The 144,179-nt window shown below is 33.6% G+C and overlaps 1 long non-coding RNA gene across 1 annotated transcript; it reads right to left on the bottom strand.

Annotated features, from left to right (window-relative positions):
- Positions 1–46,050: 46,050 nt before the first annotated feature.
- On the bottom strand, positions 46,051–102,037 carry LOC126954528 (uncharacterized). Its single transcript, XR_007725630.1, has 4 exons — positions 101,960–102,037; positions 92,601–92,688; positions 86,592–86,730; positions 46,051–46,278 (listed from the first exon to the last, which is right to left on the bottom strand). It is a non-coding gene; the product is annotated as an uncharacterized LOC126954528 (long non-coding RNA).
- Positions 102,038–144,179: the final 42,142 nt, after the last annotated feature.

Below are 144,179 nucleotides of genomic sequence, written 5' to 3'. Positions count from 1 at the left end.
GGTATGCCTTTATTAGCAGTGTGAAACAGGCTAATACAAATGTGTTTGAAAAATAATAAAAGGAGAGTCTATTTATTCTATTACAGTTTACATTTACTTATCATTCTTTGTGTTTTTCATTCATTTCTAAAGATCTAAATTTCATCTTTTGTCTTTTCAAATTTCATAATGAAATTTTATTTCATTATAGAGTTCTTGCTTTTGAATTTCATTTAACACTGTTTCCATGATGAATAAGTCTTCAAGATTTTATTTATAAGTAAATCATATCATTTTCTTTCTATTTTATAGAATGATTTAAATGGAAAGAGATTTATATGTTAACTTATTTTTCTTTCAGAATTTAGTGATATCTTCCCATTGCCTTCTGTTCAAATATTTTGATATACGTGACCTGAGACATACTTTATGTCATTGTTACTTTATATTTAATGTAATATGATTCTCTGCTTTCAATATTTTCTTTTTTTAAATCAATTTGCTATTATGCACTTACATTGTTTTTGTTGGTTTGTTTTTTGCTATTTCTTTATATTTATTTGGCTTTAGATTTGCTTATCTATTTGTTTATTTCTACTTACCTGCCTTTGAATTTTCTGGGCTTCCTGTATATGAAAGTTAATATTTTTCACCAAATTTAGAAACTTTGTGTTCTTTTTTTAATCTTATTTTCTTTCTTATCTTTATACCTTCAATGACACATGTATTAGATGTTTAATAGTTTCAAATCTTAGTGATGCTCTTTTATTTTTAAATTTTTTACATACATTCTTCATATTGGTTATCTACGGATTATATAGACTCATAGAATCTACCATTATAGAGCTAAATACCCATTCATCTGTTATCTCCTAGCTAATGTTAAGCATATCCATTGTAATTTTTTCAGATACTGTACAATTTCATTCTAGAATTTACATTTGATAAATTTTTATAGTTTTTATTTGCTTAGTGAAGTTACTCAGCTGTTAATTCATTATAATTATATTTTTATTTAATTTTTTTTTTTTTTCCCCCGAGACGGAGTCTTGCTCTGTCGCCCAGGCTGGAGTGCAGTGGCCGGATCTCAGCTCACTGCAAGCTCCGCCTCCCGGGTTTACGCCATTCTCCTGCCTCAGCCTCCCGAGTAGCTGGGACTACAGGCGCCTGCCACCGCGCCCGGCTAGGTTTTTTTGTATTTTTTAGTAGAGACGGCGTTTCACCGTGTTAGCCAGGATGGTCTCGATCTCCTGACCTCGTGATCCGCCCGTCTCGGCCTCCCAAAGTGCTGGGATTACAGGCTTGAGCCACCGCGCCCGGCCTTTAATTTTTAACTGTTAATTCTAAATCATATACTGACTCAAGGTCAGTTTTTATTGACTGTCTTTATGGTAATTATGGCTTAATGCTTCCTCTCATATCTAATATTTTTGCACCTTCAAATAAACTTTCAACCAGTCATTATGAATTATAGATTTAAGAAACTTTTGATTCCATTATTTTCTTCTGGAGAGTGGTGATTTTTTATCTACCTGACAGTCACCTTGACTGTCATCTTCTCTGTGGTGGGTAGCAGCTAAAATCTTTTTTCAGTTGTTTTCAAGGTTTTGGTCTTCTGGCTTTTCCTTTTTCTCTTAGAATCTGGTATTCTCTCCCATCTATGTGGGACATTTCCCACATGAGCAGCTTTGGAAATGCCTAATTTTGTTATTATTAAACAACATCATTGCTTTTTGTTGGATTTCCATTTTGTCTATAGTGTGTAAATCGGCATTTGTCTTTAGGCAAAAAAATCATATAAATGTAAATTTTCCATAGTATACTTTCATTCTTTAGGGATTTATTCATATCTAAAATTTCTTTCCCTTTTAATTGCTTTAGAAAGTCTTCGGGTATCTGGATTTTTTAAAATGTATTTTGTTTAGAGTTTGTGATTGTTACCTGGGTATCTGAAAGCAGAACCCTAAGTTCTGCCTTTTTGTTACAGATGTTAAGTCATTACAGTATTTTTGTCTGTTCTATGATTTAAAAAAGAAGCATCCTCAATGATTTCAGACTAAACTGTGTTATTATGTAAACAAACACATAATTAGAATAGGAGTAAACTATTGTTATTAAAATTAATGAAGCACACCTTCAAAGTGATTACCTAAACCAGTCTAAATTAAATGTCCTGGATACTTATATTAATCATTAGCATAAAATCAAAACTTTAATGAAGAAATACACTTTACATTTTATTTTGTTTGCATAAAACAAATGACTCCTTTGAGTTTGGAAATCTTAGAAAAGTTACTAATGTTGTGATAAACATTGCCAGTTTCTGTAAATGTGTAATGACTAGTAGTTTATTTCATATAAAATTTGAAGTACTCATGGGCTATTAAAAAATTCTTAACGTTTATGCACACATAAGATAAATGACTTACTTTATGTTTAACATTTCCCCAGAAGGAAAAAAGAGTGTTGAAGAATGATAGAAAAAAAATGGCAATGCTCACAGATCTTTGGCTGTCTCAGAGCAATGCACCGAATATCCATGATTTATGTCTATTATTATCCTCAAACGATATTTCCTGCTATAAAAAAAAAGAAAATCTCTCATTTAATAGTGACCTATTTTTACTACTCCTTCAATTTCTCTGTTCCTAAGCAACCAAAAGACCCTAGGAAAAAAGATTTGTAACACTTTTACATATATCATACACAGTAATATTCCCCAAATGTGCTCTATCTATCCAATAAAAAAATAATGTTTTTGTGTTTGTATTTTCTAGGATTTACAGGATTGCCAAAATGCTGTATAACAAAGTTTTCTATCACAACATATTTTGTAGACATTATTATTTGAGGAGAAATTTGTTCATGTAGAAGCCAAATTATTCAATTCTTTAAATCTTTTTAAAGGGAACCTGTACTGTGACAATTTAAACTGCCTTTATCTCTTTCCTAACATCAAGTAGTAGGGACACCCATGGTTTAAAGTCCTTCTGAACTATTTCCTGTACCTCCCTAATTCAGCTTTCTTTTCATTTTACACATGCTACTTACTTATTTTCTACTCATATCTTGTTAATATTGTCCTCGCCCCTTTAAAAAACAAAGAAACAAAAACCTGTAACTTTTCCAGCAGTCATGGTCCTACTACCTAGTGGAAATCAGATCCAGTTCTTGCAGTTAGGATAAATTTTAGATGGGACTTTGTTACTCAATCCCCATCCAGTCGTACACCACACATCTCTTACGCATATCGTCTGCAACAGTGTAATCTGTTATGAGTTCCATATATGTTTTTTTTCTTTTCCTGATAAAATTAAGATGTAATTTTGCATCAGATTTTGAGCATTCAAAGAGCAAAAGCTATCACTGGAAATGTGAAGAGCAGATGCTAATAGTACAGTGCTTATCTCAGTTTTATTTTATTTTGTTTTTTAACATTTATAGGGACACGGACAAAATCAGTTTCCTGGGTTAGTGTCAATATAATGTTCACCTCAAAATTTTCTGTTGAGATCTTTAACACTCAGAACTGTCTAACTAATAAGGTCTTTTGGCAGTAGTAGCAGTTTTTTTGTTTTAGAAATCAAGGCAAAATTGGTGTATATGTGTGATTGAAATGGAGGTGTCAGAAAACTAGACATTTTCATTTGACGCTGAAATTTAACAACACATTTAAGAGGTGATTAAAAATGTATACTCATGATTTATTTTAGGAAATAATCAGCACTATTGGTATCACTGATTTTCTCTCCATTTCTGATTTTGCTCCATTGCAAAACCTATCCTAATCTCTGATCCCCATCCACTCCTATGCTATATTTTTAAAAAGAAGATAAATTTGTTAGAGTAGGTAGCTAGGTAGACGTGAGCTGGGCAGGCAACGGCCGCCAACCAGGAATGTCGGGCGACCATCAGGTGATGGTCAGGCAGTTGTTAAACTGTCTCGCTAAAATAATAATTGGTCACAGCTGGCACAGGGACAGGTTCTCAATAGATAGAAAACACCTGAAGCTGGTGATCAGCAGCCTCCTGGTAAGATCTGAGGAATTGGGCAAGCAGGCTCAAGCATGTGCACTAAGAGGCAAAATGGTCGAGCTTATCTGGTATACAACCTTCCTCTAGGGACACCTGACTGGAAAGGGAGGAACACCTCAAGTGAACTTGCACACAACTTTAGTAAACACACTGTGCATGCAGTCCCTCCCAAGTGCTGGCAGGCACTGTGCATGTGGACAGCCCACCACAAGGAAAAATCAAGGGAGAAGAGTTGCAAACTTCGGAGCCATGCCAATGTGTAAAACCCCAAGTCAAGGGTCAGACGGGACACTTGGATTTCTCAAGTCACCTGCTTGACCCTCTTCCAAGTATATTTTACTTCCTTTCATTTCTGCTCTAAAAATTTTTGATAAGCTTTCACTCAGGCTCTAAAACTTGCCTCAATCTCTCTCTCTGCCTTATACCCCTTGGTCAAATTCTTTCCTCTGAGAAGGCAGGAATCAAGTTGCTGCAGACCCGTATGGATTTGCTGCTTGTAACAAAAACATGCTGTCTCTCTTGTGAGACACATTATCACCAGGGAACTCTCATTCTTTACATCTAGGTATGGTCCAACTTTAACCTCGGATTTTACAATACGTGTAAGTCAGTCTTAAGTTTTTCAAATTTTCTGCAAATTCCTTGAGTCTTAAATCTTACATTTTCTCTGACTCAGGGTTTCTTTAATCTCAAATGTTGTATTTATACCACTCTAAAATAGTTAGGACAAAAGCTAGACTGCTATAATAAAAAAAATCCCACAAATTCATTGGTCATTGAAGAAAACCTGTTTATGTCCCATGTGGCAGATGACATGAATGGACCAAGTCTGTGTTTATCTTTATGTAATCACTCAAGGGTCCAAGTTTCTCTCATCCATGGCTTTGCCATCCTTTAGGGCATTGTTGTTGTCTGGGTGGTCAAAGAAGTGACAGTGTCTAATCTAGATTCCTGATGAATAGATGGAGGAACAGAGGAAAGTAAATTAATGACCTTCTGTCCCAAGGTGTCATTAGCACACAATACTTCTGGTCACATTCACTGGCAAAGTAAGTCTAAGAGCAAAGGAGACTAAGTAACAAAGTATACTGGAAATTTTTGTTCTCAGTAACTAAAATCTCAAGGAACAGGAAAACCAATCGTGTGTGTCTGTGTGTGTGTGTGCGCGCATGTATGCACATAGATGTGTGTAATGCTAGTAGTGTCATAGAGTCTGCCTTTCTGACAGATCATAAAACATATGCATAGAACATATTTACCCCATCCTGAAATGAGCAAAACAAAGTCTCATATAGCTACTATATTTACCTTACTTCAAATATCTCCATAACGTACAAACTTTGCTATCAGTTTACGTGTGGCTTCTCTTGACCTAAAAATGTACCACCAAATTTGAATATATAGTGGCTCCAAACTAGTTACTCTTTCCACTATATGGTATGTAGATAACTTTTATAAAAACAGTTAATCAAAAACGGGGATACTGGAAAGCAATTATGAGTTGATACCATCTATAAAATTCATCTGGATGGAAATTATGAAAGCTTCCTATCATGTAAAATAAATCTTTTCCTTAGCCTATCTAGTCACCCCTGGTTCTGCTGTTGGGTATAATTCCATTACTCCTTTTATTTTGTAAACTATTCCTTTGCTCTCTGTGAAAGTAAATAAGATATAATAATTTTAATCTACTGTCTTCCATGGTATTTTTTAAAGGAGAAGTTGGAAAATATGCCTTTTTCTCATAACCTTTAAGGTGCACTATGTTAGCCAGGCTTATGACTTCTTCAGCACAATTTCCCAAATTTAGCACACTTCTGTTCTGTTTGCTAGTAGTGGGTGCAATACTCAAGCTTACATTTTTGCTGTTGTTGTTTACTGTGTACCCATGTGTTTCTCCCTCATTTTAATGAAAGTTATCCTGAGCCATCTCAAACAACAGTTTGTTACATCCTTAATTTTATATTTGGCGCCAGCGTACTTCCCATTTTTCTTGGCTTAGCAGTCTTAAGATACTTTCAAAGAGAAAGTCTTTGAGGAACAGTCACATATTCTGCTACTTTGGGAACAGAAACATTTAGGTTTCTGAAGCTGTGGGACTCCAGATCTCTGAATTCTGTTTTCTCCTATCACTGTTTACTAACTTTGGCCACTTTGGGCTTGAGCTAAATTTTTTCTTTTGCTACTTTACTGAAGCAGTAAAAAACAAATAATAGCTCCTAACAGTCTAGTTCTTTCTAGACACTTTACCTAGAGCCACAAGCCTGATGTGATAAGGTACCTATCAAGCCAGAATACATAGGAATTATACTGAATGTTTTTGCCACAGCTTAAGAAGTCTCAAGAAGTCTAGAAGTCCCATTCCAGTTTGCAATACGTTTTGCCTTGCTGCCAAATACTCAGCAAGTTCCAAGTATTTATTTACATTTTTAGTTGTATCTCCTGACTTCTAAAATCAATATTACACTGAAGGAATAACTACTAATACAAAAAGTCCTGAAAATAAGTGTCTGAATTAACACAAATTTTATTTTTCTTTCATTCATCACTCCTAATTTAAGGTAACTGGATTTCTTTTATTTTGGGTTTCCAACACCATTTAGGGCAGGGTTTTCCAACCGATGGTCCATAGAACGCTGGGAGTTTCTGGGACATTTCAAGAGATCTCAAGGTCAATATAATTTTCATAATAATAAAACCTTATTTGCATCTTTTTTGAGTTAATATTTGCTCCTAGACATTGTATTCTTAACCTCCATGCATTATAATTAAAAAAAAAAGTTTTAAATGCCAAGTGTTGTTTAGAATTGACTTGATGACTCAGTAAAAATTATTATTATTATTAAATTAGTATTATACCTTGGCCACTGGGTGCACATCTTTTAAAAAAATATTTTGTGTGACAAAAAGCTAATTACATATGGAGAAATTCTGCTGAGTCATGAAAAATGAGGTTGTCTCTAGGTAACGTAGCTAGCTGTGTGATTTTATTTTATTTTTTTTTATAGAACACCATTTTTACTTGAAAAACAATTGATATTACCAGTTTCCCATCGGGCTTGTAAGAAGCTTTGAATTCCTCATTCTGTCCTAATCCAAAAAGCTAAGCAAACTAAAAAAATCTCCTCTTCTTAGATCTTTAGAAAAGGTGAAGTCAAAGGGCAAACTCTTGCCTCCAAAATTAGAGAAAGATACAGGCCAGTACAGAAGATTACAATTTACCACAGAGAAGAAACTTGTTAAGGTAGGGAAATGGGAACTGTAATTGACAAATTGCTGGAGGCAGAATTCAGAAAAAGTCTGAGAGATGAAAACTCCAGGGGAACCCAGTCACAGTGAGGCCTCTACTTTTTTGTGAGTTTTAACTCCTGGATCTTGACAGCTTCTCAGAGTGAATATCAAGGAAAGAAACAAAAAGATCCCTTCATGCATCCAGTAGAGGCAGGGAAAAAGGAACCATTTTGATGTCAACCAGAGCATTCTGTATTTCTTAATAAAGTCTGTCCTCAGGAGAACCTAAATAACCAGAGCCTAACCTGCTGGGAATCAGAGTCTAACTCACCTGAGGGGAGGATAATACCGGACTCCATACCCCTCTGGCCATCCTGTTGCACCTAAGGGGTAGAAGCAAACAACATAAAAAACTGAGGAACATTTGTGAAGTTCACAGTGGTATAGGCTCGCTGATAGACTAAGACCCAATCAATAGGACTATCGAACACATCACCTTTCCCCTCACCTTACCACCACATTACTAAAGGTCTATTTGCAGCAATTCTTTTTACCCAGTAGCTCATGTCTGTCTAACAACAAAGAAGTGCAATGCATACTAAAAGACAAAAAAGACAAAGAAACAGAGCAAGCATCAGAACAAGATATGACATATTAGAATAATCAGACATGGAATTTGAAATAAGTATGATTAATATGGTAAGGGATCTAATAAATAAAGCAGATAGCATGCAAGAACAGATGGGCAGTGTAAGCAGAGAAATGTGAAAGACATGCATGGACAAGATAGAGGAGCATTTCACTGCCATACACACACACAGGCGGGGGATGAAGTCTAAAACACGCTTCAGGATGAACTCCTGCCCCTTAGAAATCAAGGAGTTTTTCTCATTTTGGCATAAGGAATAGCATTTTCTGATGACCACATATGGCTGTATTTTAACTGCGATTAGAAACCCCAGAAGAGTTTTTGTTTTGTTATATACATATATTTTTTTAAGTAAATGCAGTATGTAAACATTCAGGATTGAACTCAACCTTCTGGAGCCAGCTCCTCTAGGGTAAGAGAGGAAATGTTTTTGTTGTTGTTTTGTGGGTTTTGTTTTAGTTTTTAATCAACAGGCAGGTTACATTCACATGCCGTTGGAATGACAATAGGCCCCTACATAGTGATATGACTATAGAATGTAGAACTGGCTCCTGAGAATACAAATAGGTTATCTTGCTTTTCATTGGCCATGACTTGGCATGCCTTTTCCCTACCCTTACTCAAGCAGGTCTGTAGTTAAAAAAATAAAATAAAATAAAATAAAATAAAATAAAAAGGTAGTAGCAAGAATCTCAGAATTACTACTTCTCAAATCTTTTGGATAAAAGGAATCTTTCCTTGGATTATACTGAGGGCCCATACCCCAGAAGTATCATTCTAACTAGATTATATAAAGAAAGTGAGAGCAGGAGAAAAAAATGGCTGCATAAAGATCAGAGACACTCATTCCTATCTGCAGCTCCAACTTAAAATCTCTGTAGATGTGGTCGGTGTGATATGTAATAGGGTAAAACCACAAAGGAACAGTATGAGCAAGTAAGGTCTTCCTTGGGATAGTAGCTTGTCTCCTTGCTTTCACTCCTTGACCATGCCCTTGGCAGTTAAAGCTCATATGGCTTCATAAATGGCCTCCTCATTTCCTGGGTACTGCATATGTTTGAAGGACTTAAAGTTCTTCTCCCAATTCAATTCATAAACAACAAGAACACTAGTCTGCAGACTAAGCTCTATGGTAGCTTCTTCAGAGCAGCCTCCTGATGCTTGACAATTACCTGAAGGCTGCTCCATGGACCGCAATCAGTGTCCAGTTCCCTTCCTTAATCTGAGAAACTATTACTTCTATCCAAAAGGGCAGAACTCTGGCAGTAATGTCCCTCAGACTTTAACAGGGTACTACCTGATCTTCAGTGAGGTCTTCATGTCTGCGATCCTCACTGATGTTGCTGGGCTTATCGGAGGTGGCAGGATATCATACCAGCACCTCCAGCTCTTTATCTGGATCTCATCCCACTTGACAGCAGTTTCTACTTTATTGACATTAGGCCCCCTAAGTGCCATTCACCAAAGTACAAAATCCTTAGTACTGGCAGCCACATTCGATCAATGGCATCTAGCACTGTGCAGAGTATTAGAATTGCTCTGTTCTGCACTGAGGTGAGGCAGATGTCAAAATCATACCCAGAATCTCCCTGTATATGCCTGCCATGCTTCCCTTCCTTGTGTTCCTCAGGCTTCATATCAGAGTTGTACCGCCTATTACAATGGCTCTGCAGATTCTAGGCATTCTCCTGTACATGGTCAGCAGTGGGTTCAGAATACTGTGCAGACTCTGGGAATGAATTTTTAGTTCCAACACCAAAGTCATGATCCGTGGAAGAAAGAGTTCATAAGTTGGACATGATTAAAATTAAATTCTCAGCTCTGTGAAGGGCACTATTAGGAAAATGAAGAGACATATCATAAGTATTTTCACAAGACATCTAACAAAGGACTATTATCCAAAATATACGAAGAACTACTAAGACTCAAAAATAAGAAAACAATCTTAAAAATGGGCCAAACACTTTAACAGACACCTCACCAAAAAAGACATATAGATGGCAAATGGGCATATGAAAAGATGCTCCACATTATATGTCAAAAGAGAAATGTAAATTAAAGAAACAATAAGATGCCACTACATACCTATTAGAATGGCTGAAATCAAGAACACTGACCCAGAAAATCCCAGCGAGGATGCAGAGAAACAGACGCTCTCATTCATTGCTTGTAAAAATGCAAAAAAAAAAAAAAAAAAAAAGAAAGAAAGTACAGCCACTTTAAAAGACAATTTGAGAATTTTTTTTTTTGTAAAAAAAAAAAAACCTAAAACTAAACTAAACTAAACATAGGCCAAGTGCTGTCACCTAGCACTTTAGGAGGTCAAGGCAGGTGGATAGCTTGAGCTCAGGACTTTCTGAGACCAGACTGGGCAACATAGTGAAACCCCATCTCTACTACAAATACAAAAATTAGGTGGGCGTTGTGGCACATGCTTGTATTCTTAGCTACTCAAGAGGCTGAGATTGAAGGATGGCTTTAACCTGGGAGGTGGAGGTTGCTATAAGCCAACATCTGGCCACTGCACTCCAGCCTAGATGACAGAGTAAGAACCTGTCTCAAGAAACAAAACAACAAAACAAACAAACAAACAAAAAACCAAACAAACATAGTCTTACCAAATGTTCCAGTAATTGTGCTCCTTGGTATTTACCTGAAGAAGTTGAAAACATATATCCAAACATAAATCTGTACATGAATGTTTTAGCAGCCTTTTTTTTTTAATTGCCCAACTTAGAAACAACGAAGTCTTTCTGTAGGTGAATGAATAAATAAATGGTGGTACATTCAGACCATGGAGTTTTATACAGTACTAAAAAGAAAGCAGCTATGAAAAGACATAGAGGAACATTAAGAGCCTATTTATGAGTGAAGGAAGCCAATCTGAAAAGGTGACATAGTATATTACTCCAACTACATGACATTCTGGGAAGGACAAATGTATGTAGATATTAAAAAAATCAGTGGTTGCCAGGGATTAAGGGGTAGGAGGAATAAACAAGCGCAACATGGAGGATTTTTTAGGACAGTGATATGACTCTGTATGATATTACAATGTTGGATACCAGTCATGATACACTTATCCAAATCTGTAGAATATATAACACCAAGAATGAAACTTAATGTAAACCATGGAGTATGGGTGATAATGATATGTCAATGCAGGTTCATTAGTTGTAACACTGCACCATTCTGGTGGGGATGCTGGCAATGGGGTATGACATGCATATGTGAAGTTACAGTATAAATGAGAAACTTCTGTACCCTGTGTTCAATTTCAATGTACTCTAAAACTAATCTATTAAATAACAACAACCATCAACATATAAAGATAAGTGCAGCTTGGTTATATGATAAATATTTTTGAAAGTAATATTTTATAAAGAAAAATGACACTTTTTTTGCAAATGATAAAATTGGAGCTTTCAAGCAAAATAATGAGGTTTGAAAAACTCATATCTGCTTCTGCAAATTTGGCAACCTTCCAGACACTTAAAGGCTTTTCTGGTGAGACTGGTGGAGATATTAACAAATGTGAATAGTTGCAATTGTCTAAGAAAATGTGTGAAAATTTGAAGGTCCCTATTACCCACTAAGCCACAATTTCTCAAAGAATAACTTGTAATGTATCTAAATAATATAAATATAAAGCTTAATGTAATGGAGTAGAAAAAGTTAAGTGGCATGATTTGTAATTACATATCACAAATAATTTTTTAAAAACTAGTACTTGTCAAGTTTTGAAAGATTATCAAAAATATTCACAATGATCTGAAAAGACCGTTAAAGTCTTTCTTTTTTTCCAACTATGTATTTGTGTGTGGTCAATTTGTTTTTCATATACTTTCATCAAAATAATATGCTGCTAACAAGTTGAATAAAGAATCAGATATGAAAATTCAACTGCCTTCTATGAAGTCAAACATTAATCAGATTTGAAAAATGTAAAATAGTGCTCCTCTTCTTACCAATTGTGTGTTTTGGAACATAAGTTTTCATCATAAAAATGTACAATTTATTTTAACATGTAATGAGCTCATTGATATTGCAATGAACTAATAAGCTCATATTTTAAAATATTCTCAGTTTTGATTTCTAATATTTAAAATATTAGTAGGTATGATCCACATAAACATAAACTCTTGATCTGCTCAATAATTTTTAAGAATGAAAGAAACCAAAACATTGACAGAACTTGTGTCACTTGTATGGTTGAATCTAATTTACATATCTCCAGGTTATTGTTGTGAAGGGAAAAAGGAGCATGGAATAAGCATGCATTTTATATTAAAGCTGGTGATTTCATCTGTTCACATCCTTTGGTAAGAACAGACCCCTAGGCTGCCTCTGATCTAGGCTATGTATTTTGGTTGAGCATCCAAATTCAGTTATAAAGATGTTATTATGAGGGATTTTTATGGACAACTTATCACTATCACACTCTTTGCCATAGCCTGACACAATAGAAAAATAACAATTTGAGTTCCCTGATTAGATTCTATTCACCATTCACACAAAGTGTTAGTAGATAAAGTGGCTATTTTTTGTTGATTCCATAGGAGAAGTAGAAGATAGTTGTGGAAAACTGCAAACATAACCTAAGATTAGATATTTATCGTCTCCAAACTTCCTTATTGGCTGCCCAGTCAGCAGACTCTATCAACTCTTGACCCCTTGCTTTTCAGTACCTGGTCTCATTGACTTCTTGCTTTCTTTGATAAATGTGAAGATTAATTTTGTGTGTCAATTTGGTTGTGCCATAGTTCCCTGAATCTCCTATTTTATTGAACTATGTATTTCCAAAGCCTCCGTAATCATATGAAGACAATACGTTAAAGTCTCTCTCTCTCTAACTCTCTCTCTCTCTCTCTCTCTCTGTCTCTCTCCACACACACTCACATACCCTGCTGGTGCTGTTTCTCTGGAGAACCCTAACTAGTGCAATCAGTGACCACTTTTTGATCCCCACATCCAGCTTCAATTCAAGTTCTTTCCTCACTCTTCTCTATAACAATTTGATTACCTCTCCTCTTACTCTCAAATGGTAGAGTAAACTCTTCAATATGTTTAATAAACACTGGATTTCCCTTCATAGGATCCACTTGGAGGAAAATCTGGGTTATAGAAAAGAAGTTATGGCAAATTTTTACACCTGCGGGCTTTGCCCTGAGTTTAAAAGTTGCTGAAAGCATAATATTTTGGGGGTCATGATTTGCAAATAATTGGGACAAACCTACAATTATAAAATTCTATGTCGCCTGATGAAAATTTAGACATTTTATTTTAAAGGGACTACAAATCTAAAAATTTGAAGGTTTTCAAAGAACTTTAAAAATCATGCAGAATAGATATATGTGAAACTTTCATCTGTGACTTTGAGATACTTAACCAAAAATATGCTACAGAACATTATTTATTCTTAATTTATTATCATGACCATGTTATGCAAAATATGTTAATGACATTGTATTTTATTTTCATTCATTAATTTGTGTGATCGTTAATATCGAGTTCAATTGGACTGGATTAAAGGATACAAAGCATTGTTCCTTGCTGTGTTTGTGAGGGTGTTGCCAAAGGAGATTAACATTTGAGCCAGTAGACTGGGAGAGGCAGACCTACCCTCAATCTGGGTGGGCACCATCTTTTCTTGTTGTTTTGTTTGTTTTTTGAGACGGAGTCTCGCTCTGTCGCCCAGGCTGGAGTGCCGTGGTGCAGCCTCGGCCCACTGCCACCTGTGCTTCCCGGGTTCAAGCGATTCTCTTGCCTCACCCTCGCGAGTAGCTGGGATTACAGGCGACCGCCACCACGCCCCGCTAAGTTTTGTAATTTTAGTAGAGACGGGGTTTCGCCATGTTGGCCAGGCTGGTCTTAAACCCCTGACCTCGTGATGAGCCCACCTCGGCCTCCCAAAGTGCTGGGATTACAGACGTGAGCCACCGCACCCGGCCGACACCATCTTAATCATTGACCAGTGCAGCTGGATAAAGCAGGATAAAGCAGCAGGAGAAGATGATAGAGCAGACTGGCTGAGTCTTTCAGCTTTCAATTTTCTCCTGTGTTGGATGCTTTCTGCCTTGGAACATCAGACTCCAAGTTCTCCAGCTTTTGGATTCTTGGACTTACATCAGTGGTTTGCCAGGGGCTCTGGGACCTTTGGCCACAGACTGAAGGCTACACTGTCAGCTTCCCTACTTTTGAGGTTTTGGGACTTGAAATGATTTACCACTTTCTTTCTTGCTCCTCAACTTGCAGACGGCCTATCCTGGGACTTTACCTTTGATCTTTAATAAACTCCTTTATATATATATGCATATATCCTGTTAGTTCTGCCCTCTAGAGAACCCTAATACACTTTGGAATTCTCGGTGTGTGTGTGTGTGTGTATAGTGTCTTTATTCTCTACTAATCTTTTCACATATTTTTCTCTCTCCTCTCCCAGAATCCCCTTCGTATACTAATAAATGAATGAAATAAACGATATTTACTGAACTTACTGTTAAAACTTTGCATTTATTTTTAACTAGATATATATTTTTTTCAAAAAGACAAAATAATATATATATATATATATTTTTTTTTTTTTTTTTGCTTTTTTTTAGATGACTATTTTTTGGTGTGGATTTTCTCTCCCCCTTCCTCCTCCTCATCCCACTTCCTATGCATAGTTTGTGTGTGTTTGTGCATCTGAATATGTATGCATTTTTATAGCAATATAGTGGGTGTTATATTACATTACTAATATTTTTCTAATTGATATATTTTTTAAAAATAGTATTGTATCTACTCTGTTAAAAATATAAATATGCTCAAATGAGGATTTATTTTACAAAAGATTCTTTACAAATACTGTCATTAATACATTTGAATATATTCAGCAATCTTTTGAGCACACTTGAAAAGCAAATTTGCACTGGGCTGGTATTTAATACTCCTGATAAAAATAAAATGTAATCACTTCCCAAATGTCTCTAATATAATAAAATTCACTTTTCTCAGACTGCCATTTTATTTTATTTTCATAAAATACAGATTTTAAAATAAAGAATATCACCTTCAATTCAATGGAAATCTTCATCTCAGATTGAATATGAAAAGTGCCATGTAAAGAAACATATGCTCATCAATCAGTACTCCTATAGATTTCAAACACAGTCTTTTCAACAGTTGTCGAGTTAAAAAGTCCAATTGCAGATTGATATAAAAACACCCCAAGACAAGAAATACATGTATCGCTTTTCTTATTGTCATTTCATCTTTTAGTTTCAAGTAAAAATTGTGCTATAAATTCACATATCCATATTTGAGTACCATTGGTGATTATTATTGGATATTTCAAATTCACCCATCTTTTGTCTGATTCATATTTGAAAGATATGGTAGTTAGTTTTGCTATAATAAAGGTTACTTTTAAGTATTAAATTTATCTTTTGATTTTACATGGTATATTTGATGAAATTTTCATGACTTATATTCATATAAATTTCTATTTTTTGTGTGATTACATTATTACATTTATCACTTCTATATCCAAAATACATTCTGAACCATGTGCTCCTTTTTCTCAAGTCTTCATATTTCTATTTTCTAAAGAATGCTCCATTTTCTCTTAGTTTCATCAAGTTATCGTTGTGTGTCTTTCTGATATAGTATGATTTATTTTGAAATTACTTATTTATGTGATATGTAATATTTTGCATGTTTTATCACATTTTCCCAGTTATGTTTAAGAAATTTGTTTTCCATAGTTAAACATATAACTAACTCCTGAAATTCACTTATACAATTTTACTTAACATGTCTCTTTACACATTTTTCTGTGCTTATATTGTATTGTGATTAAATCAGTTGATCTTTGTTTCTTATTAAGACTTTGAAGGATTTCACTTTGGGATTTAATCTTAATATAGTGCAAAGAGAGGATATAAATTGGCTTTTCTTGACTTATCCTCCAAATACATAATTCTTAATTTGAAAACATATAAGTACTGTTGAATATTTTTACTTTGTCTACATATTTTTATTTCAACTTAATTTCTGAAATAATCAGCATCAATCACTTTTTAATCATATTTTCTAAATTTGCATTTTTTATTTTTTTAATTTTTATGGGTACATAGGTATATATATTTATGGGGTACATAAGATATTTTGGTAAAGGCATGAATGCATAATATTCACATTATGAAAAATTGGATATTCATCCCATAAGCATTTTAGTTTTGTATTAAAACAACTCAATTATACTCTTTTAGTTATTTTTAAATGTACTACATTTTTTTCAATGTCAATTGAGCAAAGTTATCTGTATTTATCTACACCTGACTTAAACTGAGCTGATTTGCAGTCAACTGTGATATAAAATTTGGATCTCTGATTTTGAAATAGTATCATTTTTTGGAGCACAACTTTAACAGTTTTATTTTTGGCAAACCCTTTGAGAGATAATCCTGTTTGGCTGCTACTTATTTGACATTGATTGGCTTACCTTGTGGTTGGCAGAATAAATTGAGGCTACTATGAAAAAAATGTATCAACATGATATCAAAATACATTGGTCATATAATAGTATCAGCTATAATATATCTGGATTAAAATATCTAAAGACAAATTTCTTAATTTTTTATTTGACTTGAAAAATAACAAAGTTGTTATTTTAGTAATAATCCTAAAATTATTCTAGCAATATCTAAAATAACACATAAAGAAACCAACTAATAATACCATTTTATTATTTAGTTACCTTAAATATATTACAATATGTTTAATGTAAATTTTATATCAAATTAATGATACAGAAATAATAAGTTTCACTATAGATCATTTAAATCTACAAAGGTCCCTAGGGACTAAATACAAATAAAAACAAAGCAACGATAATAACAAAACACCAGCAACCAAAACTACTTGGAATGACAATCTTTTCGTCTTTAATTTCCTGTAGCAATGTGTAAATAAGCTTTGGTTTTTATGCTAGCAAATACAAAATCAGTAGACCTTCTTTTTCTGGACACAGATGCCTGCTTAATGAATTTGGAACTGGCATTGCCACAGGTCCAAAGAGTCTAGGAATACTTAATTACTTGTTTTTGCAAAGCCCTGGCAGACTAAAACCAATATGTTTTACTTGCATGTGTCACTTAGAGAATCTTGCTCATTCAAGCACGGTCTACATCTCTTCTACCTGTGCATGTCGACATGTTTGACAATAAGATTGTGCTGGACATTTAAAGTGGTAAAGAGCTTGCCAGTTATTAGAAGAAAATGACTAAACCAAGTATAATATTGACTGGCTAACATCAGAGGCTCAACTTTTTACTACTTGGTCTTTCTCATCATACTCAAATATTGTATCTGAGACGTCTATAAAAACTATTTTTAATTTTCGTTTTATAATATCTTTTGGTAAGTCAGTGTTGACCAATAAATTGTGCATGATTTCTATGAATCTGTTTTTCAGATGATTCTGTCTATTTCATAAATTGTCTATTCTGGTTGGGTAATGAAAAATATTATTTAACAAATAAACATCAGAACAGCTTAGCATATACTATTTTCATGTTTAAATATAAAACCGTACATATAACCTGCTAAAACCATCAGTTTAACCTCAGTAACTAAGGTAGACTAAAGAGGTGAAATTGAGGAATAAAACAAGAAACTGATATGTGGCTTCTCAAAGGGAAGTTTTGCTGTTTCCTGACATAATTATTTTCATAGAAAAATAATAGTATTTACAACTCTTTGATAACTAATATAAATCATGGTGTTATGTATACTCATATGCATGTACATATAAGTATGTTACATAATATTCATTATGAATTAATATAAATTAAAATAAGTAATATACATTAAGTGAATGTAATTTTAATTTTAATTGGGTTAAAATATGTTTTAAAATCTTTCAGGACAAGAAGCAGATAAATTTAGTATAAAAATTGAAATGTTATGCCAAATGGGATTATATTGTGAAGGAATAAGATTTTCTTCTCACAAATGGTTTTCATTTATGGCAGAGAAAGTGTGAGTTGATAAACAGGAGTGCCTACAGATAAGGCATAGATATAGTATAATTACGTAGGCTGCCATGAAAGTGACTAATTTTTAAGTTTAAGGACACAATTTTGTGTTCCCCCTAAAACAGAAAAATAATTTATACTTTAAGAAAAGATGCAAACTTTTCAAGACTATGTCAATATTTGGCACATTTTGGCAGGGTGGGTGAGTGATTTTCAAATCTGCAATGAAAAGGAGATGAAAAGCAAAAGAATTGATGACTTTTATTTGAATTCAGTATAGGGCCTATAAGAAAAGAAGGAAGAGGAAGAAAGTCTTGGGAGGAATCATGAAACATCTAAGAAATCACCATACTATTAATGAAAGATTCACAAGAAATGCATGAAGCCAAAAGGAGTTGTACTTTTGAACTTTTATAATATTAGTATTCTAAAGCATTGCATTGAACAAATACCTGGGCTTATGGTATGCTATTATTATTGTCTAACATTTTTCTCTTAAACATCTATTTTTACCTCTAGAACAACCTCTTCTTACTGACAACACCCTTTCCTTTGTGTTTAATGTGTTATGTTTTTGATTACGCTGGATATGGTTGTCTCTGTACTTGTGCACATGTGCACACACACTGCCCATATATGTATTTTCACACACACACACTAAATAATAATCTCTATAGAAAACATTTTATAAAGAACAATTTGACGTAAATGTATTTACTGTTTACTTTTGATCCAGAATTATGTTTTTACTATTTGATTCTGCTTTTATATAATAATATTTCTTCTGTATTACTAAATAATATCCTATCAAAAGCATCCCTGTAAATTATACATTGTAATCTTCAATAATCTTTTGCTAATAAAAATTATATAGCAAGAAACATTCTAATTTGGTTCTCTATATTCCTCTGTGCAGGATTTCCCTGGCATTAGTTACACATATATTTAATAATATGCTTTGTTACACAAAGCTGAATAATTACAGAAAGATGTGGATATTGGAAAAGGGTAATACAATTAAGAAATGAGTAAGAAAAATGTTAATGTAACTAAAGCCAAAATGATGAGAAAATAATAAGATAGTGAAGCAGACTCTCTAGTAATTTATCTAGAATCATTTTACAAAGGGCAACAGGAATAAATGGATGATGTAACCTTTAGATAAAATCATACAGACTAAAGAAACATATAAAGGAAGAGAATGTTTAAGACTATCTATGGACTAGATATAGACATTCACATAAGAATAAGGCTATATATAAAATATGAAGCAAAAATTAAGGAGTATGACAAATCTATGAGGTAAAAGCAACTGAAAATGCATTGCAAAATTTACCAATATTGGAAAAGCAGGTCAAAAGGGACATTTTAAAAAGTAATTGTCAGTAAAACAAAAAGTTCTTAGAATAAACATAATACAAAGAAATAGGAGAGTTAGCTTCTCTTGCAAGAACATTCTGGAAATAAAATAATATTTTTTTTCAATTAGCAATTAGCAATTATGAAAGATTATGTTGCTAGACAGAAGTACAAATTCTTCAAAGTTAGAGAGATAGTCTAAGTTAGATTACTTAGCTAAAAAAACTGTGTAATGTTTTTAAAAATTTAAAATTATGAATGAACTGTGAAAAACAGAAAAAAGTTAAAATTAACATTAAAGAAAATCTCACTGCATAAAAATAAAGCAATTAGAAAACAACAAATATGCAGGAGTATATTTTGAATAATATTACTCTTTGACAGAATTTCTATGCATTTAATGAGAACTCAATTTGCATTTTAATAAATGATTATGTTCATTTTTAATAAAAGTCTCTATGAAATATATCTAATTTTCAAATAATAATTCAATGTGATTATTTTTTGCACTTTTAAATTCAATGTGGTTAGCATATGAAAAGTTAGTCACTTTAGGGCAACCAAAACATGAAGGATGAGATAAACCTGTTATTCTATTTTTCTGCTTTCTCTTTTCCTCCCAGAAAATTGTCAATGTAAAGGTTTACCTTTGCTAGTTATGTGCTATGAGTTATTTAGGTTTCCCAACCTATTTTCTATCATTTAAGTAACAACACTACTTAAAATAGCCATGAAATTGATCTCTGCTGAGTAATGAAAAGCAAAGCAGAGTTTGGGAAACTTCTGTTAGTGCTGTGTATGTGTTAGTAGAGATGGGTGAGAATTGATTCCCTGCCAAATCTAAATATCTAAATTTGACATTACTTTTATAAGTAACACAATTGGAAATTGTCTCAATTTTCATTGATTTGTTTTAAAAAATGCTAAGATCATTAATTACGTTGTCTGAAGGTTATAGATATTAATTAATATTTTTGTTGCCCCTTTTGTCTATTTAAATTAGAACATTTTTAATGGCTTAATTATAAATTGTGACAATTCTTTCATTTATCTCAATGTATGTTTAATATTTTATTGAAATTTTGGGATGCTTTTCTCATGTAAGCAGATATTTTTTGATATCTCAAAATAGATTTTGAATCACTTTTGTTAAAAACAACTAACCACAAAAGAAGTATACAGTTTTTGAAAATTCTGGAGTGTTTCTGCATGAACCAAGTTTACACCTACTTCCCTAGTTGACTTGGAGGCAATTGTGATTAATGCAGGATTTGTCCTTTATCTGAATAATTCTAAAGACCCATTTCACTGCCAGAGTCCTCTGCTGGAATGACTGAGGGCTTCATTGAGACTGCATTTTTCTCCCTCTGCCTAATCCTGATTCTTTTATATATCATCCATGATTGTGGATCCCAAGGGAACATAGGAGAGCAGGACTTAATGGCAGGTGTAGCCAAGTTCCAAGGGTTAAGCTCACAATGAAAATAGCCTGCTCTTTCAAGGTTAGGGATTGAAAAATAATGATATACAGGATGGTAACATCTGGATTGATATACCTGAAAATCTTGACTCTCCAGATTCCTTTGAATGTCATGACCCTAATTCTTTCAATTTGATGGCTAATGCATCCTCTTTTTTTTTTTTTTTTTTTTTTTTTTGAAGACTCTTCTCTGCAGGATAGTATACGCCTTCAGGAAAATTATTGATTTTCTGATTTTCAGGTGAAGTTCAATTATATTTATTTAATCAAGCTTGCAATTTATCTTACTCAACAATGCTTGAGTATTTTATTTTCTATTGAAAGGATAATATTTTGTACTTAAGTATATTATTTTCTATTGAAAGGATATTTTGAATATTTTATCATATTAGATTTGTCATTTCTTACCATTTTAATTTTATATAAATTTAATTCTGTATTTTTCAATGTATACGTGTTTATCATTACAGTAGATTCTTGGTAATTTGTATATTAAATCAATGTGAAGTATTTTTGTTTGTGCTATTAATATAAACTTTTTAAAAATTCCTTTTTACCTGACATGAATATTTACACACCTGTTTTCTTGATAATCTCATTTGCTTTCTGTATCATTTTCCATTCCTTAATTTTCAACTCTTGTTGAATGCTTTTTAGATGTCTCCTAAAGTTATAGCACAAACTACATTTTATTTATTTCACCTATTTTCACCTTTATTTTTAATAAAGGAATTTTAGAGTTATGTGAGTTTTTATTCCATATTCTTGTTTGTTTCCTAAATGTATATGAAAAATTTACCTCAAATTATACCTTGCAGGTTTATTTATTTTCTTAACAGTGGGTACAAGTTGAATTATGTCAACTTAAAAACTCATATATTGATGTCTTATCCCTTGACTCCTAAGAAAGTAACCTTATTTGAAAATAAGGTCATTGTAAATAAAATTAACTAGGATGAGGTTACACTGGAGTGGGTTGGGTCCCTAATCCAATGTGATTGTTGTCCTTATAAAAAGAAAAAAATGTGGACACAGTTGCACATAGGGAGAAAACTATCAAAGATGAGGGCAGATTGGGTGATGGTTCTACTATTCAAGAAATACTAGATTTTGCCAGCAAATCACCAGAAGCTAGGGATGAGGCATGTAACTCATTGTTTCTCACAGACTTCAGAAGGAAAGAGCCATGCAGATACATTGATCTTGGACTTCTGTCCTTCATAACTTTGAAAACAAATTTCTGTCATTTATGCCCAGTTTGTGGATATTCTCTTATGGCAACTCAAGCAAAGTAATGTACCACTCACTATGTTTTGAAATGAGTTTTCCCTACTTTTTGCATCCTTTCCAGTACTGGCTATTTTTTTTATATGTATATAACAACCATTTTAACTGGGGTGAGGCAATATCTCATTGCAGTTTTCATATTCATTTCCTTGACAATCACTAATGTTGAGGATATTTTTATACACCTCTTGCCCATTTGTTCATATATTTTTGAGAATTTTTTATTCAGATCATTTGCCCATGTTTTTAATTAGATTATTCTTTTCTGTTGGGTTGTTTGAGTTTTTTATATATTCTGGTTATTAGTACCTTGTTAGATACATAGTTTGCAAATATTTTCTCCCATTCTGTAGGTTGCTTTTTACTCTCTTTATTGTTTCCTTCACTGTGCAGAAGGCTTTGGCTTAATCTAATCCTATTTGTCTATGTTTGCTTTTGTGGCTTGGGCTTTTGAGGTCTTACCACAAAGAATTTTTGCACAGACCAATGTCTTGAAGTGTTTCCTCAAAGTTGTCTTCTAATAGTTTCATAGTTTAAGGACTTACATTTAAGTCTTTTCGGAAAATAGTTTGGAGTATTCCTTAAAACACTAAAATTAAAGTGTCATATAATCCAGAAATTCTACTGTTGGGAATAAATACAAAAGAAATAAAATAATTTTACCAAAGAGGTATCTGCATTCTTATGTTCATTACAGCACTATTCATAGTAGCCAAAATATGGAATCAACCTAAGTATCCTTCAACAGATAACTGGATACAAAAATGTTGTGTATATATACAATGTAATATTATTCAGCTATTAAAAAAGCAAAATTCTGTTCTTTGCAGCAACACGGATGAGATTGGAGGATATTATGTTAAGTGAAATACGTCAGTTACAGAAAGACAAATATAACATGTACTAACTCATATGAGGGAGCTTAAAAAATTGTTTTCAAGACTGAAGAGAGTAGAATGATAGTTACCAGAGGTTGAGAAGGACATGAGGAAGGGGGAGATGGAGAGAGGTGGATTATTGTGTAAAAAATATATAGTTAGATGGAAAGAATAAATTCTAGTGTTCCATAGCACAGTAGGGTGACAATAGTTAACAACAATTTATAGTTGATTTTAAAGATAGCTAGAAGGTTTAGAATGTGAACACAAAGAAATAATAAATGTTTGAGGCAATGAATATTCTAATTACCCTGTTTTGATTATTAACATTGTATGCATGTATCAAAACATTATAAGAACCCTATAAGTATGAAGAGTTATGTATTAATTGTCTTTTTTATGTTTTCCTTTCTGCTTGTCTTTAGCCCATTCAGTTATTCTGCCACACACTCCTGTGTAAACCACCCCATCTACTCACCTTCTTTTTTCTTATTTTGACAATCAAGATTGCTAAAACTATCCTTATGACAAAATGAGCCCCTTGCCATCATTTTCATCTTATCCAGTTTATCCTCCATATCACTTCGATTTTCAAAACTCATAGATCAATGTTCAGGTTTATTGGTTCAACTTTTACTTCAGTTTTCCACAGCTGATATGATTATATCTATTGGAATCTTTGGAATTCATTCTCGACTGTCTATGCTTCTAACGATTTCTACTATCCTCAAGTAAGTTGATCTCAGATAGAGTTTAAAGTTTTTGCTTTATGTGATGCATGAAGAATCACGTCTTTCAGCATGTGTTGCTCTGAGATTCTATGTACAAAACAATTTTTAAAGCTTTGTCAAAGGCAACTGGGCATATTTGGAGATATTTTAAATCATTTTTTGCAGTTGTATAATTTTTTAAGAGCTATGCTCTTTTGGATTGACTTAGAGAAATGTAAATCTGAGGGTAGTCCAGGTGAGTACTCTCTTCTGATTCTTACAACTGTGCAATTTTACATTTTATGATATATTTGTGAGCAGACTGAGAGTACCAGTGAGATAAAGCTTTCAACTAGATTATTTGGAAATGTCCACCTGATTGTTTTTTCAGGGTTAAGCATTGGTTAATAATGTTAATATGAATATTAGGCCAAGAATTAGGCTTCTCAATTCAGACATACAAATGTGTCTGAATTATTTAGTGACAGAAAATCTTGGTACGCTGTCACTTTAAAAACAAAGCTTACATGGCCAAAGATATGTCTTATTTTTTTCCTATGGATTGTCGTTTTCATATTGAGAGAATGTAAATCAGGAATGTTTACTTCATTGAAATTATAATGTCCAAGGCCAATTTCTTCATAATACTGTTTACTTCAGGCTATTCAAAAAACAAAATCAATCATGTTGAGTAACAAATTTGTTATTTTATTTTACTTTCATGCTGGTTTCTGTATATTAGGACAATAATGTCAGAAAGAGAGATGAAACAAAACAAAAACTTCAATACTTTAACATAAATAACTTTCTATTTTAGATATTTGGAAGTAAATTCACTCTTTTATAATTATTCCTCAGAAGTCTTAAAATATTTAATATATTCTTAAACTATTATTAAATTTGACATATCACCTATATTTTTAATGAGTTTATGTCTTTGTGTATGTATGTGTGTGTGCATATATATTTATATGTATGTATATTATTTACATATTTATAAAATAAAGATACTATTTAAAAATAAAGTTATGTCTAATTTAATACATTTCCTACTTAATTATAATTATTTATCTATACATTATTTTATATATATAATATTTTAGAGATGAGGTCACACTCTCTTTCAGGCTGGTCTTGAAATATTGGGCTCCAGGGAGCCTCCTGCCTCAGCCTTCCCAAGAGCTGGGATTACATGCACGCACTATCATACCCAGTGTACTCTGTTATATTTTAAACACAGTTTTTACACTATGTGGTATTCCTAACTGCATGAAATATACATTCCATTATATTTCCCTTTAGGGCATTATGTTAACCAGGATAAACTGATGAGAAGCACAATGGTAAATAAATTAATAACAACATACAATTTCTTAGAACTCATTTAGATGAAAAGAGATTCTAAATAATACTCTGGGTATGCTGAGTATTATGCATACATCATTCTATTTTGACTCTTTTTACCAGAAGTTTTATGAACTGATATAATAATTTTCTTAAATCCATCAACAGGAAATGAATTTCAATGTAATATAAACACCCACGCCCTTGGCAGAACTACACTGCTATCTATAGTTTTAGTCCCTGGGATGTTATTGTGTAGTTTTTAATCTGTATTTATTCTCTACTTGTTCTTTTGAGAAAGAAGTTATTATATTTTATCTCTAGTTTCTTTTGAATGAAATTATCTAGCATATTTTGTGCATGTTTGTCTGAATTTGCATATTATATGTCATATTTTTCATATCATTGTAAGCTTAACATTCTCAAATTTAAAAGTGTCCTGCAGTTCATTAATAAATAGGAAACTGAAATAGTACAAGGAAACTGAAATTTCTACTTAAAATATATTTTGAGATAGTGATAACATTTGGAGTTAAAATACGCAATAATTCAGAGATAATATTTTACTCATTAGTAAGACTTCTCTATATCAACAATTTAGTGACATGAATTAGCTCTCTAAGTAGAATAAATCAGTTGTGACAATATTTATTAAGCTCAAATCTCTTCTGAACTAAGTTCCTACTTCAGATATGGGTTTTGCATAGAAGAACCACTAAGGACTTTCTTTTCTCTGGTGTGCATTGTTATTGAGTAAAAGCACTTACTAAAATTTTAAGCCTTCTTTGAAGCTGTGCTAGTTGGTTGCTGTGATTAGCACATCCTTTCAAGTTGAGTAATGATATGAGATCAACTCTCTCCCTTAATATTAAAACAACAACAGACTTAATAATAAAGCAGTGCAATAAAGTTCAGTCAATAGTTTGCAACCATGTTTTCCCTGAAAAAGAATACCATTTTTTTGTGAGGAAAAACAAACAAACAAACAAACAAACAAAACACTGCTCTGGGACCACAGTGGAAAGACAGAGGAGTGGAGTGATGACAACCTATTAATCACTTTTATGAACTTATTTATCTTTTTTCTTGATTTATCTGTTTTCAGAGACTGCATTTGTGTATGCTGTGTATCCTGTAAAATGTACAAATCAAAATTTTTATAAACTTGTTCAGGGTTTTTTAAACCTGGACAGACTCAGGTATAAAACTTTGCATATTAACTATTATAGCATCCAGCACATAGTAGCCTTGAAAGCGATGTTGAATGAGATAACTGCAGGCGGTAACTCAAGATAGTTTCTACTTTTTGCCAGTGCCCTAGGTTCTTGTAATCTTCCAGGATATAAATCAAGAGAGATAACGAGACACAGCAATGAGGAAAACGTTTGTTTAACTTGTGCACAAGGGAGCCAGCACAAAAAAAGGGGAAAAAATTGGGGCTCCTTCCTGAAAGTTGTGCAGGAATCAATTTTACAGGGCTTTCCGAGGGGGAGGGATGATGTCAGGGCATGTATAGTGAAACTAGGCCTCATAAAACTTAGAAACTAGGCCTCATATAGAAAAAATTAACACCAGGTGGCTCTGGATAGGGTCCCACCCTGCCTCGATAGGGTCCCACCCTGATAGGGTCCCACCCTGCCAATTCCGGGAAACAACCTCATGGGGTCCCACCCTGCCAATTCCGGGGGTCCCACCCTGCCTCGAAGTTCCCGGAATCAGCAACTCCAAGAAAAAACCTCATAAGGTCCTGCTCTAACCAATTAGGACACGACACCTTGCTCAGGCCATAGCTAGACCCAATTATCATGCGCCTAAAGCTTTGTTTGAATTTCGCGCCTTAAGCTGTGTTTGAACTTGTGTTTGCCTATATAAACAACCTGTAACAAGCACTCAGGGTCCCAGGGCCAACTTAGAGCTTGGGACCCTAGCGCGCTAGTAATAAATAACTCTCTGCTGTGAATCTCGTGTCGGTGATCCTTCGCGGCGACCCCTGCCCAGGAGGGAATCGACAGTTCGGTTCCAACATAGGAAGGCTTTTTCTAGCATTTGCGCAGTGGCTCGGTGTGCTTTTACATACATCGCATGTATCATTAGCATTTTAAATCTCCATCTTGGGGCATAATTTTTAGTGTTAAAATGAGGAAGGTCTAATTATAATTTGAAATATGAGTCTAACTGCACGTAAAAGGGGCCCTGGGGAAGTCCCTAGTCTCCCAAAGCGGAAACTTGTGGTTAGTGGCTTCTTGAGTCTTTTGTTGGTGATCGGCTGGAAGTTAGGTAATCCACAGCTTAAGTAGGGGCTTTTGTTATTTTTCTCCAAACCACATGAAAACAGAAAACTAGATAGATAGCCTGCCTGTCTCAAATCTTTTTTTTCTCTTTTCATTCAGTTCTGCAATTTTACATATGCTCTGTATGCAAATGATTTATAAACTACTGAATTCAAGGCATAACAGATGTTAGTAAGGGAAGGTGTTGAAAACATTGAACTTGTAACTGAGCTTGACAAGAAGGAGAATGGGAAGAGGAACGGATGATTAGAATGCACAAGGTAGATGACTGAACTGTGTTGAGATATTGTCGAAGTCAAAGAACAGTTGTTTTGTATCTCAGTAAGAAACCAAAAAGGATACAATATTAAGTTTGAGAGTGGGAAACCCTATATCCAAATGCAGGACATGAATAAGTGAGTTTGTAGGGAGTTCTACTTGGGAAGTAGATTTTTTTTTTTTTTTTTTTTTTTTTTTTTGGAGTTCAGAAGAAAGGAAATGAAGTGGACTTGATGGTGTGTAGATTGTCTTTGCTGCTATTTAATTCATTCCAGATAATAGTAGGTCATGACATTGAAAAGAAAGATTAGGTCAAATTCCAAACTTTTTACTGAAGTAAAAATCTATTCATTTAAAGAAATGAATAGATAACAAGGGTATGGAAATATAGTCACACAACCGAAATTGTATCTGTCTCAAGGGAGTAGTGTTAGTTTTAAGAAGACAGAGCAGGATTGATCTGATATTTTCATTGAGGAGAAAGAAGACATGACCATATGACTCTGATATATGTGAGATACTGTAAAATAACCATCTTCACCTTAAGAATGCTGTAAGGAAAGAAAATTTTAGGGAAGTAGGCCACATTTCAGTTAAGGTATGCAATTTAAGAGGACATTGATAGAGGATGGAGCATGTAAGTGTTCTATAATTATGCAGCACAATGTTAAGAGAGCTATAAGTCCATGATTTGAGGAGAGAAAGAGAGTATAGAGAAGAAAACAGAAATCACTAAGAATATATAAATAAAAATATTAAAAATTATTTTAAAGAAGAGTAGTCAGTAATATATTACAAAGGAAAGTCAAGCATGGTGGATTTAGAGTGATTTTTCTCAGATTTACGGATATTTATACTTCACAACATTGAAATAAAGTCTTTAAGGGTGATCTTGTGGGATTCAGTGTTTCTTTAAACTTGGTCTACTGTTTCAGGCACGGATGATGACAGGCAGATGCAAGATTGGCACTAAGAGCTGAAGCTCAGACTCACAATGTTGAGTTGGGAGAACAAGTAAATAGGAGCAGTGGTGTCTGAAATATATGAATGAATGGCAAAGTAGGGTGAACTTTCTTGAGAAGGGTATATAGAGCAAAATACTTTAACCTGATAATCTAACATAATAGTAAATTTAGTTTTACAGCAAGGCTCAACACAAATATTCTTTATCAAAGTACACAAGTTATAATTTGTGTATAAATGAACTTAAAACTTTATTTTAAAGATTCTAATTCAGTAGATCAGATGTAGGACTTATGATATTGCAATACCTGCAAGTTACTAGGTGATGTCAATGTTTCTGCTTCTTGAGCCACACTTTGATTAACAAGAGCCTGTATGGCTTATGAATCACAGGTGCAATTTCTGACAAATAGCAATCAGAGATATCAAACAATAATACTTTCATTAATGTTGGGAGTTTCACTGTTATTAAGGAGAAAAGTAATGTTATCATGGGAAGTCAGAGGAATTACACAGCTGGACATATCCAGCAACATATATGGAGGAGTGGGGGAGTATGGGTAGGTGGAGATAAGAGAATAGGTTGTCTAGAAGACAGGGGTAGTTTGAGTGGATCCATGGATCCCACAGGACAGGTCAGTTGAGAGCTTTAAAAATCATATCAACTCTGCTAACATTCTAGCTAAGAGGCAAATAGAAACATGGACAACACCACTAAATATTTTATTTTGTGATTGTTATTGACTAGATTTGCAACATAATTTATAAATACATTATAGATAGTTTTCTTTATTCTTTTTTTCTTCTTTAAAATTACTCTCTTTCACATCCTCAAGCCATTAATCTTGACTTGCTCTGGGATTTCAAACACGCTTATTTTACCGTTCTTAGATAAAAATTTTCTTCTTGTTAAAATCTATACTTTAATTAAACCATATCTAATTTGATATCTTTCTAGAATATTTTTGTTCTTCCTTAAACTTTATATTAAATTTGGAGTCCCTTGTTTACTTTTCTTAAAATGCTTATGTTTGGTATTTAATATACTTTGTATTTCTCTCAAAATAATTTGCAAATTTTTTATAGAGAGCAGGACTTCTCAACTCTGACTGAACATTAAAATTACCTGGAGAGATGTAAAAATGTATGTACTAATTAATTAAACTAAATAAAATGAATAATGACCTATGCCCTATCTTTATCCCAGATTGTGAATTTAATTAACAGACTCAGTGCTGGCAGAGGTTAAAATCCACACCGATGGCTTTAATGGGAACACAGAGATGAGAACCATGCAAATGAAATATTTTCTAAGGCTTCATTCTCTGTCTCCTCTATATATTTTATGTAACCTACAGATTCGTCTCTGGACCTGAATCAGTATCATAGCAATTTTTTCACTAAAGAAATTGCCACTGGTACCGTAGCACTCAGTTTTGGTCTTCATGAATGAGAAACAACAGGCAAAAGCCACTCAGCAACATTTATAGCTTTTGGTTGTCAATAACTTTGATAAAATCTTTCTTTTTTAAAAAAGTATGTAGTAGCTAATCACTTGGTCCAAATAACTTGAATGCTAAATCACAGACAGCTGTGTCCATATCTGTCTCATTGGTTTTTTTTTATGATAAATACACAGAGCAATAAACTACTATAAATAAAATTAATCTAATATGATTATATGCACAACAGGCGCCTGCTGAAAGTTGGGCCATTTTTGAATCTACAGCTCTGTTTATGTGCTTTTTGTGTGTAAACATTCACAGATGGGTACACTTTCTCTATTAACAACACCTGCAGAAGGTTGCTGGAAATATTTGAGAAAAATATTGAATTATTTTAAAATTTATGTCATACCACCTGCTGATTGATGATTTTTGTAAAGTTTTCCTTAGGTAAGTGTGCAGTACAATATTAAGATTTTTTCACTACCAGCAGTGGAACTGGATAAGGTGAACTATAGTTTTTGTCCTTCCTTCATTCCTTTATATGTTAATTTCTTCCTGCCTTTATTTAGTCATTTATTACTGCATGGAAAGAACTCTGTAAAAAGATGAATAAAGGCCAGGCGCAGTGGCTCACACCTGTAATCCCAGCGCTTTGGGAGGCCAAGGAGGGCGGATCACCTGAGGTCGGGAGTTCGAGACCAGTCTGAACAACATGGAGAAACCCCGTTTCTACTAAAAGTACAAAAAATTAGCCAGGCGTGGTGGCACATGCCTATAATCCCAGCTACTAGGGATACTGAGGCAGGAGAATCGCTTGAAACTGGGAGGTAGAGGTTGCGGTGAGCCAAGATCGTGCCATTGCACTCCGGCCTGGGCAACAAGAGTGAAATTCCATCTCAAAAAAAAAAAAAAAGATGAACAAAGTACAAATAATTCTGTTCAAAATATGTTTCATGGCTACCTTCCTGGTGAACAGAATTAGATTATGTAGGAACTTGGATGATTCCTTTTCTCTTTTCTCTTTACTTCAAATTCAATCATCCTTTTCTCTGCGCTCATATTGTTCCTATTTAAATTATGAAATATTTACATTCTGAATTAATTAAAAAAAGAAAGAGAGCTGCAACACATTTATTTTCATATAATACTTTCTCACTTTACCTGTAGTTAGTTTCTCAATCTATATGCCGCTCTACACTGGCCCTATCCTCAAATTTGCTCTTGATTCAGGCAAGATTTTGAAGAAAAGTTGAATTTATCCTGTTAAAGAAAAGGAGTCCCAAGAAGTCCTGAACTTCCAAAGTTGCTATGGCTATTGCCAAGAATTAGGTTGGTACAGAAGTAATTGCAGGTTTTGTCATTGCTTTTAAACGGCAAAAACCGCAATTATTTTCACCTATTACAAAGCTACAAAAGCATTAGCACATTAATGAGATAATACACCATCTCCTCAAATGTATTATAAAATAATTTTATAAGTAAAGCTATACCTGTGTTGTGCTTCGACAAAGCCATATTTGTTTAATAGATGTTTTTCATTTTTCTTCTTTCATGTTCTTTGAAATTGTTTGGCAAAACAAACAAAAAAAGAAATTATGATTCCATTGTCTATATTTTATTGAATACATTTGATGTTCTAATATCTTAATACACTCCTTGGACACATATCAATTAAAGAAAGATTATGATACACCCTTCTCTGGTGAATATATATTTTAGCAGGAAACACCATTAATAAATATTATTGAAAGGTAAGGTGCTGAACTTTCAACCTATTTGATGAATACAAATTGTACTTTGTCCTCCAAAATATAAATGATAAATGAAAGTTTTAATTTATTATTTGTACAGCATAAAGCTTTGGTTATTAAATGTCAATTTATTAGAAAAAGAGCTGTTGCATTTTTAGACTGCACAGTCACACACTACAATATTTGTATGTCTTAATGATAAAGGATGCCAGGAAGGTTATGTGTAAACATATTTCCTTTAAACTAGAAAAACTTCCATCCACTGTAGAAATTGACATTGTTTCACTTGGAAAACAACTCAGGCTTGCATCTTCTGTAGGATAAAAAAATCAGCTTTCATTTTACTGCTTTTTTTCCCATTCATTTTTGTGTAGGTAAAATACACATAACACAAAATTTACTATCTTAACTACCATTAAATAAATGCACTTCTCAGTGGTTCAGTGTCCTGTTCAGTAAATACATGCATAATGTGCAACCATCATCACTATCCATCTCCGTAAACTTTTTATCTTTTAAACTAAAATTCTATATCCATTAAACAATACTTTCCCATTACCCTCTCTACTTAGTCCCCAGAAACCACCATTTACTTCCATAGTTCGGACTTTGCTATATATTCTGTATTCCACATGTATAACTGGAATCATACAGTATTTGTAATTATTTGACTAGTTTATTTCACTTAGCATAATTTCTTCAAGGTTCATCCATGTTGTATCATGTGTCTGAATTTCCTTCTTTTTGAATGGCTGAAAGTTTTATTGTATGTATATGTCATAATTTACTTATCTATTTGTCTGTCGATAGACATTTGGGTTGATTCCACACTTTTACTCTTCTGACTAATGCTGCTATGAACACAAGTATACAAATATACTTTGGAGACTCTGTTTTTAATTCTTTTAGGGATACATCCTGAAGTGCAATTGCTGGATCATATGTTATTCCTATTTTTAATTTTTTGATAAATCAGCATTCAGTTTTCCATAGCAGCTGTACTATTTTACATTCCCAACAAGGTGCACAAGGATTCAAAATTCTCCACATCTTTGGTAATGCTGTTATTTATTTTGATAGTCATATAAATGACTGTAACTAACTATTGAGTATAGTTTGGCTTGAATTTTCCTAATGATTACTGATATTGAGCATCTTTTTATGTGCTCATTGGGCATTTGTATATCTTCTTTGGAAAAATTTTTATGTACGCTGCTCATATTTTAAAGGAGGTTTTCTTTTGTTATTTTTATTGAGTTTAGGAGTTCTCTATGTATCCTGGATATTAGTCTCTTATCAGATTTATGATTGGTAAATGTTTTCTCCCATTATTTTGGTTGCAATTTTATTCTGTTGCTATTGTATTTTAATGCATTTTTTTATTAAATCAAATTTGTCTATTTTTCCTTTGGTTACCTGTGCCTCAGATTATGTCTAAGAAATAAACGCTAAATTTAATGGTGTGAAACTTTTGACCTATGTTTACTTCTGAGACCTTTATAATTTTAAGTCTCACATTTAGGTCTTTGATCTATGTTTAATTAATTTTTTACATAGTGTTAAGTAAGGGTCTACGTCCTTTTTGCATGTGGATATCCAATTTTCCCAGCTCCATTTGTTAAAAAGACTGTCCTGTTCACATTTTGGCACCTTTGTAAAAAATAATTTAATAGTGTATGTGATAGTTTATTTATGGGTTTTCTATTCTATTTCATCAGTCTGTATATAGGTCTTTATGCCAGTACCACACTGATTTGATTATTGCAATATTATACTGACTTTTGATATCAGAAAGTATAAGTCCTCCAGCTTTGCTCTTCTCTTTCAAGATTGCTTTGGCTATTTGTGGTCTACTGAGAGTGCATATTAATTTTAGAATTTTTTTCTGCAAAAAATTATTGGGAATTTGGCAAAGATCATATTTAATCTTTACTTTGTTTTGGGTAGTACTGATGTCTTAGCAGTTTTAAGTATTACAATTCATAAAGGTGTATTTCCACTTATTTGTTTCTTTTTTTATTTCTTAGAGCAATGCTATGTAGTTTTTATTGTATAAAACTTTTACCTTCTTGGTTAATTCCTAGGTATTTTATTTGAGGGCTAATGTAAATGAGATTTTTTGTATATTTTTTTCAGATCTTTCATTGTTAGCATATAGAAAAGAAAGTGTAATTGTGTGACGACTTTCCATTTGAACTTTTGCTAAAATTAATGTATTAGTTCTCATAGTTTCTTTAGGGATTTCCACATAGAAGATCATACCATCTGTGAACAGAAATGATTTGACTTCTTCCTTCGAATTTGGATGCCTTTTTTCTTCTTTAGTTGTTTGCCTAGTTGTTTTTACTAATGTGTCCAGTACTGTACTGAATAAAGGTGACAAAAATGGGTACCTTTGCCTTGTTCCTGATTTTAAAGAAAAAACTTTCAATCATTAACAATTGGATACAATGTTTGCTGCCAGTTTTTATATATAGTTTTTATTATGTTGAGGTAGGTTCCTTCCATTCCTAGTTTGTTAAGTGTATTTATTAGGGTATTAAATTTTGTCAAAAGCTTTCTCTGCATCTATTGCAGTGATTATACACTTTGCTTTCCCCCCCATAATTTGTGAATTTCTGATAGCACACCAGTTAATTTTTGTATATTCAACTGCCTTTTTATTATAATAAATTCCACTTGGTTATTGTATTAATCAGGTTCGTCAGAGAGATAGGACCAATAGGATATATATATATATAACTTGTATAACATATAACACACAAACACACACACGCATATATATGTGTGTGTGTGTATATATGTGTGTGTATATATGTGTATATACATATATATGTGTGTATATATATACATACATATATATATATAAGTTTATTAGGGAGAATTGGCTCACATGATTACAAGACAAAGTCCCACGATAGACTTTCTGCAAGCTCAGGAAAGAGAGAAGCCAGTAGCATGGCTCAATCCAGTCCCAGAGCCTCAAAAAGAGGGAAGGTGACAGTGCAGCTCTTAGTCAGAAGCTAAAGGACCAAGAGCTCCCTGGAGGCTGCTGATGCAAGTTCCGGAGTTCAAATGCTGAAGAACCTCGATTCCAATGCCCAAGGGCAGGAGGAGAGGAAGGCAGTGTGTAGCATGAGAAGAGAGAGAGAGAGCCAGAAGACTCAGCAAACAAGCTTACCCCCACTTCCACCTGCTGTGTTCTAGCCATATTGGCACCCGATTGAATGGTGTCCACCCAAATTGAGGGTAAGTTTTCCTCTCCCAGTGCACTGACTCAAATTTCAATCTGCTCTGGCAATGCTCTCACAAACACACTCAGAAACAATACTTTACTAGCCATCTAGGCATCCCTCAATCCGCCATGTTGACACCTAATATTAACCATAACGGTTATGATATATAGATATTTTAATAGGCTGCAGAGTTAGCTTTGCTAGTATTTTGTTGAAGACTTTTTACATCAAATTCCACAGGGGATGCTGGTATGTCATTTTCATTTTTTTGTAGTGTCTTTGACTTTGGTATCATGATAATGCTGGCCTCACATAGTAGGTAAGAAATGTCCTCTCTTCTTCAGTTTTTTTTTCTTTAATTTCTTAAAACAATTGGTGTTAGTTTATTATTATTATCATTAGTAGTACTAGTAATATTTGGTAGAATTCAAAAATGAATCCAAAGGCACGGCAGGATTTTTCTTTTCTTTGTAAGGAGATTTTTGATCACTGATGCAATCTCATTACTAGTTATAGGTTTATTTAGATTTTTTATTTCTTTGCAATGTATTCTTGGTAGGTTTTGTGTTTCTGGGAATTTGTTTACTTCAGGTAGCTTGTCCAACTTATTGACATATAATTTGCCATAGTACTCTCATAATATTTTTATTTCTTTTGAAACAATAGTAACATCTTCACTATGATAATTTTAAATGATACTTTTAATAGTTTACATCTTCTCTGTATTTTTTTCTTTTTCCATCTAAGTAAAGGTGTATCAATCTTTTTGATTTATTCAGAGAACCAAATTTTGGTTTCAATGATGTTTTTAAATTGTTTTCTCTATTCTCTATTTTTGTTATCTCTGTTCTAAATTTTTATTCTTTTTTTCTAGTTTGGTTTTGTTTATTCTTGTTGTTCTAGCTTCTTAAGTGTTTGATTTGAGATGTTTCTTGTTTTTTAATGTAAATATTTATACCTATAAATTTTCTCCTCAGGGTTGCCTATGCTGCACTGCATAAGTTTTGACTTTTAAAATTATTTTTTATTCATTTCTAAGTTTTTCTGATTTCCTTGTGATTACTCCTCTAATCCATTAATTGTTTGGTTGTTCAAGTGTATTGCTTAATTTCCACAAATTTGTGAATTTTCCAGTTTTACTTCTAATTTTATCCTATTGTGATCAGAAAAGATACTTTGTTTGATATCTATCTTGTAAAATCTACTGAGACTTAATTTATGGTATAACATATGGTGTGTTCTGAAAAATGCCCCATGTGTATTTGAGAAAAATGTGTATGCTGTTATTATTGGATGGCATGTTCTGTGTATATCTGCTATGCCAAGTTTGCTTATTGCTTTGTTTAAATCCTCTATTTTGTTACTTATGGGATTATTCTATACATTATTGTGAATGGAGTATTGAAGTATCCAACTGTTATCACAGAATTGTCCATTTCTCTCTTTAGTTCTGTCAATTTTTGTTTTATATACTTGATAGTCTGTGATTCAACGCATAAATGTTATAATTGTTATATCATCTTGCTTTATTGGATCTTTCATTATATAGTAATTATATAGTAATGAAAGATCTTTTTATATCCTGTAAATTTTTTTTTTTTAGTCTATTTTTTCTGATATTAGTATAGTCATTCCTACCCCTTTTGGTTACTATTTGCAAAAAAACCTTTTTCCATCCTTGCATTTTCAATCTACTTTTGTCTTTGGATGTAAAGTGAGTCTCTTGGAGACAGCGTATTTTTGGTTTATTCATTCATATTTGCTTATTTATTGTGCCAATTTCAGACTTCTTATTAGATAGTTTAATTCATTTATATTTATGTAAGCAATTATGGAAATGGAAGAACTTATCTTTGTCATTTGTTTTCTATTTTTTAATCATATAGGCTTCTTTCTTTCATTTTATGTTTGTTTTCTTTATGCTATCTTTTTCTAAATCACTGTCTTCTTTTGTGTTTAGTTGATTTTTTTCTAGTGAAATGTTTAAACTTTCTTCTCATTTACTTTTGTATATATTTTATTGTTTTTTGTGCTTAAAATGGGAGTTAAATTTAACATACCAAATTTATATACCAGCTCAACTTCAATAATAAACATAGCTTTGCTTTTTTAATAATTCTATATTCACCCCTTTGACTTACTGATTGTCTCATCTTCAAGTTTGTTGAGTTATTCTTCTGCCAGCTCAAATCTGCCTTCCGACCTTTTTGTAGATCTTTCATTGTAGTTTCCATATTTTCAGTTCCAGAATTACTTTTTGGTTTATTTTTAAGTTTTCCATCTGTTTCTTGATATTTCCATTTTGTTCATACCTTGTTTTCCTGATTTTCTTCATAACAGTCTTTAGTTTTTGAGCATTTTTAATAGTGTTGCTTTAAAGTCTTGCTAGAAGTTCTTTTTCAAAATCAGTTTTTATTGATGTATTTATTTCTTTTGGATAGACCAGCCTTTTCTATTTCTTTGTGTGTCTTATAAAGTTTTGTAAAAAACTGAGCATTTAAATCTAACAACTTGGTTATGGTAACTCTGAAAATTAGCTTGTCCATCTTTCCCAGGGATTGCTGTTTTTTGTTTGTTTGCTTTGTCTTTTTCATTATTGTAGGCTGTCTTTATGCTAAAGAGTAGCCTGAGGTATAAACCTCCAGTCTTCTCTTGTCTTCCCTGAGTCTGCACTAGTCCTTGGGCATGTGAGGTCTTATTTTCTTCACATATGTAGTTAATTTTGAATGTTCTCATATTTACTGTCTGGCTCCCAAAAGGGACAGAGGTAAACATTAATGGAGAATAGGGAGAAACACTAGCTCTTTAAATCCTCTGGAAGTTATTTCAGGCAGAGATGCAGAGGCTTGCAACAAAGGGGTAGAGTGCAACAAAAATGGCCATCAGACTTTTTGTCTACACTTCTGAGATTGGAAAGAGCAATATGGAATCTGCACACCTATCTCTAATATTTTGAGAACAGCATGCTTTTAGTATATCCTGGCTTATGTAAGCTACATATGAGCTTCTCATGGAACACAGTTATGGCTGCCTGTCATGGTGCTAAAGATGTGGGATGGTTAGCTGCTCTTGTACTAAAACCTAAACTTGAGCAAAATTAGTTGTAATTTACCATCCACGACTATTCCCAGAAGTTTCAAACCTGTACAAAACTCAGATAGATTGGGCCACTGCAGTCGTCTAGGTGGGGAGTCAGATTCCTGTGCTTCCAACTCTGTTATCTTGCTTGAATCTTCCAATTCTACTCTTGAGCTAAAATTTAAACTAAATAATAAACATTTTTATATAAAATAACACTATTCATTGGTTTGATGATGTCCCATTATCTTTTTTAAATTAAATGCTTAGATTTTTAACTTTTTGTTATATCATCAATCATCATTTTTGAAAAAACATTAAGTAACACATACCATATGAGAATAGCTGTGAGGCCAAGAATAATTTTGACCGAAGTTGTACTATAATTGAATTTAATTTATTCCACCAAGTTGGAAAGGCCATGTAAATCGTTATTTAATTTCAAGGCAGAAAAAATAATTTATTCACAAATTATTTTTCGGTTTCATTAATTATACTCAGTTTCAGTATACTGAGGTAAGTTCCTCCTACTCTTGAATTTACCTTTTGACCCGTAAATCTAATGCCATACAAAAACATTTTGAATCACATTAATGTTTATATAATCATAGAGCTAGTCTCGAACTTATATGGATAAACTCAAAATAATCACTGAAATTTTTTAATCAATTATCATTAACTTAGAACTTATTAAAATCAGCTTTTTCACTATCAAGTGGAAATGTTACCATTCTTCATTATGTTTCTCTACACTCAATCCATTAATGTCATCTTGTTGGATTCTAAAACAAAGGTGAAAATATTATCTCAAAATTACCATTGCTAAATATCCATAAAAAAATAGAAAAGAAAGATATGGATGTTCTTAACTCATCATACATTTGAATTAGCTTCTCTAATTTAAGAATTTGAGAAATTATCTAAGAAAATTTTATTAAGAAAATGAAAATTATAGACCAAAATAATGTTTCTATGACATGATAGTAAAAAAAGAAATGGATTCTACATAAATAGTATAACAGGATCATATTGGAGGTTATGGAGTGTATATGGAGACTGAAGGGGGATATGAATGGTGATTTTTTGCTTGAATCAATCTATAAAATAAGAGTTTTCAAAAAAATCCATTTGGTTGTAAAATATTCTGAAAAAATTAAGGAAAGTTTTAGATTAATATTTATCATTAGATGTCAGACTTGGTATAAGCTTGAAGCCATCTTTATTGTATTTTTATTTGCTAAAAAACTCAAGTCATAATGCTTTGCAAATAAAATTCTAAAAAATTTAAGGCCAAGAGCATTATCACAAGCACAGTTTTCATATTATAATATAGTACAAAGTACCTGAACTTGGGGATTAAAAATAACTTGGTAGTTATAAGTATAAAATTAAAATACATGGATTTTATTTCTAAGTTGTTCATCTTCTAGAACTAAAAATATGTATCCTAAGGCATTACATATAATAAGTAAAATATCAAAATTAACATTTTCATGGTGACATTTAAAATAAATACTAAAATATATGATTGCAAAATTGGCTAAATTATTTCAAATATCAAAGGAAATGTTAACACTATTTTTATGGAAAGATGTGTTTATATTTAAACTTTTCAAAATTTCCTGCTGCACATATATAAACTATTTTGAAAAAAATAAGCAAATCAATTAAAAATTTCTTACATTTTTAAGATTTATTTTTTTCAGGAATACAACATACATAAGAGGCAATACAGCAGAAGGAAAAGAAAAATTGAAAATTTACAACTAATAATTTGCTTGGTGATAACTGAAATTTCACCAATTTTCTTTCTAATCCTTTTTTCACTTTTTTTAAAATACTTTAAAAACAAACTTTACCTTATTTTAAAAGCCTAATGTTTTAATTTTGATGGAATTTTTGTAAAACTATTATGTGTTGAGCAGTTCAGCTATATATATTTACAATACTTGATATGTTTTAAAATATACATTGTTTTCGTTGTCTTTCCATTACTTGGTTACTGTCAGTAAGAATGTGTGTGTGCATGTGTGTGTATGTGTGTGGACCTTGAGTAATTAAAAACACATTTTCCTAACACCAGAATATTTTATTCCATAAACATTTTTTTTGTTTCATTATTTTTTTCAAGAAAAGTATTTCATCAGCAATAAAGATAGTATTTATTTTATTAAGACTGTTTATAAAAAGGCTTACTATATGGACAGTTTCTAATTCACTGAGTTTGCAAAAGCCTGTTTATATTAATTTCAGTGCCAGATTGATAATTCATGCTACGTGTGTACAGGAATTAGATTTGACAATCTTTTTTTAAAAAAAATAGCACCTGGTACCAAGGTTGTGGTAGAACTCTAGTTAGGATATAACTTTCTGATCAGAGGCTACAGACATTAACCAAAGAGAACTTTTGACCTTTTCAGTGCAAAATATGGTCTCGTTTATTTTTTAAAAAGTACTAAACATTTTTATAAGGTTATTACCAGTTACTTGTTAAGTGTATATATGAATAGGGTTCTATAAGAGCAGGTTTCTTTTTTTTTCTATAATATCTTATGGTTTTTCTTCTTTGAATAATTTTTTGGTTGATGAGAAAACATGAGCTCACGTCTCAGTTTAAGGTCTTGAAAATCTGGCCCTTGATAGAGGAGAAACTTTCATTCTGCTGGTCTTGAACTTTCTTCATTGAGAATCACTTTGCCTTTTTCTGTTCTGTACTGTTAGCAACCTCTATCATGTGAAAGGAATTTCACAATTGCTCCAATCTGGTTTATTAAGGTTTCTCTTTGTGTTTGGTACCAAAGCTTGTCTATCAAAGAAGTGTGTGTGTGTGTGTGTGTGTGTGTGTGTGTGTGTGTGTGTGTGTGTTTTAATTTTTTTTATTTCCATGGGTTATTGGGGAACAGGTGGAGCTTGGTTACCTGAGTAAGTTCTTTAGTGGTGATTTGTGAGATTTTGGTGCACCCATCACCCAAGCAGTATACATATCAAACAATTTGTAGTCTTTTGTCCCTCAATCCCTTCCCACCTTTTCTCACTGAGTCCCCAAAATCCGTTGTGTTATTCTTATGCATTTGCATCCTCACAGCTCAGCTCCCACTTATGAGTGAGAATGTACAATGTTTGGTTTTCCATTCCTGAATTACTTCTCTTCACTGCAAATGTCATTAATGGATTCCTTTTTATGGCTGAGTAGTATTCCATCATATGCGTGTGTATATATATCACAGTTTCTTTGTCAACTCATTGGCTGATAGGCATTTGGCTTGGTTTGACATTTTTGCAATTGTGAATTGTGCTGCTATAAACATGCAAGTGCAAGTATCTTTTTCGTATAATGAGTTATTTTCCTCTAGGTAGATACCAAGTAGTTGGGTTGCTGCATCAAATGTTAGTTTTACTTTTAGTTCTCTAAGGAATCTCCACACTGTTTTCCACAGTGGTTGTACTAGTTTACATTCCCATCAGCAGTGTAAAAATGTTCACCGCATCAGTGTCAACATCTATTATTTTTTGATTTTTTGATTATGGCCATTTTTGCAGGAGTAAGGTGGTATCTCATTGTGGTTTTGATTTGCATTTCCCTGATCATGAGTGATGCTGACAATTTACATAGTTTGTCCTGCATTCCCAGGTTTTGAAAACGATCCTGTCTGCTTATCAAACACTGTCTTAATAATACCTCCCTCTCGAAAGAGTAATTTCGAGAGTAGAAAAAAGTAAAAAGGGGAAATTTTAAAAGTAGCCTTGCAAAGGAAACATCAGATTGGACAATTAAAATCCAATATTCCAATCAGCAACATCAAAGAACATGAAATAAATATTTAATAATTTTATCAATTATTCAAAATTAAATATTAAAATCCAAAAAGCAAACTTTCCTAACATAAAGGAATGCATATTGATCAAGGCCTATTTATTACCACATTTATATCAAAGTATCTTTCAGTTGAATTTTTTATCAGTTTTTATTATTTATTTTATTATTTTGGTCAGTTTTTATTTATTTTTATTATTTTGATCACTTTTCGTTTATTAAAAAGGGATGACAAAACATCTTCTCTTTTTCAGTTGACACACACACAGAGTTACATAAAAATGTATCAGTAGATAAACCATAAGCATAATTGATACCTTTTTATAGTTGGCAAATAGAAAATTTACTCATCAGTCTAATCTATATTTTTCATCTTTTTCTGCAGTATAAATAAAGTTTAAATGTAATTCTATATGTCAGGGTAAATAGTCTACATTGTCCAGTTTGGATCCAGTTACATTCGTTAATTACACTGTAACGGAATTTTAGTTTAGGTATTCTACCTTCTTCCAAGAATTCCACATACTTTTTAGTAAATTGTCTATATTATTCTTTGGAATTCCCTGAGTAATCTATTTTTGTTTGAAAAAATAATCTGATTAGTGCCTCTCTTAAAAGAAAAACTTCAGACAAGTTAGGTTTAGCAGAGTTTATTTGAGCAAGGAAAAATTCACGAATCAGGCAGCACTCTGAACAGGATAAGATCATAGATTTCCACCCAGCAATGTGGGCAGGAAGTATTTATAAACAGAAAAGAGAAAAGTGACTTACAGAATTATCTTGATTGGTTACAGCTTGACATTTGCCTTATTTCAGTATGATCTGATCAGTTGGCAGCCTGTGGTTGTCTGAAGCTTAGCTGCTGTGATTGGTTAAAGCAACTACTTGTTAAAATAATAAACTCTTAAGTTACAGTTTCTTGATATACTAACTTAGGTTGCGATTTGTTACATACGGACTCAAGATATAGAAGAAGCTTTAGGCCAGATCCAATTTAACACCTCTCATCCTGTATCCAAAGTGATTGGTTAAAGGGTGGTGTTAAGTTTATTTTGTTGAAGGAGACATCAGGAGAAACTGACTGTGACTCCCAGGAAAGAATCTTGATTAATATTTTAAGGCACATGTCAAGATATGAAGATGAATGAATGCCACCACAATAGACTGTTGGCAGTCATTCTCCACCATAAAGAAAGCCAGCCTTAAGATGAACATATTCTACAAGACAAGTAGGCTAATTTGAAAAGTGTGTCTTTTTCTGGCATTGTTCAATATGGATCAGTGTTGTCATAAAGATGACCCAGGATATAGACTTTTCAGTTAGTTAGCCAATATACGACTATTTTTATAGCCTATACAAATTGAATTATCCTTTACTTACATCTAAATAATTCCCATTTGCATCTAAAAGCCAACTTTTTTTCTAATTTTTTTTTTACATAATGACACACATTTAAAGTAATGATATCTGTATGATAAACTTTATAATTAAGTAGGCTGTTCATAGATAGAGATAAATATATTACAATTTTCTATTCGTTTCTATAGAGGCTAAGTTTATGCATGAAAAATCATCATAATTTTGTTCGACTTCTCCTGCTTAGTCCACTAATTTCTTGGATATGCTAGTAATAACATATTTCAAAGGAAATAAAAAACAGACTCTCCTTGATTTAAGATGAGATTACATCCTAATAAACTCATTATAAGATGAAACTAATGTAAGTTGAAATCGCATTTGATGCACCTAAGCTACCAAATATCATATATTAGCCTAGTCTAACTTAAATGTGCTCAGAACACTTATATTAGCTAGTCTATAATTGGACAAAATCAAATAACATAAAGCCCATTTATAATAAAGTACTGAATATCTCATGGAATTTATTGAACACTGTACTGAAAGTTAAAAAACAATGGTTGCATGAGTACTAAAAGTAGAGTTTCTACTGAATGCGTATCACTTTTACACCATCATAAATTGAAAAACCATAATGTAAGTCAAACCATAATGTAAGTGACTGTACTATATTTCATATTCTAGATTCTATTAAAAATTATTTAATAGAAGCTTTAAAGAGGTTAAAATTAATTGAGGATAGCATTTAGTTACAACTGACTTATTCAGCATTATGAGAAAAAATTAAGTCTCAACTTTCTTCACTGAGGAAGAAATTTTTTGTATCACATTAGTCCATAAGCAGTTTTGCATCATCATATTATATTAACATGTTGTCTTCTAAAGCCAATACTTGCAGTCTTGAATTTTGTATGCCTTTGAGATTGTTAGCACAATTATAGTACATATTTAAAAGTATTGTATTCATGTACATTGCTTTTTACATTTTGTTATATTTATATAATTCCCCCACCTCCATAGTTTACTGCATATCCTTGCACGTTTCTGGTGATTATTTGGAAGCATGAGCAAGTCACATCCATCTGGCCTATACTTCAAAAACTCATAATCAAAGAAATATTGGGCCAAAATAATTTATGTTCTCTAACTGGCAGTTGTAAAACTTCCAGTGATGTTTCTTTAACAGGTATCTTGATTGTAGATATATTAAAACATCTGAGTGTAACAGAGAAAATGGGGATGTAATATTTTAGCATCAGAATGTAGTACTCTAATTATTTAGACAATTTAGTAGTTACAGAAGCAAGCATTGCCCTTTCAGCATGATGCTGTACCTTCCCAATTTAGAAATCAGATAATTCAAATATTATTTTTTATATCAATAACATAAAATCCACTAAAGAAAGGCTAGAAGGATTATGGATCTACAAACAAAGCTACTCTTACAAATACATTTATTTTCATGTAAATTAACACTTATACCTATAAATGGTATCCTCATATTCTTTTAGCTTAAATCCTATACTTCATCTTATTAAAATTGTGAAGACACAAAATATTTTTATCTTCTGTTCATTAAAATAACTAACTGCCTAGAAAATATCTTGTTTCATTTCCAGGTATTTCACCCATAAACTCTGAAATGTCTAAACTATATACAAATACTAATATAAACAACACTGTTAAATAAACTACCGTGAGGAGTATGTAATATGATTGACAAATAATATAGGTAAATAATATGCCTCACTCTAAGTAAATATAGCAAAAGTGCTCTTAAAATTATTTATCTAATGCTATTTGAGCAGTTTTGAATACACATGCTTTCTTCTTAAGAATTTTATGGAACATAAAATTCGGATATAAATTGTATATTAAAATGTCATATTTAAAATTCATTCAAAAATGGGTTGGCAGTGTCTTTTTATTTTTTTTTTTCAGTTGAAAAACCCATTGATTTTAGAATCTAACCACCTGCTACAGCAGATGAGTGCCTCTTCCTCTTTAAAAGGAGAATGCCTCAATCTGTGCTTTGGATCTCTTTGAACTATTTTCTATCCCACTGCTTATTATCCATTCTTTCTCTTCAATATGCAATCAGGTTCTCTCAATTTGATTATTCTCATTTTTAAGAGCATTTTTCAGTTCTCTTTATCTCAAAAATCAATAACAGTAGCAGCAGCAACAAAACTTCTGAATCCTACTTCTTCCTGTTGTCAACCTGTACTAAGCTTTCCTTCATGACTAACACTCTCAAAACATGTGCCTATTCTTACTGTTTTTATTTTGTTACCAACATGTCTGGCAATTGATTGCAACTGGCTTCTGTCTCAATTAATAACTTAAGCAGCTCCCACTACTAAACAAAGCCATAGCCTCTGTGTTAGTAAGTCCAAATCTCATTCTACACAGAGTGTTAATACCCCCTCCCCCCGTGATTCATTTATTTCTATTTACTTTTTTTTTTTTTTACAATATTCTCATCACTTTTTTCTACCTCACTGTCCACCCATTCAGTCTCCTGTGCAAATCCAGTTTCAATAACAAAACCACAGTAAATTGAGTTCCTCCAGACCTAGAAAACCTTCTCTTTCCAATTTATACTCTCTTCCAGGATCATCTTATCCAAATCTTAGCTTTTGAAATTTACTTTATTGAAATAAAACTTACGAATCTATATCACCATTTTAGTTATCTCCTCAGAGCTCATGATGGAATATGCTGTTTGGCATCTCTGTTTGTCTTAAAAACACTTCACAAACAACATTCTAAAGGATAAAAAAGACTTACACTCAAAAGACATGAGTAACTATTCTGTTATACAGGACAGAAATTTATTTTTGTCCTTCTCCACCCCATCAAACTTCAGCTCAACATTGAACTCTATCAAACTGAACTGTATTAGGTCTATTAAATATTCATATTTATCTTCCCAATGCAAACACATTCTCTCCTGTCTCCCTCTTATGTAGATACACACACACACACAAACTAGTCCAAGATATTTTCATATGTCTTCTAGAATATTATTCTTCTGAACCTCCTTTTTCTGCTTCCAGTCAATTCTCCATTTCTGCATTCAGAATTCTGAAGTGCAAATGTTACCTGAAAAATAAGCCCTTCATTAAAACATTTAAATGTCTCTTCAACGCCCTCAGACATTAAAAAAAAAAAAAGTCTTTAATATTTGTCCCATGAAGTGCTGTGTGATATGCTCTCTAGTTGTCTTCCTAGCAACTTCTCACAATGTTATACTGTGAGCAGCACTATGTTCAATAAACTCACTTACTAAAGGCTAATAGTATATTCAGAAACATGAGCAGGTCATAAATATACACCTAGATAAATGTTTATGAGGTGATCACATGTAAATAACCAGAATATTCTTGAGAAATAGACCTTAAGTGCAACCCAGAAACCCTCTCATACTTTCTCCTAGTCATCTCACTCTCTTCTGAGAAGTAACTATACTTGTATATGCATGATAGATTAATTTTCTTTATGTTTGAAATATATGTAAATGGAACCATATATTATGTCTTATTTTATTTCTGGCAAATTTTATTCAAGATGAGATTTATGTCTTCTGTATAAAATAAGTTTATTTTCTCAGTAGATAGTTAATGAGCATTTGGGTTACTTTTGTATTTTTAATTAGTACAGTTAATATTATAGCTAGCCTTCTTGCACATGTCTTTTGATACATGTATCCATGGGTTTGTGTTATCTATGAAAGCGGGTATAAAACTCTGGGGACATAGTGTATTTACACACTCACTTTCATAGAGGCTGAAAAGCTGTTTACTAAAGTGGTTGTACTAATTGAGAAGTACATAAAAGCTTCTGTTATTTCACAACTTTTCCAGCTTTTAGTACTTTTAGTCTTTTTAATTTTAGCCTAATAAGTTATAGAAATACGTTAGAATAGTTCTAGTTTGCATTCTCCTTATCACCATTGATGTGTTACAGATATTCATATGTTTATTGATGCTTTGCATATTTTATTATGTAAATGTATTGAGGTTAAGGAAGTTTCTTTTTGTCTCTGGTTTTCTAAGAGTTTTAGTCGTGATGGATGTGAAATTTGGTCATCATATGTTGTTTGTTCTTTCTTATTTTGTTAATGTGTGAATTATATTTATTGACTTTGAAAACAGAAATCCTAGGTTCCCCCTTCCCCTTCTTCTTCCTCTTCTTCCTATTCTTTCTCCTCTTCTTCTTCTTCTTCTCCTCCTCCTCCTCCTTCTTCCTCTTCTTCTTCTTCTTCCTCTTCTTATTCTCCTCCTCCTCCTCCTCCTTCCTCTTCTTCTTCTTCTTCCTCTTCTTCTTCTTCTCTTCCTCCTCCTCCTCCTCCTCCTCCTCCTTGTCCTCCTTCTTCTCCTCCTTCTTCTTCTTCTTCTGTTTTGGTAATAGTTAGCACTGTACCCCCTATTTGTGGTCCCCGTTTTGGATGCCAGTAATTTGGTGAAACCAAAATGGTGAAAGTCTCCATTCTCCATTTTGTCATCTATTTCCTGAAAAAATTAATCATATTATTTTAAAACTCATGCATACTAACTCCATTATCTTATCTCCACATCCTCTTCGTCCTCCTCCTCCTCCTCTCCTCCTCTTTTTTTTTTTTTTTTTTTTTGTCATTTGAAGTTGTCCACTAACATGATTGGTATTTTTTAATTAAAACTGAATATTTTGTATGAAAAATGGAGAGATAATTTGAAACTTGTCCAGTGTTACCTTCTTCCAAAGGTTTAATTGTGTTTTCTAGCATGCCATTACAGAAAGCACAGATCAATATATGGAACCAAGTCAATTTGAAGCTGTATTTCAGCCTTTGTGAAGATTGGTTTATTGCCTTAAGATAAGGTTTTATTAAGAGTGTATCCTTAATAAAACCTTCAATGGAAGTTCAGGATATGATGTTTGCCAATATCTCTACTATTTGGTGAACCTTGAATTCCAGTTTTTGAATTATCTTAGCTACGACTTTCTGGTAAGTTTTTGGTCCTTTTGTTCATTCTTAAAAATTTAGTGGAAAAAAGTGAAGTAAAATGTAAGGCTTACCTCAGTGTTCTTCACTTATTGCCAAAAATGCTACTTCTCATATCCTAGCTGCTTTAACTCTAAACTCCTATTTTGTAGCCATAGTCATGTTATGTCAAACTCTGAAACATGTCTTTCATTATCCCAATCCTTTAAGATTTTGATTCTGCTTCTTATTCTTTTGGCCCCACACTGGAAAAGAATTAACAAATATCTTAAGGGACGGTATTTCCAAACAAGTAATGTTTACCTTGATGCCTCTCTACTCCCCAGGATTCCAGAATCTCATGTCCTCATTGCCTTGGTGGTTCTCCAACACTTTCACATAGTGTGTGTGTGTGTGTGTGTGTATGTGTGTGCGTGTGCACTCAGTAGAGGTGATTAAGGGGGCAGTTGGGGAGATGTATGTGTATTGTCATCCAACTTTTCTACCTGTTCCCCATAGAAGTTTTTCTGAATTGAAATGAACTGTCATTTATGAAAAATTATTCTCTTTATTGCTCATAAAAGGTGACAACTCTTCTACCATATGACCGTGGCATAAATTATTTTCTTTGAAATGTTCTCTTCCCATTTTATTGCTTCCCACTACCTCACTTTAGTGAACTACCACTTGTCTTTTAATATTGATCTCATTCAATATGTTCCCTGTTTTATGCCCATTATTTTAATAGTATATAATTTAAAATAACATTTTACCAGGTGTAATTTTATTAATATTTGTATACTTAACTAAATAATACAAAGTCTGTAGAATATTTTAAACCTGATCACCTACCCTTCAAAATTAGAGCTGTTCAATAAGTAAATATGGTACTATTTTTAAATAAAAAAATTAGATATAATAATTATTATTGCTTTGCTTAATGTTTGTTTGCATTTACCTTTTTGTTTATCAGTTTGCTTATTCGGTTTCCTAAGACATCACTTGTGGAATATTTTCCTTTTTATGCAATGAAAGTAGATTAGTAGTAAATGTTCTCATGTTTCTGTTAAATAAAAAAATTATCAATTATGTACTTGCTTCTAAAAACCTAGTTTTCTTGGTCTAAACTTGTATATTTACAGAATTTCATCTCAAAAAAGTCTGTGCACATGTGTGTGTATGTGTGTGTTTTCTTATTCCTATGGGTGTTATTGAGAAAGAACTGTTCCTTTTAATAACTTTTTGAAAATTTGATTAGGTAATCATTTTTCTCTAGTTGTATTTTTATTCTCTATCTATATTGGTGTTTTCCTCTTTTTCTTTGAGCCTAAAATTGAAATTTGTATTTTATATTGCACATCTCTTGGCAATTGTGGAAAAGTTTAAAATCTTTTGCAAAACCATCCCTTTCCATTCTATTATATTCTATTGACATAAAATTATTGTGTAGATGAGCCTTGTCACATTGTCTTCTAAGTAGCTTACCAATTCCTTCATCTTTTATTAAGGTACTCATTAATGTATTTACATCTTTTTTTTTCAAGTTCACAATTTCTCTTTTAAAATTTATCTAGTGTGCCTTTTAAAGAGTCTCTGCTGCTTTAATGGTTTGTATTATATTGTACATTTCAAGAAGTATTCATTTTTTTAAATCTTGGAGCTTTTTTTTTAATGCTTTCCTTTTGTTCATCTTTAAGCTTAGAATTTTGATTTGAATATAAATTAACCTCTATTGTATTCTCCGTAAAACTTCCCAAAAGGAAGAATAAGTCTTTCCCTGTTTTCTGTTCATTCATTTTTTTTCTGTTGCTGCTCACTTATGATTCTATTTGGATTGTATAATATGTGTTTTCATTGAATCCAAGTGCTTGGAGGGTTAATCTATTATGATCCTTCTAGGTCTGATTTGAAGATGTACTTTTCCAGAGAAAATCTGCAAATCATTTGTCAATGTGGCTAAGTTTACTAGCAACTTATTTAAATAAAACTGTTTTCATAAATTTTATTTGTAAGTAGTTCACAAAAGCCATTTGAGTTTAGTTCATGATATTTTACGTGTTTTCTCCACAAATTACCTTAAAATCTTTTTCCCCTTCTAATTGATGCAAGAGTCAGGCAGGCTTACTCCTTTAAGACACATTTTTCACAGGAGTTAATATTTTTCTTCAATTTTATAATAAAATCGTTTCTCTTTGGGGTTCCATTTTTATAAGGTAGTCCCCTATCAGGTACCTTAACATGAAAAAGCATTACCTTCTGAATTATTTTCCAGTGCAAACTTCAAAAGAGAAGCTCAAAACTTCAAGCATTTAGTTAAGAGAGGAAGCTATGTAGGATATAGATAGATAATACTGCACCAACTATTTTTGTACTCCTTATAGAACATAAAATTGTTACTGTGGTGTGATTGATCAACCAGGGACCACATTACATTTGCCCATGTATATTTATTTAGGTGTGATTATGTGACTAAGTTCTCAGCAATGGAACATGTGCAGAAGTGACATATAAAAGTTTGAGGCCCTGACATTAAAAATCTGTCAAATGATTAATAATTCTCTTCCTTCTGTCTCGTAGATCAGTGTCTGTGTTTAGACAGTGACAGAGCCACAAGATGCTAAGGGTGTGTCTCTGTATAATAACCTTAAATCAGAGATCTCACACCACTGATTTAGGTTTTAATGGCAAGAACAACTTTTTTTTTTTTTTTGCAAAGTCACTGATGTTTTGGATTTAACATTAACAGTGCTATCCTTACTTTATTTAATCCATAAATTGGTCACTTGATGTGTTATAATGATAAATGAGTTATTTCTTTAGTATCAGGTGAAAAATAGTAGGCATCATACATCGGCCAACACTTCAAAAAGACTATGTCACAAAATTAGGACAAATAGAGACCTATTGTAGTAGTCATTATTGTTGTTCTCCAATATCTCTGGCTCAACCCTTTACTACCTACATACAACCTTTTGTTAATCTTTTTGGTCTCTTTATGGTTTGATGAGGACATGGAATTAATCCTGTCTAATGAGCTATAAGTGAAAATGTTATATTCTCCAGAACCATAACATTTATTTGCTGGTGCTAGACTCTCCAAAGCTTGGTTTCTTTCTACCACAATGGCTGTAAGTCTTCCTAGTAGTAGCTGTGTTATTAACTTTGATCCCAGAGCAAAAATATTGCAAAGTCAAACTCAAAGCCACATTGCCATTAGCACATAATACGAGTTAAATATAAATGTTATTGATCTTATTCCATTGTGGTATAAGATTGCTTGGTTCTACAACATAACCTATAGTATAGACATGCTAAAAAAAAAATGTCAAAACACTTGGGAAAAAACTTGCCTGTGATAATTAGAAGTTGGAAGGTAGATCAAGTGTCTGCTGACCCAAGACTCTAGAGGTTAAAAATAGTGTGTGAGATATGTATTGATTCAAACCAATGCATTTAGCAATGTACTAGATGTTTTAAAATTTTTGAGCTCTGAGAATTTGGTAATTTTACAAGTTCAATGGAATGGAGTTCAAAAATTTTGTGTCAGCAGAGTTGCAAAGGGTCACTATTAAGAAATCCCAAACGTAGTTCTAAGACTGAAGAAGGTTTGGAGTAACACAATCCACACAAGAGTCAACCCTGGATCAAAAATCAAATGATGATACACCCTTTCTTCCCATTCCTAATGCCGTCTGTCACTAGTTAGAGAGAGAAGAATGAGGATAAGCGAGTAAAGCAACTCACAATTAATCGAAAAATCAATCTAGGAAATAACTTCGCTTGTGGTTACAAATGCATGGATCTGTAACAAACATATGAAACAGAAATGAAAAGCTCAGAACATGTTTGACGAAATTGCATTGCCAAAGAAATCATGACTTGAGTGTCCAAACCTTAGTACTTAGATCAAACACGTACAAACAGAAACCTAGTTTTAACCAAAAAATATTTACAATTTTTTTCACAACACAGAGTTGCTGGTTGGAAACTAGCTTTTCTAAGCTTCATTTTATCTCTGAGTGATAAACTCTTGCAATTGGGATATGGTGGAAAGTGATGCAACACAGTCGTGGACCTTAAAACCTCAAAAATCTCCCAGGTGAGCTACCAAACTAGATATAGCGACTCCTGCAGTGGACTCAAAGTCGCTCATGGATATCTACACAACATGGAAGGAGTCAGGCTTTTAGAATTACCACATAGATTCCACCACCAAACAATTACATTGAGCTGTCTTGCTGGGGACGGTTGCAGGGGAATAAAAAACCTTTTAATGCCTTCAGTCTGAGATTTTGGGTTTGTTAAAGTAAGTAGCTCATTATAGTAACTCAACACCTTTATTCCTGTCTTGAATTTATAGCTTCTGACTATTCCTTTTTTGCTAAAGATCAACAGGCTTTCAATATACCTTCCTATTTATATTGTCACAAGTTTTTTTTTTTTTTTTAATTAACTGGAAGAATTTTACAAGGTATGTAAGTCACTATGCTAATGGAAACATAATTCTATTTCTTCAGATCTTAGTAAATGATACCTCATTTAGGAATACCTTCTCAAGTTTCTCTGTCTTATGTTCTGTTCCAATGGAACAATTATACAAATTTAAATATATTATTTACATTTAGTATTATTTACATTTATTTAGATTTACCATTTATGGAAGAATGGTACATTTTTCAATACCAATCTACCTCACTTTAAGATCATGAAAGCACAGGGTTATTGTTTTAAATTACCCCTGGATCTGCTGAATCTAGTAGAAAATGGAAAGAAAATAAATATTTGTGAATAATTATTCCTAAATTATATGTTATTATTTTTAAAACCTATCTTTTTTTCATATTATTGAACTCATTTATATATCTGTTTTAAGGATAGGAATAAGAATAAGGAATAAGCATATTTTTAATATGCATATTCAGAATTTATAGCTATAAAAGTATTGACAAAACATTTTAATATTTTGAATGATGTCAAATATGCCGATTATGAACCAAAATCAACATAGCTCAGTAAACATGTATTTGCTAAATTTACAAAATGTCCAAGGCACTATGTAGACATTTAAAAACTGAAAACATATAAGTTGGGAAATCTTATCCTCATACTTCAATTTAATTAGAGAAACAAAAATGAATACACAACTCTCACCCAAAGAAGGTATAGAGGGTAGCTCTGGAGTGACACAAAATAGGAGGCTGTGTAATTAATCATTTTACTTGGCTACTTCTGTGAGTTAAAAAGGGTGCTATGGACAACTGCTGACAGATACAACAGGCATAACCTAGGACTGACCCAAGCAAACTGGCAACTCCATACTGATTAATGATATCAGTGTTGAGTAAGTAAAGATTCCTTTTCCCTGGGAGCACAAAAAAGAGTAGTTCCTTTGGTTTTTGATGGAATTTGACCTAAACCTTGAAAAATGGGTAGAAGTACTACAGGTAAAAGAAGTACTACAGGTAAAAGAAGTACTGCAGGTAAAACTAGTTCAAGAAACAAGATATTATGCTGAGAAGCAGTGCAAGATGGTAGAATGGAAGGCTCTACTGACAGTCCCCTCTTCAAGGACACCAATGTAATAACCATCCACACAGAAAAGACACCTCAGAATAACCAAAAGTCAGGTGAGCCCTTATACTACTTGGTTTTATCTTTGTATCACTGAAAAGATGGAAAAAACAGTCTTGAAATGTGAATCCCACCCTTCTTACAGCCCCTGGCAAGGCTGCAAGCTGAGGAGAGTGTCTCTGGGCATTAGAGGAGGGAGATTACAGCAATTTTCAGGGGTTGAACTGAGTGCTGTCCTGGTAAAACAGAACAGAAAAGCAGATCAAACTCAGCTGATGCCCGCCCAGGGAGACAGTGTTTAAGCCACCCCTAGCCAGAGGATCCCAACAGTCTGAACTTGAGTTCCCACAAACCTCATCACTGTGGGCTACAGTGCTCTGTGTCTCTAATGAACTTAGAGGACAATCTAGGCCATATAGGCTGCAATATTGTTGAAATGTCCACACTACCCAAGGCCATCTACAGATTCAATGCAATCTCCATTACTAATGACATTCTTCACAGAAATAGAAAAAAATCCCATATTTTATATGGAACCGCAAAAGACCCAGAATATCACAAACTTACCTAACTAAAAAGAACAAAAGTGGAGGAATTACATTAACTGACTTCAAATTATACTACAGAGTAACAGTAACCAAAACAGCATGGTATTGGCATAAAATCAGACACATAGACTAAAGGAACAGAATAGATAACCCAGAAACAAATCCACATGCCTAGAGTGAACTTACTTAGGACAAAGATGCAAAGAACATACACTGGGGAAAGGACAGTCTCTTCAATAAATGGTGCTGGGAAAACTAGATATCCATATGTAGAAGAATAAAACTAGACTCCTATCTCTCACCATATACAAAAGTAAAATCAAAATGGATTAAAGACTTAAATCTAAGACATCAAACTATACAACTACCAGAAGAAAACATAGGGGAACATCTCCAGGACATTGGCTTGGGCAAAAATTTTTGAGCAATACCTCACAAGCATAGGCAACAAAAGTAAAAATGAGTAAAAAGCATCTCATTGAGGTAAAAAAAGTTTCTGCACATCAAAGGAAATAATCAACAAACTGAAGAGACAACCCACAGAATGGGAGAAAACATTTGCAAACTACCCATCTGAAAAGGGATTAAATACCAGACTCTATAAGGAGCTCAAACAACCCTGTAGAAAAAATACATAATAATCCAATCACTAACTGGGGAGAACATTTGAATAAACATTTCTCAAAGAAGATATACAGATAACAAACAGGCATATGAAAAGATACTCAACATCATTCATTATCAGAGTAATACAAATCAAAACTAAAATGAGATACTGTCTTACCCCAGTTAAAATGGCTTATATTCAAAAGACAGGCAATAACTAATGCTGACAAGGATGTGGAGAAAAGGGAATCTTTGTATACTGTTGGTGGGAATGTAAATTTTTACAACCAATATAAAGAACAGTGTGGAGTTTCCTCAAAAAACTAAATATTGAGTCACCAAATGATCCAGTAATCCCACTGATGGATATATACTCCAAAGAAAGGAAATTCGTATATCGAAGTGATATCTGCACTCCTGTGTTTGTTGCAGCACTGTTTAGAATAGCTAGGATTAGGAAGTAACCTAAGTGTCTATCGACAGAAGAATGGATTAAAAAAATATGGTACATATACACAATGCAGTACTATTCAGTCATAAAAAAGAATGATCTCCAGTCATTTGTAACAAAGTAGATAGAAATGGAGATCATTATGTTAAGTGAAATAACCAGGCACAGAAAGACAAACTTAGCATGTTCTCACATATTTGTGGGAGGTGAAAATTAACATAATTAAACTCATGGAAATAGAAAGTAGAAGGATGGTTATCTTAGGCTGGAAAAGGTAGTGAGAGTCTCGGGGGAGGGTGGGGATGATTTTAATGAGTACAAAAAATAGAAAGAATGAACAAGAACTAATATTTGACTGCGCTACAGGATGACTAAAGTCAATAATAACTTAATTGTACATTTTTAAATAACTTAAAGAGTGCAGTTGGATTGTTTGTAACTCAAAGGATAAATGCTTGAGAAGATGGATACATTATTCTCCATGATGTGCTTGTTTTACATTGTATGCCCGTTCAAACATCTTATGTACCCCATACACACACACACACACACACACACACACACACACACACATATATGTATACACTATGCACCCACAAAAATTAAGAAAAACACATTGGCTAAAAACCAGGAGATATCTCTGGGCACTAAATGTTTATTTAATACACAATATAGATATTTTATAAGACCCACAATTCTGATATAAATCAATATTATTCTTATTTTGAATTTGATTAAACAATACTAAAAAATTAAATCTCATGCACAAGTATACACAAATATTTAATTGTAGCATCAGTGCTAGTTAAGATATATTTGACACTAGTGGCATTATAATAGGTTTCACGAGGAACAATGCAGGGTGTGATGAATTTGAATGCCAACCTAGGGAAAGAATACATCATTTTGTAAGCAATATTAATTAATCCAAAATTTGATTAGGGAAAAGATATCTTTTGAATAGCAGGATAGTCATAAAATTCTGCAGTGGACTAAAATTATATGAGATATTTGTGTTAGATGGTTAAATCTTAACTTAAAATACCAATATTCTCATTAAACACTTGATCTTGTGGGATTTGTTACTTCACTTTTCTTTGGAAAAAGTATGTTCAATCAGTACATGCTACAGATGCTAGTGTTGACAAGCAACGATTATGGATAAGGCAGAGTAAGGAACTCTCCTCTGTTTATAGCCTCCCATATGCCTCATATAACACTCTATGAACTAGATAAAATTTATGTCAAAGTCATTTTTTAAAACGACTAAGACAGTTTGATTAATGTCTGATGTCAGTAACAGAATAACAAACTTACATGAAAAATTACATTTAAATAATGACACAATTAGGTGATAATCTTGAACTGTCATACAGAGTGACTTAAAATATCAATTTGTTCAAAAGTTCAATATAATTATGAAATATATATTCATGTATTCCTTAAAGCTTTTTTAAAATTGTGCAGAGTAAGTTGAATACATATGAAGAGTAAAAATAATGTTTCATGGCCACTAAGTCCATGTTCCATTTTTCAGAGTCTTTATATTAAAAGTTTGCAATATATAACTCTGAAAGGATAATATCCTCATGTTCAATTTCTAAAATTACTTGAACATTTTGTTTTCACTTTCATTAGCATTGTACTAAAGAGATGTTAAAAAAAATACTTAAGTTACCACAATCTGCAGTTATCTTCTTCCCAAATCTTTCATGATATACATGTCAATTTCTGGCTTCCACATTTGCACGGTACACTAAAAAAATATCAGGAAATTGCTCTGCCCCAGTAAAAGATGTTTAGGACCATAATGATTGTATTTGAAATGTAGTTCACTCATAGTCTGCTTAGATGTGATGCTTTAACTCTACTTCTTGACATAAACATTTACGCCAATTTCCTCATTTTCTTTAATTTTAAAAACAATATTAGATTCCTTTATTTTATAATTTTGAATTTTGTTGGAACATAGTACATGTATATATTTATGGGGTACATGAGATATTTTTGTATTGCATCGTATGCATTTTGTATACATTGTATGCCTGTATAAAAATGCATGTCTGGCAGGAGGATTGCTTGAACCTGGGAGGCGGAGGTTGTGGTGAGCGGAGATCATGGCACTGCACTCCAGCCTGGGCAACAAGAGCAAAACTCTGCCTCAAAAATAAATAAAAAATAATAATAATAATAAATAAATAAATAAATTCCTCTAGTTCCATTAATGTTGTTGTAAATGACAGGATCTCATTATTTATCATGGCCAAATAGTACTCCCTTGTACTAATGTATAAGTACCATCTTTTATTTATCCATTTATCTTCTGAAGGATACTTAAGTTTCTTAGAAATCTTAGCTGTTGAGAATAATGCTCTGATAAATACGGGAGTGCAGATATCTCTTCAATATACTGATTTCTTGCTTTTATATTATACCTAACGATGGGACCGCTGGATAATATGAGAGCTCTCTATTATTAGATTTTGAGGAAGCTTAAAACTTTTCTCCACAGTATCTATATGACTTTATATTTCCACCAACAGGGTACAAGGTTTCCTTATCTCCACATCATTGCCAGGGTTTGTTATTGTCTCTCTTTTGGATATAAGCCATTTTACCTGGGTTGAGGTAATATCTCATTTTAGTTTTGATTTGCATTTCTCTGATGACCAGTGATGTTGAGAATGTTTTCATAAACATGCTTGCCATTTGTACATCTTCTTTTAAGAAATATTTATTTACATCTTTTTCCCATTTCTAAACTGAATTATTAGGTTTTTTATTTTAGAGTTGTTTGAGCTCCTTATATATTCTGATTATTAATCCCTTGTCAGGTGTGGAGTTTTTAAATATATTCTTCCGTTCTGTGAATTGTCTCTTCGTTTTGTTGATTATTTCATTTGCTCTTCAGAGCTTTGTAACTTGATGTGATCTCATTTGTCCATTTTGGCTTTAGTTGCTTGTGTTTGCAGGGTATTACTAATGAAGTCTTTCCTCACTCCAAAGTCCAAAGATTTTACCCAATGGTTTATTGTAGTAGTTTTATAGTTTGATATCTCAGAGTTAAGTCTTTATTTTGATCTGATTTTTGATATGGCAAGAGATAGGGATATATTTAATGCTTCTGCATATGGATATCTAGTTTTCTGAGCACCATTTATTGAAGAGACTGTCCTTTACCCAACGTAGGTACTTTGCACCTTTGTTTAAAACGAGTTCACTCTAGATGTGTGATTTTGTTTCTGGGTTATCTACCCTGTTCTATGGATCTATATGTTCATTTTTATGCTAGTACCGTGCTGTTTTGGTTATATGACTCTGTAGTATAATTTGAAGTCAGGTAGTGTAATTCCTGTTGTTTCGTTCTTTTTGGTTAGAACAGTTTTGGCTATTCTGGGTCTTTCATGGTTCCATATAAATTTTAGATTTTTTTTTTTAATTTTTGTGAAGAATGTCCTTGGTATTTTGATACAGACTGCACTGACTCTGTAGATGGCCTTTTTTAGTGTGGACATTTCAACAATATTGATTCATCCAATCCATGACCATAGAATATCTTTCCATTTTTTGGTGTCTTCTTTAATTTTTTTCCCATCAATATTTTATAGTTTTCATTGTACATATCTTTCACATTTTTGGCTAAATTAATTCCAGAGTATTTAGTTTTATCTGTTGCTGTTTCAAATTGGGTTACTTTCTAGATTTCTCTTTCAGATTGTTCACTGTTAGCATATAGAAATGCTACTTATTTTTATGTTGATTTTGTATCCTGCAGCTTTACTGATTTTTTATGAGTTATAATAGTTTTTATGGTGGAGCCTTTAGCTCTTTCCAAATATAAGATCATATCATCTGCAGTCAAGGATAATTTACTTCTATTTTTCCAATTTGTATGGCTTTATTTCTTTCTCTTATTTATTGCTCTAACTGGAACTTTCAGTAATATGTTGAACAACAGTGGTGAAAGCAGGTATCCTTGTTGTGTTCCAGATCTCAGAGGAAAAACTTTCAGTCATTTCCCATTCAATATGATACTGGCTGTGAGTCCGTCATATATGGCTTTTATTCTGTTGAGGTATGTTCCTTCTATGCTTAGTTTGTTGAGGATTTTTATCATGAAGGGATATGGAATTTCATCAAATGCTTTTTCAGCATCAGTTGAAATGATCTTGTGGTTTTTGTCCTTCATTCTGTTGATATGATGTATGCCATTGATTGATAGATTTGCATATGGTCAACCACCAATGCATCCCTGGCATAATTCCCATTTAGTAATTATGAATAATCTTTGTAAGGTATTGTTGGTTTTGGTTTGCTAGGATTTTTTGGGGACTTTTGCATCAATGTTTATCAGGGATATTGGCATGCAGTCTTGTTTCATTGTTCTGTCTATGTCTGGTTTTGGTGTCAGTGTAATTCTGCCCTTGTAGAACGAGCTTGGACGTATCCTCTCCAGCTCTATTTTTCAGAATCATTTGAACATGATTGGTATTAGTCCTCTTTATGTGTTTGGTAAAATTTACCAGGGAAACCATTGAGCCCCAGGCTTTCCCTTGCTGGGACATTTTTATTATTGCTTTGGTCTTTTTACCTGTTATTGGTCTATTTGGGCTTTTTAAAATTATAATTATTTTTTCATGGTTGAATCTTAGCGGGTTGTACATTTCTAGGAATTTATTCATTTCTTTTAGGTTTCCAATTTATTGGCAAATTGTTGCTCATACGAGCCACTAATGATCCTTTGAACATTGGTGGTATCAATTTTAAGTTCTGCTTTTTCGGCTCTAACTTTATATTTGGGTCTTCTCTCTCTTCTGTCCTTTCAGTTATTCTGACTAAAGGTTTGTCATTGTTTATCTTTTCAAAACAATAGTTTTCCTTTTGTTGTTCTTTTGTGTTTTTTTCTTCATTTCAATTTCGTTTATTTCTGCTCTGATCTTTGTTATTTATTTTCTTCTACTAGTTTGGGATTTGGTTTGCTCTTGCTTTTCTAGTTATTTAAGATGTATCATTAGGTTATTTATTTGAAGTTTTTCTACTTTTTCAATATAGAAGCTTATAGCTATAAAGGTTCCTCTTAGTACTGCTTTCACTCTATCCCACAGGCTTTGATATGTTTTGTTTTCATTATCATTTGCTTCAGGAAGCGTTTCATTTCTCTTCTTAATTTCTTCATTGACCTGGTGATCATTAAGAAGCACATTGTTTAGCATTCATGTGCTGTGTATAGTTTTCAAAATTTATCTTGTAATTGACTTCTAGTTTTATTCCATTGTGGTCAGATAAGACACTTACTGTATTTTTTTTCAGTGATTTAAGTCCGTTACCTAACATATGATTTATCCTTGATAATGATTCATGTGCTGAGGTAAATAATGTGTATTCTGCTGCCATTGGATGAAATGTTCTGTAAATAACTATTCAGTCCATTTGTTTTATAGTGCAGAACAGGTCTGATGTTTCTTTATTGATTTTCTGTCTGGAAGTTCTGTCCAATGCTGAAAGTGGGGTGTTGATGTATCCAGGTATTATTGTGCTGGGGGTCTAACTCTCTCTTTAGGCCTAATAATATTTGCTTTATATGTTGGTGCTCCAGTGATGTATGCATATATATTTACAATTATTACATCCTCTTGCTGAACTGACTTCTTTATCATTATATTATAACCTCCTTAGTCTCTTTTTATAGTTTTGGTCTTGAAATCTACTTTTCTGATATAAGTAGAGTTATTTCTACTTTTTTGTTTTTAGGTATTCAGAATATCTTTTTCTATCCCTTTATTTTTAGTCTATGTGTACCTTCACAGATTAAGTGTGTTTCTTTTAGGTAATCGATTGTTGGGTCTTGTTCTTCCCTTTATTTAACAAGTTCATGTCTTTTGATAGGAGAGTTTAGTCCATTTACATTTAATGTTGTTATTAGTAAGTAAGAACTCACTGCTGCCATCTGTCTTGTTTATTTTTGATTCTTTTTTTTTTTCCTTCTTTCCTTCCTTACTGTCTTCCTTAAAATGAAGCTGATTTTTCGCTGGTGAGTTTTTTTTTTTTTTTTTTAAATTTATTGCTCTTTGTTTTTCTCTATCTGTTGTGTGATTTTGATTTGAGGTTTCCACGATGATTGCAGATAATATATTCTAACCCATTGTTTTATACTCATGACAATATAACACAACTTTTATAAATAAATGGCAAACTAACAAACGAGCAAAGAGAAAACTAATAAAAACTCTACACTTGAACTCTGCCTGCTTTTTAACTTTTTGTTGTTTATATTTATATTGTCTAAGTCTTAAAAAGTTGTTGCCATTATTATTTTTAATGGATTCCTCTTTTAGTCTTTCTATTCAAGATATGAGTCATTTACATAGCACAATTACAGTGCTATAATATTCTGTATTTGTTTGTGTACTTACTATTACCAGTGAGTTTTGTACTTTCAAATAATCTCTTATTGTTTGCTAATGTCCTTTTCTTTCAGATTGAAGATCTCGCTTTAGCATATATTGGAGGATAAGTCTGGTGTTGATGAAATCCTTCAGCTATTGCTTGTATGTTAAGATCTTTATTTCTCCTTCAGAAATGAAGCATATTTTCACTGGACATGTTCTTCTAGGATTAAATATTTTGTTTTCCTTTTGCACTTTTTGTAATGCCACTTTCTCTCAGCCTGTAAAGTTTCTACTGAGAAGTCGCCTGCCAGATATACTGGAGCTTCTTTATATGTTATTTGTTTCTTTTCTCTTGCTTCTTTAGGATCCTTTTTAAAATCCTTAACCTTCTGGAATTTGATTATTAAATTTCTTGAGGTTGTCTTATTTGGGTTAATTTTGCTTGGTGTACTAAAACCTCCTTATACTTTTAGCCTATTAAAAAATGTTTATTGGGATATAATCCTATCTTGTCAAGATGCAGCTGTATGCATAAAGAGGGTTATATTCCAATAAACCTATTAGAATTTGAAAATATTGTAAATCAAAAAGGCATTTAATACAAATAGCCTATCAAACATTATAGGCTACCCTAGCCTACCTTAAATATGCTCAGACATTTACCTAAGCCTACAGTTGGGCAAAATCATCTAACACAAATACATTTCATAATAAAATGTGAAATATTTCATGTAAATTAATAAATACTGCTCTGAAAGTGAAAAACCAAATAATTGTATGAGTGCTCAAAGTACAGTTTCTACTGAGTGCATATTGCATTCGTACCACTATAATGTTGAAAAATCATTAAGTCAAACCATTGTAAGCTGGTGTCATCTGTAATTGGTTAAATTTTCATTAATAGTGTATTTTTTAGATTTATTCAACTTTGCTCTAATTTTCTCCACATCAGGATAAATTAGCCATACATTATTAATTATTTAAAATAATTTGAATATGAAATGTGTTCTTTCATTTGAGACAGTTAAGAGTATTAATAAAGTAGATTAATAGATCCATTGAAATAATGAAGGAGATATGTCAACCTAGGAAGTTTCACCATACTGATAATGAAAATTTAAGATTATAATACAGTTACCTATTGTCAAAAAGTTAGAACAGGTGCATAAGACCTGCAGGCCCATGCATCCAGGAGTTATTCTACTTGAGAGATAGATGGACCTGTTGGATACTTTATTTAATCATTTAATTAATTAATTTACCTTCAAAACTTCAGTTTTTTTCCTCTATGTTACTATACTTGATTTTGTTGAAGCATTCTTTCAATTGTGAATACTCATTTTTTTTTCAAAATTTTCTACTTTAAAAAATTTTATATCTGTAAACATATTACTTTCACCCCAATAGATCCTTTTGCACATTTTCTAATATTTCTTCAAGGCAACATTATACTTACTCTAAAGCTAACCAGTAATTAATTTAGATGGCAGAATGTTCTACTATAGCTAAAATAAGATAAAATGTTAAAAATAAAATTGTAAAGAACGCACAAAATAAATATTTCCACTCATGACCACTTGGTATTTACATAAGTTTTCTCTAGAAATATTGTATTTAAATGGCTAGATACTAAAAGTAGGCATGATAGGATTTAAGGATTGTTATTAATGCTAAATTTATTAACCTAGATTATATATTAACCAGTGTTTTTGCTTTATGATAATTCATAAAGTCCTTGACGCATTATTTTATTTATTTTACATGAGTGTAAAGTATTTAGAAAGTTTTATTTTAAAAGTATGGGTTATAATTTATTTGCCAAAAATCCTGTCAATATATTTTTATTTATGTGTACATTACTATATAACTTTGACCATGGTAAGTTTACAAACGCCAATTATGAGTAAAGTGTTTTCAAGATTTCTGCAAGTTTTTATTACCCACTTAAGAAACAAAGTCATCCTCATTATCTATGGAGATTGGTTCTAACTCTCTTGATGACACCAAAATTTGTGGATGTTCAAGGCTCTTATGTAAAATGGTGTAGTATTTGCACATGTTTCCATATACTTTAAGTCATCTCTAGATTATTTATAATACCTAATACCATATAAATTCTATGTAAATAGTTGTTGTACCATACATTTTAGGCTATAATGACAAGAGAAAAGTTTGCATATGTTCAGTATAGAAGCAACTATGTAGGGCTAACTATATTTTCAATCTGCAGTTGGTTGAATCTGTGGATTAGGAACTCGAGAATAAAGAGGGCCAATTGTATCAGTTCCCACTGGTCACTATCAAGAGTAAAGAAAAAATAATCAGTGGAGATTTTATAAAAATGGGTGTTTCTGGACTCAATAGACTAGAAAGAAAAAGTAGCACTGTGGTAAGAGTCTTTGTGTATTTGAAAAATATAATGAACAAAAGTAAATCTTCCTTAAAGATAATAGGCAAACATATTTTTTAAAATTTTTTATGTTTATATATTTAGGGAGTACAAATGCAGACTTCTTACGTGCATATATTGCATATTGGTGAAGTCTGGGCTTTTAGTGTACCCATCACCCAAATAGTGAACATTGTAACTAACAGGTAACTTTTCACCTCTCATCTTCCTCCCATGCTCCCACCTTATGGGCTTTCCAATGTCTATTACTCCATTCTGTGTGTTCATGTGTACCCATTGTTTAGCTTCCATTTGTAAGTGAGAGCATGGAGTATTTGACTTTCTAGGTTTCTGAGTTATGTCACCTAGGACAATATCCTCCAGTTCTATTCATGTTGCTGCAAAAGACATGATTTCATTCTTTTTTATGGCTGAAGAGTATTCCGTGGTGTGTGTGTGTGATAAACACATAAAACATTTTCTTTATCCAGTCCTCTACTGATGGAAATTTAGGTTGATTCCATATCTTTGCTATTGTGAATAGTGCTGCAATAAACATTTGAGTGCATGTATCTTTTGATACGATGATGTTTTTCATTTTGGGTATATATCCAGTAGCGGGATTGCTGGGTCAAATGGTAGCTCAATATTTACTTCTTTGACACATCTCCATACTGTTTTTCATAGAGATTGTATTATTTTACATTCCCACAAACAGTAGGAGAAATGTATTGGCAAAAATGTATTGAATAGAACATTTAAATATTTGTAAATGCACTGACTAATAAGTCTATAGAAAACCATCTCTAACGACTATGTTAGGGAAAACCGTGGAGCAAGAGAATGTCAGCCACATAGTAATATTTTTATATAGTGTTATGAAACAGGAATTGGAGTCTATTTCAGCCAAAGCTAAGACATTTCTCTTGGCCCTCAGAAAATGCTAAACATACTTAATAGATGCAACGAAAGTAGGAATATGGGTGCAGATATCATAATTATATGTGTAATACTCTCAATTGAGTACACAAATTTGTATGTGTGTTCACTCCAAAATAAATTGTGTATTCATTGTGTATGAATGTATGTACATATATACGTATTTCCATGAACCATGATATAAATTTGTTAATTATTAGTATATTAGTATACTGTGTAGTTTGGCTAAATGCACACACATATAAATCTATGTTAATTTCAATGTTTAAAAAAATTTCTGTTTCAAGTCTTTTTATAAATCTATATCAATTTTAATATGATTGAATAATATTGTATACATGTGGCTGCATACATTTACAAATTTGAGTTCTTAGGTCATATACATATTTTAATAGCAGCATAGCAACATAGACTGAAATAGAATACTAAGCTTCATATCTGCCTAAAATCCAATAACACATGCTTAGATAGGGCATCCTCCTGTTTGGGAGCAGGTTCAAACAACAGGCACAACTGTAGCTTTACTTCTAAATAGAAAATCAAATTGAGGGAATTACAGTGATTTTAATGAATATTTCTCTATCTTGATGAATTACTCTGCTTTACTTTAGAAGTTTATTTCAGTCTAAGTAACTGAGATTGATTATCCTCTATCTGCCATCTGTTCCCATTTGCCATTACCACGGCATCCAAAATTACTTTGAACATTTTTCAAAGCATTTTACAATGTTCATGCTTTAGCTTACATTTTAAATTGTATGCTGTGAAAAACATATAGATATCGTGTATTCCATTAATAATGCATCACAAAAGGGTAGTAATTTGGCAAATATTACTAATCAAATATTTGAATAATATTAAAATTGATTTTGTGTTAAATCAGCAATGAATTCCTTTCTTAAAAGACTTAGAGAATTTAAGGGAGATATCACCTGACTTTGAGAAAGTATAACACATGATAGATGTAAATATGGATGTTAAATATGAGCATATATGTGTATATCCCTGTATACATGCATACACATATACACGTATGTGTGCATTCATATGTTTGTGTATATGTGTACATATTTGTGTATGTGTATGCATGTGTGTTTGCTTGCATATATATACATATATATACTTTCAATTGCTGTAAAAAATTACCATAAACTAAGTGGCTTAAAACAACACAAATTGTTGTTCATGTCTGACTCCTAGAACTGTAAGACTCTAGGAGTCAACATTCTAACATGGGTCTCATTTGGCCAAACTCAATACATCAGCAGGACTGCACTCTTTCCTGGAGATTCTAAGAGAGAATATATTTTCTTGTCTTTTCTATTGGCCACCTACATTATTTGACTTGTGACTCCTTCTTTCATTTTCAAAACCAGCAATGTTGGGGAGAGTTCTCATGCTGCTATCTCTCTAGTTCTGTAGATAGAGAAGATTTTTTTCTTTTAAGGGTTCAAGTGATACATTGGACTCACCTGGAATGTCCAGAATAATCTTTCTATCTATATATACTTAAGCTTAACTGTGTCTGCAAAGACTCTTTTGATATGTAAAATAACATATTCAGTAATTCTGAGGATTGGGGTATGGATCTCCTTGGGGGCATTATTTTGTACACATCCCCCATAGAATATGAGTTCTATCCAGTACTATCAAAGGCCATTTGATGTAAAACTTGAAATTACAAGTGCCACTTTTAAGCTTAAGATGAGTCATGCAATACAGCACACATTGTATACTTTACATATGTTTGGTCTCCATAAACTTTCATATTTACAAAGAAACACCAATTTGTGACCTTAATATCAAATTGTTAACAATAAGACATAGACTAGGAAGAGATATATTTAATCAGGGGAAATATATTTTTCTACCATTTATAATATTATCAGAAATGTCAACTTATTAAAATTAAATTTTTAAAGAATTTAAAACTTTACATTAAAACTTACAGAACATTGTCCAAAGAAAGTTTGCAAGACAAAAATAAGTAGATATATAATCATGCTGATAAATCAGAAAACTCAACGATTTAGATTCATGTCTTCCCCAAATTGAATGCAACTCCAATTAAAATATCAGCATTTTTCAAAGCTGACTAAGTAATTCTAAATTTCATTTAGAAATGTAAAATAACCAGAATAATTATAAAAATATGAAAGAGAAGAACAGTATCAGCTAACTCTGTCACCTAATATCAAGATTTACTTGAAATTTTTACTATGTAAGAAGCATGAATTTGGCAAAATGATAAGCTAAGAGATTAAATAAACCAAATAGAGATACAAATACAGACCTACACATATGTAAAAAATTAAATTTGAGCTGGATCATGGGTAAAACTAAAATATAAAATAATATACCTAGGAAATAAAAAAACCAAAAAGTATATATTTATGACCTTCAATAATGTATATATTTATTGATAAGATACAAAAAGGATTAACTGTGAAAGAAACATTTATAAATTTGACTTTATTAAAATTGAGATTTTTGGTCACCAAAAGGCATGACTGAAAAGGGAAGTCAGGACTCGTATCAAGATTATATAATGTATACCTACAGATAAATAGCCAATAGTCATAAAACACAATTGAAGAAAAAACAGCAAACATTTTAAATCTCATTTCATGAAAGAATAAATGCAGAATACCTGTAAGCATACGTAATGATTCTCAATATCATTAGTCATCAGGAATATGCAAATTAAAGTCTCTATTAAATACTAATACACCTATCAGAGGACTTTTTAAAAATTTTAATCACAATACTGACTTTGATGAAAATGTGGGGTAACTGAGACTCTGATATACTGCTTTTAATGTTAAGTGTTACAACCACTTTTGAAAACTACAAAAAATATATATACTAATGCTAAATATATACATTTCTTATGACTCAATTATCTCGCTTCTATATATATGTACAGAAACAAGCACCTATGTACACCAAAGATGTATAGAAGAAAGTTTGTAATTTATTTATAGTATTTATTTATAATAGCCTCAAAGTAGAAAAACTTAATCCCCGTGAACGTGCTACAGAACAATCAGTACATCCCAAGTACTCTTGTTAATTAAAGTATACTAGTCCCACATGGCTGACTGGCTTTGCCACTGACTGATGGCAGAGCTCCAGGGCCTTGAGTGAACATAGGCAGTAGCCAGAGAGTAGTTGTAGCAGGTCTTGGGTGAGATCCAGTGCTGCACTGGCTTCAGGTTTAATCCAGTGTAGTCATAGATGTGTGGCCAAAGGAGTGCTTGTGTCACTTCGCCCTCAGCTTTAGGTAGCTCAGAACAGAAAGACAGCCTCTGTTTTGGATAAATTAATGAAACAGAACAAGGGTCCCTGCATGGTAATCCAGCTAATTCTCCCTTTTTTTTTTTTATTGGCAGAATTGTATTATTTTTTTTCTGTGGGTATTTGATTTTAACAATATTATATATTCATTCTGTGATGGTAACAACTTTCACATCATTTGTAGGACTATTTTTCTCAATTGACTCATAACAAAGGCACAATCCAAAAGGATACACTAATACTACAATAACAGTTTTGAACAAATGTGGGCAAAGGACCAATCTGCAGTATTAAATAGAAAACATTTAAGTATGCATTAACTTGAATATATTTTCATTCCAGACAATATTTTTTACTTTTCAACATTGTCTCATTTTACTATGATGGCAGTTTTAGGTGCCTGGTGAGTTATTCCTAATATCCATTCAACATATAACAATTATAATTAAGCATTCATATACTGAATAGCCAAAGGAACCTAGATTTTTTAATATCTCTGATACTTTAAATGAATTCTTCTGCTAATTCATTTACTTTTCCATTTCAGTTAATCTTCTGAAATTAAATGCTTTTTCTTCTCCTTACAGAATCGAGTAACTCAGCTATTTTACTTTGGATACTTGTTAATTTAACCAAGGATTATTAAACAAATTGAAGAAAAGCCCTCCAATCATAGTGCTTAAAGGCAATATAACACATAAAATGTTACAATCAGGCTGACTTGTTTCCTTGATGGAAATTTTTGATCTCAAAAGAAACAGTAGGTATTTAAAGAAACTGAAGCAACATACAACTGTTTCGTCTGGTTAAAAAAAGAACCATTTTGAGACGCTGTTCTGCAGCTTATAAAGAACAGCATATAAAATTAAGTGTTAAAACACCAAAAACAGATGTTATTTTTAAGCATTTGCTAAGTTAGAATCCTTTCTCATGAGTCTCGGAATATTTGGAATGTATTTAGAGTCATCAAAATATAATTATGGGAATAAACCAATAAATCAACATTTTTATTCTATGCAGTTTTACAAATCTATATCTTCTGGGTCACAAAGATACTAAGCTTTAGTGTCTTATTCCTTTTAGTCCTAAAGTATCATGTTACTTCCCTGCCTAACTATTTCATGACGTGCAGGTTTGTTATATAGGTATATATGTGCCATGGTAGTTTGCTGCACCTATTGACCCATCCTCTAGGTTCCTTCCCCTCACCCCTCACCACACAACAGGCCCTGGTGTGTGATGATTCCCGCTCTGTGTCCATGTGTTCTCATTGTTCAACTTCCACTTATGAGTGAAAATCTGACAAAGGTCTAATATCCAGAATTTACAATGAACTTAAACAAATTTACAAGAAAAAAGCAGACAACCCCATCAAAGTGTGTGAAGCATGTGAACAGACACTTCTTAACAGAAGACATTTATGTGGCCAACAAACATATGTTAAAAAACTCAACATCACTGATCATTAGAGCAATGCAAATCAAAACCACAATGAGATACCATCTCATTCCAGGCAGAATGATGAGAAAAAGTTGAGAAACAATAGATGCGGTTGAAGCTGTGGAGAAATTGGAATGCTTTTACACTGTGCAAATGTAAATTAGTTCAACCATTGTGGAAGACAGTGTGGGGATTCCTCAAGGATCTAGAACCAGAAATATCATTTAACCCAGCAATTCCATTACTGTGTATATACACACAGGAATTTAAATTATTCTACTATAAAGATTAGACTAGATCAATAAAATGTGGGACATATACACCATGGAATACTATTCAACCACAAAAAGAAATGATATCATATCCTTTGCAGGGACGTGGATGAAGCTGGAAACCATCATCCTCAGCAAACTAACACAGGAACAGAAAATCAGATCTTTTTTTAAAAATTATTATTATTATACTTTAAGTTCTAGGGTACATGTGCACAATGTGCAGGTTTGTTACATATGTATACATGTGCCATGTTGGTGTGCTGCACCCATTAACTCGTCATTTACATTAGGTATATCTCCTAATGGTATCCCTTCACCCTCCCCCCCTCCCCACAATAGGCCCTGGTGTGCGATGTTCCCTTGCCTGTATGCAAGTGATCTCATTGTTCAGTTCCCACCTGTGAGTGAGAACATGTGGTGTTTGGCTTTCTGTTCTTGCGATAGTTTGCTGAGAATGATGGTTTCCAGCTGCATCCCATGTCCCTGCAAAGGCCATGAACTCAATCTTTTTTATGGCTGCATAGTATTCCATGGTGTATATGTGCCACATTTTCTAAATCCCGTCTGTCACTGATGGACATTTGGGTTGATTCCAAGTATTTCCTATTGTGAATAGTGCTGCAATAAACATAGATGTGCATGTGTTTTTATAGCAGCATGATTTATAATCCTTTGGGTGTATACCCAGTAATGGGATGGCTGGGTCAAATGCTATTTCTAGTTCTAGATCCTTGAGGCATCATCATACTGTTTTCCACAACGGTTGAACTAGTTTACAGTCCCACTAACAGTGTAAAAGTGTTCCTATTTCTCTACATCCTCTCTAGCACCTGTTGTTTCCTGACATTTTAATGACTGCCATTCTAACTGGTGTGAGATGGCATCTCATTGTCGTTTTGATTTGCATTTCTCTGATGGCAAGTGATGATGAGCATTTTTTCATGGGTTTGTTGGCTGTATGAATGTCTTCTTTTGAGAAGTGTTTGTTCATATCCTTTGCCCACTTTTTGATGGGGTTTTTTTTTCTTGTAAATTTGTTTGATTTCTTTTTAGGTTCCGGATATTAGCCCTTTGTCAGATGAGTAGATTGCAAAAATTTTCTCCCATTCCATAGGTTGCCTGTTCACTCTGACAATAGTTTCTTTTGCTGTGCAGAAGCTCTTTAGTTTAATTAGATCCCATTTGTCAATTTTGGTTTTTGTTGCCATTGCTTTTGGTGTTTTAGACATGAAATCTTTGCCCATGCCTATGTCCTGAATGGTATTACTTAGGTTTTCTTCTAGGGTTTTTTTGGTTTTAGGTCTAACATTTAAGTCTCTAATCCATCTAGCATTAATTTTCGTATAAGGAGTCAGGAAAGGATCCAGTTTCAGCTTTCTACTTATGACTAGCCAATTTTCCCAGCACCATTTATTAAATAGGGAATTCTTTTTCCATTTCTTGTTTTTGTCAGGTTTGTCAAAGATCGGATTGCTGTAGATGTGTGGTATTACTTCTTAGGGCTCTGTTCTGTTCCATTGGTCTATATCTTTGTTTTGGTACCAGTACCATGCTGTTTTGGTTACTGTAGCCTTGTAGTATAGTTTGAAGTCAGGTAGTGTGATGCCTCCAGCTTTGTTCTTTTGACTTAGGATTGTCTTGGCAATGTGGGGTCTTTTTTGATTCCATATGAACTTTAAAGCACTTTTTTTCCAATTCTGTGAAGAAAGTCATTGGTGGCTTAATGGGGATGGCATTGAATCCATAAATTACCTTGGGTGGTATGGCCATTTTCACAATATTGATTCTTCCTATACATGAGTATGGTATGTTCTTCCATTTTTTTGTGTCCTCTTTTACTTCACTGAACAGTGGTTTGTAGTTCTCCTCGAAGAGGTCCTTTACATCCCTTGTAAGTTGGATTTCTAGGTATTTTATTCTCTTTGAAGCTATTGTGAATGGGAGTTCGTTCATGATTTGGCTGTCTGTTACTGGTTTATAAGAATAAGAATATTTGTGACTTTTGCACATTGATTTTGTATCCTGAGACTTTGCTGAAGTTGCTTATCAGCTTAAGGATATTTTGGGCTGAGATTATGGGGTTTTCTAAATATACAATCATGTCATCTGCAAACAGGGACAATTTGACTTCTTCTTTTCGTAACTGAATACACTTTATTTCTTTCTTTTGCCTGATTGCCCTAGTCAGAAATTCCAACACTATGTTGAATAGGAGTGGTGAGAGAGGGCATCCCTATCTTGTGCCAATTTTCAAAGGGAATGCTTCCAGTTTTTGTCCATTCAGTATGATATTGGCTGTGGATTTGTCATAAATAGCTCTTATGAGATACGTTCCATCAATACCGAACTTATTGAGAGATTTTAGCATGAAGGGCTGTTGAATTTTGTCAAAAGCCTTTTCTGCACCTATTGAGATAATCATATGGTTTTTGTCTTTGGTTCTGTTTATATGCTGGATTACATTTATTGATTTGCGTATGTTGAACCAACCTTGCATCCCGGGGTGAAGCCCACTTGATTATGGTGGATACGTTTTTTGATGTGCTGCTGAATTCAGTTTGCCAGTATGTTTTTTTTTTTTTTTTGAGACAGAGTCTCACTCTGTCACCCAGGCTGGAATGCAGTGGTGCAATCTCAGCTCACTGCAAGCTCCACCTCCCAGGATCACTCCATTCCCCTGCCTCAGCCTCCCAAGTAGCTGAGACTACAGGCGCCCGCCACCACTCCTGACTAATTTTTTGTATTTTTACGGGGTTTCACCATGTTAGCCAGGATGGTCTTGATCTTCTGACCTTGTGATCCGCCTGCCTCAGCCTCCGAAAGTGCTGGGATTACAGGCGTGAGCCACTGCGCCCAGCCAGTTTGCCAGTATTTTATTGAGGATTTTTGCATCGATGTTCATCAGGGATATTGGTCTAAAATTCTTTTTTTTGTTGTTGTGTCTCTGCCAGGCTTTGGTATCAGGATGATGTTGGCCTCATAAAATGAGTTGGGGAGGATTTTGTCTTTTTCTATTGATTGGAATAGTTTCCGAAGGAATGGTACCAGCTCCTCCTCGTACCTCTGGTAGAATTCAACTGTGAATCTGTCTGGTCCTGGACTTTTTTTGGTTGGTAGGCTGTTAATTATTGCCTCAATTTCTTGTATAAGATAATTGTGGTGGTACCTCTATGAGTCTGCAAGAAACACAGGGTTACTGGACTTAAAGCAGAAACAGCTTAGATCACAACATCAAAGTCATTTTGAATAACTGGAAAGCCTTCCCAAGAAGGATGGTTGTAAATAAGCCCAGACAGTGATGACTACAGTAACTACCTAACTCTTCAATGCCCAGACACCAAAAAACATACAATGGAGACACAAAAAATAAAAAGCAAGAAACTAAATTTGATATATCACCAGCAAAAATCAATCACCTTCACTGTAAGGAAGACACGAAGGAAAGAAAGAAGCAAGGGAAGATGACAAAACAATCAGAAAACAAATAACTGAATGGCAGGAGAAAATCCTTACTTATCAATAACAACATTGAATGTAAATGAATTGAACACTCCAATCAAAAGACACAGATTAGCTGAATTGATGAAAAAACACATTTCACCTATAAAGACACACCTAGACTAAAAATAAAAGGATGAATAAAGCTATTCCATGCCAATGGAAACCAGAAAATAGCAGGAGTTGCTGTATGTATATCACACAAAATAGATTTAAAGACCAAAACTACAAGAAGAGACAAAAAAGTCACTATATAAAGATAAAGGAGTCATTCTAGTAAGAGAATATAACAATTTTAACTACATATGCACCCAACACTGGAGCATGCAGAAATATAAAGAAAATATTATTAGAACAAAAGATAGAGATAGTCCCCAATACAATCACAGGTGGATATTTTGACACCTCACTTTAAGCATTGAACAGATCTTCCAAACAGAAAATTAACAAAGAAACATTAGACTTAATCTGCACTATAGACCAAAAGACTTAATAGACATGTTCAGAACATCTCATCCAAGAGCTGCAGAATATACATTCTTTTTCTCAGTGCATGAGTCATTCTTTTTATAAATATAATATCAGTTAATAATATATTTATAATAGAAAATATTAAATATGTTATTTTATAAAATTAAAAAGTTATAATTACATTTTACATGAGTTTTTCTAGAAAAATTTTAATACATCCTAAGTTGTTCATTTTATTTAGAGATGGACACAATTTTTCATTAGTTAACTATATTTATTTTTAATCGTTTTGTGGGTGGAATTATTGAAACATTGCCAAGCCAGCCACTATTTTAAAACTGCAATAGCTGGCACATTTGGAAAATTTATAGATGTAGAAAAGTAATTTAGATACAGAGTTAAATTTCAGAAAAACAGAACTATGAAAGAAATTATGACCACTATATATGTGTCTTTTTGTTGTTTTAAAGCTTTCATCAAATTTTCTCATAAAATGTTTAATTTTATGAGAAAAACACTTATTAACTACTTACATATGAAAAATGTTGTTCTGTAAGTAGTTCAACTTGTAAAATATAGTTTTGCTTGTAGATATTACTTCATAAATTTTCATAGGCTACATTATGAACATGTCTATTAATATACTGATATTTTTTCATTTTATTTTATTTTCTAATATTGATACTCTTATAATCCTGATACAACACTTTCTTAAAAGAAAGCCATTCTTAGTTAAAGTAATAAATAAGGTATACACATACACATTAATTAAGTAAATGAGTTCATCAAAAGTTCTCTAGAAAATATGCTGAAAATATTGTTAAAATATGTACAATAAACTAACAAATTGGCATAATAAATAAATATAGATTCTCAACTTATGTTACCTGAAATGCATCAATATAATTTCAATAAATATTTGCTCATCGTATTGGAAAGGTAATTTGGTTATACTTAGATTAAGAATTGCATTAAAAAGTATTTTTAAGTGAAATAATCAAATTCTATATAAAATATTACATTACTAACCTAACCTTATCTAACTTAAAACAGGAAAAAATGTTTGAGGATATTTTACATATTACTAATTTAAAAAATTGGTTCACTTACTGAAATCATAACGTGTTTTTGTAATATAAAAGGGATTTGCAGATTGAAAAGAAGCTATGAATAAAATATCAAAATACCAGTTATTATAGCTTGCCACATTATTTAGCCTTTTTTGTATTTCACCATTCCTTTTTAAAAATGTATTAAAATATCACCTAGTGTGTTATTTTATATTAATATTTGAGGTTCCATTTTTTTTATTTGATTTTTTTTGACCCAAAGAAATATGTACCAATTGATTACGAATGGAAAAATATGATATTATTTTTCTTTGAAAATATGTATCTCATTTTTGTGCTCTTTACAGCTACTAATGAGCAAGAGGCTATTTTAAAATATTGTGAAGTCTTTATTTTGTATAATAAACAACATTCTATAAGTCATCGCTCTTGTGATCTAGTTAGAAATTTCATGATATTTGATCAGGAATTAAGAGTGAGATGTATAGATTAGTATAAAAAGCCTGCATTATCATGAAAAGCCTCTATAGATTAGAAGAGACTATTGTCATCAATGTAATTCGTATACATTCAAAGTGGTCTTCAGTATTGGATTTTCTTTGGAAATCTATATTCTTGGAGAGTTACCAACAATTTTAGTACATACAAAAGAGAGCATAAGAATCACTGAAATTAAGCCACTTGAACATCAGTTCATTTGTTTTACAGAATTCTAGAGTGAGACAAGTTCTTCAGGTCTAATATATGAAGATTTCCTGTGCAAAATATTTGTTTTGTATTCATTCAAAACTGAGAGAACATTCCCAGTCAAGATGGCCAAACAGGAGCAGCTCCAGTCTGCAGCTCCCAGCGAGACCAATGCAAAAGTTTGCTGATTTCCGCATTTCCAACTGAGGTACCCAGCTTATCTCATTGGACTGGTTAGACAGTGAGTGCAGCCCATGGAAGGCAAGCAGATGTAGGTTGGGCCATTGCCTCACCCAAGAAGCACAAGGTGCTGGGGAATTTCCTCTCCTAGCCAAAGGAAGCCTTGAGGGACCTTGCTGTGAGGGACAGTGCTATCTGGCCCAGATACTATGCTTTCTCCATGGTCTTCACAACCTGCAGACCAGGAGATTCCCTCAGGTGCCTGTACCACAAGGTCCCTGGGTTTCAAGCACAAAACTGGGTGGCTGTTTGGGCTGACACTGAGCTAGCTGCAGGAACTTTTTTCCTGCCCCAGGGGGCCTGGAATGCCAGCAAGACAGAACTGTTCACTCCCCTGGAAAGGGGGCTGAAGCCAGCGAGCCAAGTGTTCCTTCTCAGTGGATCCCACCCCCATGGAGCCCAGCAAAGATCCACTGGCTTGAAATTCTCACTGCTAACACAGCAGTCTGACGTCGGCCAGGGACTCTAGAGCTTGGTGGAGGGATGGGGGACTGCCATTACTGAGGCTTGAGTAGGTGGTTTTCCACTCACAGCGTAAACAAAGCCACAGGGAAGTTCAGACTGGGTGGAGCCCACTGCAGCACCACAAAGCCTTTGTAGCTAGACTGCCTCTCCAGATTCCTCCTCTCTGGGCAGGGATTTCTAAAAGAAAGGCAGCAGCCCCTGTCAGGGGCTTATAGATCAAACTCCTATCTCCCTGGGACAGAGAAACTGGGGAAAGGGCAGCTGTGGGCACAGATTCAGTAGACTTAAACGTTCCTGCTTGCTGGCTCTGAAGAGAGCAGTGGATTACCCAGCACAGTGCTGAAGCTCTGCTAAGGGACAGACTGCCTCCTTTTGTGGGTCCCTAACCCCCATGCCTCCTGATGGGGACTCACCTCCCAGCAGTGGTCAACAGATACCTCATACAGAAGAGCTCTAGCTGGCATCTGGTGGGACAAAGCTTTCAGAGGAAGGAGCAGGCAGCAATCTTTGCTGTTCTGTAGTCTCCGCTGGTGATATCCAAGCAAACAAGGTCGGGAGTGGACCCTTAGCAAATTCCAGCAAACATTCCGAAGAGGGGCCAGACTGTTAGAAGGAAAACTAACAAACAGAAAGCAATAGCATGAACATCAACAAAAAGAATGACCATACAAAAAGTCCATCTGAAGGTCACCAACAGCAAAGACCAAAGGTAGATAAATCCATGAAGATGAGGAAAAACCAGCGCAAAAAGGCTAAAAATTCCAGAAACCAAAATGTCCTTTCTCCTCCAAAGGATCACAACTCCTCACCAGCAAAGGAACAAAACGGGATGGAGAATGAGTTGTACAAATTAACACAAGTAGGCTTCTGAAGGTTGGTAATAAACAACTCCTCTGAACTAAAGGAGCATGTTCTAATCCAATGCAAGAAAGCTAAGAACCTTGATAAAAGGTTAGAGGAATTGCTAACTAGAATAACCAGTTTAGAGAACATAAATGACCTGATGGAGCTGAAAAACACACCAAAAGAACTTTGTGAAGCATACACAAGTATTGATGACTGAATCAATCAAGCAGAAAAAAGGATATCAGAGATTGAAGATCCTCTTAATGAAATAAAGCCTGAAGACACGATTAGAGAAAAAAAATGAAAATGAATGAGCAAACCCTCCAAGAAATATGGGACTATGTAAAAAGACCAAACCTACATTTGATTGGTGTACCTGACAGTGACGAGAAGAATGGAACCAAGTTAGAAAACACACTATCAAGGAGAACTTCCCCAAATTAGTAAGACAGGCCAACGTTCAAATTCAGGAAATACAGAGAACACCACTAAGATACTCCTCGAGAAGAGCAACCACAAGACACATAATTGTCACATTCACCAAGGCTGAAATGAAGGAAAATATGTTAAGGACAGCCAGACAGAAAGGTCAGGCTATGCACAAAGGGAAGCCCATCCAACTAACAGCGGATCTCTCTGCAGAAACCCTACGAGCCAGAAGAGATTGAGGGCCAATATTCATCAATCTTAAGGAAAAGCATTTTCAACCCATAATTTCATATCCAGCCAAACTAAGCTTCATGAGTGAAAGAGAAATAAAATCCTTTACAGACAGGCAAATGCTGAGGGATTTTGTCGCCACTAGGACTACCTTACAAGAGCTCCTGAAGGAAGCACTAAATATGGAAAGTAAAAACCAGTATCAGCCAGTGCAAAAATAAACCAAAATGTTAATACCATTGACACTATGAAAAAATTGCATTCACTAATGGGCAAAGGAACAGGCTAGCATCAAAAAAAAAAAAAAAAAAAAAAAAAAAAAAAAAAACAGGTTCAAATTCACATATAACAATATTAATCTTAAATGTAAATGAGCTAAGTGCCTCAATTAAAAGGCACAGACTGGCAAATTGGATAGAGCCAAGACCTATCGGCCTGCTGTATTCAGCAGAACCATCTCATGTGCAAAGACACACATAGGCTCAAAATAAAGGGATGAAGAAGGTTTACAAAACAAATGGAAAGAACAAAAATAAAATAAAAATCAGGGATTGCAATCCTAGTCTATGATACAGCAGACTTTAAACCAACAAAGACCAAAAAAGGCAAAGAAGGGCTTTATATAATGGTAAAGGGATCAATGCAACAAGAAGAATTAAGTATCCTAAATATATATGCACCCAATACAGGAGCACCCACATTCATAAAGGAAGTTCTTAGAGACCTACAAAGAGACTTAGACTCTCACACAATCCCACGTCAATATTAGACAGATCAACAAGACAGAAAATTAACAGGAATATTCAGGACTTGAACTCAGCTCTGGACCAAGCAGACTCAATGGACATCTACAAAAGTTTCCACCCCAAATCAACAGAATATACATTCTTCTCAGCACCACATCACACTTATTCCAAAATTGACCATGTAGTTGGAAGTAAAACATTCCTCAGCAAATGCAAAAGAACGGAAATCAAAACTGTTTGTCAGACCACAGTGCAATCAAATTAGAGCTCAGGATTAAGAAACTCACTCAAAACCGCACAACTACATGGAAACTGAACAACCTGCTCCTGATTGACTACTGCGTAAGTAATGAAATTAAGGCAGAAATAAATAAGTTATATGAAACCAATGAGAACAAAGAACCAACATACTAGAATCTTTACGACACAGCTAAGGCGGTATTTAGAGAGAAATTTATAGCACTAAATGCCCACAGGAGAAAGCAGGAAAGATCTAAAATGCACGCCCTAACATCACAGTTAAAAAAACTAGAGAAGCAAAAGCAAACAAATTCAAAGCTAGCGGAAGTCAAGAACTAACTAAGGTTAGAGCAGAACTGAAGGAGATAGAGACATGAAAATCCCTCTAAAAAAATCAATGAATCCAGGAACTGGTTTTTTGAAAAGATTAACAAAATAGGCCACTAGCCAGACTAATAAAGAGGAAAGGAGAGAAGAATCAAATAGACACATTAAAAAAAAAATGATAACGGGGAGATAACCAATGATCCCACAGAAATACAAACTACCATCAGAAAATACTATAAACACCTCTATGCAAATAAACTAGAAAATCTCGAAGAAATAGATAAATTCCTGGACACATACACCCTCCCAAGACTAAACCAGGAAGAAGTCGAATCCCTGAATAGACCAATAACAAGTTCTGAAATTGAGACAGCAATTAATAGCCTACCAAACAAAAAAAAAACCCGTGACCAGATGGATTCACAGCTGAATTCTATCAGAGGTACAAGGGGGAGCTGGTACCATTCCTTCTGAAACTATTCCAAATAATAGAAAAAGAGGGACTCCTCCCTAACTCATTTTATGAGGCCAGCATCATCCTGATACCAAAACCTGACAGAGACACAACACCAAAAAATTTTAGGCCAAATCCCTGATGAACATTGGTACAAAAATCTTCAATAAAATACTGGCAAACCAAATCCAGCAGCACATTTAAAAAGCTTATCCACCACAATCAAGTTGGCTACTTCCCTAGGATGCAAGACTGGTTCAATACACACAAATTAATAAATGTAATCCATCACATTAACAGAACCAATGATGAAAACCACATGATTATCTCAATAGATGCTGAAAAGACCTTTGATAAAATTCAACAGCCTGTCATGCTAAAAACACTCAATAAACTAGGTATTGATAGAACATATCTCAAAATAATAAGAGCTATTTATGACAAACCCACAGCCAATATCATACTGAATGGGCAAAAACTGGAAGCATTCCCTTTGAAAACCAATACAAGACAAGGATGCTGTCTCCCACCACTCCTATTCAACATAGTACTTGAAGTTCTGGCCAGGGCAGTCAGGCAAGGGAAAGAAAGCACATTCAAATAGGAAAAGAGGAAGTCAAACTGTCTCTGTCTGCAGATGACATGATTGTTTATTTAGAAAACTCCACTGTCTCAGCCCCAAAACTTCACAACCTGGTAACTTTAGCAAAGTCTCAGGATACAAAATCAATGTGCAAAAATCACAAGCATTCCTATATACCAATAATAGCCAAACAGAGAGTCAAATCATGAGTGAACTTCCATTCACAATTGCTAAAAAGATAATAAAATACCTAGGAATCCAACTTACAAGAGACGTGAAGGACCTCTTCAAGGAGAACTACAAACCACTGCTAAAGGTTTTTATGGTTTTGAGTCTTATGTTTAAATCTTTAAATTTTATGTTTAAATCTGCTAAAGGAAATAAGAGAGGAGATAAATAAATGGCAAAACGTTCCATGCTCATGAATAGGAAGAATGAATATCATGAAAATGGCCATACTGCCAAAAGTAATTTATAGATTCAGTGCTATCCCCAACAAGCTACCACTGACTTTCTTCACAGAATTAGAGAAAACTACTTTAAATTTCATATGGAACCAAAAAAAAAGCCTGTATAGCCAAGACAATCCTAAGCAAAAGGAACAAAGCTGGAGGCATCATGCTACCTGACTTCAAACTATGCTACAAAGCTACAGTAACCAAAACAACATGGTATTGGTACCAAAACAGATATATAGACCAATGGAACAGAACAGAGGCCTCAGAAATAACACCACACATCTACGGCCATCTGATCTTTGACAAACCTGACAAAAACAAACAATGGAAAAAAGATTTCCTATTTAATAAATGGTGCTGGGAAAACTGGCTAGCCATATGCAGAAAATGGAAACTGGACCCCTTCCTTACACCTTATACAAAAATTAACTCAAGATGGATTAAAGATTTAAACATAAGACCCAAAACCATAAAACCCCTAGAAGAAACCTTAGGCAATACCATTCAGGCACAGGCAAAGACTTCGTGACTAAAACATCAAAAGCAACAGAAGCCAACATTGACAATCGGGATCTAATTAAACTAAAGAGCTTCTGCACAACAAAAGAAACTAACATCAGAGTGAACAGGCAATCTACAGAATGGGAGGAAGTTTTTGCAATCTATGCATCTGGAAAAGGGCTAATATCCAGAATCTACAAGGAACTTAAACAAATTTACAAGAAAAAAATCAAACAATCCTATCAAAAAGTGGGCCAATAATATGAATAGACACTTTTCAAAGTAAGACATTGATGCAGCCAACAAACATACGAAGAAAAGCTCATCATCTCTGGTCATTAGAGAAATACAAATCAAAACCACGATGAGATACCATTTCACACCAGTTAAAAAGGTGATCATTAAAAAGACAAGAAACAACAGATGCTTAAGAGGATGTGGAGAAATAGGAACGCTTTTACACTGTTGGTGGGAGTGTAAATTAGTTCAACAATTGTGGAAGACAGTGTGGCAATTCTTCAAGGATCTAGAACTAGAAATACTATTTTCCTCAGCAATCTCATTACTGAGTATACACCCAAAGGATTATAAATCATTCTGCTATCAACACACATGCACACGTATGTTTATTGCAGCACTATTCACAATAGCAAAGACTTGGAACAAACCCAAATGCCCATTAATGTTAGACTGGGTAAAGAAAATGTGGCACATATACACCATGGAAGCCTATGCAGCCATAAAAAAAGATTGAGTTAATGTCCTTTGCAGGGACATGAATGAAGCTGGAAACCATCACTCTCAGCAAACTAACACAGGAACAGAAAACCAAACGCTACATGTTCTCACTCATAAGTGGGAGTTGAACAATGAGAACATACAGGAACAGGGAGGGGAACGTTGCACACCAGGGCCTGTCAGCGGGTGGGGGACTAGGGGATTGATCGTATTTGGAGAAATACCTAATGTAGATGATGGGTTGATGGATGCAGCAAATCACCATGGCACATGTATACTTATGTAACAAACCTAGACATTCTGCACATGTATCCCAGAGCTTAAAGTAAAATAAATAAATAAATAAATAACCAAGAAAATTATCTAAAAGTAGAAAATATCAAACTTTCTAATTTCCAATAAAAAATAGAAATTTGCAAAATACAACAGAACTCTGCAGTATTATTTGTTAAGGCAATGAGATTGGAAGTATTATCTTTTGAAAACAATCATAAACAACTGAACAATATGCAACAGTTCTTTTTAAGTGAGAGGGCTACTATCAAAAATAAATTGTTATATCGATTATATTACTATTGTAATAGAAACATGATAATTCATACTAACTTAAGCAGAAATGCTAGTAAGATTGTAAATTTAGGGATTGTAGTAATACTCTATGAGAGTCTTATTTTTCAAAGTGCTACGCTGCCAAATTAAATCTTGAATGGAAATTGATGTTTCATTTGATTCTATAGTTATTGACTTTGTCATGAACTTGCTACTCACTGAAGATAGTTATAAATGATTGCCCAGCTATTGATGGTAGGTAGAGAAGTTGCAAATTGAGCAATAGTTTCAACCTCCTATTCAGGATTCTCTGAATGAATGCTGTAGAAATGATAGGGGCTGGCATTTTGAGCCTTATTTATAATCACTACACAATCTCAGCCATTCAAGACAATTTTTTATATGATCACAATTGAATATTACTAATTAAAAGTTATAAAATGAGCATGCCACTTTAAAATAAAAAGTCCCACTTAAGAGTGAGAACATGCGGTGGTTTTTATTTTATTTTATTTTATTTTATTTTATTTTATTTTATTTTATTTTTGAGACGGAGTCTCGCTCTGTCGCCCGGGCTGGAGTGCAGTGGCCGGATCTCAGCTCACTGCAAGCTCCGCCTCCCGGGTTTACGCCATTCTCCCGCCTCAGCCTCCCGAGTAGCTGGGATTACAGGCGCCTGTCACCTCGCCCGGCTAGTTTTTTGTATTTTTTAGTAGAGACGGGGTTTCACCGTGTTAGCCAGGATGGCCTCGATCTCCTGACCTCGTGATCCGCCCGTCTCGGCCTCCCAAAGTGCTGGGATTACAGGCTTGAGCCACCGCGCCCGGCTATTTTATTTTAAAATTAAAAGTCTTATACTTTTCTTCTTTGGTATCTAAAAATCTATATTTTAATTGGTGGAAAATTCTTAAAAATGAATGACTACTTACTCATAAACTAATAAAAAAGCACTAAGAATTACATTAATATTGTATATTGTTCTAAAACATTTGTGATTGCAGCCTGAAATTTCCTATAAAAATATGTATTTTCTACAATGTGGAGTGAAAGGTAAACCTTGCTAGACAAGAGGGGAGTAAATTCTGAAATATTTGTACCCAATGTATATTTAACAATATAAATTGTAGGCTGGCTTAATTGTTTAAAACACATTTAAAATTATGTTATGGCTTTATGTTCTGAGATTATTAATTTGCTATAAATGTGTATATTTTAGGCTAGAATTGTTCTTTTTTGCTGAAATAAAACATCTTTTTGCCTATAGTATTGAATATATATATTTATTTTTGTCTGCAAAACATCAGTATTATTTGTAAGAAACATCAGTTACCAAGTGAAATAATACAAGGTAAAATAATTAGGAAATAGATAATCTAGTTAGACTACCATTTTCTGATAGCAAAACAATAGATTTTACTTTCTCTTCAAATTTAGTGAGCTCACAAGAACATGGATTACCTGTAAATCATTTAGGCTTTAGGCTTCTTTGGATTTGGAGTTACGATGTTCTTTTTATATTATGTTAAGACTATGTGGAGTTGAATAGTGACCTAATGATTATTTCTCCAATTAGGTTTGTCATTAATTTATTGCATTTTAGTAAGATTTCTATTTGTCTTTTGCTCCCCAACAATAAGCCAGATTCTATTTCTTGACAGAAGGCTTAGACGACAGAAGCAACTAACACTTCTGTCTGTTTATGACACTCATTTGAATGATGTATTCATGAGTTGGCAGAGGTGCAGCCATATAGCCTGGCATAGCTGATTATAATGTCTTAGCAAATGAAGAGGGCCCTAGGGCATTAAAAATTCTCAGCCATTAATATTGGTTTTGCCACAAGGCAGTTACATAAACTGACAGTTTGGAAGAGGCATGACTCCTTGCATACTCATACACTGATTACCTCTGAAATATCATTAATATTACTAAGTTCTCAGTTACTCATAGTCTAATATAAAGAGTCAGCCTTCCACTGTGGAAGCAGAATACATAAACAGATTTTCTTGGTGTTAATATGATTTCTACCACAATGCAATTTATCAGAATAAACATTTTTCCTTAAACAAAAATGATGAAAATATGGTAAAAAGAGTGAGTTTTTCTTCCCAGTATAAACTATACAATTAACTACAATTTTGCCTATGAAAATGTTTTGTAAATACAATAAAACTGTAATTAAAGATCACATAGATCATGTTTCCAAATTTTAGTCTTTAGAACTTGTCAACCTAAACAACACACAGACAGAGGCTACCTAAAAGAAAAAATGTGTATTCGGAAATAAATCACTGCAGTATAAATACACATTCCATAGTAACCTATGCACATATTTAGGAGGTGAAAGGAACAAAGAAGTTTTTGAAGAAAAATTAGGAGGATTAATCAATTGTTTTGAAACAATTATTATGTGTACAAAGATCAGTAGCAAGAATGATGCCAGTTCGAGATTCAACATGGAATTGGAGGGCAGGTATCTTTGCAAAAATGCTTTTTGTAAAAAGTTGCAATGGCTTTTGTGCAAGGTTGTGTTTTTTGCAGTTCTTTGTGATCGTTTTTGTTATCACTCATACAAGCATGAGAACCCTCTCTCATGGGCTTCCCTGGCTCTCTTTGTCAGGGTTTTCTCAACATTAGTGACTGCATTTTAATTCTGACAACTTTCACAAATTATATAAGGCTTCTTACAAAAAGAATTTGAACTTAGAGATCATTAAGAATTTTAATAAAAGTAAATTCTGTTAGAACACTAAATAAAATTTTTCTATTAAAAATGTTTTAAAACAAGATGACATCTTATGTAACAGCACATAACAATGCTAAAATTGTTACATTAAGAACACTTTACAATAAGTATACCGTAGATAATATTTAATACTAGTTACATGTTGATAAGAAATGTGAAACTAAGAAGTTGCTGAAGTATTCAAAATTAATCATTTAAAGGCTACAATTATATATTTCAATAATTAGAGTTATCCAATTAACCCCAATTTTCTGAAATATCAAGGGCAATATTGGAATCAATCATTTGAAATAAATTGGGTACCAATATCATATCTTAGGTATATTTTTAGATCCCATGGGGGAAGATAGGCTTTCTGCCACCACTTCTTAAGTTTTAGATCAGAGCTAATTTATTAATATAGCAAATTGAAGAGCAAGGCTTTAAAAAGTGTGTACTCAGTCATCCAATAACCCGGTTGCAGTATCTGTCTGCCTATATATTAAATCTAAATTCTTGAATTATATTTTAGTTGAATAATTACATCAATATCATATTCAAATCTTTTTTTATGGTTTTCATTCTCCATGCCCAAATTTGAGCAAAAGCAAGTAGATGAGAAAAAGACTGTTAACCATACTGATTATTCTTACTCTAAATAAATGACCACAAATCTCAGGCAAAACCTTTGAAATACCTTGCAATGCTTCTACTTTCTCTAATCAGTCATCACTTCTAATCTCTGAGAATGATCTTTTATGTCCTCTTTACTTTCTTAACTCTTTCGACTCAGGACATTGCTTTGTATTCCAATGAGAAAATTTAAGCAAACAAGCGAGCTACTTCATGTTCTCAGCAGCAGATCCACTAATCTGACTAAAGCAATACATGTATTAGCTGCTCTCTTGCTAGAACTGCTGAACTTCCTCTATGTGCCACGAATCTCGTGTACTCTTGAAATCGAGGGAAATAGCTCTTATAATGCTTTATGTATAGTCCTACTTCATCAAATTTTTCTTTCTTTTACCTAATAACCCTTATCCCATACCATATAAATAAATTTCCTAGAAACTATACCTACACCTCCAGATGTTTCCTCATTAGTCTGTTTATAACAAAACTTCTCAAAAAATGTATACATAACATTTCTCACTTATTTATCTTCCTGTTTCTTATTAACTAAATCCAGGACTTGTTTTCTCTACCACTCCACTGAAACTTGTGTATCAAATTTAAGAACAGCTTGCATCTTGGCCAGTCTGAAGTCCAATACTTTTACATTACATTACCTGATCTCCCAGGAGCATCAATGTCTCCTTCCTGAAATACTTTATTTGCATGATTTCCTTGCCACAGCAGTGTCCTTATGTTTTTTCCCTTATCTGGCTGTTCATGAAATGAGATATTGAGCTGGTCAATTAAGGTAACCTGCCAAAATGAAAGTATCAAGTCAGTCTTTATTTGCTTATTGTGACAGTGCAAGCAAGGAGCAAATGAGGGAGGCACCAACTCCCAGTATTACATTTTTTTTTTTTTTCCAGCGTAATTGCACTGTGTTAAGATCTGGTGGATTCAGCACAAACAGGGAAAATTGCTTTACTGTGAAAAAGTCCTGAACAGAAGGCCTTTTAATGGATCTGTGGGGCAGAGGGAGAAAGATAGGAAAGAGCTAGGAGTAGAAAAATCCTAAGTAAAGAGGAAGAAAAGTACAAGACTCTGATAAAGGGTTTCTGGCAGAGGCACTTGAGAAGTGCTTTAACAAAGGCCTTAGATATGAGGGCCTCTGAATAATGGTGCCTGAGTTAACAAGGCAAATGAGTGTCTGAGCATGGTTTGCCAAGATAGGGAGAGAGTGCCTGAGCCTTTTACTGCAAATCTTTCCAATAAACATATAATGCATACCTAAACCCAAGTTTGGTGAGGGGAAGACAGCTTCTACCAACGAGGCCAGACAGACAAAGCTTTGCCATTACCTATGGTTAAGCCTGATAAACTACACATAAGATTTTACCCTGAAGCAAGACTCCTCAGCCAGCTGACTGACCTTGCTTACACCCCACTCTCTGTGGTTCATTTTCCCAAAAGTGGTCAGGCAGAGTTTTTATTTTTATTTATTTATTTATTTATTTTTATTTTTATTTTTAAGATGGAGTCCCTCTCTGTTGCTCAGCCTGGAGAGCAGTGGCATGATCTTGACTTACTACAATGTCAGCCTCCCAGGTTCAAGCAGTTCTCCTGCCTCAGCCTCCTGAGTAACTGGGATTACAGGTGCGTGCCACCATGCCCAGCCAGTAATTTTTAAATGTAATTATATCATAATGCAAATTCCTTACTATATATACAGGTTCTACATAATAAGGCCCTTGCCTATCTCTCTGACTCCGTTATCCCACTCTAACCACAGTGGCCTTTATCCTACAAGCATGCCACGCTTGTATCTATCTAACCATCTTTATACCTTTCTGCTCAGAAAATATTTTCTCATAGTTTTCTTAATCATTCATATCTTTGCTCAAATATTATCTTATCAAAGCAGTATTCTGTGACTACATGAAATAGTGTATCTACTTCCTATATTTATTGCTTTAATTTTATTCTTTAAATATAATCTGGTATCATATTACATATTTATTTGCTAACATTTTATTGTCTGTTTCATGAGAATATTTATTTTCATGAAGGCTAAAACTTTGCTGAATACTTATTGACTAAAACAATGCCTTATATATAGCCTGTGGTTAATAAATGATAGCTAGATATATCAACAAATTGAGAAACATAGGTTCAGTTATGTTATCCTATTTCTTAAAGTCAAGAAGTTAATACATAACAGTTTGCTCTCAAAATTTTAAATAAGAACAAAAGAATAATTGGAAAGGAACATAGTGAAACTATATGGTGGTATAGAAATTTAAGAATCTCCTGAGATTGATACCTACACCATTAATTTGGTTAATGTGCTTATGCTATCAAAGTAATGTATTCCAAAAATAAGAATTTTCACCAAAAAAAAAAAAAATCTCCATCCTAAGACAATTATATTAAGCTTGATACCTTTAGTATTACCTCTTCTCTAGGTTCATGGGTACAGTTTGCAATTTCAGAAATGACCTTTATTGTAGTCCTTCCAAATGTAATTATAAACCCTACAATCACTGTCACCTTTGCTTCCATGATAAAGGTACACACAAGTAGACATGACAATCACAGGGTGGTTAAGCCATCCAGTGGTTAGTTACTGCAGTTAGAAAATCACTTTATGTCATACTTGACCCTCTTTAAAGATATTGTTAATGTGTACCTCTTTTTATTAGTGAAAATTTCTTCAAATTTAATCCATTACTTTATTGATCTTTAAGGTTTAGCCAACATTTCTCTATAAAAAGTTATATAGTAAATGCTTCAGGCTTTGTAGGTAATATAGTTTGTGTTGGAACTATTCCAGTTTGACACTGTAGTGAACAAAATGCCGTGGATAACTTGTAACTGAATGACCATATCTGTGTTCAAGAAAACATTAGAAAAACAGGTTTCAAGCTCAATGTGTCCTGACAGTTGTAGTTTGCCATCCTCTACTCTTCTTTATCATGGACTTTCATAATGACAGGTGCTAATTTGTATCTGACTCCATCTTTTGCCTTTTCTTATCTTTTATGCTCTTCTAATTTCCCCACCTATCACATTACCAGCAAATTATCCTAACTTCTCAGACTCTTCTTTAAAGGCTCTAACACTTGGCCCTCCCAGAAGATACTATTTCGAACCTTCCTCTTAAGTGAAGGTGTGGAAGTATATCATATGACACATACCTCTGAATAAAGAAATTAGTTTAGATTACATGTTGCTTCACACTGCTACTTCTAAACTATTACTTTTCTTTTTTAAACATTAAAGGAATTAATGAGTTAAAATACTATGGAAGGGAGCCTGTGTTGTTCACTTATTCATTCTTGTTGGTCTTTATTATATACAACCACTGCCCCAAGACCATTTACTCTTTTTCGTCTAAGATTTAAGCAGCTTTCATGTTGTCTTCTCTACTCCAATGCTATGTGACTTCACTACCAAATTGACAAGTCACTCATGAACCTGGTTTCTGTATACTGATATCATACCAGGAATGCAGGGATGATTTAACATATGTAAGTCAATAAATGTGGTACACAACAAGTACAGATTTTAAAACAAAAATTACATTATTATCTCAATAGATACACAACAAGCATTTGACAAAATTCACCATCCCTCTATGATTAAAACCTTCATCTACAGATTCAGTGCAATTCCCATGAAAATAGTACCATCATTCTCACAGAACTAGAAATTCAATCCTAAAAATCATATGGAACAAAAATAGAGCCTGAATAGCCAAAGCAACACTAAATAAAAAGAGCAAATCTGGAGGAATAACATTACCTGACTTCAAACTATACTATAAGATCATAATCACCAAAACAGCACGGTACTGGTATACAAATAGGCATATAGACCAATGGAACAGAATAGGGAACCCAGAAATAAAGCCAAATACTTACAGCTGACTGATCTTTGACAAAGCAAACAAAAACACAAAGTGGGGAATGACACCGTAATCAACAAATGGTGCTAGGATAATTGACAAGCCAGATGAAGAAGAATTAAATTGGATCCTCATCTCTCACTTTATACAAAAATCAACTCAAGAGATATCAAGGTCTTAAATCTAAGACCTGAAACCATAAAAATTCCAGAAGATAACATCAGAAAAACCCTTCTAGACATTGGCTGAGGCAAAGACTTCATGACCGAGAACCCAAAAGCAAATGCAACGAAAACAATGATAAATAGTTGGGATTAAACTAAAATGTTTCTGCACAGCAAAAGAAATAATCAGCAGAGTAAACAGACAACCCACAGAATGGGAGATAATCCTCACAATCTGTACATCTGGCAAAGGGCCAATATCTAGAATCTACAAGGAATTCAAACAAATTAGCAAGAAAAAACAAACAATCCCATCAAAAAATGGGCTAAGGACATGAATAAACAATTCTCAGAAGAAGATATACAAGTGACCTACAAACATATGAAAAACTGCTTAACATCTCTAATGATCAGGGAAATGCAAATTAAAACCACAAAGTGATGCCACCTTACTCCTGCAAGAATGGCCATAATCAAAAAATAAAAGAATAATAGAGGTTGGCAGGGATGTGGTGAAAAGGGAACAATTTTACACTGCTGGTGGGAATGTAAAGTAGTACAAACACTATGGAAAATAGTGTGGAGATTCATTAAAGAACGGAAAGTAGAACTAACATTTATTTGATCCAGCAATCCAACTATTGGGTATCTACGCAGATGAAAAGAAGTTATACAAAAGACACTTGCACATGCATGTTTATAGCAGCACAATTCACAATTGCACAATATGGATCCAGTCCAAATGCCCATCAATGAGTGGATAAAGAAATTGTGGTGTGTGTATGTCTATATATATATAGACATAAATACTATATATATGAACACTATATAAATATACTATCTATCTATCTATCATCTATCTATCTATCTATCTATCTATCTATCTATCTATCTATCTATCTATCTATCTATCTGTCTGTGAATACTATTCAGCCATGAACTTTTAGTCCCCCTGTCCTCTTCAGCCATCAACCCATAAGAACACACTGAAAGCTCTCATCAGCAGAAACTGTTCTAACTCAAATTCCTAGTTAAATCCTATTGCATCCTAAATGTAACTTTCTGATTTTCCTTTCCAACAATGTAAAATGTTTCTGGAATTTATCAAATACAGACTCCAAGTCCTTGTGTGAATTTCACTCTGTCAAATAGCCCTGCATTTCCAGCTTTTATTGTGTAGCCAACATTACCATATTATGCTCACATATTCTCATAGCTGTCTTACCCTTCTGTCTTTTATTGCATGTAACTGACAAACCTTTATACTTTATACGAATTTCTAGTTCTTATACCTAAGCAGTACGGGTCTGCTGGAATGAACCACACAGCAAGCAAGAGGAAAGTCACTTTAAATTCATAATTTACTATCTTAATTGAATCTTAAGTAACTCCTGGGAAACATAGTATTCTCCATGTGCAATTCACTCTACTATTCTAACACGCCAATGCCAATTCTCTCTCACATTCTTTAAACCTTAAACCCCTCACCCCCATTATTTTTTATTCTGCGCAGAAGTTTTAATCTCCTACTTCCAAATTTTTGTTCACATGTGCAAAACTACTTTTACTAGATTTGTTCCATTTCTTCTTTCTCCTTTGACATTAACGAACATGTTTTTCATCCAAATGTCAATCTCTTCTCTAATCCTTTGAAAGCTACCTCTTCTAGTTATGCCTTTCTTATTGAGATAGAATTTTGTTCAGTAATCTAACATTTAGAAAATGTATATCCCTTTGTTTTATATCCGTTTAACCTCTTTCCTTTTTTTCACATCAACCCTACAGAAAGAGTGGTATGTATAGTTATAATTTATTTTTATTGTTTCACTCACTGATACCTATTTCCCCTTTTATTAATAAGAGTACTGAAATTTTTTGGAATCACTGTTTCTCTACCTTTATTAATGTGGTTCACATAAAGTCAAGTTTTTCTTTGGCCTCAGAGTTGGAAGTGGGAGCATAGCCTGACTGCTGAAAGCTTTGTTTCCTCTTTATAGTATCTGGCTTAAAAAGGCTTTCTATTTCAATCAGAAACAATTAAAGCTAACAATGACCCCTTTTGATGAGGTTAAAAATAGGCAGTTTTTTTTTTTTTTTTCCATCAGACATTAAACTTTACAGACCATAAGTCTGGAATTGCTGGTGTAGCCATGAAGAAAGTTTGTCTAAAAATCAGGTTTGTCTAAAAATAGAGGAGAGTAGAGCTAAAAGTTAGAGAAATATAGCCATCTCCTCAGTTGAAGGCCTGGATTGTGTTTTGCCAGAAGGTCTGTCACAAAACCTTAGTGATTCCTTTTTTTTACTAGTTTGATTGTGTTCTTATCACTTAAATCAGATATCCCTAATTTATAAGTATAATTTTTATATTTTAATTAATTTGTCATTTTCTCACTTTACTTATACTCAAATGTATCACATGCTCCCCATTATTGCAACAAACAACTTCTGCTATGGTCACCAAAAGCTGCTACATAGCAAAACCGTGGAAACTTTGTCTTTGTTTCATTTAACCTCTCAGCATCATTTGAAAGCACTTACCACTTTTTCTTGATAATGTAACACTGGCTAACTATTGATACAGACTATAAGCAGCTTTTAGAACAGTGCAATATTACCTCATGAATTGTTTTATTTTCTGAAGGAATTCTCATAGGAACTCTCTGGGATGTTGGCTATTTGGTTCAGTGGAAGGTTGCCAAGAATCTGCAATCATACATGAATTAATTTAGTAATGTGAATAACATGTATACATTTCTTTTATTGTTTTACATTATTTAATTTTTTTCAGCTTGCATACTTTTTAAATGTAGGTGCTAATACAAATAATATAAGAAATATACATGTATTTTCATCAATCTTTGTACAATTTGGACGAGTTTAGCATGGATGTGTAGATGTGTGAGCCTGGGAATGACTTTTTTCAAATCTAAGTTATGGGCTTTAGCAATAATTATAGTAAGCTCTTTAACTTTAAGTCATCATTTTATTGTATGTGGATGTATGTATTTGTACACATGTATGTTTTCTGGAAGAGAAACAGAAGTGATCATAAAAAACATGGCAAGTGATAAAATTTAGTAAGTAATATTCACAGAAAACAACTCAGTCCCTATGAATGTAATATACTCAATGAAGGTTTTTAAAAATATTTCTATGATCAATGTGTATGACTGTAAATAATCAAAATGGTAAGGATTACTTTCACAAAAAAATGTTTATACTGGAGATTTATATGAACCTTATTTAGTTCCAAAGTATTTGATGCAAGGTGTTATCAAAATTAACAAAAAATTGATCTATAAAATAATAATGTAAAACAAGATGATCAGCCATACTTTTTCACAGCCTCAGCAAATAAAACAAGTTCTGAAGTAAGACTAAATAGTTTGATACTGCAAAGGATATAATATTCTGCCAAAAATTCATACTAAAATTTATGGTGGAACAGGTTTTGTGAAATCATTAAATGCTATTCATTCTGTGTGATGATGTTATTTTACTGATTTATTGTGTGTAAAATGATTCCTTATGCTAATTTTAATGAGTAGAAGGCTCTGTCATGGAGTCCTTATGCATATGTGCATGAATATTCCCTTATGTTATGCTTGGGTGTTTTCCAATCTTCTCAAAGAGTAAAAAATGAACTTTGGGTGAAACTGGAATTGCTACAAAATACTGACTCCATCAGATATGAACATTTTTACAAATACATTGAATGATATGAAAGAGAAATTTGTCAACCTGAAAATGCAAGCTCATTCACAAAAATAAGGGAACACGCAGTGCGTGTTTGGCATTATATAGATAACATTTTATGGGAGCCAGGAAACATAAGTTGGCATTTGAATGTTGATGTTTCTAAATTTTTCAACAGCTTTGTAGTTTGAATATGTAGTTTGGTATGACACTAAGTCACAAGATGTAAGAAATATGTTATAGCTATGTGGTAAATAAAGAGGAAGAAAACTTGGATTGTTGAAATTGTGAAGAACACTTTAAGAAGCTCTTGTATGAGAGTCAGACGATTAGGTTCTTAGTGATGTAAAGATTAAATAGCATAAAACATAAGCAACTTTAGACTGCCATGTTGCTTCAGTATTTCATCCTACTTGGTATACATCATATTATTTTATCATATTTAATAAAGTACTATTGCTTATACTTTTCAATAAAATTAGATTTAAGAATATCTTCTCTTTCTTATAATTCACACTGAGCTTACTAAGAACCTTATAATGTGCAGTGATAGTATTTTTCTAAAGGGAAATGTGGTTCACAGAGAAGAAACAATTGAATATATCAAAAACTTTGTATGTTTTATCCATAAAATATAACCTTAATATCGGATATTTCCACTAAAGAATAAAAAAGTGATTATATTAGACAAATAAATTCTGCAGAAAAATATCAGTAATATGGATTTATAAAATGATATGGGAAACTTTAATATGGTTCCTTAAAACAGACCAAAAATAACTTTTCTGTACATGGTATAATTTAGTGTTTACCTAATACATATAAGTTATAAACACTTCTTTAATATGAAGATATACAATCTTCTCCATTTTTATAGTGCCCCTTTATTGTAAAATGATGTAAATATGCCAATAAAGAGAATATGCTAGTCTCCATATAAATATTTACAACTTTACTTAATGTATTAGTATAATGTTTTAAAACAGTTTAACCATTACAGTGTATTGCATTAAATTATACGATTAGTTAGTCCATAGATTTTTTGTGTGTGTGTCAGTAAAATTAACAAGGTAATATATGATGGAGACTTAATAGGTGTTGTAGATTCCTGTATTATATCTTTGAAATGGCATTAATTATAAAATATAAATTCAAAAAGTATAACAGCTAAAATAAATAGATATTTTATCTTACAACAAATTCTAAGACATAATGAAAAGATAAGAATGAATTAGAATTGACTTGAAGCATAATACCACATCCCAGTGTGTTTATACACATGCTGTATACCATGCTTCATGTTTGCCATTTTTCCAAAAGTGGTAGATGTCAGTGCAGGAACAGACAACATTGGCAGCAAAAAAGTGTGATACTGCATACTAATGACTGTCCACTTTCACTCTCAATTGTGGCAGTACTTCAGAAAATAGAACATTTATTTACCATATTACCCAGCAATTATATTACTTAATAATTGAAAGAAAACATCTCTGCACAAAAGCTTTGACACCTGCACAGCAGTTTTATTAATGATAGCCCCAAATTGAAAACAATCTAAATACCCATTGACAGAATATTTGGACAAATAATTTGTGTTGTAATCATATACTAAATAAATTTCATCTTAAAAAGGAAATAAATACTGATTTTCACAACATAGAAGAACCCCAGAGGCATCATGCTAAGAGAAAGAAACCATATAAGAGTATGTATTTAGTGTTTAGTATTTAGATTCTATTTATTCAAAACTCTAAGAATAAAATATACAGTCTATAGTGGCAAGTAAGATTGTTAGTTGAGTGTACTTTGAAGTCGAATGAGGGAGATGAACTAATCAGTAATACAACAAAATTTTTTAAATTGATGGAAATTATTCTATATGTTGTTTGTGTTGCCAATAACAAAGGTGTATAACTTTGCAAAACTCATTAAATTGCACGCTTAAATAAGAAAATGTTTATTTAACTGAATGAACTGCAGAACAAAGTAGACAAATCTTAGAATTAAACTTGTGACTTAAACACAGCAGGTAAATACCCAGGGAACAGAACACAGGAAAATGTAATATAAAAAATATAGGAAAATAAATCAAGGCATAATAGATAGATTCTGAAATTACAAAAGATATCTAAGAGGGTTTCTTAAGAGAGACAATTAAGAGATATATAACATTTTTGTTACATATTATTATCCTACTCTTTTATTGGCTAACCCACAGAATATAGCATGTTTGCTTGGCTTATTAATATTTACATCAAATTCACTCCTGTCTGAAAAATTGCTGGTGACAAATTATATTAGATATTTTTCTCTATATGTATATATCTTTACATTTGAATGATATTTATGATGAGTTTTGAAATCTGGATTGGTTTTCCTTTTGAAAACTTAATTGTGCCATTTTATTGTTTTCTATTTTTAATAATTCTTGTTAAGTCATAAGTTGCTCCTTCTCAAGACTTACAACCATTCCGTACCTCAGCTGTTCAATGACGGTTTATAAACTTTTATTTTTGTCTCTTATTTTTAGCAGTTGTATCTTCAGTTTGTCTCCATTCCGCTTGGTGTTGATAAAATTCATCATAAAATTCTCCATCATTATTTTTGAAGCATGTTTTTTGTCCCAATCTCTTTTCTCTCTTGCTGTAAGTCTAAATAAATGTTTCACAACTGTCTAATGTTCCCTATGCTAGTTCCTATATGTTTATCTTTTTTTTCTTTTTCTCTGTACTTCAGTCTAAATATTTTTGTATTGAATAGTCTTCCAGTTTTATAAATCTCTATTCAGTCATATCTAATTCACTACTACACCCAGTTTTTAAGTTCTTAATCTTACTTATATTACATTGGTTGTTTTTTTAGAATTCCTACTTAACCTCTTTCATAGGATTTTAGGTCTCTACTAAAATTTTTCATCTTATGTTATTTCCTGCTATGGTTCCATTCAAGTCCTACCTATGGTGCTTTTTTCTTTTAATAATAGTTTTGTATTAATGCATCTTATGCAAATTTTATAGTTGTTTTCTTTGGAAGACTTAGTCCAATACATATAACTCCATCATGATTGGACATGAATACATACATTTTAAGCCAATTTTAAAACTTTATAATTCAAAAGCATGTTTTACCTTTGTTAAAAATACATGTATATTTGGTTATTAGGGCTGAGATGGCCTAAACAGTAAAATAAAACTAGAGACTTTACCAATCACAAGCTTCCAATTAAACTCTAACTAGATATTTTCTATGCTAAGCAAACATGTTTTATTCATCTTGCTTCCATGAAAACCTTATAAAAGTCTGTCTCTTGCCACCTTCATCCCCAGCAAAGTGCTAAACCGCTTGCTGACTGATGTTGTCCGATTTATGAATCACTGAATACTGAAATAAACTCCCCAAAATGTAAATGTGTGTCCATTTAACAACATTGTTTAAAAAATTGAAAAAACAATGGTTAAATATGTGTGTGTGTGTGTGTGTATGTGTGCATGTTTGTGTGTACACATATGCATGTGAGGTCTCTACACTACAATGGGCAATGTTGTTAAATTCCATTTTTCAACTTTGGGAGCAGATAGAAACTTCCTGAAGTTCATGCACTATTAAAGTACTATTAAAGTCTAGGCTTGGGATTAGAATGCAAGTCTCAACATATTGCAGATATTCATAAAAATTAATGGAAGGACCCCAAGATGACCAACTAGAAGCTGCTAGTGGCTCTCATAGAGAGGAATGAAAGGAGCGAGTCAATATAGAACTTCAACAGCGAGTCAATATAGCACCTCCAGTGGAAATTAGACCCAATATAGCACTCATTGGGACTAATCAAGGCAGCAACTCGACCCATGGAGAATGAAGAAAAGCAGGATAATGACCCACCTGGGATCAGTATGGAGCCAGGGGAACCTCCCTCATCCAAAGAGGCAGTGAGTGAATGTGCAGCTTCAGGAATCCATGCTTCTCCCATGGATCCTTGCAATCCTAGGGTCAGGAGATCCCCTTGTGAACCCATTCCACCAGGGCCTTCAGTCTGACACACAGAGCTACCTGCAGTCTCAGCAGAGCAGTTGCTCAGGCGCGCACACACACACACACACACACACACACACACACACACAGAGAGAGAGAGAGAGAGAGAGAGAGAGAGAGAGAGAGAGAGAGAGAGACTGGGCAGCCTTAGACACTCAGTTTTTTAAAGATTTCCAGCAAAAGTACATGCAAACTCTGGCAAAGTGGGAGGGTAGTCCTCTATACATAACCCTATGAAAAGGGCTGAAACCAGAGGACTGAGCAGCGACAGTTTGCAGGCCCTGATTCCATGGCACCTCACAAGATAAAACCCACTGGTTTGAAATTCAGCCAGCCCCCAGTAGCACCATTGCACCTCCCTGAAATGGAGCTCCCAGGGGGAGGGGTAAGTCACCATATTTCCTGTTTGGCTGACTTAGCTGTCTCAGTCTTCAAACACTGGAGAGTCTAAGCCGACCTGGGGCTGGAGCGGGCCCTATCCTAGCACAGCTGCTCTATGAAAAAGTCACCAGACTGCTTTTTAAAGCATGTTCCCAATCTTATTTCTCCTCCTCGGTGAAACCTCCCAAGTGGAGTCTCCTGCTACCCTCACCAGTGGTCTCTAGCCAACAGAGGTTTCAAACCATCCTAGGATGGAGGTCCCAGAAAAAGGGGTGGGCTGCTATCTTTGCTGTTTGGGAGACTTAGCCATTCCAGCCTTTGGGCACTGGAGTGTCCAAGGTGACCAGGGACTGAAGTGAACCCTCAGCACAGCACAACTGCTCTATGAGAAGACAGCTACACTGCTTTTTAAAGCAGGTCCCTGATCTTGTTCCTCCTCACTGGGTAGGATCACCTAACCTTACCTAACTGGGTGGGGTCTTAAATCACCTTCAATAGGTGTGTTTAGTCTGGCAACAGGTTCATACCTTGCTGGGATGGAGCTCCCAAAAGGACGGGCAGGCTGCCATTTTCACTATTTTGAAGTCTTCACTGTTGATACCTCTAGGTACTGGAAAATCTGAAGTGACTAGGGACTAGAGCAGGCCCCCAGCATACCACAGCAGCCCTGTGGAAAATTGGTCAGACTGTGACGTGGGTTCCTGTTCCTACATATTCTCACCAGGCAGGTCCTCCAGGCCTGGGCCTCCAGTCATTCCTTGTCAGATCTATTGAGCTAGTAGCAGCTCTGCAGTTCCCAGGACAGAGTCCCTAGGGGCAACTGAAAGCTTCTCTGCCACTGCCTCTGCAGTGGGACTGCTCTTGTTACCCCTGGACTAACAAAGCAGCAAAGATTCAAAGTGCCTTATCCATACCTTCAACTAGCTGGAGTGGACCCAAAGAGAGAAGGCCGGTCTGTCTCTAATGGGTCCTAACCCTCCCCCGGCCCACCACCATGATCATTACTACACATGGAACCCATGGCTTGGACCCACAACACAGACCTTCCTTGGTGGACTGACTGCACTGAGAAGTTGCTGACTTGCATTTCTCTGAGGTAGAGCCCCCAGGAAACAAGCAAAAGACCATTGGCCACCACCACTACTAAGGTCCCTGCCTCTGCTTCCTCCAAGTTGAGAAAGAAACATAAACACTGAGATTGCCCCAGTGCTGCAGTGGGCAGCCAAGGAGTGCCAAGCCGTAATATACAGCCAGAACTCAACGGGGAGGGCGGCTCACACTTTCAGAGCATTGAGCGAGAACCTGGCTGCAAGTGTGGGAAAACATAAGGGAGCTCCACACACAGCCAAACAAGGGTTTACCAACTGACTAATGTGCCTAAGCGCCACCTAGTGGATCAGACCCCAAAGCTTCTCAACACCAAAAATACCTCAATATACCCCCTTCTGAAACCAAAGACAAGAATTTTACTTCAAATAAAAACCCTGCACAAAACTTTGGCCCTGTGAAAACATTCAGAAGGGAAGTATATTGTCTGTACTCCATCTAAACTGCAGTTAAAGTAACGCTGACATGAAGAGATGAGAAAGAACCAACGCAAAACTTTGGTAACTCAAATGGCCATGGTGTCATATTCCTCCAAATGACCACGCCAGTTCTCCAACAAGAGTTCTGAGCCAGGCTGAGCTGTCTGAAATGACAGAAATAGAATTCAAACTATGGATCGGAACAAAGATCTTCAAGATTCAAGATAATGGCAAAATGTAATCCAAGGAAACTAAGAATCAAAATGCAATAATATAGGAGTTAAAGGATGAAATAGCTGATATAAAAAAGAACCTAACATATCTGACAGAGTTGAATAACACAATACAGGAATTTTGCAATTCAAAAACAAGTATTAACAGCAAAATAAACCAAACTGAGGAAAGAATCTCAGAACTTGAAGACTGACTCTCTGAAATATGACAGTCAGATAAAAACAAAGAAAAAATAATGAAAATGAATGAAAAAAATTTATGAAAAGCATGGGACTATGAAAAGAGGCCAAATAAACAAATAACTGGCATCCCTGAAAGGATGGGGGAGGGTAGAAAGCAAACAACTTGGAAAACATATTTCAGGATATCATCCATGAAAGATTTCCCAACTTTTCTAGAGATGCCAACAAATAAGGAAAATATAGAGAACTTCTGCAAGATTCTACATAAGAAATTCATCCACAAGACACATATTTGTCAGATATTTCAAGGTCAAATGAAAGAAAGAATGTTAAAGGTAGCTAGAGAGAAAGGGCAGGTCACCTACCAGGGGAGCCGCATCAGGTTAACAGCAGATCTCTCTGCTGAAACCTCACAAGCCAGACGCCAGAAGAGATCAGGGTTCTGCATTCAACATTCTTAAAGAAAAAAATCTTCAACAAAAAATTTTATATCCAGTCAAACTAAGCTTCCTAAGCAAAGCAAAGGAGAAATAAGACCCTTTTCAGATAAGCAAATGTTGAGGGAGTTTGTTACCACCAGACCTGACTTACAAGGGATTTTGAAAGGTGCACTAAGGTGCTAATAGACGGTAACAAAAACACAGTTAAATACACAGACCAGTGACACTATAAAGCAACCACACAAAGAAGCCAGCATAATAACCAGCTAGCAACACAATGACAGGATCAAATCTACATGTATCAATACTAACCTTGAATGTATATGGGCTAAATGTACCACTTAAAAGGTACAGAGTGGAAAGCTGGATAAAATGCAAGACCCAATGGCAAGCTGTCTTCCAGAGACCCATTTCACATATAATGACACCTATAGGCTAAAAATAAAGGGATGGAGAAAAATTTACCAAGCAAATGAAAACAGAAAAAAAGCAAATGCTGCCATCCTAATTTCAGACAAAACAGATTTCAAATCAACAAAGATTAAAAAAAAAAAAAGTCAAAGGTAGGGAGGTGCATCATGATAAAGGAATAAATTCAACATGAAGACCTAACTATTCTAAATGTATATTAGAAGCTTAATTTTTATATCTACCTCTCTCGCGTAAGATATTTTTGTCAATATAAGTTACCTTTAGTGTGTTTACTCAAACAGGAAAATCAAGTAGGAACAATGTAAAAGAGTCAGAAAATAAAATTAAACAAAGGAAATAAATCATTCATAATTCAACTTCAGAAGCAAACTTCAGAAGTGAACTGCTTAGTAGGATTCTTCTATTCTACCTACTCTCACGTAGTTTATTATGTGAAAAATACTAATAAGCAGTCATAACTAGATACATTCATTATAATTCTTTGTTAATTAAATGAACAACCCACTGAACTTAATTTTTGTGGAAAACAAAATAAAATTTTATGATTCAAATAAATTAACAGTATTCATTTACATTGCTTAATAAAGAAATATATCATTTTACTTAAAACATACCAATACTAGATTTGAAAATAAAAAATTATTACTTTGGATGTCAAAGTTTTATTTTGGAGCTTCTTAAAATCCTAAAACTTACTTAGCTTAGGCAAAACAACCTTTGGTTTTCAATGATATTTTTCCCAACTTAAATTAGAGCAGTTACTATTCTCCTGAGTTAACTCTTTTCTTTAAATAAATTGGCTTGTTTTCTTTCAAAATAAGAGGATTGTAGGGGAAAATCCACAATATAAATTGTGTAGAATGTTCACAAGTCTATCTAAAGTCACACACATTTCTACAAGAGAGAGCTTACATTTTGCCTTTCATATAACATACTTCTTTTCTCCATACACCCTCTCAATCTTGCTACTGCATTTATGGGTAGTTTCAGTCTTCTGTAGTGCAGTTTTTCCCGAAATGTGGATGCAATTTTTGTAGAAAAAATTTTACCTTACCCAAAGAAAGATCTCTGGCCTTTCTTTTCTCTGCTTGGAAGTGATCTTTGGGCTTGTAGAATGTCATGCTTGATGCCAGTGTCTTTGTTTGCCTTGGGGCTCTAGCCACTAGATAGCATAACAATGTGATTTGTGATCAGGGCTTTGGGTCATGCTATGTCAGTTCTTCCTCTAGAGGGACCGGAGATTGAAGATATCAGTTTGACCACTGACAGAGCTGAAGACTAACGTTCAACCACATGGGAAGTATGTGATCAAAGTGATGAAGTGCAAAAAAAAACTGGGTACCAAGAGTTGGGTAAGCTTTCCTGGTTTGTAATACCGTCATACATTATGGCTGAGAGGAGTTCACATTGTCTATGAATCCATGGAAAGCGGACATTGGGATGCTCTATGTTTGGACTTCTTTTGGACTCTGACCTACCCATCTCTTCTTTGGACTGATTTTGATCTGTATTTTTCCCAGGAATAAACTGTAACCGTGGATATGACAGTCTTCAGTGAGTTCTGTGAGTACTCCTAGCATATCATCAAACCTAAGGGTAGTTTGTAAGTGGTGTCCAAAGTAAAGGTAGCATTGTGTAGACTGTGTTGCCCTGAACTTTACAGTTTAATTCAGACCAATCCAATTTAGTCATCTATAATTTATCTCACATTGTTTTCCTAATAGATTTTACTGAAGTGCAGAGGATGGTAAAATAATATCACTGTACAGTAAGGAAATGTCTTTTTCATTTCTTTGTTCATTATTATCTCTGATCCTAGTCCCAAAATTTCCTGCCATGAACCTGGGTTTGACCTTTTTATGTATATTTTTCCTGACCAAGGAATTCCTAAGGCCAATTTTTCATAAACAAAAGTATATTAAGAAGTCTTACCATAAAAATTGTATCTGTCTCTCTAGAAATGGTATTCAGCTTCCCTAGGGAAACAAAACAAAATACAGGCATACTGATATTTTTTAAAAATTAATTAAAAAAATTAAAACACAGAACAGAAGAAAGAAAATAGATTCTACCCCTTTCCATTATCTCTCTCCAAAAGAGACTGTAAGTTCCTGGTGGAGCATTTCTTCCAATTCCTGAAATGAGCATTGACTCAGAATATATAACCAAGTAGTAAAATAACTAAAGATAGAAAATGAATATCCATTAGTCTATACCGTTACAAATAGATAAATGAACAAATGCACAAGCAGAAGGGGAAAAATCAGAACATAATAAATGTATAATAAATAAGGGAATTTAAAAACTTAATATTATGCAAGAGTACTAATGGCTGTCAGCAATATTCACAGATGAATTTTAAAAGATGGAGAAAGCAAGTTTAAAGAGAAACAGAATGTTTGAATAATCCAAAAGCATTTCCTAAATGTATTTACTAATTACTGGGGTGGTTTTAACATATATCCTCAAATACTCCAACAGTCCTTGCTTCGGACTGTAAAATGTAGTTCTCCTCTCAAATGTGGACTGAATTGTGCTATTTATTTCTAATGACTGGAACACATAATGGGAAAATGATAATTTTGTTTTGGAGAAACCTCAATGATGACACCTTAATCAAGTGATAAACGTTACCATTACCAGAAATACATCGTGGTGTTACCATATATTTTCCAATATGACATGATAAGCAGATCACTTTGCCTTTGAGACATTCTTCCCAAAAATCAGTAGCTTCAGACCAATCATGAGAAAATGTAAGACAAACATAAATGAAGAGACATTTTACAAATTACCTGTCCAGCAGTCTTCAAAAGCATGGAAGTTATAAGAAGAAGGGCAGACTGAGAAATTGTCACAGATTAAAGTAGGCTAAAGAGACACGATGACTAAATGCACTGAAATGACAGAATCATTAAAAAGGGATATTAGTGAAGACAGGGGTAAAATGTGAATAAAGCCGGAAGTTTATTCAATAATATTATGCCAATGTTAATTTCGTAGAATTTATAATTTTACAATGGTTTTGTAAATGTTGACTGTAGGGAAAACTGGCTGAAGCATATATGAGAACTCTTTGCATTATCTTTTCAACATTATTTTTGTAAACGTAAAATTATTTCAAAACAAAAGTTTAAAACTGTCAATCACCAATATTTTACTATCTTGAATAAGAGAACAATTTGCAACCATCCTTTACAAATACCCTTTTTTGCTTTCCTGGTTTATTTATCTTAATAATATAGAAGGTCATATTGACAATATGCTATCTAGTTTTCTTATTTGTTTATTGTTGGTTTTGTCTCCTCTAGAACTAAGCTCCATAACTATAGTAATTTTGTATAAATTACTTCACTAATATATCTACTGTACCCAGAGTTCAGTAAATATTTATCAAGTTGAATGATTCAAATTAAATATTGTCTAGTTTAGAAATATGTTTTGTATACAAATACCTCAATTTTTCATTTTGAGGTTTAAGAAAGATACTTATTCTGAGTAGTTTAGCCAAATTTAAACAATACACTTCACAATGCATAGGACATATCTATTCATAATTCTCACAGATATAATGTCTTAATTAGTTCAGGCAGCTATAACACAATACCATAGGCTGGATGGCTTAAACAACAAACATTTATTCCCCATGGTTCTGGAGACTAGCAAGTCCAAAATCAAAGTGGCAGCAAGTTTGGTGTCTGATGAGGGCACTCTTCCTGCTTCGTAGACAGCAGTCCTCTTCTTGTTTCCTTACATGGGAGACAGGAGAGAGAGAAAAAAATAATAATAATAATATACTCTCCTGTGTCTTTTTATAAAGGTACTCATCCACTCACGGAGGGCTCCACTTTTATGATTTAATTACCTTCCAAAGGACAGACCCTCATATTGGGGGTTAGGATTTCAACATTTGTGCCTACAACAAATTCTTACTCTATAGCACTTACTCTATAGCACTATACTTACTCTATAGCACTAATACTTACTCTATAGCACTAATACTTACTCTATAGCACTAACACTTACTCTATATCAAATACTTACTCTATAGCACTAATACATTTTCTAAATTTTTATTATTCTTTATGTTGGAAATTAGCCAATTCTGTTCAAATAATAGTATATCATTAGTCATGGTTACCATTATAGGCAATTTTTGTCTATTTCCTTAAGAGAGTTAACCATGTTGTTCTTGGTTTAAATGATTGCAGTAATTATTAAATAATCATATCTTATGATAATAAGATATTATATCAGAGTGAATAGATGAGAATAATGATGACATAAATAATCCCAGTTCATGTATCTTTTAGACTAAATCTAGAATCATCAGTATAAAAATGTAAGTACTCAAATTATAGTTTAAGATGTTTTATACATTTTGTTTTATGCCAAGACTTCAATATATACTTATTTCTGGAATTTTATAGTTTTCAAATGACATAAAATTGCAGCATATGTTTTCTGTTAAAGCTTATGAAATTTTGTTGTCTATATAAATCTTTGACTTTTCACCCACACGTTCTTAAAATTAATCATGTTTGTTCTTGTTTTGGAGTACTTGATGAATTATATTGCTATGATTTGTGTATCAGATACTAAATGTTAAATGTTAAATTTTATAAAATTGTCTCGTCCATTCAGTCTCATTCATTCGTTTAGTAGTAAATCAAATTAATAAGGAATGGCAGAAATAAATGAGATCCAATTCCAGAATGTAATACTTTTATTTAAATTCAGTGTATAGATAAAAGTTTTAGTTATTTTTCTTGACAATTTATGCTGTTTTTATACCAAAACCAACAAGAGACTCAGTTATCACCCCATAAGGAAGAAATAATAAACTGGAGAGAATTTAAAAAAATATAAAAAGTATATATAAGTATATATGTGTGTATATATACACACATACATGATATAGATAGATAGATAGATAGATAGATAGATAGATAATCTGTGTGTATGTGTGCATAAAAGATATTGGGGACCTAACATGTTCCCTGTATTTGCCCAGCATTTGCTTCTGCTTTAATTAAAATCTTGTAGTTTACCCTTTGCCTGGATTTCCATGAGTTATGAGTATGTCCTTCTAATAGTACTCACCACAAATATAACTTGATTGAAGGCAGTTTAAGTTGCTCTATAAAGGTTATTCCTAACACACTGTGTTTCTCATTGAGATTTATCTTTGAGATATTACCTAATTTGATCTAGATATTGGGTAGATATATGATATGTTATATTCCAATATGACATGCACAATACATAAGATAAAGCCTTCACACTTTCACACCACTAAATATATTTAAACAATGTCAAATTTTGAAAGCAATTTCAAAATTCAGGACCAAATAGTCTGATAAAGACTTGTAATGAATATACTGATTTTTATGATTATGATTGATAAACATATTCACTTACATGTATGTGTTTATCAATCTTTGTTAAACATTAATTACATTTCTTAAATAACATACTTGTTGGAGACTGCTTGAATATGTTCATACTGATTTTAATTACAACTAGTTTCAGTAAAGAAAAAGACAATACTCTACAAAAATAAAATTTTAAATTTGAACATAAGTATTTTCCCCCATTGAACTCCAAGTTAAGTAAGCTTGTGTAACTCGTGTAGAAAATCCATCACACCCATCTTTCTGTGTTCCTACCGTCAGCATTTTTCAGTAAGAAAACAATCTCAGAAGTGTAATGAGCAATGTTATATTTTAGTTAAATCACCCAGATGTTCTTTTTTATTATAATTTTCCCCTGGAAAACAAGAACAGGTGGTTACTTGTACTCTACCGAGAGAGAGAGAGAGAGAGAGAGAGAGAGAGAGAGAGAGAGAGAGAGAGAGAGATGATTTTTAAAAATACATAGATGGTCTCATGTCAGTTATTTTTCCAAGAGTCACAGCTCTTCCAACAAGAACATGTTTTGTTATAAGCTTCTTAATTCTGCCAAATTCTATTTCAGCTTACTTCATAGCTGGGTCTTTGCCACAAACACAAACTGTTCTATGGTCAGTGTGTTAAAACAATCATCTAGAAACAGTCTGTTTGCATCAGTCTTAACTCAAAATATATTATGTATTTCTCATTGGATTGCCAACTCTTTTGCTTAAGCTCATTGTTCAAAACTTTGAAAATGCAAGTCCGTGTGTGTGTGTGTGTGTGTGTGTGTGTGTTTGTGTTTTGCTGGTTTCCCTTTGAATCCTAATTTTTTAACAGCACCTATAAGAAAAATTGTCAGAAGCTAGAATGAAATCTCACTTTTAAACCAAGATATGTCTCTTGAAATTACAGATACTGAACATCTTCAAACATTTCCAGATGTTCTAGCTAAATATGTTAAATGTATTGTGGTGAGGTGCCTGAGCAAGGACATTTTGACAAGTAAGTCCTTTTGATTACTAAGTAAGAATGTTTCTTTTAATAAAAAGAATATTTGCTCATTTTACTTACCAATGGTAAATTTAGCAGCAAGTACTGACATTTGAGTATGTACTAAGATATATTTCAGTTGACAATTCCGATGACCTTACATTTGGATTCTGTAAAAAGTTTGTCCTCTGGGAGAGTGACAGTAAGTGAGATGAGTGTAGAAGGAAGGAAGGAAGGAAGGAAGGAAGGAAGGAAGGAAGGAAGGAAGGAAGGAAGGAAGGAAGGAAGGAAGGAAGGAAGGGAAGGAGGGAGGGAGGGAGGGAGGGAGGGGGGAGGGGGGGAGGGAGGGAGGGGGGAGGGAGGGAGGGAGGGAGGTTGCTTTTAACTTGAGGTTAGCTAAGTTATTTCTATAAGCCAAGTCACATATATTTTAAGCTTTGTGAACCCTATGCTATCTATCATAGCTATTCAACTCCATGTTTCATAATAAAAAAAGCAGACTTAGACAATTGTAAACAAATGAGTGTTGCTGTGTTCCAACAAAGCTTTACCTACAAGAGTAGGATGTGAGCTGGATTTGATCCATAGGACAGCCATAGTTTGCCAGCCTTGGGTATAAGAGAATATATAATAAAGATCTGAACATGCTTAATGCTGAATATATTTTTTGAGTGAGTGATATTGGTTATAATATTTCCCTCTTTGCATTTGTTCAGTAATAAACTGAAATATCCTCCACTAATATTTTTAATTTTTATTTTTATAGATTTAAGGGGTACGAGTGCAGATTTCCTTTATGTACATACTGTGTAGTGGTAAAGTCTGGGCTTCCAGTGTACCCATCTCCCATATAGTAAACATTATACCCAATCAATAATTTTTCATACCTCACTCCCTTTCTACCCTTTCACCTTTTGTAGTCTCCACTGTACATTATTCTACTCTGCTTGCCCATGTGTACCCACTGCTTAGCTCCCAGGTTTAAGTGAGAACATCTAATATTTGACTTTCTGTTTCTGAGTTATTTTACTTAGAATAATGGCCTCCAGTTCCACACATCTTGCTACAAAAGACATTATTTCATTCTTTTTTATGGCTGAGTAGTATTCCATGGACTTTATACATACTGCATTTTCTTTATCCAGTCATCATCCATTGATGGATAGTTAGTTAGGTTGGTTCCATGCCTTTGCTATTGTGAGTAGTACAGTGATAAACACATGAGTGTGGGTATCTTTTTGATGTCATGATTTTATTCCATTTGGGTGTATACTCAGTAGTTGGATTGCTGTATTTTTAGTTCTCTGAGAAATCCCCATATTGTTTTCCATAAAGGTTGTACTAATTTTCATTTCCACCAAAAGCATGTAAGTGTTCCCATTTCTTCACATCATTCCCAACATCTGCTGTTTTTTTGACTTTCTAATAATAGCCATTCTGACTGGTGTAAAATGGTATCCCATTGTGGTTTTAATGTGCATTTCTTTGATGAATAGTGATATTGAGCATTTTTTCATGATTTTTGGCCACTTGCATGCCTCCTTTGAAAAATGTTTGTTCCTGTTTTTGCCCACTTTTTAATGGGGTTATTTGCATTTTTCTTGCTGAGTTTTTTGAGATACTTGAAGATTCTGATTTAGCCCTTTGTCAGATGTATAGTTTGCAAATATTTTTCCCATTTTGTAGGTTGTCTGTTTATTCTCTTAATTTTTTTTTTTGCTCTGCAGAAACTTTTTAGTTTAATTAAATTACCTTTGTCTATTTTTGTTTTTCTTGCATTTGCTTTTGAGATCTTAATAATTAATTATTGGCCAATACCGATATCCAGAAGAGGTTTTCCTAAGTTTACCTTGGGGATTTTGTATAGTTTCAGGTCTTATGTTTAAGTCTTTAATCCATCTTGAGTTAATTTTTGCATACGATGACAGGTACAGGTCCAGTTTTATTTTTTCAGCATATGGCTATTCAGTTTTCCCAGCATCATTTATTTGAATAGATTGTCCATTCCTCAGCGTACATTTTAGTTGACTTTGTCAAAAATCAGTTGGTTGTAGGTATCTGGCTTTATTTCTGGGTTCTGATTTTGGTTCCATTATTCTATGTGTTTACTTTTGCATCAGTACCGTGTTGTTTTGGTTACTATGAGCTTATAGTATAATTTGATATCAGGTAATATGATACTTTCAACTTTGTTCTTTTTTCTTACGATTGAGTTTTTATTCAGAATCTTTATTGGTTCCATATCGATTCTAGAGTCATTTTTCCAGTTCTGTGAAAAATAACATTTGTGCTTTGATAGGGATGGTATTAAATATGTAAATTGCTTTGGGCAATGTTGATTATTCTAATTCATGAGCATGGGATATTTTTCCATTTGTTTGCCTCATCTATCATTTCTTTCACTGGTGTATCATAGTTCTTGTTGTAGAGATTTTCACCTCCTTGGTTAAATGTATTCCTAGGTAATTTATTTATATGTATGGCTATCGTAAATGAAATTTAGTTCCTGATTTGATTCTCAAATCCTTTCCCCATTTCTTGTTTTTGTCAGGTTTGTCAAAGATCAGATGGCTGTAGATGTGTGGTATTATTTCTGAGGGCTCTGTTCTGTTCCATTGGTCCATTTCCCTGTTTTGGTACCACTACCATGCTGTTTTGGTTACTGTAGCCTTGTAGTATAGTTTGAAGTCAGGTAGTGTGATGCTTCCAGCTTTGTTCTTTTGGCTTAGGGCTGTCTTGGCAATGTGGGCACATTTTTGGTTCCATATAAGCTTTAAAGTAGTTTTTTCCAATTCTGTGAAAAAAGTCATTGGTAGCGTAATGGGGATGGCATTGAATCTATAAATTGCCTTTGGCAGTATGGCCATTTTCACGATATTTATTCTTCCTATCCATGAGCATGAAATGTTCTTCCATTTGTGTGTGTCCTCTTTTGTTTCATTGAGCAGTGGTTTGTAGTTCTCCTTGAAGAGATCCTTCACATCCCTTGTAAGTTGTATTCCTAGGGATTTCTTGTATACGTGATTAGATCCTTCTCTCTTATTGCTTTTAGGAATTTTTCCTTCTAATTACTTTGGACAGTCTGATGACTATATGCCTTAGTGATGTTCATCTTGATAAGTATCTCACAGGTCTCTTCTGAACTTTTTGTATCTGGATGTCTACATCATTATCAAGACCAGAGAAATTTTTCTGAATTACTCCCTCAAATATGTTTCCCAAACTTTTAACTTTTTCTTCTTCTCTCTCAGGAATGCCTATGACTTGTATGTTTGATTACTTTACATATTCCCATATTTTCCAAAAGCATTATTCATTTTGTAAACTGTTTGTATTTCTTTTCTATCTGAGTTGTTTCAAAGACCAGTCTTCAAGCTCTGAAATTCTTTCATCTGCTTGGTCTAGTTGATTGCTAACACATCCAAATGAATTTTGTGGTCCTTTAGTAAATTGTTTATATTTTCATAAGTTCTATTTGTTTTGTAAAAATATCTGTCTTTAGGGAATGTTTATTCATATTTTAAATTATATTTCTGATTCATTTGCATTGCATTACAACTTTGTCTTGTATCTCATTGAGCTTCCTTATAATTTGTAGTCTAAATTTTTTATCTGTGTTTATGGAATTTTTATTTTGGTTTCAAACTATCGCTGGAGAGGTAGAGTGATCATTCTAGATTGCCACAACACTCTCTTTTTCATTTTTTCCACAGTTCTTATGCACATTCCTTGTCAGTTGGAGAAGTTGTCATTTATTTTTTAATTTAATTTGGACCTTTTATCCTCTTTGAAATTGTGACTGTTGCATATATTGGGTAGGATTAGTATCCTTTTGCTTTGCTTCTTTGTGCTTATTGGTAGCCAAGGCTCTGTATGCATTCTTTCATTATAGATAGCCTTAGTGTAGTGGTTTTCTCAAATGCTGGTTGTTTGTAGGTTGTAGTAGTGGCATATTGTATGTGGGGGCAGGCTAATGATCTCCTGCATAGATGGGAATGTAGAGGTCTTGGGAGGTTTATCTCATTCCCCAGTGCTGTACATTTCCAACAGCAGGAATTATATTGAGTTCTGCAGCTCATGCTGCAGGTGAGTCGGTGGTGCTTGTAGGCAAGAGTCACTCAAGCAGGTTACAATGGTATCAGTCAAAGTTGTAATGGGTGATGCAGCTTGACCTCCAGGCCAGCAGGTGGCACTTGCAGGAGAGAGCCAGCTGCAGTAGTGGCAGTATAATTTTTACTGGCATTTGTTAATCAGAAGTGCCAAGGTGTTCTGGATGATTTCAGGACCATGAAGGTCCCAAGATTCCCCATCCTAGGCTTGCCACCAAGGTGACTGTCTGGGGAAAATATGGATGGGGCTGGGTCAGGCAAATCCACTACCAGGCTCTGCAAGGCAGGTGCAAATGGGAACCTTGCAGGGGCTTAAGGGCAGCTCTCAGACCACTGAGGCAACCCTTCAAGGATGGATTTGAGGTGCCTCTCCCACACCACACAGCCAACAGAGGGAAAGAGAGATGGTTAGAGTCTTCAGCCTGGCAGGCAGTGGTGGAACCTGTTCAGCTTCCACACCCTCAAAATAGCAGGTCTCCTTCCAGCATCTGGCCATGGCAGGAGGTCAGAAGGTTTAAGCCAGTTCTAAACATTCCATGTTCAGATTCCATGTTCAGTCTCCAGATGACTCCCTACTTGGAGGAAAAACTGTAGCTATCATGCCACAACCTTCTTGGTCCATTATTTTGAAAGGAAAAGTGTCCAGCTTCTACATCACAGCACAAACATATTTCACACTTTTCTCTGTTCTGGCAGTAGACCTCGTATCTTGCTGAAGATTGTATCACCAATCTTATCTTCATGCCCCTGGATGGTATGCTTGTGTCCTGGGTATATAAGTCTGTCCTCATGCTGCTAATAAAGACATACCCGAGACTGAGTAATTTATAAACGAAAGAGAGGAGGCCTCGCAATCATGGCAGAAAGCAAATGAGGATCAAAGTCCTGTCTTGCAAGGCAGCAGACAACAAAGCATGTAGCTAGGATCACAGAAGCCTATTGTGGGAATATAAAGCCCCAGAATTCCTTCACCTACCCCTTCCTTGGGTCTGAGTTCAGGTCCCTGAACTGCTCTTAGTACTCAGTGACCCTAAGCATTCAGCCCTGTTTCCTATTTCTTTAACCACGGTATCTCTCTTCACCTTTCTATTGTATTTTAGTGTTCAGGCTTAGAAAATCTATTTGAAGTGTGAAGATTTTTTGTACAGTTTTGCTCTTCTCTATGGGAGAGGCACGTCCTAGTTGCATCTAGTTAGCCCTCTTGAACCTTTTCCTCAGAAGCAGTATTCTACTAATTTTATGATCATTTATATCACATTTAATTTGCCTAATAGAAAAGTTATTATAAAGACATATCCAATTTAAAATTTAATTCATAGAAAAAGCAGAGGCATTTAATATTTAGATGTAAGTGAAAAGGGAAATAGGAAAATCTATGCATTATAAATTAATCATGCATTAAAAATATGTGAATAGTTGAAGTCAATTCTGTGCTTCATCTTAACCTCAATTTTCTTTTCTGCATTTTATGTGTTTTCTTTTTCAAAAATATATTTAATATTTGTTCCATGCTGTTTTTCAACCTTGCAGCATTATGTTATTCAAAACACTATGAATAGGGATATGTATATAAATGTCAGAGAAAAAGAAAAAGTAAACTTATTAAAACTATAACTACCAGTTATTGTTTGTAAAGCAAAAAGTCACATTTGTATTATTTCTATCATCAATTAAAAATAAAGTTCTGAGATTAATTGTGAGTAATTAAGGTAACAGTTATTGAATAGTAAATATTTGTGGGGATAACTAAGTTATTATCAAAGATGTTTTCACAATTATATTGATGTTGTAACTCATCTTGAGCAATAGCATGTTGTGTTCTTATATATGAAGCATCATGGTGGAATAAAATGAGAGGTAATTTTGAGCCTTCTACCTTGTCTTTAGAAATATATGCAATCTAACTGTGATGATAATTTTTATATATATTACAAATGTCTACAGTTTTCTAATTAGGTACACACTAATTCTCTTCTAAATTAAAAACATACACACACATGCATGTTCACACATGCACACACACAGGAAACAACTAGACATCATTAAAAAAGATTTACAGATAATTTTTTTATTATTATTATACTTTAAGTTCTAGGGTACATGTGCACAACATGCAGGTTTGTTACATATGTATACTTGTGCCATGTTGGTATGCTGTACCCATCAACTCATCAGCACCCATCAACTCGTCCTTTACTTGAGGTATAACTCCCAATGCCATCCCTTCCCTCTCCCCCTACCCCTCCCCATAATAGGCCCCGGTGTGTGATGTTCCCCGAGTAATCTCATTGTTCAATTCCCACCTATGAGTGAGAACATGCAGTGCTTGGTTTTCTGTTCTTGCGATAGTTTGCTGAGAATGATGGTTTCCAGCTGCATCCATGTCCCCACAAAGGACATGAATTCATCCTTTTTTATGGCTGCATAGTATTCCATGGTGTATATGTGCCACATTTTCTTAATCCAGTCTGTCACTGATGGACATTTGGGTTGATTCCAAGTCTTTGATATTGTGAATAGTGCCACAATAAACACACGTGTGCATGTGTCTTTATAGCAACATGATTTATAATCCTTTGGGTATATACCCAGTAATGGGATGGCTGGGTCATATGGTATTTCTAGTTCTAGATCCTTGAGGAATCGCCATACTGTTTTCCACAATGGTTGAACCAGTTTACAATCCCACCAACAGTGTAAAAGTGTTCCTATTTCTCCACATCCTCTCCAGCACCTGTTGTTTCCTGATTTTTTGATTGCCATTCTAACTGGTGTGAGATGGTATCTCATTGTGGTTTTGATTTGCATTTCTCTGATGGCCAGTGATGATGAGCATTTTTTCATGTGCCTGTTGGCTGTATGCATGTCTTCTTTTGAGAAATGTCTGTTCATATCCTTTGCCCACTTTTTGATGGGTTTTTTTGGTTTTTTCTCTTAAATTTGTTTGAGTTCTTTGCAGGTTCTGGATATTAGCCCTTTGTCAGATGAGTAGATTGCAAAAATTTTCTCCCATTCTGTAGATTGCCTGTTCACTCTGATGGTAGTTTCTTTTGCTGTGCAGAAGCTCTCTAGTTTAACTAGATCCCATTTGTCAATTATGGCTTTTGTTGCCGTTGCTTTTGGTGTTTTAGACAGGAAGTCATCATTCATCTCATCATCATTCATTCTCCTCCCGTTGATTTGTCATGCTACCCTTTATCACATATAGACAACTCTAGATTGGAGTTAATATTCTGTTTTATTATTTTGTTTATATTATTTTGTTGTGTTTCTTCACACAAAAACTTTATTAATGCAAAGTTTTGGCTTTGGAGTACATATGTATACACATTTAAGATGTGTACGTGTGTAATGTATGTGTTGGTTTAGCTATAAATACAGCCATGTATTTATCACTGTAAGACAAATATTTTTTATCCTACTTAAAAAAAATCAACAGCTATTTATTGATGCAGTTTGTCTCTCTCTATATATAAGAATAATTTTACAAAGTTTATAAATCAGTCAAATATTGTGGAATATTTTCTCATGTACTCAATTACTTTCCCATATAATTTTTTAATTGTAAATATTTTATTGTAGAAATATTTTTCATTATTGCTTTAAAAAATTTCAAGAATAAACACTTTTATTGTCCTTTATTTTTTCTACATTTTCTAATTGGTTGTTATATGCAGAAAATCGCTACTTATTTCTGTAGTTTGAACTTGCATCTAGCATTTGTACGGCACTCTGTAGTTTGCTTATTCATTCAGTTGCTTTTCTAAATTGGTAACTGTGTCGTGTATAAATAATGACAGTATTTTTCCTTTTTTATGTCTATGCACACTAATGTATATTTCTTTCTATGATTACATATTATTTATACTATTGGCCAGAATTAATAACTGGTTTTGTTCATTCTCCTTGTCATATATGTATATTGATTATGTTCTCTTCCTATTCAAGAGCTACATTTGGAAATATCTTCAATATTTCTGTGACTGCCAAACAATATTTTATTATATCCTTATAGAGGTCATGGATATAATATTTTAGGTTCAATTGTTTGCAAAGAAAACATAACATGGGAATGTGATTCCCTGAAAAACAGAAAACAAACAAGATGTCCCAATGATGATACTGCTAACTGCCTGGAAGCACTTTTTAGACCGCAGAGCGATCAGGGAGAAGCAAGAAGAGCACTAACGTTTTGGAGACAGAGATTAAATATTAAAAAGGCTAAAGTGGCTGCAATTCATGGGACAATGTAATAGAAAGAGGGTGGATAACAAAGACAGTGCTCTACAAATCTGCATATAGCATTTTTTGCCTATTCTGGGACTAGACATTAAATTTAAACCTTTTGAACCACAAAGATACACAGTAGATCTGTAAGCTAAATAATTCTAAAAGATCACACAGAATTCAGATATATTTAAACTGCAATCTACTGGAATAAAGAAATGTCTTGGCATTCAGTAAAAATTCCAAGAAGGATCAAATAGTAGTAATAGAGCTAAACTGGCCCTTGTATATAGACTAATTTTGATCCTACTTCACCCAAAATAGTCAAAACTCAGCCATAAGTGTATGAACTAATCTTTAAATAGCTGCTTAACTGCCTGCACAAATATACATGGAAACGTTTAAAAGGCAACATAATCAGAAACTCAAAATGTGGCAGTGCGCATATATAATAAGAAAAAAATAATATTAGGTATATATAAAAATCAGAAAAATGTTATAGCTAGGGGAAGTATTAGTCAAAAAAAGATCTTCAGTTGAGAATGCTCTTGTAATCAACATTCAATGATTTTGAATGACTATCATAAATGTTAAAGTATTTAAAAAGAAAAACATATTAAAAATTAGGAGTGTAGTATAACATTTAAAAGGAACAAGTGGAAATTTTAGAGACAAAAACAAATAAATTATAATAAAAAATTGCTAAATTGCTAAATCCATTACACAGCATATGGATTATTAGAAAATAAAAGAAAATATGAAGATAAAGTCATGTGAAACATCCTAATATGAACTTTTTAATATCATAGATTCAGTCGCATCCAGCAATGTTCTAAGAATTTGATAGCCACACATAGTAGTTACTTTGTACAGTGCCTATTATAAAACACATCTATCATTGCTGAAAGTCCTCTCATTTCTCAATGTCCCATGAAATAATATCAAGTGTTCCAACATATATAATACAATTTCCGAAGGATGATGGTGAGAAAAAAAATCTACATAAGATAGCCTAAAATATTCTAAATGTGATAAATACTATGATGCACAGGTCTTAGATGAGCAGGAAAATTCAGGCAGAATAATGAGGAAGACGTCTATGTCAAGAGACATCATATCTAAATTGATAAAAATCAATGTAAAGAAAAATGTAAAAACATTCAAAGTTAAAATCAAAAGAAACAAAACAATATCTATCTCTATTAGTCTGTTCTCACATTGCTATAAAGAACTACCTAAGAATGGGTAATTTATTAGGAAAAAAAAGAGAGAGAGAGAGACTTTTAATTGGCTCACATTTCCACAGGCTATACAGGAAGCATGGCTGGAAGTCCTCAGGTAACTTTCAATCACAGAAGAAGGGAAAGGGGAAGCAGGCACTTTCTTCAGTGATGTCAGGGGAGAGAGAGAGTGAAGGGAGATGTGTCACACACTTTTAAGCTATAAGATCATGTGAGAACCCACATGATCATATGAGAATAGCAAGGAAGAAATCCATGCCCATAATCCAGTCACCTCACACCAGGTCCCTCCCCCAGTACTGGGAATTACAATTCAACATGAGATTTGGGTGGGAACTCAGAGCCAAACCATATCATTCCTCCCCTGGTCTCTCCTAAATCTCATATCCCTCTCACATTTTAGAACACAATGATGCCTTCCCAACAGTCCCCCAAAGTCTTAACTCATTCCATAGTTAACTCAAATGTCCAAGTCCAGTTTAATCTAAGACAAGGAAAGTTACTTCCACTTGGGAGCCTGTAATATCAAATACAAGTTAATTACTTCCATGATACAATGTGGGTATGGGCAATGGGAAAATACTCGCATTCCAAATGGTAGAAATTGACCAAAAAAAAGGGGCTACAGACCCCATGCAAGTCTGAAACCCATAAAGGCAGTCATTAAATCTTAAAGTTCCAAAATAGTCCCCTTTGACACCATGTCTCACATCCAGGACATGCTGATGCAATGGTAGGGGGTCCCAAGGACTTGGGCAAATCTGCACCTGTGTCTTTGCAGGGTACAGCCTCCATGGCTGCTTTCACAAGCTGATGTTGAGTGCCTGCAGCTTTTTCAGATACATGGTGCAAGCTGTCAGTGGATCTATCGTTCTGGGGTCTAGAGGATCTTAGCCCTCTTCTCATAGCTCCACTAGGGAATGCCCCAGTTGGGGACTCTGTGTGGGGGCTCCAACTCCACATTTCCTCACCACACTGCCCTAGTAGAGGTTCTCCAGGAGAGCTTCACCCCTGCAGCAGACTTCTGCCTACACATCCAGGAGATTCTATACATCCCCTGAAATCAAGGCAAAGGCTTCCAAACTTCAACTCTTGCCTTCTGTGCATCCATAGGCCCAACACAATGTGGAAGTTGCCAAGGTTGGGGGTTTTCAGCCTCTGAAGCAACAGCCAGGGTTATACTTTGGCCCCTTTTAGCCATGGCTGGAAGCTGGAGTGACTGGGACTTTGGATGCCATGTCTCAAAGCTGCCCAAAGCAACATTGCCCTGGGCCCAGCCCATGAAATTATTTGACCCTCCTAGGCCTCTGGGCCTGTGATGGGAGGGTCTGACATGCAGGTCTCTGAAATATCTTGGAGGCATTTTCCCCTTTGTCTTGCTTATTAATGTTTGGCTCCCCCTTTACTTATACAAATTTCTGTAGCCAGCTTGAATTTCTCCCTGGAAAATGGGTTTTTTATTTTCTGTGACATGGTCAGGATACAAAGTTTCCAAACTATGCTTTGCTTATTTTTTTAAATATATGTTCCAGTTTCAGATAATCTGTTTTTTCAGACATATGAGTGTATGCTGTTAGAAGCAGCCAGTTCACATCTTGAATGCTTTGCTGCTTAGAAATTTCTTCTGTGAGATACCCTCAATCATCTTTCTCAAGTTCAAAGTACCACAGATCTTTAGAACAAGGACAAAATTCTACCAGTCTGTTTTCTAAGGCATAGCAAGAATGATCTTTGCTCCAATTTCCAATAAGTTCTTAATCTCCATTTGAGACCTCCTCAGCCTGGACCTCATTGTACTTATCAATATCAGCATTTTGATTGCAACCATTCAACAAGTCTCTAGGAAGTTCCAAACTCTCCCTCATGTTTCTGTCTCCTTCTGAGCCCTCCAAACTGCTCCAACCTCTAACTACTACCAAAATCCAAAGCTGCTTCCACATTTTCAGTTATCTTTATAGCAATGCCCAAATTCTCTGGTACCAATTTTCTGTTTTAGTTTGTTCTTACTTTGCTATAAAGAACTATCTGAGACTAGGTAATTTATAAACAAAAGAGATTTGATGGGCTTATGGTTCTGCTGGCTGTATAGGAATCATGACTGGGAGGCATCAGGAAACTTATAATCATGGCAGAAGGGCAAATGGGAAGCAAACACATCTGTCACATGACAGCAGGAGAGAGAGAGAGAGAGTGAAGGGGAGAGTGCCACACACTTTTAAGCCATCAGTTCTAGTGAGAACTCACTCACTGTCACAAGAATACCGAATGGTATATTTGTCCCCATGATCAAGTCACCTGTACTAGGTCCCTCCCCCAACATTGGGAATAACAATTTAACATGAGATTTGGGTGGAGACACAGTGCCAAACCATAGCACTATCAAAGAATGGTTGAACAGAAAAAAATCACAGTTTTCTCATCAAAAGCAATGCTAGCCAGAATACAACACTATGTATTTAATTATTTCTTTAGCAAGCTAATAAAAAGTCAGTGGGTGGAGTGGAGGAAACCCTGCCACAGCAGAATTCTATACCGATCAAATTATCTTGCCATAACAAAGCAACACACACAAACAAAATCAGACCAGCAATGCTAGAGAGAATTTTTCACTTACAGACAAATACACCACAAAAAAAATTAAGATAATTTCTCCAGGCAAAAGTAAAATAACAACGTATGAAATACTGAAAACAAAGAGCAACAGAACAATGTAGATCACTAGAAAGGATAAACATATTGGTAATTATAAAGTACCTTCTCTTTACAAAAGTACTTTGTGAAATAATCACTGAAAGCAAAAGCAAAAAATGTATTTTGTAGTATTTAGAATACAAGTAGAAGTAAAATGTGTGGACCTTAACAGCATATGGGGAAAAAATAGAAGCATATTGATGTAAGGTTTTACATTATGTGCAAAGTGGTATAATATTTTAATGTTGGCTGTTTTAAGTTAAAAATTCATATTTTAAATCCTAGAGAATCCACTGCAAGTATAAAACAATGGGGTATAATAAAAAAAATACTCATTTGAACCTAAAGAAGGCGAGAAAAAAAGAATAAAGAAACCAAGAACAAATGGGGCACAAAGAACAAATAGCAAAATGTAGACTTAAATTCATACACATAAATAACTACACTCAATGAAAAATGTTGAAGCACTTTGAACAAAATATAAAGATTATGAGGCTGTATTTAAAATGTTGTCTACAACACCAACTTTGAATTTATTGACATAAATTTAAAATAAATATACCAAAATTGATACATCATGAAAACACAGTAATTATAAGAAAGCGAAACTGGCATGGTCATTTGTTAATAGCAAAAAATAAGAGAGTAAGTTTATGGTTGAAATACACAGAGGAATATAGAACCCTTTCACTTCTTCAGAGTCCCTCTGTCATCCACAGCTACAACCTTTTTGAACTCACAGTAGTTCCACGTGGACTTCAGAAATCCAGGAGTCTCCCCGTTTTTCTTTTTAGTTCTTGAAATCCTTGCAAACTGTGCACTTTTTTTCTTCTATTTATTTTCATTAATTATATAGCAATGCATAGCTGCTCTGCAAAATTAGAAAGTACAGATAAATAAAACATAAATTTAAAAAACCTTTTATACTTATCACTGTGATGATTGTTTTAGCATTTTATTATAAAACTTTTCACCTATTTTCTCTGAATTTATTTGTACCCATATAGACTACACAACATACAGACATTTCTATAAAACATAGATGAGATACAAATCAACAGAAATATTAAAGTATTTATGTTTATTAATGAGATCCATAAGAATGATTTTAGTGGATTAAACACATTAAACTTTAAAAAATAAATACACAATGATAATGAAAAAAGAGAATGACAAACATAATACTCACATGTCACTATCTGAGCTGTTTGTAAGGGCAATTTCTCACTGTAAAATTTAGTAACTAAAGGGAAAGATTTAAACACTTACCTTTACTTTCCAATAAACAGTTAATGGAAATTAAATAACTCCAGTTGATAAACTAAAAACATGAATTTAGAGAATAACACTGCCCAATAATGTAAAATTGTATACAGTATAGAGTTAAAAAGCCCACCTTGCATAGTTTTGAAAATTATTTACTAAAAACGTAATAAGTTGTGTTAAATACACTTGTATAATTCAAAGTGAACTGAACTTTTCTATAGTTCTAAAATCAGATCAGTCAGTTTATTCTCTAATCACAACTGTGGGAAAATGTAACTATTTAATGGAGTATCTGACTGTCAATAGCCTCTTCTAGTGGTCAAGCTAAAGCATGGTATCCAGATATGATATCTTAATGACATTATTTACATAGTCTTTCAATTGTGTATATTGAAGAAGTAAGACAGAATCTCTTGATATTTTGCAACTTTTTCATGAACCTGAAAAAAATTTCAGATTTTTTTTTTTGCTGTGTAACATTGGCTTATGTACTCATTACATAAATCATTTCCACAATTAACATAACAATGTAAATTATGAGAGATAAGGTATTTTTGAAGATATGAACTTTGACCTAGATATAGTACTTTGTTGTTTTCATTTATCCTCCCACTTTAGAATTAAACTTTTAAAAATGTGGATTAGAAAAAAAGATGGACAGACAGGAGAAGGTGAATTGCCTTGTAATAGGCTATTTAATATATCTAAAATAGGCTAATTAATATACTTAAAATATAAAAATATAATAAGGGGTCCTATAAAGTAAAATCAACCAGTTTTTATTTTAAAAAAAAGTTTTCTTCCTAGAATTTGAACTTGAATTTTTATTTAAAAAATATTTTCTTCCTAGAATTTGAATTTGAACAGATGCTCTGAGAATATCTGAGTTAGCAGGATGGGAGGAGAAGGGAAGAGAGTAAAGGGGAGATGAGGGGAGGTAAAATTGTGTTACTAGGTATGAATGGCATGAATTTGAAACATCACTAATTTCGACCTCTAGAAAATTTTCTTGTATTAACTAGTTTTTGAAAGCTGAACTGACATTAGTGAGATAAGGTAGATAAATAAATGATAATTGCTTGGGATTAAAAAAATACAACTTTACTTCAGGTTTCTGTATAAATTTTTAAAAATATGTCTGGTGTGATTTAAAGTTATTTATTAACTTATTGAATCTACATTTCTATACTTAATAATATTAATAAATAATCAGAGGTTCAGATACAATGCTAATTGCATATTTAGATGATTTTAAATACCAGAAAGGATTTTGGAAAGTATGATAATGACATTTCATTTACATCTCCATAAATATCATCCTATTTTTAAAAGCCTGCAATTCTATAATGGGTATAAAGGTACACAATTGTGATAGTTCAAAGCAAAACAGAATTTAAACATGTATGATGGCAACTGATCAAAGCAAGTATTTTTAGTATTTTGGAAAAATCTTTTTTCTCTTTGCTCCCTCTCAAGCAGAGGGTTGAATTAACAGTATTTCTAATTTCATGCCACATTATAATCACTATACCACTTTCCCTTTTAAGAATATATATATATATATATTTTAGTGCCATTCCCTGCCCCTTCCTCGTCCTATATGTCACCATCTATAGACATTCACTCTAATGTGTTTGATAATTACACTTTTGAGTGTATATGTTTTGTACAACACACTGTTATTGCCTGAGTATGTATTTTTAATTTATATAAATGGAATTATGAAAGAGCTCCTTTTTTCGCTCTCTCTCATTTCTGTTTTAAAGATTTATCCAGGTAGTTTCCTGGCCTTTACTTAAAGATGCCAATCGTATTTCACAGTATTCATCCATTTTTGGATGTGAGCAACTGAACACACATCAATTTTATTTTAACAAGCAATGTTACATTAAGCATTCACTGTTAAATTTTTACCTGTATTTATTAATATTATTCTGAATGCACAAAGAAGGTTTCTGAACCAGACCACACTGTTATTATTTATGACAAATAATAATCACATGGCTCCACATTCACCAATTCTTACCTATGTGACCATGTGATGAGACTCATATATCACCTTATATGTAATGAGGTCCATATTTTAAGGAAGTTATCCACAAATACAAATGTTGCAGCTTACATAGAGAAAAAAGGCAGCTGTGAGCACATTCCTTCTGAAATCTCCTTGAATGATAAGGTTATCCTGCGTTCTTATTCTTGCTCTTACATAAATCAATCTCTAAAGAGGGGAGACAAGAACACCTTTTTCAGGTTTACAACCAGAGAGTTCAGCCTTTTGAAAGGTAAACAGCTATTAAATAAACTTCTAAATCTCTACAGGGTGATTTAGTCATCGTTAGAGTTAACCCAGGTCTATAATGTGGAGTGGAACTGTTTTGCTCATGGGGAGACAGGAGAGGGTTTATTATCTTTGGCTGGCAGCAATTAAGCTGCACTATTAATGAGACAAATGACAGCAGGTCTATTTCTCTTGTTATGTAAAAAGTAAAATGTTCTTGGGGAAGTGAAAGCAAAACTTCTCTATCTTCATAGTATATCAATTTCTAGGGCTGAGGAGGTTAAGAGTTTACAGAAACATTGAGAAATCCAGGAAATATTTATTTTTCCACATTCATATATATATGTGTGTGTGTATATACATATGATCCTCATTGATCTTTTAGAGAATTTCTCTGGGTTGTATGTTCAGGAGCTGAATTAATGTGTTATAGGGTTTCCATCTAAACTTGCAGCACTAATCTACAGTGTTCCTGCATCCCAACATCCATGGAAACCCATGGCATGAACCAGCTTTGCAATGTTTACCTAACAAATGCATACAGTCATTGGTATTTTAGTTTGTATTTATCTTATAAATAATGAGTTTGAGTGTTAGCCTTTTGATATTTCTTGTTACATCATTTGTCTGTTCTCCTTTGGGTCTTTCCTCAGATTTCTTGTCTGTCAGCTTTGTTTACAGTGCACTTCAGGGAACAGACGTCTGTGGGCTTGGTTTTTTGTTTTTTTTGTTTTTTCTTTTTTGAAACAGAGTTTCACTCTGTCACCCAGGCTAGAGTGAAGTGGTGTGATCACTGCTCACTGCAGCCTCAACCTCCCGGGCTCAGGTGATCCTACCACCTCAGCTTTCCAAGCAGCAGGGACTACAGGCACACACCAACATACTGATAATTTTTGTATTTTCTGTAAAGATGAGGTTTCATCATGTTCCCCAGGTTGGTCTCCAACTCTTGGACTCAAGGGATCTGCCCACTTTTGGGCCTCTCAAATTGCTGGGTTTCTTTTCTTTTTCTCTCTCTCTTTTTTTTGTAACATGTTTATGCTTTAGAGTCTTTTTTAAGACATAGTTGTCCACACAATATTCCCTACAGATATCCTTGTACTTTATATTCAATTATGTCCATAGATTTTCTGTTTATGGTTTTACCTAATTTATCTCTAATTCACCTTTACATATGAGGCAAAGTAAAAATTGTTTATTTTTCTTTATATACCAGTGTGTACTTTCAAAATCTTTTGCTAAATATTGTCAACTCCCCAATATTATATATTATCTATTAAATTAACAGTAATTATATTAAAGATATTAAAAGCATCTGTTTCTGTTTTTCTATTCTGTCCTATGGACACATGCAACTGTTTCATTTCCTCATTTATTTTCATAGATAAGAAAAGTGTTTTTTTCTGAAAAATTATCTAAGCTACTTACTAAATTCTGTAGTAAGTCAATATATACTATATGCATATATTGCATATGTGTATATTATTATTCTATTTTAATCACTTTACAAAAAGTTTATAATCTTCCTTAAAGGTTTATAATGCTCCTCATATAATCAACGGATTCTTAAAATACACATTGTTTATATATTTTTTTCACAAATCTTTCTAACTCTATTAGTTTTCTTGGTAATGAGGGAAAAAGTGACTTAATCCAATAAAATAAAGCAATGATTGCATAAATGTTGTAAGTTGCATAAAGTAATATAATATAACATAATATAATATACTATAATATAATATTGTAAAAATATAGGCCAGGCACGGTGGCTCACTCCTGTAATCCCAGAACTTAGAGAGGCCAAGGCAGGCAGATCACTTGAGTTCAGGAGTTGAAGACCAGCCTGGCCAACATGTTGAAACCCTGTCTCCACTAAAAATACAAAAACTAGCCAGGTGTGGTGGTGGGTTTCTGTGATCTCAGCTACTCAGGAGGCTGAGACAGGGGAATCATTTGAACCCAAGAGGCAGAGTTTGCAGTGAGCCGAGATTGCACCACTGTACTCTAGCCTAGGCAACAACAGTGAAACCTTGTCTCAAACAAACAAAAAATATATATAAATATAAATAAGTCCTTCTTCATTTTCTTCTCTGGGATATTAAGGGACTATTTATGTGAACGATGAATATTGACTTGTCTAAATGCAACAAAAATATGATCTTCGTTGAGTGCTATTTCAGGATTCCCCAAGAGTATCTTCAGGTTTTATGATTCATTAGAAAGACTCACTAGACTCTGAAGAACTATTGTACTATCAGTTATTTTTTATTATGGAGAAAGAATACAGATTAAAATCAGCAATCAGAAAAGGCGCATAGAGCACGGCCCAGGAGAAACCAGTTCTGTCAGCAACAAAGATTGCTCCCTCGCATTTGGGCCTCCAACACAACAATTTACACAGCACAAATGCAACTTCACATTTCTGTATCGATTCCACTGATCACTGTTGATATATGTTTATATGAACATGTATTTTGCATATAATTACTTATAAATGCTTCTGTCATATGTAGTTCATATAACCATGAAGTAAGATTAGTATATTCATTCTAATATATTAATAATAATTCTTAATATATTTGTAATATATTTTCTGATAATGGAATCTGTCTATGTTCAAAATTTGCTTGTTGTTATGTAGTAAATATACATTGGGGTATGCTTACAGCATATGTGTGTATATTTTGTCCAGTTAAAATTTACTTTTAAATTATATTTTATGTGCTGCAGAAAGATATCATAGAAATGCCTGTCTCTTTTTCGAGAAACTATTTCTACCAAAAAAGTGAAAATGTGCTAATAATTAGAAATAATAAATATCTTCTATTTAAGACTGTTTTGCCTTTCTATAACTGAAATCATCTTTCAGAAAAGCTGTTACTTATAGATTATTTTCATGGAAACACATACTCATTTCTTTTATTCCTTTAACTTAGTGAGATTAGTTATAATGTTCCAAAAACATGAAAAAATAATGATTTCAAGATATATTTTGCACAATATCAAATAACGTTAAAAAATAGATTTGAAAGTATGATGGCTACCTAATATTTTAAGTACTTATGCTCCTGCTTTAATACTTTATGTACAAATAAAACATAGTCAATCTGTGATGTATTAATATATTAGATATAGTTCTATCCAAAACTATGGCTAAAGTAGGCAGCACACCTGTTTTTATGGAAAGTATAATAAAGGGATACACATTCAACTAACAATCCTAAAATTATTTCTATCATGATAAAGAGTGTGAAGGAAACCTATCACCTGCTCTATAAATACAGTTTGGGGAACCCTGCCCCCATTTGGTAGATTACTAAGATCTCCCATATCACTCACTGTTTCATCTCCAACACCACGTCTTTTCCAGATGCTCTTCTATCTCCCAATTATTGAAGCCAGAAAACTCCCATATAATATTTTTCAACTTCTGCTTTTGATTTCATCTAACCTTTTAGGTAATGTTATCTTATCTTGTAATTTAAATCATATTTTCTATGCTGATAAAACCTGCATTTATACTTTGATTCATATGCCTCAGCCACTATATTTAACTTAAAAAATCTCATATTTAATATATCCCAAACAGAAATCTTATCCCCATACCCAAATTCAATCTCAGTATAATAGGAATCCCCATTCACATAGAGGCCTAAGCCAAAATCCCTAGTGTTATTCTTGACTTCTTTTTCCTTATGCTTAACATCTAATCGGTAAACAAATTCTTCTAGAGTGAACCTTTAAAAATTGTCTTCACCACCACCACCACTCCCATGCTAGTCCAAGTCACACCATCTTTGATGTATGCAACAGCGGTAGCCTTAACACTTGGTCTCATTGTTTAAGGTCACTGGACCCCCTCAATTCTACCCTCCACTGAATGACCAGAATCGTATTTTGAACCTACCTGAAGAAAATGAAAAGGCTTTAGATGGTTTTTACCAACATTTATATAAAATTACTTTTTGGTTGCTAACTCGTCAACTTTTTTTCTTCAAATTACTCTTTTCCTAATATACTCTGCCTCACTAAATAACATTTTTATTCATCAAATATTCTGTCTTTGTCACTGCAGGCTGCCACAATAAAATATCATAACTAAAAGGCTTAACCAACAAGAATGCATTTTCTCACAGGACTGAAGTATTTCCATGCTCTTCCTTTTCTAAAACAAAACAACAAAAAAAGAAATGTCGCTGCTTAGAAAAATCATGGAAGCTTGATTATATACTTCACACTCTCATGAACTTAACTACAAAATCCAGCATTTTCTTTAGAATTAAATAAAATTTAGACATTATTTAGTCCATGTCATCTTTACTAATGCAGTATTTTTTTCTGCAATTTTTAAATCTAATTCATAGATGTAGTCTCACATTAATCACACTTAGCACTTAACAAGAGAGAATGCATTGACTGTTTAATGCTTTCTTTGACACAAGAAATGCAAACAAATCTTGCATACTCACTTTAAGAATTAATCCTTTATTATAGTCATATATATAAACTTTGGGGCAAGTAAGCTCATAAAAGTTGTTTTATTGTTGGCAATTAATCTCTTTAACAGTTTTTTTTTTTTTTTTAACTTGGTATCTATTGCAAAAGAAATCCTCAGTTTTGCGTTAAATATACACCAAAAATGTACCCCTTACGTTTACAAGTGTTTTTAATTCCAAGATCATCTCTTTTACCTTTAGAAGTCTCTGTTGATGAAACTATAGAGTCATGTTCCAGAAAGCAAATGAATTAATAGAAATTCCAACAAAAGGCATCAAAGCTGTGAGGAGGTGACAGATTGACTCAGAGTCTCAACAGTGGTTATACATTATTACGTTTATTTTAATTACTGATAGTTCCTTTGAGATTGCCACACAAAGGGAGAAATGTTTCCTCTTGTTGAGTGCCTAGAGGACTCATAAATAATACACACACATTTGCCAGTTAGTACCTGCATTTTAATCAGTCGTCTTCTGTCATATAGTAATGCATTTATACATCTGTTATGTGATTTAATTATTAGTAGCATCTCAATGAGTAATGAGCGTATAAAATTGTAATATCTGTAATGTAAAAATTGAAAGTTTAAAGAATTTTCGTCTCTTTTATAGATGACTGCAATACCACTTTAAAAATGTTGAGTGTAAATATGATAATTAAGTATTTTCTTTATATATTCATCTATGTAGAACTTATGGTGGGCCATTAATGTTAGAGATGAGAATACAAATGTTAAACTCAAGATCATGCACCTCTTAATTAAATAGTCATATTAAAATGCAATCATTTGGCTGAGATTAAAAGTCATATTTTACAAAAATATGACATTATTTATTAGGGAATGACAATTCCCTTAAATTAATTATATAAACTTATTTATAAATATTTATCATAAAACAAAAGATAAATACTTGAGGTGAGGAAAACCCCATTTACCCTAATGTGATTATTTTACGTTGCATTCCTGTATCAAAATACAACAGATAAATATATCCATCTAGTTTGTACCCACAAAAGTTAAAAATAAAAAAAAATAGGCCAAGTACGGTGGCTCAAGCCTGTAATCCCAGGACTTTGGGAGGCCAAGGCAGGCAGATCACTTGAGGTCACCTGAAGTTTGAGACCAGCCTCACCAACATTGTGAAACCCTGTCTCTACTAAAAATACCAAAATTAGCCGAGTGTGGTTTACATGCCTGTAATCCCACCTACTCGGGAGGCTGAGGAAGGAGAATTACTTGAATCCAGGAGGTGGAAGTTGCAGCGAGCCGAGATCTTTTCACTGCACTCCAGCCTGGCTGACAGGGCGAGACTCCAACTGAAAAACAGTAATAATAAAAAATAAAAATATACATTTAGCAAAATTTTTAACATTGTTTTTATTGTTTTAAATTGTCTTAATTACAAAATGGAATTTTATAATTGTAAGAAATTTAAACAAGAGACCAGTGAGCAAATAATACTTAAAATCTCCCTAACCCCAATTTTACTATCTGGAGTAAACAATACCCTGCCCTTCCCTGACCACCCCAAAAAACGTAACTTTTTATAATTGGCTGTTCAACCTCTGTCGTCCTTCAGTCTTTGAATGTATTCAAAGTGATTCTAGCACACTTTAGATAGATGGGAATTTTATGTTCTTAAAATTTGTATAGAGACAAACCATGAAAGATGTCTGAATCTCACGTTTTTTTTCCTTTGGCATATCTGATGCTTTAACATTTCTTGAAAGATAATTCAAAGAAAATTGGTTTATTAAAGTTTTATTAACCACTTTTGACTTGGTTTTTCAGGAAAAAAAAAATATATATATATATTTTTTGACCAGGTTGGGCTAAAGGAAATGCAATAGGCTGATCATATAACTTAGTAAAGTGTCCTGGCTTTGTCAAGTCCTGGATTTTTAACTATTTCAATGTCCCACACTGTTGCCCAGTTTTCTTACAACACACAAACTTTTCTTCAAGACTCTCATTATCAGGTGTTTATAAAGACATAAATCTGACCAATTTTTCACTTTTCTCTTTCACTTTACTCTTACATCTAAAAAACATAATGCAAGAAAAATAATTCTTGCATTTTCACTTGACCTACAATATCAAGGACAAACGGAAAAAGGTAGTATTGGAACAAACTGGTGACTACCTGTCCTGTTCAAAGTATGTAGCAACTACTCAGCTCCATGGAAGAATGCTATTGTAGTACTGTTGAATTTTCCATATTTTTACAAGAAGCTAGAAATATTTATTTTGATGTAAACTTGATTAGTGTTTACTTTGGCAATAATTATAATTTATGTAAAACATTGTGCATCTATAACAAGTACAAAATTAGATAGTGAGTGTTTATCTCGATTTTTAAGTTTATTACATGAATAGTTTTTCACAGTAATTTCAAATACATATGTTTTTTAATCTTCATTGTTTGCATCAGTATAAAATCTATGGTATTCCCAATATATTTTAGTTTTTTATATAATTTTATTTGTTTTAATTTTTAAATTGGTCAGAATTTCAAATGAAAGTATCTCAATTTTCCTTATTATTTTTATACATGAAATCTAACATTTCATATATTCTTATTTTTATGTATGAAATATACTTATTTTGAAATTTACATTGTAATTTTTTGCAGTTATTTTCCTTAATCTTTTTCTTTAAAAAGTAAGTGACATTATTCCACTTTTACTATGATGGACTAGTTGGTAGAAAACCAATGCTCTTGCAAATAATGACTGAAATTGTTGGCAATAATATAGCTAAAACAAAACAACTCTTTGAAGCATTGGAGAACTTTTGAGAAAGCCATAATTTAATGGGACCAAAATCCATTAGAAAACAAATTCATGTTTAAATATACATGCCAGTTTTGTTTTGGCTCCATGTGTCAATTCTTAAACTGCAGAGAAAAGAGACTGTGAAGTCACATGGAGAGCTGCCAATGGGAACCAAATAATTCAAATGAGCTCTCAGCAATAATATGGCCCTAAGCAGGAAAATAAAATCAGACTTGCCAAAGTAGACGTTGATGGCCTAGATCTCAGTGATATGGAAGCACAGGGGAGATGTGGCAGACTTATTACTCTGATTAATCTTTCTCTTAAAGATGTGCAAAGTTAGGCATTAGAATTCTGAAAAGATGTCAGACTTCTGCTTCTAGAACGATAGAGTAGACATCCTTTTCTCAATTATTCCAGCTATGGGCCCTGGAATTACATATTAAAACACATATGTAAAGATTTTGAAAAGGTGGACAGAAGGCTAACCAGCAAAGGACCTCGGAGCCTAAGAATTAACACAGTAGTGAATTATTTGGGTTTGCTTTTGGCCTCATCTACCCCAGACTTAGAGCAGAAGAGTCCTGCAAAGCAGAAATGAAAACAGGGCAGACAAAAATGCCCCAACAAAAGTCTGCCCTCTCTAACCAAGACAGGAACGTGGAAAACCACCGAAACACAACACTGTTAGACAATAAATGCTAAACACTACATAATAACAAATTCTGGCCCCACACTCCACCATGCCAGCAAAAGCTGGTAGGAAAGCCAAGACTTCCGCCTTCGAACTGTAAGAAGGTGTCCCACATGCTGCTTGGGAGCTGCCAAAGAAAGTTCAGCAGGAAGCCAGGGAGTTGAGGCTTTCCTCCCCTCAGGCAGTAACAAAGTGATTAAAAAAAAAAAGGTTTTCTTAAAATATATGATTCTAGTTCAAATGGATATACATCAGGGAAAAAAATTCACCCTGACCTCTACCATAGACATGGCATCAATTCTAAATAGATGACTCAAATATGAAAGGTAAAAAAATAAAGTTTTAGAAATAAACATAGGTCAATATCTTTATTAATTTTGAGGGGTAAGAAATGCATTAAACAACACATTAAGTATACTAACCATAAAGGAAACATTTGGTAAATTGAGCTACATGAAAATTAAGAACTTACATAATTGAAAACGACCACTAAAAGATTGATTTCACAAGCCGCAGAGTGGAAGAAAGTCAATACGGTACCTATATCTGATAAGAGATTCCATGTAGAATATATAAATAACCAAAATAAATTAATAAGAGAAAGATCAACAACACAGTAGGAAAACAGTGCAAAATCTTCATCAGATATTTTTAATGATATATGCAAAAAGCCAATAAAAGTGCATAATTTTATCAATAATCAGAAAAAGGAAAATGTAAACCAAAATGCAACAATAATGCTGAGAGGAAAATTTTAATTGTACGTCTGCATTCTTCATTTCAGTTTCAATAATGCAGTTTTTCACCATCTCAATAAATTTATTAGTTTAACTTTATTACATAATATATCAAAAAAGTATAAAAGCATACCAGATCTAAGACAAATAAATACTTAATTATCAAAATTGTTCACTGAGTAAAAATAAGAGTGTTGACTGAGAAGCAACTGCAGTAAAGAATATAAAATAGGCCGGGCACGGTGGCTTCTTCATATAATCCCAGTACTTTCGGAGGTTGAGATGGGTGGACCTCTTGAGGGCAGGAGTCCGAGACCAGCCTGACCAACATAGTGAAACCCATCTCTACTAAAAATTCAAAAATCCAGCTACTTAAAATAATTTTGTGACACGAAGAAGCACATAAAAATAATAAAATTATTCCAGATTATATAAATAATGAAGTTACCCCAGAGATAAAAGGTTCCTGAGACAAGAGAAAGAGAACTGTCTTGCAGGTTTTGAGGATTCAGAAGGAGGTGCATGTTATTATTTCTTAGATACATTTTTCATAATCTCATTGCTTTTCTGTCTGAACCTTAACTTTAAATTTTAAAGGTTTGTGGCTTTAGACTTTGTAAGTTCTGTATATTTGAATTCCTGTGCAACTTTAAACTTATGATTAAATGATGGGTCCGATTTCTATAATAGTCTCCCTTGTAGCTTTAGCAGATAAGGGTCTCTAAATGTTTTCTTTTACAGGGAACTTTTGATTTCACAGCATAAACCGAGTTTCGATATTCAGCACTGAATCTATTATTTCTTAAGTCTTTTAATGTGGTTAATAAAACCCTGCTTACTCATCAATTATATAACTACATTTATGCCTATTTGATTCAAATATTAGGGATATTACATTATCCATTGTTTCCTCTTTTACCTCTACCTCTTGTCAATCCACCACTGTTTAGAGACTTAACTAAATGTTACATAGAAGCATACCAACGTTTTACCTTTTTACTTTCCACCAGCAGTAAAGTCCTAATAGTGGTTTTGTTGCAGTCTCCTTACTCCTTAGTTTAGCGAGGTCCAAGTTCTTGTCCCATGACCAAGAATTAGGCATTCAGACACTGGAGAGTGATGCAGAGTAGGGTTTATTACATGACAGAAAAGTTCTCAGCAGCAAGAGGAGACCCAAAGAGGGTTGCCAAAAATGGGCCTGAGTTCTGGGTCTTTTACGTGGCAGAAACATAGAAGACTTCTGTGGAGTTGCCCTAATGGGAGGGATAAAGTTCACCCCGTGGAAGTGTTGCATCTGCACATTCCTGGAGTTGGCCGTAGTGACTCCATCTTGGATATTACCCATGCGCGCTTAAGCAAAACCCATGGGGGGTTAAAAACACAATGCTAATTGCATCATGATGGGTTCAGGGTCATTTTACAATGCCATTGGTCCTTGTCTGCACCTGTGGGGTGGCTGGAAAGTCCCTTCTGAGAAAGTATCTTGGGATTGTGTAAGAGGAAGCTCTTAATCACATTTCCTCCTGCTAGCTACATAACAGGGATGGTGCAGGTGGGGACCTACAGGTGTTGTCTGTCTTCCAAGACCCTCCCTCTCTATCTGTCTAACCACCCACTACCTGCCTCCTCTCTCAGTTTGATCTTTGAGTTATCAAGTTCAAGATTCTATTTCAGAGGGTCTGCTTTCAGAGACCATTTTGGACAGCAATTATCTTATGCTATATTCCTTAAAAGCAAAATTTTAGATAACTTTTATATACTTATTATTATGTAATAATACTTAACACAAAATATTTGTATTTAATACAAATTTGTATTAAATACAAACACAAAAATGATATTTAAATGTATTTAAGTATTATTTAAATACAAAATTAAGTATTACGTATTTAATTTTGTATCAATAATTCTATTGACATAAATTTAAACTATTTTAAAGAAACAATATCGAGTGAGGCAGAAAACTGATACAGATAAGAGGAAATAGCCCACATAATGGTACATAATCAAGGCTGGTGCTGTAGGTGCCAGGGGCTCAATGATTGGATCTCTAAGAATTTCATCAAGAGTTCCTTGGAATTTTTCTGCCTCAGATGAAAAGCTGGCTCATGTTTTGTCTGTCTCAAGTTCTCCATTTTTAAGAAATACAGTGGGAGGGGCAGGATTTATTTTTCTGTACTTTTGTGCTTCACTTGCCCAGAGGGAAAATAGCATACTTGATGATAGAGAATGCTTTTGGATAGAATGTGGAAAGATGCCTAGCGTTAGCTGAGACATAGTCAATGAGAGGAGAATCAGATCTTTTGGTCACACCGGCAGCTCACATCAAAGAGTGAGGAACATAATATTGGCCACTGGAGAACCTGGAAGCATCATCAATTCAGGCATAATATCATAAAGAAATTAGGAGGCCAGCCGTGGTGGCTCACGCCTGTAATCCCAGCACTTTGGGAGGCCAAGGCAGGAGGATCACCTGAGGTCAGGAGTTTGAGGGCAGCCTGGCCAACATGGAGAAATCCCATCTCTACTAAAAATACAAAATTAGCCAGGCGTGGTGGTGCATGCCTGTAATCCCAGCTACTCAGGAGACTGAGGCAAGAGAATCCCTTGAACCCAGGAGGTGGAGGTAGCAGTGAGCCGAGATCATTCCATCACACTTCAGCCTGGGCAACAAGAACTAAACTCAGTCTCAAAAAAAAAAAAAAAAAAAAAAAAAAAAAAAAAAGAAAAGAAAAAGAAAAAAAGAAATATGGAGAAGAGAAGGAAATAATCTGAAAAATTATCACATACTCTTCTGTAAATGTTTGCAATTCCTATACCTTTGGGCTAGTGCAGCCATCATGTTACTATCCAAGCAACACATTCATATATTTTTACCCATGTGATTTCAGATGGTGCCTATATTAAGTCACCACTTCTATTTTACATAAATTTTTATCAAGCATTATATTTACTATTATTACAGGTACAGAAAAATTTCAAAGTAAATATTATAATCTAGGAAGAGAGAATAAATAATTTAGAAAAATAAACAATTTAAACTGGCATTTAATATATGTCTAATTATGGATATATATACATAAATCCATAATGTATGGATCATATGTGTGATCTCATTATGACTATGAAAAGATATAAAGCACAATTAATATGTAAAGAGCAAAAGAGTTCAGCTTTTACATTTGTTTCTACCCCAAAAATGATATTTAAAAATATACAACAGGTATATTCATGAATTAGAACTGAAGAAAAAAATTTAAGATATGTTATCGAAATTTATTTTAGGTTTTTTATGTTGACATTTTTCTCATACTTAATTCTTGAAGTATATATATATATATAGGTTTTAATTATTTCTGAATAATAATACTTATAGCACAGACTAGTTACCATGACATTTTATGAAGTACTAATTGATGGTTGGATTTATACATTTTTATAGGAACTACTCTATATTGCTCTAAGGCATAACGAAAGCTACATCACTTGGGAAATAAACTTTTCAACTCTATTACACAGTCATACATCACTTTATGATAGCAATATGTTTTGAGAAATCTGTTGTTAGAAGACTTCACCATTGTGTGAACAATATAGATTGTACTTACACAAACCTAAATGGTATACCCTACCATACACCTAGGCTACATGGTATAGCCTATTGCTTCTAGGCTACAAAATCTGTAGAGCATGTTATTGTAGCAAATACTACAATATAGTAGGCAACTGTAACACAGTGGTCAGTGTTTGTATATCTAAACATAAAAAGGTACAGTAAAAATATGGTATTATAACCTACATGACCACCATTGTAGGTGTTCTGTCATTGACCAAAACATTCTTACGTGCTGCATGGTTGTAAATTATAGAAATGGCTATGAGACGTTAGTGGTCTTTTAAAATAATACAACATTCAGGAACTAACCAACTTACCCAAAAATTATTTTTAGCATTGAAAAAACCCTGAAAATAATAAAACATAGTAGAAAAAGATGTAATACTAAAAGAGTAAATTTAAGTTGATATTTGCAAGAATATGATATAATTACTTACATTTTATATTATGTAAAGGCAATAGGCATCAATGGAGCATTTACAGATGGTTCTACAATTTTTGTTTTTCCCAAAGACCTTATCCTATAAAATCACCATAAGGAAAATAATTAGATTAGCATAAAAATCCTTGTTACTAGCACTTTGAAAATAGAAACAGTATCAGCAAATCTATAATATACCTCAAAAACATTAAGCGTATAAATTCCTAGTTTATTAATATGTAGTTTTCATGCAAATTAGTCCTGCTACTTCACACAGATGTGTATTTTAGAGTCTTTGGCAAACACTCTCTAATATATTTATAAAAGTTTTCTCGATAAGGTTAGAATCATTTAAGAAGTAAATTTGTTTTGCACCTCATACTGTTAAAATTTATATGTTAGCATTGATTAAACATACCCACAAATAATTAGGATATATGTCATATGCTAGCTATCAATAATTATTCTTTGCATTTATTTTAATGATTCTGTATTGTTACTAAATTTAAATTAGAAAGGATTTATGATTAAAATAATATACCAAATACCACACATAAATGCAAGTTCTTATTTCTAAAACTTAGTAGACAAAGAAATTCTGATTACAACAATAATCTGAGAAGACTAAATCACTTTGAAACTTTATCAAAGTCTTAACTGTTAATGAAAAATCTTTCAGTGATGAAAAGCCCTCAATAACATTGATTGATCCACCTTTTTAAGGGCAAAATAAGGCCATATTTCATCAGGGAGTTTAGACATTGATAAATTTATCACATGAAAACCTTTCTGGTATTCAGCCTATACAACACTGAATTGTAGCCTGTAGTGAGAATTTACAGCCATAATATGAAATTCATAACCCATCCTTTTATTTATTGTAGAAATCTCCTGAATACTAGCAAAGTTATAAATGGTGAATTAAATCACAATAATGTTGCGATTTATTCTAAGGCTTCCCTTAAAAAAAAAAAAATGTGTGGGAAATGATTATCAATAACCTAATTTGGTTTTATAGCTTAATAATTAGTTTTGTTAGAATATGTAAGATTAAATTACATCATTAGCTAAATGAATTCATTAGTTTCACTGGGAAAAAATGTTGAGATACTTTCAGTTAAATCTCTGAGGTGAAAAATCGACATGACAGTCTTTAGTGTGTAGAGCTAGGTGCAGCTCTGCAGAGTTTTTGCTTCTGTTATAATGTGAATCAACAGGGCAATAGATGTTGAGACAAAGCCTTAGGGAGAATAGATTTTATTTGTTTATTACATTCATACAATTTGGTATTGGAAAGTTTAGTCTTTCTTTTCAGAAAGTTTACTATGCCTTTACAAAATCCTAGCTAATATCAAATATTATTTTCTTATGCTCGTAAATTATTTTAACCTTAACAAAAAATATTAAAAATAATAACTTTTTAGTGATCACTAACTAAAAATTAATTGCATGCAAGCAAATTGTTAATTGTAAGATTTACACCAAGAAACAGACAAAAGTGTGGCTTCAATAAAAATAAAATTAAGCAGAAAATGGAAATAAGTATATTTGCTAATAAAAACAAGAGTATTAATTCTAATCCAGCTACACTAAGGTAGAATTCCTTACATTAAAAATTCAGCAAAAATCCATAAAATTCTACCTACAATGGAAAAATGAAATCTCTATAGTTAAAATGAGAAAATAAATATAATTGGATCACAAATTCTTATATATTTTAGTCATTTCATACACAAATATATTTTTTAAATTTTATAATGCATAAATTGATAAGAAATCTTTATAATGTAAAATTTTGAATGGTACTAAAAATGATAAAGTTAAATACCTTCTTAGCCACCATTTTCCAGGAGAAATTTCTCGCCAAATATAGTGTCTTAAAAACAGAATCCAGGGATAAGTACACATTTTAAAGTATATAAAATTTGTTCTAAACTATTCACATATACAGAGGTACACAGCTTGAAGAAAGATGGAAATTGTATATTTTAGGAAATTTAAAGTTATTAATACATTTGTTAAATTGATAGGAAACAACAACATAGATATTAAAAATAGGTAATCACAAGGGGAATAAAAAATGATACGTTATTTTAAAATAATTGAAACCAATTCAGTGTATCAAATGGAGGGCAGGAAATATCAGAACAAAAGGAAATTATATAAAGAATACTCAATAAGATGATTAACATAATTCTACTTTGACTCTAATTATACAAAGTTCTGGTAAGAAAAACTCACTAACTAAAAGAAAAAGAATCCATTTGCTGATTCTAATTTGATGACATAAGATATGACGACATAAGATGTTGCTGTGGCAGTAAAGAATCCTTTACATCTAAAGGATATCCGGGTTCAAATACAAAGAAATGGACAAAAACACATTGCCTAAAGGAAAGATGAGTTATGAATTTTTATATCACAAAAGATGCAAAATGGTAAGGGGAAAATCACTATGTTGCAAATGATAAATTTTCTGCTAAAATAATAATTCTCATAACATCATAATAAAAAATATGAGGCAAAAACAGTTTTATGAAAGAGAAGAGAAAGATTAACAAGTATAAGTGAAGAACTTGTACTTCTATTTCTTAAGCAGATTTCAGCATCTTCCAGATTCTTCTCTTTTGTATTTCCATGTTTGTATACAATTCCATTTCCTCTTTCATAATCAAATTATCATACCTGTAATTAACCTCTTTTTCCCCTTCATCTTCAGTTTTTTTTCTGTTTTCAAGATCATTCCTATCAGCATAAAACAGTTTTTTTCTCCTCATGTTTTAAAATGCTTTTGACACTGCTCCACTATCAAACACAATTTTATTTCTTTGTTTCTATATGGAACAAAACTTCTCAAACTTCTTGACTATATTCATTGTCTCCAATTCCTTGTCACTCACTTTTTCTAAAGTCACTCTAATCAGGCTTTCATCTCTGGTAATCAAAAGGAACTCTAAAGCTAAGGTAATTACTGAGTTCTCTGCCACTAAGTCTGAAGGCAAAATTTCAGTCCTATGTACTTAACTTCTGAAATTAACCAGGCAATTCACTGCCTCTTTTAAAAATAGACTCTCTTATGCTTGCTTGTAAGATCATGCAATTTTCTCATTTCTTTCTATCTCACACTCTAATTCTTTTCAATCTTCTTTGTAACTTTCTTTTTGTCCTCCCAATATGTTTTCAGTCTGTATATTCATTTTTCCCTTGATGATATAATTCAGTTTTAAGACTTTAACAACTACTCGCATGCCAATTACACTGTTGAGATTCCCCGATCAAACTTTTATTCTAGAACCTTCTTGATTTTTGAGTCCCTACCTGAGTATCTAATAAACACCAGAAACAAATAAACAAGTCCAAAATGGAATTCTTTTAATTCTGATTATCAGCATCCTAACACAAAATGGAACAAAACTAAAAAGATTGTCCATTTGTTGCCACACATTTCATAAATGGAAAATGTATCATTGGCTTTTCTTGTTCTCTTACCACCTATATGAAATCCATCAGTAACTTCTGTTGATTATCTTCATAATCTAGTTAGAATCACATCTATCAAATCCCTAGACATAAAACTGCACTATCAAATATGAAAAATACACTGGTTAACATGAACTGATTTGATATTTGAGGAGAAAATATAAGTGAAATTTAAGATATAGTAATAAAAAAACTATTCAAAATAAAAAAAATTAGAAAAATAAAGTATAAAAATGGAAAGAAGAGTAGTAAGTTTTGGTATACATTCCAAAGGTCTAATATGCATTTAATTGGAATTACTAAGGAGGGGAGAGAGAGATGAAACATTGTGATGATTAATTTTATATGTCAACTTGGATGGTGTTTTTGGGAGAGAATAATATTTAAATCAGTGAAATTTAAGTAAGTAGATTGACTTCCATAATATGAATGGGCCTCATTCAATCAATTCAAGTACTGAATGGAACAAAAATACTGGTTTTTCAGAGTAAGAGCCTCCTTCGGCCTGCCTTTAGACTTTATATGCAGTATCTCCTAGGTTTCCCTGTGTTGGCCTTCAGACTTCATTTGCACCATTAACTCTCCTGGGCCTCTGACTGCTGGCTGCCAGACTGTCTGTACCATTGGCTTCCTATATATTGAGCTGGCTGGCCCATGCTGCAGATTTGTATTTGCCAGTCTCCATAATCACGTAAACCAAAATTTTATATTGAATTTATTTTTATACACATATATATCTTGTTGGTTGTCATCCTCTGGAGAACTCTAATTAATATAGATTTTGGTGCTATGAGTGTTTTAAATAAACAGAATCTTAAGAATAAATTTCCTGAGTTGGTTTTCGAGTTTCTGAAACTAATATAATCTGATTAGGTTTAAGGACAATTGTAACTTTATTTCCAGTAGTAAAGAAAGCACTAATAGCTCATGATATAATCTGGCTAGTATGCAAAATATTGCCCTTGGGTACTCCTAATCAAATATTTATAAAAATGAAGGATCTGATATGTATATGATACTTTTGAACGTTTTTGTCAAACTAAGGAATATGAGATTGGCAGATTGCTCCTAATGTAACTAGACAAAGTGGGTGTCTGTGGGATGAGTTCATGAATTCAAATTCTGAGCTTAACAGCAGCACACACGACCTGAAAGTTTCTAGGTCTGGCCTCACAGAGGACCCTTACCTCCTGTAGCTACTGGGTTGAGATTACTGAAAACCAAACTTAGAATTACACTCTATGACCAGGCGTGGTGTCTCATGCCTGTACTCCCAGCACTTTGGGAGGCTAAGGTGGGCCAATCACCTCAGGTCAGGAGTTCAAGATCAGCCTGACCAACATGGTGAGACCCTGTCTATACTAAAAATACAAACAATAGCTGGGCATGGTGGTGTGTGCCTGTAATCCCTAGCTACTAGGAAGGCTGATCCACAAAAATTGCTTGAGCCTGGGCGGTGGAGGCTGCAGTGAGCTGAGATTGCACCACTGCACTCCAGCCTGGGCGACAGAGCAAGACTGTCTCAAAATAAATAAATAAATAAACAGAATGACACTCTATGAATGGCTGGAATGGCCGACTTACATTGTGAATTGAACTCCGAGTATCACAGTATGTCTATTATTAAAGTAAGGAAATTGATTGGAAAGGAATGAGGTCCTGAAAACAAGAGTGAAGACTTGTAGAAAGATCCTAGTGAAGCTTGGGTAATTGAGCCCTTAAATTCTAAAGACTCTTGTTTGCCTGTATAAGGAATATCTCCATCACCAGTTGATGCAGCCTCTTCATTCTCACCTGAGAGTGTTAACCCTGAATTGCCTGAGAAAACTCCCATGGCATCCCCTGAAGCAGCTGTCTTGCAAAACAATGCTAATTCTCCTCAGGACCCATTCCTACCGCTTCCCTTTGCTTTTAAACTTACTCAAGACTCAAATTCTAGCAGGACCCTAGAGGAAAGGTACAAAGTGTGACCCATGAAGAGCTGTGCTACATTCCAAAAGAACTACTTGAGTTTTCTAATTTATATACAGAGAAATATGGGGGATATGTATGGGAATGGATACTAAGAGGGTGGGATAATTGTGAAGGTAACAAAAAGTTGAATCAGGATGAATGTATTGATAAAGACCCACTGAGTAGAGATTCTGTAATGTTGCAGCTCAGGGAGTTAGAAAGTGTGCTCACTATTTGGTTAGTTGACTGAAATGTGGACCAAAGGTGAAGAAAGTGAGTGAGCTTGAATTCTCAGATTTGAATTGGTCCAGAGGGATTTAAAGGCTTAGGGAGATTGAAATAGTAGAGTAGATTTGACATTTAAGATCTCTATTCACCTGACCCTGAAGTGGTCACAGACACACATTTCACCGCAACTACGAGAAATAAATTTATGGGGAAAGCCCTAGCATCTTGAACTCTTTGATTACTCTTCTCTGTTAGCCAGAGTTTACAATAGGAACCACAATCATTAAATTGGAAAATCTAAATACAATAAGGGTAGTTGAATGCTGAGGTAGCAAGAGGGAAGTTGGATCCCACTCAAGGTAGCAGGGGCCAGCACCCAACCACCAAATACAAAGTGGGCAGAGTTACCGTAATGCACAACAGAGTTAAAACAGTACTCCAGAGTACGGTAGTCTGATTTGTGTGGAACTATGGTATCAGCTAGTTGATGATGGTGATTCTAGAAGTAAACTAGATAGAAAAATCTACAAAATTCTAACTTGATGTGTATAAGCAGAAAAGTTTGAGGTAAAGCAAATAAAAGTCAAACCTGAATCATAAAAACAGAGAGTTACAGCCTCTCAATCAATCCCCAGACTTAAGCCAGTTTATAGATGTAGAACTACTTGAATAAAGGGGAGGCTGGATCCCTTTGAGGAAGAAAAATAGTATACTACCAAAAATTTATATTGTTAATATTTCTCTCAGGCTTCCCCAAAGGAAACTATAGTCTTTAATCAAGATAACTGTGCATTGGGGAAAAGGAATAATCAGATCTTCCAGGAACTACTAGACACTTGCTCTGAAAAAGCACTAATTTCAGGAAATCCAAAATTTTACTGTGGTCCATCAGTAAGAGTAAGGACTTATGGAGGACAGGTGATCAATGAAGTTTTCACTCAGTCCATCTCACAATAAGCCCAGTGGGTGCCTGCATAATTGCAATAGATAGACTAAGAAACTATCAGAATTCTTCTATTGGCTCCATGGCCTGTGGAATGTACGCTATTATGGTGGAAAATGGCAGACGGGAGTCACTAGAAGTTTCTCTACCAGGCAAAATAGCAAATAAGAAACGATACTGTTTTCCTGGAGTGATTGCTAAGATTGGTGCCACCATCAATTACTGAAAAATGCAAGAGTGGTGATTCAAACCTCATCTCTATATAACAATCTCATTTGGCCTATGAAAAAGACAGATGGGTCTTGGAGAATGACAATGGATTATCATTTATTTAGGTGGTCCGTCCAATTGCAGCAGCTATACTATATGTGGTTTATTGTTTCAGCAAATTAACATATTCTCTGGTAATTGGGATGCAGTTATTAGCCTGTCAAATGACTTTTTCTCCATTTCTAGTCATAAGGCCAACTATAAGCAATTTCCTTTATCTGGCAAGGCCAGCAATACACTCTCATTTTTCTACCTCAAGGGTATATAAACTCTCTAGTTCTATGTCATTATTTAATTCACACGAATCTTGAATTTCTTTCTTTTCCATAAGCTATCACACACTGGTTCATTAAATTGATTATGCTGATTGGAACGAGGGATCAAGGAGTAGCAACTACTCTAGACTTACAGGTAAGACGTTTAGGTGCTAAGGATGTTAAATAAATCTCACAACATTTCAGGAGACTTGTACATCAGTGAAAATTTCAGAGAGCCTGTGGTGTAGGGCAATACCCTCTAAAGTGAAGAATAAGTGGTTACATCTGGCCCCACCACAACCAGAATATAGATATAATGCCTAAAGAACCTGTTAAAGTTTTGGAGACGGCATATTCTTCATTCAAGTGTGTTACTCTGGCCCATTTACCAAGTGACCTGGAAAGTTACTCGTTTTGAGTAGGACACAGAACAGGAGTAGACTCTGCAAAAGGCCCAGGATGCCTTACAAGCTGCTCTGCCATTTGACCCATATGATCAAGCAGATTCTTAAAGTGTCAGTGGCAGATAAGAATGCTGGTGGAAGCCTTTGGCAGGCCCTTATAGATGTATCACAGATAAGGCCCTTACAATTTTTGAGCAAAGCCATGCCATCTTCTGCAGATAACTACTTTTTGGGAAACAGCTTTTGGTCTGCTGCAGTGCATTAATAGAGATAGAATGATTAACCATGGGCCACCAAGTCACCATGTAGTTGGAGCTTTCCATTATAAATTGGCTATTATCTTTCTCAGTAATCCATAAATCCAGGCATACGCCAACACTCTTTTCTCAAATAAAAGTTGTGTATACGAGATTGGACCTGAGCCATCCCTGAAGGCACAAGTAAGTTAAATGAAAAAGTGGCCCAAAGTCAATGGTCCCCATTCCTGCTATACTACCTTCGCTCTCCCAGCATGCACCTATGGCCTTATAAATAATTACCTAAGATCAGTTAACAGAGGAAGATAAAACTCAGGCTTGGTTTACAGATAGTGTGCATGATTCTAACCACCATCTGAAAGTGATCAGCTGAAGCACCACAACCTCTTTCTGTACATCCCTGAATGAAAGTAGTGAAGATAAATCTTTGTAGTGTACAGAAATTCAAGCAGCGTACCCAGCTATTCACTTTTCTTAGAAGACTAAATGGTCAGACCTATGATTAGGTATTGATTCTTGGGCTGTATTCAATGGTTTGGCTGGA

The sequence above is a fragment of the Macaca thibetana genome, chromosome 5 (genome assembly GCF_024542745.1).
Source record: "Macaca thibetana thibetana isolate TM-01 chromosome 5, ASM2454274v1, whole genome shotgun sequence".
NCBI classification, from domain to species: domain Eukaryota; kingdom Metazoa; phylum Chordata; class Mammalia; order Primates; family Cercopithecidae; genus Macaca; species Macaca thibetana.
The sequence above is the reverse complement of the archived record's forward strand: the minus strand, read 5'-3'. Positions and strand labels throughout refer to the sequence as shown.